General features: G+C 37.6%; 7 protein-coding genes, 1 long non-coding RNA gene and 4 pseudogenes across 8 annotated transcripts; 6 read left to right on the top strand and 6 right to left on the bottom strand.

Annotated features, from left to right (window-relative positions):
• Positions 1–8,736: 8,736 nt before the first annotated feature.
• LOC133261318 (olfactory receptor 52E2-like) lies at positions 8,737–10,010 on the bottom strand (annotated as a pseudogene).
• Positions 10,011–20,873: 10,863 nt separating this feature from the next.
• Positions 20,874–21,813, bottom strand: LOC133261317 (olfactory receptor 52J3-like). The gene is given in 1 exon segment (XM_061439813.1): positions 20,874–21,813. A coding segment is annotated over 1 exon segment (909 nt). The 5' UTR covers positions 21,783–21,813.
• Positions 21,814–25,461: 3,648 nt separating this feature from the next.
• On the top strand, positions 25,462–86,337 carry LOC133261316 (uncharacterized). The gene is made up of 3 exons (XR_009741045.1): positions 25,462–25,591; positions 84,127–84,202; positions 86,225–86,337. It is a non-coding gene; the product is annotated as an uncharacterized LOC133261316 (long non-coding RNA).
• LOC133261315 (olfactory receptor 51G2-like) lies at positions 35,693–36,812 on the bottom strand. Its single transcript, XM_061439812.1, has one exon. It carries the CDS (start codon positions 36,680–36,682, stop codon positions 35,741–35,743), a length of 942 nt encoding a protein of 313 aa, XP_061295796.1. The 5' UTR covers positions 36,683–36,812; the 3' UTR covers positions 35,693–35,740.
• On the bottom strand, positions 43,612–44,727 carry LOC133261314 (olfactory receptor 51L1-like). The gene has a single exon (XM_061439810.1). The coding sequence runs from the start codon at positions 44,557–44,559 to the stop codon at positions 43,612–43,614; it is 948 nt and encodes a 315-aa protein (XP_061295794.1). The 5' UTR covers positions 44,560–44,727.
• On the top strand, positions 55,439–56,454 carry LOC133261313 (olfactory receptor 51A4-like). Its single transcript, XM_061439809.1, has one exon. It carries the CDS (start codon positions 55,457–55,459, stop codon positions 56,396–56,398), a length of 942 nt encoding a protein of 313 aa, XP_061295793.1. The 5' UTR covers positions 55,439–55,456; the 3' UTR covers positions 56,399–56,454.
• Positions 66,694–68,011, top strand: LOC133261555 (olfactory receptor 51A7-like; annotated as a pseudogene).
• LOC133261553 (olfactory receptor 51A4-like) lies at positions 80,985–81,968 on the top strand. Its single transcript, XM_061440016.1, has one exon. It carries the CDS (start codon positions 81,024–81,026, stop codon positions 81,966–81,968), a length of 945 nt encoding a protein of 314 aa, XP_061296000.1. The 5' UTR covers positions 80,985–81,023.
• Positions 86,338–90,548: 4,211 nt separating the features above from the next.
• LOC133261312 (olfactory receptor 51A7-like) lies at positions 90,549–92,097 on the top strand (annotated as a pseudogene).
• Positions 92,098–102,600: 10,503 nt separating this feature from the next.
• LOC133261310 (olfactory receptor 51T1-like) lies at positions 102,601–103,641 on the bottom strand. The gene has a single exon (XM_061439808.1). It carries the CDS (start codon positions 103,636–103,638, stop codon positions 102,601–102,603), a length of 1,038 nt encoding a protein of 345 aa, XP_061295792.1. The 5' UTR covers positions 103,639–103,641.
• Positions 103,642–110,138: 6,497 nt separating this feature from the next.
• LOC133261309 (olfactory receptor 51H1-like) lies at positions 110,139–111,310 on the bottom strand (annotated as a pseudogene).
• Positions 111,311–129,090: 17,780 nt separating this feature from the next.
• On the top strand, positions 129,091–130,073 carry LOC133261002 (olfactory receptor 51H1-like). The gene has a single exon (XM_061439611.1). The coding sequence runs from the start codon at positions 129,123–129,125 to the stop codon at positions 130,071–130,073; it is 951 nt and encodes a 316-aa protein (XP_061295595.1). The 5' UTR covers positions 129,091–129,122.
• The last annotated feature ends 5,480 nt before the right edge of the window (positions 130,074–135,553 follow it).

Genomic DNA, 135,553 nt, shown 5'->3' with positions numbered 1-135,553 from the left:
CTGTTTAGTAAATGATCTTAGAAAAAATTTAGTCCATGTATGTGCTTTCTGACATATACTATTGTTGGTTTAAGTTACTTCTTATAAAATTTAAAACTCATATACATATAAGTAGGTAGGACAGTAAGTTTCCATTTAAATGTTCCCAATATCTACTGTTTCTACTGGTATGTGTTCCTTCTTACATAAAGTTAGGCCTTCCTTTATGCAGTTCTGTTGGTGGTGAGTTTTTGTTTTTCTTTGCTAAAAATAATTTTACCCCACTTTATTTTTAAGGCTATCTGGAGGATATCAAATTCTAAATTAACTCAGGCTATCCAGCTTTATGAAAGTATGCTTGAAAAATAAAAATTTTCTGTATTTAGCTTATACAATGTGATTTTTATATGTATGCATGTGATGATATTATATATGTACACATTGTGAATGATTACCAAAGTCAAGTAAATTAGCACATTCATCAATTTGTATTGATGTTGTTCAGTCGCTCAGTCATGTCCATCTCTTTGTGATCTCATGGACTGCAGCACTACAGGTTTCCCTGTCCTTCACTGTCTCCTGGAGTTTGCTCAAACTCATGTCCATTAAGTCTTTAATGCCATCCAACCACTTCATCCTCTGTTGCCCCTTCTCCTCCTGCCCTCAATATTTCCCAGCATCAGGGTCTTTTCCTATGATTCAGCTCTTCACATCAGGTAGCCAAAGCATTGGAGCTTCAGCTTCAACATCAGTTCTTCCAATGAATATTCAGGGATAATTCCTTTAGGATTGACTGGTTTGATCTTCTTGAAGTCCAAGGGAGTCTTCACTAGCACCAGAGTTTGAAACATCAATTCTTCAGCACCTAGCCTTTTTCTTTATGTTCCAACTCTCACATCTGTACATGATTGTTGAAAAAACCATAGCTTTGATTATATGAACCTTTGTCAGCAAAGTGATGTCTCTGCTTTTTAATATGCTATCTAGATTAATCATAGCTTTTCTTCCAAGGAGCAAGTGTCTTTTCATTTCATGGTTGCAGTCACCATCCTAAGTGATTTTGGAGCCCAGGAAAATCAAGTCTCTTACTGTTTCCATTGTTTCCCCTTTTATTTGCCAAGAAATAATGGGAGTGGGTGCCATGATCTTCATTTTTCTGAATGTTGAGTTTTAAGCCAACTTTAAGCGTCTTTCACCTTCATCAAGAGGCTCTGTTTTTCCTCTTTCACTTTCTGCCATTAGGGTGGCGCTGATATCTGAGGTTGTTGATACTTCTCCCAGCAATCTTGATTCCAGCTTGAGCTTCATCCAGCCTGGCATTTCACATGATGTACTCTGCATATAAGTTAAATAAGCAGGATGACAATAGACAGGCTTGATGAACTCCTTCATCATTTTTAAACTAGTTCATTGTTCCATGTCTAGTTCTAACTGTTGTTTCTTGACCTGCACACAGGTTTCTCTGGAGGCAGGTAAGGTGGTCTGGTATTCCCATCTCTTTAAGAATTTTCCACAGTTTGTTGTGATCTACATAATCAAAGACTTTAGTGTAGTCAATGAAGCAGAAATAGATGTTTTTCTGGAATTCTTTTGCTTTTTCTGTGATCCAGTGGATGTTGGAAATTTGCTCTCTGATTCCTCTGCCTTTTCTAAATTTGGCTTCAACATCTACAAGTTCTCAGTTCAGGTACTGTTGAAGCCCGGCTTGGAGAATTTTGAGCATTACTTTGCTAGCATGTGAAATGAGATAAACTGTATAAGAAATATTTTAATTAGATGGATATGTATTTAATTTTAAATATACAGAATTTCTAGTATTTATAGAAGTGAATTTTTCATTTACTTGACTGCTTTCCTTTACTTATACTTCCTGTGTCTAATTACTCTACTAACCCAATTAGTCAACTACTCATTAAAACCAATAAGAAAAAAGTTGTTTGTACTTTGAGTGTAAATGAAATGGAGAACTAAATTAGGTTAGGAAGAGGTGGGTAAGGCAGAGAGAGAGAGCTATAGTAAGACATATTGAAAAAGGCTGAAGAAATTTTTTACACTCTTCGTGGCGTTCTCAAGGCAAGAAGAGGTTTACCATTGCCTCAGCATTCAAAAAACTAAAATTATGGCATCTGGTCCCATTACTGCATGGCAAATAGATAGGGAAACACCAGAAACAGTGACAGACTTTATTTTGAGGGGCTCTAAAATCACTGCAGACGGTGACTGCAGTTATGAAATTAAGACATTTGCTCCTTGGAAGAAAAACTATGACCAACCTAGACAGCATATTAAAAAGCAGAGACATTATTCTGCCAACAAAGGTCCATCTAGTAAAAGCTGTTGTTTTTCCAGTAGTCATGTATGGATGTGAGAGTTGGACCATAAAGAAGACTGGGCGCCGAACTGTGTTGAACTGTGTTGAACTATGTTGTTGGTGGAGACTCTTGAGAGTCCCTTGTACAGGGAGGAGATCAAACCAATCAATCCTAAAAGAAATCAGTCCTGAATATTCTTTTTTTTTTTTTTCCCTGAATATTCTTTGCAAGGACTGATGTTGAAGCTGAAATTCCAATACTTTGGCCACCTGATGTGAAGAACTGACTCATTGAAAGAGACCCTGATGCTGGGAAAGATTTAAGGTAAGAGAGAAGGAGACAACAGAGGATGAGATGGTTGGATGGCATCACCGACTCAATGGACGTGAGTTTGAGCAAGCCCCGGGAGTTGGTGATGGACAGGGAAGCCTGGTGTGCTGCAGTCCATGCGGTTGCAAAGAGTTGGACAAAACTCAGTGACTGAACTGAACTGACTGACAGAAATTTGGACGATAGAGGAAAAGAGTAAAGATGAGCATCAGAAGAAGGAAGAGGAGAAAGAAAAGAAGAAAGAGAATAAAGAGCGAGCTAGACTGGGGTAAAACAAAATCTTTTTTTTTTTTTTTTCAAATTCTGACATTGGGGACAATGAAATTGTTTATAGCTTCCACAATTAATTCAAAACACCTCTTAAAATTTCATCCTGTATCTAGAAAAAATTTTGCTTTTCCAATCAGGAATTTTAGTTTCATAAGAAGAACCAGGAAGTGAAAATGATGTATAAAGGTTTTTTCAAACTTCTCAACCCAGAGTTTATGTCCCAATCATCATGATGCTGAAAGACTTCAGAAATATGTGACTCTGTGTTTAAATCAAGTACCTGACCTCAGAAAGATGAGTGATCAAACCTACTTACCATATGATTATTAGGGCAACTAGTTTAAAAAGAAATTGCAAGGTCAGTTGACCCAAGGATGAGCAGTATTTTTGCTCAGTCACTTCAGTCATGTCCAGCTGTTTGTGACCTATGTACTGTAGCCCACCAGGCTTCTCTGTCCATGGGGTTCTCCAGGCAAGATTACTGGAGTGGGTCTCTATGCTCTCCTTCAGGGGATCTTTCCAACCCAGGAATTGAACCCATACCTCTGATGTCTCCTGCATTGTAGGCAGGTTCTTTATGAACTTAGCCACCTGGGAATCCCATTAGCACAGCAAGACCCCCTAAACCTTGTTCTTTCATTAGCTCATGGTATCAGAATATGGAGAGGCAAGCCTACAGATCTGTCTCCTGACTACCTTCATAAGGTATGTAAACTGGTCTGTTATCAACTGCACATGCCTCCTGAATGCATGGTTCCTCCAGCGCTGTCAAGCCCCTTAAACTGCTGCTGTAAGCGACATATGCAGTAAGCAAGGGCACCAGTATAAAGACAAACACTAACTGAATAGTGTCGGAGCAGCATGTCACATACTCCCATCAAGTACAGGATATGAAGTGAAGAACAGCACCAGGAGAAATCATGTCCTACAGCAGGGCTGGTAGGCACTGTGAGTGGGTTGTGCAGTAGTGTCCTATGAACTAGCAGGAAGCCAAGAGAAGCACTCCATATCATGTTTCTACCAAGAAATGGGAAGAATGGGGTCTGAAAGGAAAATATTCTATCCCTAAATAAAAGCAGAGCATAGTTCATGGACTCTGAATGCACATTTATGGCATAAAAGAATTTCAATTCTCTGTTTTCATAAAACAAAAATCTCAAGTCTTCATGATTGAGATTCACATTAACTGGCAGTATTATTATTGAGCTTCAAATCCCAGCTAATAATCATAACCTTGTAGTTAAGTTAGTGTTTGGGAAACGGCATGCTCTTGCAGAATGTCAAAACTTTTGGGTATAAATAGTTGTGAGTATACTATCTTGCATCTTTGATTCCTTAACCCTTTGTTCTTAGAGTCTTTGTCTTCAGGGCTGGGTTAAGAATTTTAGAAGGTCCAAATACTAAAGTGATTAGGATGACAACCCCATATGTAATTTATTTTTTTTCTTTTATTTTTTTTAATTTTATATTATTTTTAAACTTTACAATATTGTATTAGTTTTGCCAAATATCTAAATGAATCCTCCATAGGTATACATGTGTTCCCCATCCTGAACCCTCCTCCCTCCTCCTTCCCCATACCATCCCTCTGGGTCCTCCCAGTGCACCAGCCCTAAGCATCTAGTATCATGCATCGAACCTGGACTGGCAACTCGTTTCACACATGATATTGTACATGTTTCAATGCCATTCTCCCAAATCTTCCCACCCTCTCCCTCTCCCTCTCCCTCTCCCACAGAGTCCATAAGACTGTTCTATACATCAGTGTCTCTTTTGCTGTCTCGTACACAGGGTTATTGTTACCATCTTTCTAAATTCCATATACATGTGTTAGTATACTGTATTGGTGTTTTTCTTTCTGGCTTACTTCACTCTGTATAATAGGCTCCAGTTTCATCCACCTCATTAGAACTGATTCAAATGTATTCTTTTTAATGGCTGAGTAATACTCCATTGTGTATATGTACCACTGCATTCTTGTCCATTCATCTGCTGATGGACATCTAGGTTGCTTCCATGTCCTGGCTATTATAAACAGTGCTGCGATGAACATTGGGGTACACACGTCTCTTCCCCTTCTGGTTTCCTCAGTGTGTATGCCCAGCAGTGGGATTGCTGGATCATAAGGCAGTTCTATTTCCAGTTTTTTAAGGAATCTCCACACTGTTCTCCATAGTGGCTGTACTAGTTTGCATTCCCACCAACAGTGTAAGAGGGTTCCCTTTTCTCCACACCCTCTCCAGCATTTATTGCTTGTAGACTTTTGATCACAGCCATTCTGACTGGTGTGAAATGGTACCTCATAGTGGTTTTGATTTGCATTTCTCTGATAATGAGTGATGTTGAACATCTTTTCATGTGTTTGTTAGCCCTCTGTATGTCTTCTTTGGAGAAATGTCTATTTAGTTCTTTGGCCCATTTTTTGATTGGGTCATTTATTTTTCTGGAGTTGAGCTGTAGGAGTTGCTTGTATATTTTTGAGATTATTTATTTGTCAGTTGCTTCATTTGCTATTATTTTCTCCTATTCTGAAGGCTGCCTTTTCACCTTGCTAATAGTTTCTTTTGATGTGCAGAAGCTTTTAAGTTTAATTAGGTCCCATTTCTTTATTTTTGTTTTTATTTCCAATATTCTGGGAGGTGGGTCATAGAAGATCCTGCTGTGATATATGTCAGAGAGTGTTTTGCCTATGTTCTCCTCTAGGAGTTTTATAGTTTCTGGTCTTATGTTTAGATCTTTAATCCATTTTGAGTTTATTTTTGTGTATGGTGTTAGAAAGTGTTCTAGTTTCATTCTTTTACAAGTGGTTGACCAGATTTCCCAGCACCACTTGTTAAAGAGATTGTCTTTAATCCATTGTATATTCTTGCCTCCTTTGTCAAAGATAAGGTGTCCATATGTGCATGGATTTATCTCTGGGCTTTCTATTTTGTTCCATTGATCTATATTTCTGTCTTTGTGCCAGTACCATACTGTCTTGATAACTGTGGCTTTGTGGTAGAGCCTGAAGTCAGGTAGGTTGATTCCTCCAGTTCCATTCTTCTTTCTCAAGATAGCTTTGGCTATTCGAGGTTTTTTGTATTTCCGTGCAAATTGTGAAATTATTTGTTCTAGCTCTGTGAAGAATACCGTTGGTAGCTTGATAGGGATTGCATTGAATCTATAAATTGCTTTGGGTAGTATACTCATTTTCACTATATTGATTCTTCTGATCCATGAACATGGTATATTTCTCCATCTATTAGTGTCCTCTTTGATTTCTTTCACCAGTGTTTTATACTTTTCTATTATAGGTCTTTAGTTTCTTTAGGTAGATATATTCCTAAGTATTTTATTCTTTCTGTTGCAAAGGTGAATGTAATTGTTTCCTTAATTTCTCTTTCTGTTTTCTCATTATTAGTGTATAGGAATACAAGGGATTTCTGTGTGTTGATTTTATATCCTGCAACTTTACTATAATCATTGATTAGTCCTAGTAATTTTCTGGTGGAGTCTTTAGGGTTTTCTATGTAGAGGATCATGTCATCTGCAAATAGTGAGAGTTTTACTTCTTCTTTTCCAATTTGGATTCCTTTATTTTTTTTTTCTGCTCTGATTGCTGTGGCCAAAACTTCCAAAACTATGTTGAATAGTAACGGTGAAAGTGGGCACCCTTGTCTTGTTCCTGACTTTAGAGGAAATGCTTTCAATTTTTCACCATTGAAGATAATGTTTGCTGTGGGTTTGTCATACATAGCTTTTATTATGTTGAGGTATGTTCCTTCTATTCCTGCTTTCTTAAGAGTTTTTATCAGATAAAATAGACTTTAAAACAAAGGCTGTGAAAAGAGACAAAGATGGTCTCTACATAATGATCAAAGGATCAATCCAAGAAGGAGATATAACAATTATAAATATATATGCACCCAACACAGAAGCACTGCAATATGTAAGACAAATGCTAACAAGTATGAAAGGAGCAATTAACAATAACACAATAATGGTGGGAGACTTTAATACCCCACTCACACCTATGGATAGATCAACTAAACAGAAAATTAACAAGGAAACACAAACTTTAAATGATACAATAGACCAGTTAGAGCTAATTGATATCTATAGGACATTTCATCCCAAAACAATGAATTTCACCTTTTTCTCAAGCGCACATGGAACCTTCTCCAGGATAGATCATATCCTGGGCCATAAATCTAGCCTTGGTAAATTCAAAAAAATAGAAATCATTCCAAGCATCTTTTCTGACCACAATGTAGTAAGATTAGATCTCAATTACAAGAGAAAAACTATTAAAAATTCCAACATATGGAGGCTGAACAACACGCTGTTGAATAACCAACAAATCACAGAAGAAATAAAAAAAATAAATCAAAATTTGCATAGAAACTAATGAAAATGAAAACAAAACAACCTAAAACCTGTGGGACACTGTAAAAGCAGTCCTAAGGGGAAAGTTCATAGCAATACAGGCATACCTCAAGAAACAAGAAAAAAGTCGAATAAATAACCTAACTCTACACCTAAAGCAACTAGAAAAGGAAGACATGAAGAACCCCAGGGTTAGTATAAGGAAAGAAATCTTAAAAATTAGAGCAGAAATAAATGCAAAAGAAACAAAAGAGACCATAGCAAAAATCAACAAAGCCAAAAGCTGGTTCTTTGAAAGGATAAATAAAATTGACAAACCATTAGCCAGACTCATCAAGAAACAAAGGGAGAAAAATCAAATCAATAAAATTAGAAATGAAAATGGAGAGATCACAACAGACAACACAGAAATACAAAGGATCATAAGAGACTACTATCAACAATTATATGCCAATAAAATGGACAACGTGGAAGAAATGGACAAATTCTTAGAAAAGTACAACTTTCCAAAACTGGACCAGGAAGAAATAGAAAATCTTAACAGACCCATCACAAGCACAGAAATTGAAACTGTAATCAAAAATCTTCCAGCAAACAAAAGCCCAGGTCCAGACGGCTTCACAGCTGAATTCTACCAAAAATTTAGAGAAGAGCTAACACCTTTCCTGCTCAAACTCTTCCAGAAAATTGCAGAGGAAGGTCAACTTCCAAACTCATTCTATGAGGCCACCATCACCCTAATACCAAAAACTGACAAAGACGCCACAAAAAAAGAAAACTATAGGCCAATATCACTGATGAACATAGATGAAAAAATCCTTAACAAAATTCTAGCAATCAGAATCCAACAACACATTAAAAAGATCATACACCATGACCAAGTGGGCTTTATCCCAGGGATGCAAGGATTCTTCAATATCTGCAAATCAATCAATGTAATACACCACATTAACAAATTGAAAAATAAAAGCCATATGATTATCTCAATAGATGCAGAGAAAGCCTTTGACAAAATTCAACATCCATATGTAATTTAAAAGAAAATTTATTTTTTCAAGAGGTCATAAAACTCACTTGAATACTTAAATTAAAATGACTTTTTCTAGGGGAAAAAAAGAGATAGAAAAAGGAAGAGGAGAGGAAGAGGAATACCTGGTACCCATAGTGAAAATAGAAAAATATCTTCTGTTATTTGACCTAGTCACAAACGACATGACGTATATCTTGGAAATCATGAACATATCTCTCTTGTCCACCTTCCAATAATCATATAGAATGTTCACTCACTCACACTATTTAGAATTCAAAGGTTATTGTCTCACTCCCTAAATAGATGAGATCCACATTTAAAAGACATCCTTTCCAGTAAGTAATCATGGCTGCACCTATTTGCCATTTTCAAGGCCTCTCTTCATTTCTCAGATGTATACATGTTAACATTTAATCTTTTGGACCAAAACTGGAGGTATTCATTTGCTATTTATTTTGGGATGAATATTCTGAGCACTCTTTCATGAATCTGCTTGGTCCTAACTCCATAGATGACAGGGTTAAGCATTGATGGAATAACCACATAGAGATTGGCCAGAAGAATATGGATGTAGCAGGGAACATTTCAGCCAAACCAATGTGTCGTAAAAGAGAAGAGGGTTGGGGTATAAAAGGTTAGACTTATGCATACATGGGAACCACGGGTGCTGAGAGACTTGAGTCTGACCTCACAGGAGGAGAGATGGAAAACAGCATGAAGAATCTGAACATAGGAGAGAGCAATGGCCATTATGTCAAATCCCAGGAGAGCAATGGTCCCCAGACCATATATGATGTTGACCCTGATCCTTGCACAGACCAGATGAACAAGACCCATGTTCTCACAGTACATGTGGGGGATGACTTGGTGTCCACAAAAGGGCAGTTGCAAGATGAGGAATACAAAAGGAAATACACAGAGGACTGATCTCCCTATCACCCCCAAACCAGTAAGAGATACTATCATGTTAGTAAGGATTGTGCTGTAATGAACAAGTGAACAAGTGAAGGTGCTCAGTCATGTCCGACTATTTGCAACCCCATGGACCAGAGTCTACCAGTCTCCTCCATACATGGAATTTTCCAGGCAAGAGTACTGGAGTGGATTGCCATTTCCTTCTCCAGGGGATCTTCCCAACCCAGGGATTGAACTCAGGTCTCCTGCATTATAGGCAGATGCTTTACTGACTGAGCCACCAGGGAAGCCCCGTCAGAAATGGTGTAATGAAGGTTACAAATAGCTACATAACGACCATAAGTCATGGCAAGAAGGACTCCATGTCAGTAAAGATGTGAATGAAAAACATTTGAGTGAGTCAGACATCAAAAATTATCTCCATGCAGCTGAACCAGAATATGCCCAGCATCTTAGGGATGGTGGCTGTGGACAGCCCCACGTCAATGGTAGCCAGAATAGCCAGGAAGCAGAACATAGGCTGGTGAATGTTGTGCTCAGTCTGAATGACAAACAGGATGGTGAAGTTGCCTATGAGTGTGATCAGATACACAGCACAAAAAGGAAAGCCAATCCAGATGTGAATGTTTCTCAGTCCTGGGATTCCCAGCAACAGGAAGGAGGAGGGGTGAAACTCGGTGCCATTGGAAAGAGGCATCTTGCTTGTGGTTTCATATAATGAGTTCATTGCAGATGTGTGCTGATCCATGTTGGGAGGTCCCGGTCTGTTACCATGATGTTTACCAGTACTGGAAAGAAGGAATTATCTGTTTATCTCCCCCCACCCAAAAAAAAAAAACTCTTCAGTAAACTTTTTGTTGTTGCTGTTGTTTTACCAGATTGACTGAAATCTTCTACTTTAAGAAAACTTATATTAAAGATCTAAACGTAAGACCAGAAACTATAAAACTCCTAGAGGAGAACATAGGCAAAACACTCTCTGACATACATCACAGCAGGATCCTCTATGACCCACCTCCCAGAATATTGGAAATAAAAGCAAAAATAAACAAATGGGACCTAACTAACCTTAAAAGCTTCTGCACATCAAAGGAAAATATTAGCAAGGTGAAAAGAGCCTTCAGAATGGGAGAAAATAATAGCAAATGAAGCAACTGACAAACAACTAATCTCAAAAATATACAAGCAACTCCTACAGCTCAACTCCAGAAAAATAAATGACCCAATCAAAAAATAGGCCAAAGAACTAAATAGACATTTCTCCAAAGAAGACATACAGAGGGCTAACAAACACATGAAAAGATGCTCAATATCACTCATTATCAGAGAAATGCAAATCAAAACCACTATGAGGTACCATTTCACACCAGTCAGAATGGCTGCGATCCAAAAGTCTACAAGTAATAAATGCTGGAGAGGGTGTGGAGAAAAGGGAACCCTCTTACACTGTTGGTGGGAATGCAAACTAGTACAGCCACTATGGAGAACAGTGTGGAGATTTCTTAAAAAACTGGAAATAGAACTGCCTTATGATCCAGCAATCCCACTGCTGGGCATACACACTGAGGAAACCAGAAGGGAAAGAGACACGTGTACCCCAGTGTTCATCGCAGCACTGTTTATAATAGCCAGGACATGGAAGCAACCTAGATGTCCATCAGCAGATGAATGGATAAGAAATGGATAATACACAATGGAGTATTACTCAGCTATTAAAAAGAATACATTTGAATCAGTTCTAATGAGGTGGATGAAACTGGAGCCTCTTATGCAGAGTGAAGTAAGCCAGAAGGAAAAACACCAATACAGTATACTAACACATGTATATGGAATTTAGAAAGATGGTAACAATAACCCTGTGTACAAGACAGCAAAAGAGACACTGATGTATAGAACAGTCTTATGGACTCTGTGGGAGAGGGAGAGGGTGGGAAGATTTGGGAGAATAGCATTGAAACATGTAAAATATCATGTATGAAACGAGATGCCAGTCCAGGTTCGATGCACGATACTGGATGCTTGGGGCTAGTGCACTGGGACAACCCAGAGGGATGGTATGGGGAGGGAGGAGGGAGAAGGGTTCAGGATGGGGAACACATGTATACCTGTGGCGGATTCATTTTGATATTTGGCAAAACTAATACAATTATGTAAAGTTTAAAAATAGAATAAAATTAAAAAAACATAATTGGAGTTTAAATAAAACTGAATTTTATTACTCTAAATCTTTGTTTCATAAAAACAAGAGAGGGAGGGAAGGAAGACGAGACTGAAAAGTAGGATATTGAATAATCTTGAGAATAATTCTACTAGAATTTCTTCTTTGTGACACATCATTGATTATGCCCTATAGCTTTAAAATGTGTGTTTTCTGCCAAGAGCATGGAGAGCTAAAAAAGGAGGCTGGAGGACTAAAAATGCAATCATTGTTGGGCAGAAAAAGTTACGGGAGTGGCAACCAAACATTGTTTCTTATCAAATACCTCCTTGTTTAGTCTCAAATATCTTCTTTATAACTGAATAGATATTTATGCAGAAGTTATATGATGTTGTAAACAGTGAGATCTTCCAATTTTCTCTCTCAATATGTGTGTATATATATAAATAGAAGCAACTTATGTGTTTAAAACTATCCTGTATCCACACAACCATTGTTTTTCACTTTCAGTTTAGTATTCAATAAATTATGTAAGATATTCAACATGTTGTTACAAAAAACACTTTGTCTTAGATGATTTTGTCCAACTGTAGGCTAATGTAACTGTGTGCTGAGTTGGTTTAAGGTAGGCTAAGCCCAACTATGATGTTTGGTAGGTTAGATGTATTAAATGCATTTTTGACTTATGATGGATTTATCGAGAGGTATGGCTAGCTGAAGATTTGTATATATACATATATATATGAAATATATAATTGTATAACAGTATACATAAATATATATATACATATATAATTATATAACACTCTTTCTCTCTCTATGTAGATAGATACATATGTATACACAGCTAACTATATTTGACCCTTGAACAATGCATATGTTAGGGGCACTGACTCCCATGCAGTCAAAATTCCATATGTGACACATAGCACTCTGCAGTCAACCATATGTATCTTTGATTCTGCACCTGTGAATTCATAGGTGGTGTAGTACTATAGCACATATGTATTGAAAACTATCCAGAAATAAGTGACCGTGTTGAAATCCATGTTGTTCAAGGGTCAACTATATGCACTCATAGACAAACACATATATGCTGTGGTAAAAGTTTACTTACATTTGCAAATGGTAAGATAAATACAAATAGTTTTTACATAAATTATTGTTAAGGAATATTTTTTCTGATGTTTAAGGAAAATCTGTATTAGTCTAAATTCTGGGGAATAATAAACGACAGCAAAAGTGAATCTCCCATCTCTCATAGATATGGTCTAGAGCGGTTTACAATAATTTTTTTAAAGGTAAGAGAAAAGTAATTCAGAAAGATTCAGAAGTAGATTTAGGTAAATAGAAAAAAAGGAGTAAATGTCTTATAAATTTAGAGAGACAGGAAGAGATATAGTACTGAGCCTGGCATATGGGTTAGTGAATTTTAAATACATATTTTAAGGAATTTTTTTGAATGGTGAACTTAAAGTGCAATTTAGAAATTATTTTAATTGAGATTTTTGTATTCTGTTGTTTAAATAAGTAATAAACAAAATATAAGTACTCTATAAGATTTCTTTGATAAAAAGAAAGATATACCTTTAATATTTAGTTTCCTGAAAGAGTTTTAAGTTTTGAGTGACAGAGATAATTATGAAGTAGACCCAAGGTTTACTGCCTGTTTCAGGAATTTTAACTCATGTGGGGAATTCCTTATGATTTCAGGAAATCATTAGTTTTCTGATATACAATACATGCCCGTCCAAGGAACTAGAACATGAAAACTCTGGACCCCAGTAGTGTCAAAAGCCAAGAGTGTACAGGGAAATACATTAGCAAAACCTTATGACTTTGGAGACATAATTTTTGTTTGTTGTTTTTCCCCTCTAGTATCCATACATGCTGGGAACTGTTTATACAGCACAATATTCTTTGAATATGGGGTTGATCCTTCATTTGCCTGGCACATGGCAGTGATCAGAAAGAAATGCACCAGACTATTTCTCTATTTCTACTGTTGAGTTATATATGTGTGTGTGTGTATATATATATATAGAGAGAGAGAAAGAGACACACACACACGAGTGAGTGAGTGACTGAGTGAAAGTCACTCTGCTGCTGCTGCTAAGTCGCTTCAGTTGTGTCCGACTCTGTGCAACCCCATAGACGGCAGCCCACCAGGCTCCCCCGTCCCTGGGATTCTCCAGGCAAGAACACTGGAGTGGGTTGCCATTTCCTTCTCCAAATAACCCAGCATAGAAGACCTCATTTTCAGCCCTAGCTCTCTCTGGCCTCCTTCACTGACCAGGTGTTTTGGGTTCATTGAATGCTTAGCTTCAGGGATTCCAATCTGTGGGTCTTTGCTCCCACTATCTTCTGTCCATGACTGCTTCCTTTTTACAGTGATCCATATGTATATCACAAAGGCCATAGAGAAGTGGTAAAAACAGTCAATCCTGAACTGACCTGACTCACTTCAAATACTGGACTTCCCATGTACCAGCTATATCACCATGAGTGATTTATTAGTTATATCTTAGTTTTCTCAACTGTATAATTAGGGATGATAATAATACCAATTGCCTAGAGGTATTTTGAAGAGTAAATTAAGTAGTAGATATCAGATATCAGGCATTTAGTATAATACCTAGCTTGTTTTTTAATTAATTAATTAATTTTTGGCTGCACTGGATCTTCCTTACTGCACTGGCTTTCTCTAGTTGCAGCGAGCAGAGGCTGCTTTCTAACTGAAGCACATGAGCTCAGTACTTGTGGGGTCCAGGCTTTGTTGCCCTGCAGCATGTAGAATCTTCCTGCACCAGTTATTGAATCCAAGTCCCTGCGTTGGTAGGCAGATTTCCAACCAATGAACCGCCTGGGAAGTCTGATACCTGGCATATTTTAAATGATTAATTAAAATAAGAGCTAGCTCACAAAACCACCTTCATAAACTTGGACCTATATAAACTATGCTGAGAAATCGCTCATGCCACAAAATCTGTTACATTTGATCTGACAGTTTGCATTTATTTTAAACAATTTTTCATTAGTTTTGAATTGAATGTACACATAGTTATTATTCTCACTGGAATACATTTATTTTGAGTGCAAAAATTATATCTCTTTACGTTTAAGGAGACATTTTTGATAATATTTAAGAAAAAACATCAGGCTTAAGATATAAAGCAGATGATATAAAGGCTGCAAATATAAAGCGTGGAATTAAATATTTCTTTTGATTCTTATCTTTCCAGTTATATCATGCAAACCTTAAAGTTGACTGTTATGAAATTTAAAATTTCATACATAATATGAAGTGTAAAAATATTCACTCAGTTGTGTCCAACTCTTTGCAGCCTCATGAACTGTAGCCCATCAAGCTCCTCTCTCCAAGGAATTCTCCAGGCAAGAATACTGGAGTAGGTAGTCATTTCCTTCTCCAGGGCATCTTCTTGACCCAGGGATCTAAACCAGGTCTCCTTCATTGCAAGCAGATTCTTTACCATCTGAGCCACCAGGGAACTCTCTCTCTCTCTCTCTCTCTCTCTCTCTCTCTCTCTCTATATATATATATATATATATATATATATATATATGTATATGTGTGTATATATCTCTATAAATATATGTTCTAAAATAGTTTAGTATGTGTATATTCAAACATAGCATTTTCTTTGAGATCATGGGCATGTAACTGATAAGTTCAGTCCCAATTACTCTTTGAACATAAGCTGAGGAATATTAGGGAAGTTCATACCCCTTTTTCTGCTAGTTGGGAATGAAGAAGCATCTATTTTGAGGAGTTGCTGGTTAGATGTTTTAGAATCATGACAAGAGCAACCTTAGACACAAGCGAGTCACAGAATGTCAGCTCTGAAATACTTTAAAAAATGTATTGCCTAGTTATCAAAAAATATCAGAACAACATCTTCTTGGTGACAAGGAACTCAGACCAATATTTTTATTGTACTTTGTTTTAAGGTGAGAGAAAAACTTCCCTTAATATTTAAGTAAGTTAAGTAAGATTAGTGGGGGTTTTGTTTGTCTGATTTTTTGTGTTTTTTTTTAACTTATAATTCAAAATTATGTAAAGATACATACTTAAGTATTTTTTTTAGTACCAATAAGTTTTTATTCATATTATACATGTTTCAATGCCATTCTCCCAAATCATCCCACCCTCGCCCTCTCCCACAGAGTCCAAAAGACTATTCTATACATCTATGTCTCTTTTGCTGTTTCGCATACAGGGTTATCGTTACCATCTTTCTAAATTCCATATATATGCGTTAGTATACTGTATTGGTGTTTTTCTTTCTGGCTTACTTCACTCTGCATAATAGGCTCCAGTTTCATCCACCTCATTAGAACTGATTCAAATGAATTCTTTTTAATGGCTGAGTAATACTCCATTGTGTATAAGTACCACAGCTTTCTTATCCATTCATCTGCTGATGGACATCTAGGTTGCTTCCATGTCCTGGCTATCATAAACAGTGCTGCAGTGAACGTTGGGGTACACATATTTCTTTCAGTTCTGGTTTCCTCAGTGTGTATGCCCAGCAGTGGGATTGTTGGGTCATATGGCAGTTCTATTTCCAGTTTTTTAAGGAATCTCTACACTGTTCTCCACAATGGCTGTATTAGTTTGCATTCTCACCAACAGTGTAAGAGGGTTCCCTTTTCTCCACACCCTCTCCAGCATTTATTGCTTGTAGACTTTTGGATCGCAGCCACCCTTACTGGCGTGAAATGGTACCTCATTGTGGTTTTGATTTGCATTTCTCTGATAATGAGTGATGTTGAGCATCTTTTCATGTGTTAGCCATCTGTATGTCTTCTCTGGAGAAATGTCTGTTTAGGTCTTTAGGCCATTTTTTGATTGGGTTGTTTATTTTTCTGGAATTGAGCTGCAGGAGTTGCTTGTATATTTTGAAATTAATTCTCTGTCAGTTGCTTCACTTGCTATTATTTTCTCCCATTCTGAAGGCTGTCTTTTCACCTTGCTTATAATTTCCTTTGATGTGCAGAAGCTTTTAAGGTTAATTAAGCCCCATTTGTTTATTTTTGCTTTTATTTCCAATATTCTTGGAGGTGGGTCATAGAGGATCCTGCTGTGATTTATGTCGGAGAGTGTTTTGCCTATGTTCTCCTCTAGTAGTTTTATAGTTTCTGGTCTTACATTTAGATCTTAATCCATTTTGAGTTTATTTTTGTGTATGGTGTTAGAAAGTGTTCTAGTTTCCTTCTTTTACAAGTGGTTGACCAGTTTTCCCAGCACCACTTATTAAAGAGATTGTCTTTTCTCCATCGTATATTCTTGCCTACTTTGTCAAAGATAAGGTGTCCATAGGTGTGTAGATTTATCTCTGGGCTTTCTATTTTGTTCCATTGATCATACTTAAGTATTTTTTCCCCCATGAGACCTTTCTATTTGAAACCTTTATCACAGTGTTATAGTTAGGACTGATATTACTTAATGTGGTTATAGGTAAGAGATATTTTCAAAGTGTATTTTACTTTCTTAGTGTCTTTAGTCTTTGAAACAACCCTACAACATAGATCAGATCAGATCAGTCGCTCAGTCATGTCAGACTCTTTGTCTGACAGAATCGCAGCACGCCAGGCCTCCCTGTCCATCACCAACTCCCGGGGTTCACTGAGACTCACCTCCATCGAGTCGGTGATGCCATCCAGACATCTCATCCTCTGTCGTCCCCTTCTCCTCCTGCCCCCAATCCCTCCCAGCATCAGAGTCCTTTCCAATGAGTCAACTCTTCGCATGAGGTGGCCAAAGTACTGGAGTTTCAGCTTCAGCATCATTCCTTCCAAAGAAATCCCAGGGCTGATCGCCTTCAGAATGGATTGGTTGGATCTCCTTGCAGTCCAAGGGACTCTCAAGAGTCTTCTCCAACACCACAGTTCAAAAGCATCAATTCTTCGGCACTCAGCTTTCTTCACAGTCCAACTCTCACACCCATACATGACCACAGGAAAAACCATAGCCTTGACTAGACGAACCTTTGTTGGCAAAGTAATGTCTCCACTTCTGAATATGCTATCTAGGTTGGTCATAACTTTCCTTCCAAGGAGTAAGGGTCTTTTAATTTCATGGCTGCAGTCACCATCTGCAGTGATTTTGGAGCCCAGAAAAATAAAGTCTGACACTGTTTCCACTGATACCATGTTTATTTCCATTATCCATATGGAAAACTTGAGCTATATAATTTTAGCAACAACAAAGAATTTGAACCCAAATGTGTTATTCAAAAATCTATATTATTATTCAATGTATTATACTGCCTTCTTTCTCTGTATTTAGATCTTGAGCTTATTTCATGTCTCAATAAGCATGTTAAAGTTTACTGAAGTGTATTATAAGGTCTTCACTTATACCTTTGCATCTAACTACATACACGGACTTCCCTGGTGGCTCAGATAGTAAAGCGTCTGTCTACAGTGCGGGAGACCAGGGTTCAATCCCTGGGATGGGAAGATCCCCTGGAGAAGGAAATGGCAATCCACTCCAGTACTAACACCTGAAAATACATATATGAGGGGTAGGAAGTGCTTCTTCAGAATGCCTACTAAGACCACACCTCATACCTACCTTTCATTTCAGTGTATGGGTTTCTCTAACCATAAGAATAATCTTGGTTTCTAATTTTTAGATATAGCTGCCAGGCTGAGGAGTTGATATCCGCAAAATCAATTTGTTTGCATGGTTCTGCTTTAAGCTGATATCTGACTCGTGATGTGTGGGTATCTCTTTTTCATGTTCTCACTTATTGGGTACAGAAGACAATTCCAGGCTTTTTACTCTGATACTACCTGAAGTCAAGCCACCTTGTTCTATACTGCCATCACTTCTTATTTAGAATAGGAACATCTGGAACTTGTGGCAAAGTATTATGGAAAAATGAATGAGAATTACTTATATAGTGATAACTAAAATTTCTCACTTGAAAAAATTGATGGAATGTCCATGTTAAGTGAAGTGTTATTTTTTCAACCAGCCAAACCTTCTGATTCTCACTCTGGTTTTACTACTGAGATCAGATGCTAGACTGAAGACAGTGCTGCTTCAAGGTCAGGAAAGGAGTTCCAAGGGAGTCCAATGCACTATGCTAACCTGCTGGAATGACAATTCCTAAAGTCAAACCACGGGAAAAAATCAAAGAAGCCTAACATTTTTGTTTTGTTTAGAGTAGGGTGAATGTGAGAGTTGGACTGTGAAGAAAGCTGAGCGCCGAAGAATTGATGCTTTTGAACTGTGGTGTTGGAGAAGACTCTTGAGAGTCCCTTGGACTGCAAGGAGATCCAACCACTCCATTCTGAAGGAGATCGGTCCTGGGTGTTCTTTGGAAGGAATGATGCTGAAGCTGAAACTCCAGTACTTTGGCCAACTCATGCGAAGAGTTGACTCATTGGAAAAGACTCTGATGCTGGGAGGGATTGAGGGCAGGAGGAGAAGGGGACGACAGAGGATGAGATGTCTGGATGGCATCACGGACTCGATGGAGGTGAGTTTGAGTGAACTCCGGGAGTTGGTGATGGACAGGGAGGCCTGGCGTGCTGCAATTCATGGAGTTGCAAAGAGACGGACACAACTGAGCGACTGAACTGAACTGAACTGAACTACAAACCATTGTACTTAGAAAATGAATGCTTAATTAACTAATCTTTGGAAAGTTAAATCAGAAAGCATAAAAATGTGAAAAAAAGAAAGTATTGAAAATGTGAAATTTTTAAAAAGTGATCAAAAGCAAAGATCAAGAAAGCAGAATTATGTTATAATTGATTACAATCCTTCTACCCAATAATTTTATACTAAATTATACAACCTGGATAAATGATCTAAAAATGTACCAAGAAGAAAATGAAAGCATAGGTAGTATATTTCTACTTAAAAATGAATATCATTATCTATTCATAGAGGAATATGTAAATAAAATCAATGCTACTTAAAAAATACATAGTAAGGTTTCTAACTAAATTAACCTGATCTAACTAAAATAGTGTAATTGGTTATAAAGCAAAAAATTCACATACTGTAATGTCAAAAAACACACCATAAAATTTGCCTCTGGAAAAATAGGAGAGATCTATTGGAACAGTGTTAAAGATGATTTAAACTTTAATTTAATAAGCATTACCTTTGAGATTACTGCAGTGTTAAAATTCATTAATTCATGAGTTGTAGGAAGAAAATATATTTATTATATTTTTACCTTAATTTTTTTAAAGTCTGAAGAAGAAAATAATTTGTTAACGATAGAAAATAATGTGACAAGTTGGATGCTGCAAAACCCCATTGTTTGGTCTAAGGAAATCTTATTGTAGAATCAGTTGAAAGTCCTTGGTCATGACGAAGTTGAGTAATCATCGATTGATTGGATAACTTGAATGTTAATCAGGAAGGCACTAGAAATAGATCATGGGTTTAAGATGAGAAGTCTTGGACTTGAGGATGGAGTATTTTACGATGAAGTGTAGACTGAGAGAACAGCCAGTGAAGTGATAAAGACCAGCATGTATCACATAGATAGAAATGCTATGTGTAATTTAACTACAATACCACCCTTATATTATGGGTCTGGGTATAGACAGAAGTTCACTGAAATGACATGGATGGTATTAGTGAGAAAGACTGTTGAAATTTTATGTTTGTTTTGGCTACCAATTCTCTGAATCTTACATAGTTGGCTGACCTGTCCACTTCAGCTACAAATTTAGTAATGATTTTATTTTGAACTGGACAGAGCATATGCGATCAGTAGTCCTGGCCACGTGCAGTATGAGTCAGTCATCCTCTGGTGATCACCTCTCTCCTTCCTTAGCTCATAGGTTGCCAAAGCCCATGAACTTGGCTTTTTTTAAGGGCGCAAGAGAATGCAAGCTCCATAAGAACAGACGTTCATTTTATTTTGGTTCATTTATCATCCTTAATGATAAGAATCATGGAATCAGTGGACATGAACTTGGGAAAACTCTGGGAGATAGTGAGGGACAAGGAGGCCTGGCATGATGCAGTCTATAGGGTCACAAAGAGTCGGACACAACTTGGCGACTGAACAACAATGATAAGAATGATTCAATACATACAATAAACATAAAATGAATGTAAATTAAGAGAATAAAAAATATGAATGAGTGAGTGAATGGACACAGGCTACTGGGTCAAAGTCCCAGTACCACATTTCTCTAATTAAAGAGCTAAAAACACACCATTTATACATTCTTTGCCTAGAAAAGAAGTAGTTTCATGCTATCAAGAACAAAGTACAATGACATACAAATAGAGACCACAACAGCTTCCTTTCAAGTTAGCCTATTAACCTTTGAACTGAAGCTCCAATAAAGTTTCCACAAGTCCTAGAACCCATTAGTCAGCAGTTAGGAATAAATCAACTTGTGTTGCAATCTGGCAGCAATAGATCAGGACCAGGAGATATTTGTTAAAGCAAGAATACGCATATCTTCCTTGAGAGATCAAAATCCTTAATAAAACAATATGGTAAGTGTCTTATTTTTTAATAAAGGCACGGAGCACAGGCTCCCATATCTGTTTGGTCTTTATACCATAAATGATGGGGTTGAGTGAGGGTGGGATAATCAAATAGAGGTTGGCAACAAGAATATGAATATAGCGAGGTATTTTGTGTCCAAATCGGTGGGTAAGGAAGGAGAAGACTGAAGGGATACAGAAAATACAGATGACCCCAATATGGGACCCACATGTGCTTAGGGCTTTTAGTCATGCATCTTGGGATGGGAGACAGAAGACAGCCCTGAGAATATAAACATAGGAGATGCCAATAAGGACTAGGTTTAGGAAAAAGAAGGAAACAACAAAAAGTCCATAGATATCATTAATTCGGATATTTCCACAGGACAGTTTTGCAATTCCCATGTGTTCACAGTAGGAATGAGGTATTATATAAGCCTGGCAAAATGGTAGGTGATAGACGAGATAGATCATGGGAAGTATAAGCAGAACTGGACGAATTACAATGCACATGCTGATGGTCGTGTAGTGGAGTGGAGCACAGATCGCCACATAGCGGTCAAAGGCCATCGCCAGCAAGACTTCAGCTTCCATGCCAGTAAAAGCATGGATCAGGAACATCTGGGCCACACAAACTCCAAAACTAATCTCGTGAGCATCAAACCAGAAGATACCCAGCATACGGGGTACTGAGGTTGTTGAAAGGGCCAAATCAATTGTTGAAAGGATGGCCAGGAAGTAGAACATGGGCTCCTGGAGGGTCTTCTCTGTCTTGATGACCAGCAGAATTGTGACATTTCCCAGTAAAGCCACAAGGTAAATAGAGCAGAAAGGCAGGGAGATCCAGCCATGGACCTCTTCCAGACCTGGGATTCCAATGAGGAAAAATGTGGTTGGGTGAAAAATGCTACTATTGTGATAAAACATCCCTCCAAGTCACAGAGTAGAAGAAGTTGTCACTCCTAGAGGGAGGAAGAAAAAAAGAAATTTCAGTAAGAACTGGTTATGAAAATGATTAGCTTAGTGTTTCAATACATTGTGAAATAAAAACTTTTGCTTTGGAGGATCTATTAATTCTTTTTCATATTCTAAATCAAGTCATACTCATTTGAATGGTCCAGTCTCAAAATAGGTAATCCTTATAAACACTTAATCCTGTTTTTTTTTTTTTTTTTTTTTTATCATCTAAGGTTTATCATCAAGCCCTGGGCAGAATAGAAAACATAAATCATAGCATGAAGTATGGAATAATTTAATATTCTCTATATCTTTTTTGAAATCCCATACTGAAAAGGGACACATGAAAAGCCAAGGATACACATATGAGAATGCAGACATAACCCAAAAAGAGAGAGGCAGATGAGAAAGTAGTCATAGGCATGAATGCACACAACACTTCCATAATTAGAAAAGGCAGAATTTCTCTAAAGATTTATTTATCATTTTGACATACAGAAAATTCCAAGATCAAACAGTTTTCTGTAAAATGACAGAAGCAAAATATCAGAGATATATATTATTATAAGAAAAAAAAAAATACAGACATTCTGAGATACCTGGCCAAGAGCAGACTCAGGTGGATACATACCTCTGTACTTGAAAGATCCCTGAAAGAAAGATAATAATAAAAAGATAATAAACTTCTGTAGATTTTCATTGATGTCTCTATTTTCTCAGTCATTTCATTTAATAGTGTTCATTTTCGATTGTTATGAATATATTGGTTTCTAGTTGTATGTGACAAATTCTGCATTCACTGTTCACTCTACATCAGCTCCTCTGAGAAAACCTGATAATTTTATCACTGCTTCAGAACTGGCATGTACTCTATTCACTCCTTCTGCCTGGCTAAAACATTGGAAGTGTGGGTAGAGTACAGCCTAAAAGGCTTCAGGTCGTTATGGATCTGTGGAAGGTATTTTTGAGCATCACAAAAAGTCTGTAACAACAAAATCTAATAGAAGAGAGAATTGCTTTTCATCATTGTCTAAAGGAAATAGGAGCACTTTTGCAATGCCTTAAAAATGATTAAGAAGCAATCAGGAGAAACCCTGTAAACTCAAATAATGAAGCTAAGACACTTTCTCTGGGTTCCCAACTTGAGGCAGAGTTCTTTAAGTTCAAGATAAAGTAGCATAGACCCTGTTTTTAACCTTAGTATAACTCCATATTTCCATGGGAAATATACCAGGTTGAATGAATAAAATAAATGTTGTATACATTCTGAAGTTGGTGTGTGTGTTTGTGAGAGAAAGAAAAAAAGATGGAGAGATAGAGAACAGCTGTATTTTGCAATGCTCCTTTATGTGTGTGTGTGTGTGTGTGTGTGTGTGTGTGTGTGCTTTAAACGGAAACTTCCAGTAATTGCCAGTGGCCCCTGTCAGGGTACAGGTGAAGAGCAAAACTTCTAGATATTGTGATGCCTACTTAGGGTTTATCTCTATAAATAAATGCTCAATAACATGCCACTGTTCACCTCAGACTTTCATCCTGCTTCATAAATGCATTTCATTCGATCCCTATAACCTATTCCAGATGCAGAAATTTTACTTTATCAACCAACTAAATAACCAGTCTTGTAAGTTGATCTTTTAAATATTTTTAAAGATACCCAATCTCTATTTAAAAGTTGCAAGATTTCCCACCTGAAATGGATTACTGCATCAAGCATATCATATCAAAGTAGTAGTTCTCAACCACGTTGGATGGGTCATGCCTCTTTCCTTTGAGTTCAGTACACACTTAAATAAAAAAGAAAATTCATGCGTGATGCTTCATTTTTCCTTAGAAAGAGAGACACATGATAAATATCAAACAGTAAAACTTTATGTATGTTTTTTCATACAGTCTAGAGAGAGAAGTTTTATATTAAGGATGTAGCTGCTTATAGGTTTGGGAAAAAAATGAGTTAATTCAGCTTTCTCTTATAAATAGGGCTCTGAGATTAACTCCTCTGAGATTGCTGATAAAACCCTCAGACTATGATTTAGAAAAAGAGAAACCCAAGAGAAAGTAACATGGTTAGGGATTTATAGAAAGTTATGAATGTGGGACAAAACACAGATATTATCATTTGTATATGCCATAGAAAGAAGTATTCTCTCTAGGGAATATACATGTTCCTCTAGGGAAGATTCTGTTGTCGAATTCTATGGGTTGCTGTTTTCTAGACAAAATGGCACCTAATTCATATTCTAAGTTCAAGCATAATATGCTAGCATTGAAGACTCCATTTTCAGCCTTAGCTCTCCCTGTCTCCCTTCACTGACCAGGTATCTTAGTTCATTGAATGCTTAGTTTTAGGGGTCTTTGGACCCACTATCCTCTGTCCATGATTGTTCCCCTTTTACAGTTGTTCATATATATGTCACAGAGGCCATAGAGACAAATGGTCAAAATAGCCAACCCTGGGATTGATCTGACTCAGTTCAAACACTGGACTCCCATGTATGGCTATATCACCATGAGTGATTTACTAATTATCTCTATGTCTCAGTTTCCTCAACTGGAAAATTAGGGATGATAATTGGATCAAGAGCATAAGGCATTTTAAAGATAAATTAAGTACTAGATATCAGGCACTTGGTATAATTCCTGGCATATGCTCACAGCACCACCTTTGTAAACACTGGACCTATGTAAACTATACTGAGAAATCTCTTATGCCACCAGTCTGTAACATTTGGTGAAAGTTCTAATTTATTGTAACATTTATCCATTAGTGCTGAGTCAAATGTACACATAGTTCTTATTCTGATGGAATGTATTTGAATGCAAAAATTGAATCTCTTTAGATTTAAGCAGATATCTTAGATAATACTTAAAAAAGAGCATGATCAGGTTTAAGATATAAAGAATAGACTATGAAGAATTTTTTTTAAGTTAAATGTGTCTTTTAACTCTTGTCTTTCAGTTATATCATACAAATCTTAAAGTTAAATCTCTGGAAATATAAAACTTCATACATGATATGAAGTGCAAACATATATGTGTATCTGCATGTGCATACTTAAGTATATATATATATGTCTACATATATATATATATATTCTAAGTCACTTTCATATACATAACTTAACTTATACGCAGGGTACATCATGTGAAATGCTGGGCTGGAAGAAGCACAAGCTGGAATCAAGATAGCCGGGAGAAATATCAATAACCTCAGATATGCAGATGACACCACCTGTATGGCAGAAAGAGGAACTAAAAAGCCTCTTGATGAAGGTGAAAGAGGAGAGTGAAAAAGTTGGCTTAAAACTCAGCATTCAGAAAACTAAGATCATGGCATCTGGTCCCATCACTTCATGGGAAATAGATGGGAAAACAGTGGAAACAGTGTCAGACTTTATTTTGGGGGGCTCCAAAATCACTGCAGATGGTGATTGCAGCCATGAAATTAAAAGACGCTTACTCCTTGGAAGAAAAGTTATGACCAACATAAATACATATTCAAAAGCAGAGACATTACTTTGCCAACAAACGTCCGTCTAGTCAAGGCTATGGACCTCTTCCAGATCTGGGATTCCAATGAGGAAAAATGTGATTGGATGAAAAGTGCTCCCATTGTGATATATCATCGTGTCACTTGTCGAAGAAAGTGAATCTGGTTCTCTGGCTCCTGTCGACAGAAAAAGTGAAAGAGAGGGGGAGAGAGAGAGATCAGAGGGAGAATGATCTGTTTCATCAATTCCTAGCTCTGTGTGTCAGCACAGAGTTTATGTCATGTTTACTAGGTAAGTAGGCCTGTTACTGAATCACATGTATGGAGTCGTTCCCCCTAGCATTTAATATACCAGGTCAGAGTCATATTCAGTTTTTATTCTGCCTGCTGATTGAGCTCTAATTCCAAATGTGAAGGCTTACAGCAAGCTCAGTGCAGAGTGCCAATAATTAGACCATGCCATTCACTTTGAAAGAGAATTGGATGTGATTCTATTTGGGGAAATCCACTCTGGTAAGTGACTCTATAAAAATCAAGACTACACAAGAGAACAAGTTAATGCATTACAGAGGCATTCAAAAATGCCTTCAAGGGGTCCATAATGAAAATAAATTATAGATATAGGTGTATAGGAGCTTGTACAATTCAAGCCTGAATTCTTCTGATTCCCCATTATTCACATAGAGACGTACATGGGAAAATTCTGACCCAAGCCCAGTAGCCTCTCACAGACACCAAATCAGATCATAAAAGACACAGCTACATGTTCTCAGACAAATTACTGACTCCTTGAGATGCCTGGCCAGGAGCAGAGGCAACCATTGTTCATGAGTTACAGACTGTACAGAGTATCAGTTGGAGAAGGGGAGTGTTTTCTAGTGTCATTTACACTCTTCTCTGTCCATAGCTTATCAGGTACTCTCAGAACAGCTGTTAATTTTACTTGAGTTAATTTTACCATTGCTGTTGAGCCAACACTTGCTTGGTTACTCCTCCTACCAGTTCAATACACTGGAACTAGATAGAAAAATCTGAAAGCCTAAAAAGATCATTTTGGTACTAGAGGAGGTATTTTTGGTAGCTCTCTGGGATATCTGAGTCTCAATAGAGAAGAATCTACCTCAGCAGTGAACTAAAGGTGTGGAGAAAGATACTAGAGAAATGCTTTCAAAATACAGCAGAATGTTGAACATCTTGTCATGTGTTTGTTGGCTATCTGTACATCTGCCTTAGAGAAATGTCTATTTAGGACTTCTGCCCAATTTTTATTTGGGTTTTTTGTTTTAATATTGAGCTACAAGAATTGTTTACATATTTTGGAGATTAATCCTATGTCAGTTGCTTCATTTACAAATATTTTATCCCATTCTTCACGCTGTCTTTTTGCTTTGTTTATGGTTTCCTTTGCTGTGCAAAAGCTTTTCAGTTTAATTAGGTACCATTTGTTTATTTTTGTTTTTATTGTTATAACTCTAGAAGATAGGTCAAAAAAGATCTTGCTGTGATTTATCACAAAGAGTGTTCTGACTGTTTTCCTCTAAGAGTTTTTTAGTGCCCAGCCTTACATTTAAGTATTGAATCCATTTTGACTTTATTTTTGTATATGGTTTTCAGTTCAGTTCAGTCGCTCAGTCGAATCTGACTCTTTGCAACCCCATGAATCGCAGCACGCCAGTCCTCCCTGTCCATCACCAACTCCCAGAGTTTACCCAAACTTATGTCCATCAAGTCGGTGATGCCATCCAGCCATCTCATCCTCTGTTGTCCCCTTCTCCTCCTGCCCCCAATCCCTCCCAGCATCAGGGTCTTTTCCAATGAGTCAACTCTTCACATGAGGTGGCCAAAGTATTGGAGTTAGGGAGTCTCTAATTTCACTCTTTTTACATGTAGCTGCCCAATTTTCTCAACACCACTTATTGAAGAGACTATCTTTTCTCCACTGTGTATTCTTGCCTCCTTTGTTATAGGTTAGGTAACCATAGTTGTGTGGGTTTATCTCTGGGCTTTCTGGCCTGCTCCATCGATCTATATTTCTGTTTTTGTGCCAGTACCATACTGTCCTGACTGAGAAATGCAAATCAAAACTACAATAAAATATCACCTCACACTGGTCAGAATGGGCCCCATCAAAAAAGTTACAAAAAATAATGCTTAACAGGGTGTGGAAAAAAGAGAACCTTCTTAAACTGTTAAAGTGGGAAGGAAATCCAAAAAAGAGGGGATATGTGTAAACACATGGCTCATTCACTTTGCTGTACAATAGGAACTGACACAGCAGTGTAAAACAACTACACTTTTAAAAAATAAAGCTACAGAATGAATCAAACCACTCAAAATACTCAAAATGAGGTAAAGACAGTTGCCCTGGGGTTGTGTTACAGCAGTTGTAATTCAAAATAAGGCATAGAGATCCTTTCTTTTTGTCCTTGTCATTGTTTAACTTTATTACATTTTTTTTGAACATAACTCAGATGTTTTTATTTTTGATCTAACATTCTTCTTGAGTGTCATTACAACACAACAAAATCATACCATATGATAAGTCATTTCTGTTATTCTATAAACATTGAGTTTATTGGCAGAGAATATTTTTTGTTGGGTTTGTATAAGGGTAGGTAGGAAAGAGTGAAAGAATGGAAAAAGAGAACAGTTTTGATGTCTTTTTAATTTTAATTCACACAAATTTCTAACACATTTATTGACTGAGAAAATATGACGCTAGGACTTTGATAATGAAAATCTTCATGTTAAGACTTCTAAGTCCTGATCCCAGGGCTGAACACCATTTAGAAAACATACCATGGTGAAAAAAACAAACTTTCCTTTTTTGTGAATTCAGTCTAACAGAGAGAGAACTATTGCTGCCGAGTGCACTGACTCTTGTTTGTGATCTGTAAATACATAAGCAAACTGGGCAATTAAAATGCCACTGTCCAGTAGAAAAGTGATGGCCATGGCCAAGTCCAAGGCTATAGAGTCCCTGTTGCTTATTTTGTAGCAACTCTAGGAGTCCACCTTCAACAGTGGATCACCACTAGCTTCAATCCTTCCTACTGCCAGAGAAATATATCTTATATGTAGTGTGATTGACAAGATGATATTTCATGCCTTGGGTCTTTCTGAGCATTTTAAAGAATAAGCTTGAAAGTGAAAGTGAAGTCACTCAGTCATGTCCAACTCTTTGTGACCCCATGGACTGTACACCACCAGGCTCCTCCATCCATAGAATTTTCTAAGCAAGAGTACTGGAGTGGGTTGCCATTTCCTTCTCCAAAGAATAAGCTTATCACCATTTAAAAACATATTATTTTTTCCTACCTAGTGCAGTCTGGCAACATGATCCATTCTCAGCCTGTTCTGCCCGTGTGTCTCTCCATTTACTAGAGAGATCTATTCACCAGAAATCAGCAGCTGATTCACCTTTTTCATGTGTGCAGGGGTCTTATGCACAGCATCAAGCGGCACAGTACTTACCCCTCACTCTGAAAAGGGCATGGAGGGCACATTTATATTAGAGGTTGAATATTCAAGAGACATTTCTAAGAAAAGACCGCAACTTTGCACAGAGCTCTGGGACTGAGTACCCAGGGATGGCTCACAAACTTCAAGATTCTACTCTAGAGGCCCAAAACTCCAAAGGATATAAAAGCAGACTGAAGTGTATGTAAATAGAAGTTAAAAAGTGGAGATAAAACAGTTAGTTCATCTATACTTGACATATGTGAAAAGATATATATTATTGTATCTTCATGTGAATATATGGCCCAATTCTACGTGTTACCGACATTCTACACAGAGAATAAACTAATTTAATTTAAAATGTTTTAAAAAATATGAAAAGTTTTTTTTTTTTCTTTTGCTTTAGATTTTACTCTTTCTCTTCACTGATAGTTTGTTTTTTTCCAACCTCATAACTGAGAGAGTCAATTCCTAGGCAGGTTGGTAAGTCTGGGATACCCAAGGAAGAGATAGAGGTCTGGAGTTCTCAAGAAGGAGAAAGGGTAAACTTCTTTTATTTTTTACTTTTTCCTCTCTCTCTCTCTCTCTGTAAGCCCAGAGCTAATGATTATACAACAAAACAACTCATCTTGCTTAAGGATATGTTTTTCCCTTAAGTTCAGTTAAGTTCAATTTAGTCACTCAGTCGTGTCCGACTCTTTGTGACCCCATAAATCACAGCACTCCAGGCCTCCCTGTCCATCACCAACTCCCGGAGTTCATTCAGACTCACGTCCATCGAGTCAGTGATGCCATCCAGCCATCTCATCCTCTGTCATCCCCTTCTTCTCCTGCCCCCAATCCCTCCCAGCATCAGAGTCTTTTCCAATGAGTCAACTCTTCACATGAGGTGGCCAAAGTACTGGAGTTTCAGATTTAGCACCACTCCTTCCAAAGAAATCCCAGAGCTGATCTCCTTCAGAATGGACTGGTTGGATCTCCTTGCAGTCCAAGGGACTCTCAAGAGTCTTCTCCAGCACCACAGTCCAAAAGCATCATGTAATCACTGGTACAGAATTTAAGAGAAAAACATATCCTTGAGCAGGATGAATTGTTTTGTTATGTAATCATTAACTCTGGGCTTAGAGAAAAAAAAAATGTGTTTGTCCTTTTCTCCTCCTTGAAAGCTCAAGACTCCTCCTTCTCCTCTTCCTCCTCCTTGCCACCTGAACATAGTCTTATTTAAAAAAAATTAAAATCTTAGTTCACAATACATAAAAATTAACTTTAAGTGAGTCAAATGTATTAGTGAAAGAGATAAAGCTGTAAAATTCTTATAATAAAAAATAGAGTAAAATTTTAATGATCTCAGATTTGGCAGAGTATTATTAGGACACCAGAAGCATGAGCTACAAAAGTAAAAAAAAAATAAATAAACTTCATCAAAATTAACTAATTTTATGCTTCAAAGGATATCACCAATAAATGAAATTATAACACCAAAATTGGGAGGACATATCTATAATCATCTATATGATAAGAGCCTTATGTCTAAAATATCTAAAATAATAGAAAGACACACACACACAAAAAAAAACAGTTAAAAATAACTGAGATCTGAATAGACATTTCTTAAAGAGAATACACAAATAGCCAATACGAATATGAACAAATGCTTGTTATTAGTGAAATGATAGAGCCACAATGAAATATCATTTCATACTCACTAAAACAGTTAGAATTAAAAAATGAAAGAAGTGTTGTTGAGGAGGTGGAGAAACTAGAAGCCTTATACACTACTGTGAGAATGTAAAATTTGAAGCTATTTTGGAAAAACATGGCAAAATTCTTTAAGCAGTTAAGTTTAGAGTTCCTGTATAATCCAAGAATTCCATTCTAAAATAAATATCTAAACGAAGGGAAAATGTATCCACACAAAAATATATATAAGAATATACATATCAGCATTATATGTAATCAGTTCTGGTCAGTTGTTCAGTCGTGTCCAACTCCCTGTGACCCCATGGACACAATCACCAATCCCCGGAGCCCACTCAAACTCTTGTCCAACGAGTCAGTGATGCCATCCAACCATCTCATCCTCTGTCATCCCCTTCAATCTTTCCCAGCATACAGGTCTTTTCAAATGAATCAGCTCTTTGCATCAGGTGGCCAAAGTATTGGAGTTTCAGTTTAACATCAGTCCTTCCAATGAAGATTCAGGACTGATTTCCTTAGTATGGACTGGTTGGATTTCCTTGCAGTCCACGGGACTCTCAAGAGTCTTCAACACAGTTCAAAAGCATCAACTCTTTAGCACTCAGCATTATTTATAGTCCAACTCTCACATCCATACATGACTTCTGGAAAAACCATAGTCTTCACTAGATGGACCTTTGTTGGCAAATTGCATTCATAAGTTCAGTTCAGTTCAGTTGCTCAGTCGTGTCCGACTCTTTGCAACCCCATGAATTGCAGCACGCCAGGCCTCCCTGTCCATCATCAATTCCTGGAGTTCACCCAAACTCATGTCCATCGAGTCAGTGATGCCATCCAGCCATCTCATCCTCTGTCGTCCCCTACTCCTCCTGCCCCCAATCCCTCCCAGCATCAGAGTCTTTTCCAATGAGTCAACTCTTCACATCAAGTGGCCAAAGTATTGGACTTTCAGCTTTAACATCAGTCATTCCAAAGAACACCCAGGACTAATGTCCTTTAGAAGGGACTGGTTGGACCTCCTTGCAGTCCAAGGGACTCTCAAGAGTCTTTTCCAACACCACAGTTCAAAGGCGTCAATTCTTCGGTACTCATCTTTCTTCACAGTCCAACTTTCACATCCATACATGACCACAGGAAAAACCATAGCCTTGACTAGACAGACCTTTGTTGGCAAAGTAATGTCTCTGCTTTTTAATATGGTATCTAGGCTGGTCATAACTTTCCTTCCAAGGAGTAAGCATCTTTTAATTTCATGGCTGCAGTCACCATATGCAGTGATTGTGGAGCCCAAAAAAATAAAGTCTGACACTGTTTCCACTGTTTCCCCATCTATTTCCCATGAAGTCATGGGACCAGATGCCATGATATTAGTTTTCTGAATGTTAAGCTTTAAGCCAACTTTTTCACTCTCCTCTTTCACTTTAATCAAGAGGCTTTTTAGTTCCTCTTCACTTTCTGCCATAAGAGTTGTGTCACCTGCATATCTGAGGTTATTGATATTTCTCCCGGCAATCTTGATTCCATCTTGTGCTTCCTCCAGCCCAGCATTTCTCATGATGTACTCTGCATAGAAGTTAAATAAGCAGGGTGACAATATACAGCCTTGACATACTCCTTTTCCTATTTGGAACCAGTCTTTGTTCCATGTCCAGTTCTAACTGTTGCTTCCTGAACTGCATATAGGTTTCTCAAGAGGCAGGTCAGGTGGTCTGGTATTCCTATCTCTTCCAGAATTTTCCACAGGTTATTGTGATCCACACAGTCAAAGCCTTTGGCATAGTCAATAAAGCAGAAATAGATGTTTTTCTGGAACTTTCTTCCTTTTTCCATGATCCAACGGATGTTGGCAATTTGATCTCTGGTTCCTCTGCCTTTTCTAAAACCAGCTTGAACATCTGGAAGTTCACAGTTTATGTATTGCTGCCTGGGTTGGAGAATTTGGAGCATTACTTTACTAGTGTGTGAGATGAGTGCAATTGTGCCATAGTTTGAGCATTATTTGGTATTGCCTTTCTTTGGGATTGGAATGAAAACTGACCTTTTCTAGCCCTGTGGCCACTGTTGAGTTTTCCACATTTGCTGGCATATTGAGTGCAGCACTTTCACAGCATCATCTTACAGGATTTGAAATAACTCTACTGGAATTCCATCACTTCCACTAGCTTTGTTTGTAGTTATGCTTTCTAAGGCCCACCTGACTTCACATTCCATGATGTCTGACTCTAGGTGAGTGATCACACCGTTGAGATTATCTTGGTCATGAATATCCTTTTTGTACAGTTCTTCTGTGTATTCTTGCCACCTCCTCTTAATATCTTCAACAGAATGGGAAAGACTAAAGATGGGCTCGATACAGAACAGAATTACATTCATAGGAAAATCCAAAATAGGGACATTTGTTAGACCAGAAAGTAGACTAGTAGTTCCTTGGGATATATTCTTTTTCAGATTAATTTTCATTGCAGGTTATTTTAAAGTATTAAAAAGAGTTCCTGTGCTATACACTGGGGCTTCCCAGGTACCACTAGTGGTAAAGGCCCTGCCTGCCAATGCAGAATATTTATAAGAGGCATGGTTTCAATCCCTGAATTGAGAAGATCCCCTGGAGAAGGGCACGGCAATCCATTCCAGTTTTCTGGCCTGGAGAATCCTGTGGATAGAGGAGCCTAGCAGGTTACAGTCCATCGAGTCACATAGAGTTGAACACGACTAAAGCAAGTGGTCCTTATTGGTTATGTTTTATATATAGTAGCATTTATCTGTTAATCCCAGATTTCTAATTTATCCCTCCACCTTGCTTTCCCCTTTGGTAACCCTAAGTTTTTTCCTGTATCTATGAGTCTATTTCTGTTTTGTAAATAAGTTCCTTTGTATCATTTTTTTTCTAAATTCCATATACAAGCGATATCATATGATGCTTGTCTCTTTCTGTCTGATTTACTTCACTTAGTATGATAATTACAGTCTCTAGGTCCATCCATGTTGCTACACATGGCATGATTTCATTCTTTTTTATGACTTAGTGTATATTCCATTGTATGTATATATATATACATATGTGTGTGTGTGTGTGTGTATATATATATATATATATATGTCACACATCTTCTTTATTCATTCTTCTGTCTATGGACATTTAAGTTGCTTTCATGTCATGGCTATTGTAAATAGTACTGCTATGAACACTGAGATGCATGAATCTTCTTGAATTAGAGTTTTCATCTTTTCCAGATATATGCCCAAGATTGAGATTGCTGGATCATCTGGTAACTCTATTTTTAGTTTTTTAAAAAACCTCCATACTAAAGACATACATTTTTTAAAGTAAAGAAGTGGAGAAAGATATGCAATCCTATCGTTAATCCAAAGAAAATGGGATAAGCTATATTAATTTCAGAAAATGAGAACAAGTATCAGGGATATTACATTTTGATAAAATAATTTCAAAGATAATAAATCTTAATATCTATGCACCGGACAACAAAGCACTAAATTCTGAGGTAAAACTGATAGAATGACAAGGAGAAATAGAGAAATCCACTATGATATTTGGAGACTTTAAGATATTTTTTTCAATAACTAATAGGTTAAAAACAAGCAGAAAATGGATGAAAATTTGGGTCTCAGAAGTATCTATACCACTCAGTGAAGAAAGGCCTTCCTGGTTCCTACACACAGAACCTATGGTTTCTGGATTATTTGAGAGCTAACCAAATCAGTTCAATTAATTTGGCTCAAGTTTTCTTTCTTTTATGTTTATGAAAGTGTGCTATATTCATTCAGTTATAATTTTCTTTTGATAGAAGTCTTTTCTGATGGTAATGTTTTTTTTTCTCCCTTGAACAAAGACTTTTAAAATACTTTAAAATACTTTTTCTTTTATTTATTTATTTTTACTTTACAATATTGTATTGGTTTGCCATACATCAACATGCATCCACCATGGGTTTCTATATTAAGGTCAATTTTGTGAGAAATAGTGTTGATCTAGACTATAGAGTCTATATTATACTTGAAGTGAAAGTATCTCAGTTGTGTCTGATTCTTTGCGACCCCATGGACTTAGTCCATGGAATTATCCAGACCATAGTACTAGAGTGGGTAGCCTTTCCCTTCTCCAGAGGATCTTCCCGACCCAGAGATCAAACCCTGGTCTCCCACATTGCAGGCAGATTCTTTACCAGCTGAGCCACAAGGGAAGCGCAAGAATACTAGAGTGGGTAGCCTATCCCTTCTCCAGTGGATCTTCCCAACCCAGGAATCGAACCAGGGTCTCCTGCATTGCACGTGGATTCTTACCCAACTGAGCTATGAGGCAAGCCCCTATATTATACTTGAAGTCATCTTGAAATACAAATCCTTTTCATAAATTAAGGACTTCACAAGTTATAACTAATAACTTCACTAGAATGTTGTCTTGATGACCCTTTTAGTCTCATAAACATTTACTGCTAATTATTAAAATCATAGTTCTGTTAAGAATAGTCTAACCTGGATTTAGTGAGCATATTCTCTAGTATGTCAATATGAATATAAATCAAATCATGTTTTTATTCTGTATAGTGAAAAAATACAGGTTACTATTATTGCATTATCATACTACTATAATACTATTGGACTTCCCAGGTGATGCAGTGGTAAAAAATCCACCTGGCAATGAAAGAGATGCAGGAGATGTGGTTTTGATCCCTGGGTCAAGGAAATACCCTTGAGTAGGAAATGGCAAGTTGAAAGTGAAGGTGACAGTCGCTCAGTTGTTTGTGACTCTTTGCAGCCCTGTGGGCTATACAGTTCATGGAATTCTCCAGGCCAGAATACTGGAGTGGGTAGCCTTCCCCTTCTCCAGGGGATCTTCCCAACACAGGGATTGAACCCAGGTCTCCCGCATTGCAGGCAGATTCTTTACCAGCTGAGCCACAAGGGAAGTCCAAGAATACTGGAGTGGGTAGCCTATCCCTTCTCCAGCAGACCTTCATGACCCAGGAATTGAACTGAGATCTCCTGCATTGCAGGCTGATTCTTTACCAACTGAGCTATCAGGGAAACCCAGTAAATGGCAATCCACTCTGGTATTCTTTCCTGGATAATATCATTGACAGAAGAGCCTGGAGGGCTACAGTCCATGGGATGGCAGAGTCAGACCCATTTGAGCATGCACTCACATACTACTACTATTATCTTAAAAACAAAATATCAATTTTAATATTTAAAATCAAATATCTACATTAATATGAAATCATTAACATAAAGAAGGGAAAGAGAAAGGTGTGTTTTAGAGTTTCTTTCAAACTTTCTGTTGGTTGAATTTCTTGAGGATTCTGTCACGAATCTGCTTGGTCTTGACACTATAGACAATGGGGTTCATGAGGGGTGGCACCAGCAAATAGACATTGGCCATGAACACATGGACAAATGGGGAAGCATTCTGCCCATAGCGATGGATCATAGATAGTCCAATCATTGGTGTATAGAAAGTGAGTACAGCACAGATATGAGAGATGCAGGTATTAAGAGCTTTCACTCTCTCTGTCCTGGAGGCTATACTCAAAACTGTGCCAAGGATGAGAATATAGGAAAGGAGGAGGAGGACTGAATCAAGTCCCGTGGAGCAGATGACCACCATGAGGCCATAGATGCTGCTGACCCGACGGCTGGATACAGTTGTCTTGATGAGGTCTTGGTGCAGGCAGAAGGGGTAGGAGAGAATATTGACAGGACGATATTGAAGCCTTTTTAAGAGGAAGGAAGCTGGAAAGACCAGAGCCAAGGCCCTTCCAGTGATTGCCAAAGCAATCCCAATGATTACATCATTGGTTAAAATGGCTGCATAATGCAGGGGTGCTCGGATTGCTACCAAGCGGTCAAAGGCCATAGCCAAAAGCACAGCTGACTCAATAATTGAGAAAACATGAATGAAGTACATCTGGACCAGACAACCATTGAAAGAGATCTCCCGGGCATGGAACCAGAAAACGCTGAACATGGTAGGCAAAGTTGTAGTGGATAGGCCCAGATCAGTAAACGCCAGCATTGATAGAAAGTAGTACATTGGTTGGTGGAAAGAAGGCTCAGTTCTGATGATAAATAGGATGGTAATGTTCCCTGCAACTGAGGTGGCATAAACCAAAAAAATAGGGAGGGAAATTAAGCCATATCTGCTTTCCAGGCCTGAGAAGCCTGTCAGGAGGAAGCAGGGGTATAGGACAGAGTCATTGAAGACAGACATTGTGCTGATGGAGGCACTTTCAGTCTAGGTGGGGAGACAAAAACACAGAACAATTAGGGTGAAATGCACAAAGAAACAACGCTCTGATGTATTTTGCTCTGTTTACTATTTTCAATCACTCCTATGCTCATTATGTATAATTACCACCTGTATTTCTTATTTTACAACTTATTTAATTTTCTTCATTGTGCGTTTATTGAGAACATATTCTATTAAAGGAAATCTGGGTAAGCTAAAATATAGAGAAATATATTGGTCTGGCGAAATTGTTCATTCAGATTTTTCCCTAACATCTTGCAGAATAACCCAAATGAACCTTTTGACCAACCTAATATGAGAAATGCCTTCAGATACTTACAATCTAGTGGATAGAGAGAGCTAAAATTAAAATAAAGTGTTAGTTTAATGCAAGGCCCTTTAAAATACAGAAAGAGGAAACTAACAATGCAGAGAGGTCAGAGAAGATTTGCTAAAAGTAATTCTTGCATTAGGTCTCAAATGACAAACATGAGTTAGATGGAAACAAAGGACTGTGTTGGGTGGTCTATGCTGATCGACACACATGTAAATGCAGAGAGGTATTAATATAATTGAAGGTAAGAGAGGTAAGTGACTATAATTGAATAAAGCTATAGGTTAGGGACAGAAGTCCCCTGTGGCTCAGAAGTAAAGAATCTGCCTGCAATGAAGGAACCTCAGGACATGCAGATTCAATCCCTGGTCTGGGAAGATCCTCTGGAGGAGGGCATGCAAACCCACTCCAGTATTGTTACCTGTAGAATCCATGGCTAGAGGACTCTGGCAGACTACAGTCCATAGAGTCACAAAGAGCTGGACAGGACTGAAGTGACTTAACACACATGCATAGGGTATGTAGGCTTTTCAGATGGTTATTGGAATTAAGACTGCATATATGGACCAAAATTTCAGAAGGAATTTATGCATAAATATAAAGATCTTGGACATAATCTTAGAAGACATAAGAAAGACATTTTAACAAAAAGTGAAAAATTCAACCATATTTGTACTATATTGATGTCATATGACCCCCGATCTACCCTGTTGCACTAATTCAATTACACTTTATAGTTTCCTCTGACACACTTAAAAAAAAAAAGTAAGTAAATAATTTCTTCTCTCTCTATAGAGATCAAAGGAAATTTTCTCTCTGATACCATTTTCCTTCCTTTGTAGGAACAGATTCAACTAGAATAATTGCTTTATATATTCTTGTCCTGTGGTTTGTATACTATGCTAATCATAGCATATTAGGTAATACTGGTCTTTTACATCTCCCTTTATTTCCTAGCTTTTTATATCACAAATTTCTCCTGATCTCTTTTATCATCACTGAACGATAATTGTCATCCCTTTGAGTCTTACACACACTTATTTTCTTTGTCCTTGATACCCTTCCTCAAATCTTTGAATACGTTCAGAAATTCTATCCTGCCTACATATTCCAGGTCTTCCCTCTAAGATCACTTTCTTCTACTTTGTAGAAAAGTCTCTGACTTAGTATATTCCTAGTCCATTTTCCATAGAGGAGTCTGTCTGATACAGACGTAAGCAGTCAGCTCCCAGTGGCTGTTTCTCCAGAGTAACAGAAAGTCTGGAGATAATTGGCATTCACTGGTTCTGTCACTTTGGAAGATTAAGAAAATTTTTGAGCATAAAATTGGGAACTGTATAACTTTATATAATATTTAAAAGATTTAAGAAAATATATCTGAAATTTTGGCACAGTTTCCAAGACCTAGGAGACACTTGGGGCTTAAGTGAAGCAAAATGGTAATGGAAATGCTGAAGTAGCCACAATCTTAAGCATATCAGCCTGTGCACCAGTAACCAAAATCAGGTGTAACCTGGAGTGCCCAAGTTATCACTTATAAGATGTTACTCCTCAGGGCTTTTCTTCAGAATCATTTTGCTTAATTCTCTTTTTGGCTTGTATTTTAAGAGCTTATGGAAAAACTTAAATGATCTTTTTGGCCAACCCAATAATATTGCTAAGTGTGCATGATTTTAGAGAAGGAAATGGCACCCACTCTAGTACTCTTGCCTGGAAAATCCCATGAATGGAGGAGCCTGGTAGGCTGCAGTCCATGGGGTCGCAAAGAGTCGGACATGACTGAGCAACTTCACTTTCACTTTTCACTTTCATGCAGTGGAGAAGGAAATGGCAACCCACTCCAGTGTTCTTGCCTGGAGAATCCCAGGGATGGGGGAGCCTGGTACGTTGCCATCTATGGGGTCGCACAGAGTCGGACACGACTGAAACAACTTAGCAGCAGCAGCAGTGCATGATTTACTTGAGAATGAGATAGGGGGGATACTCAAATCATCATTGTTGTCATTTTTAACATTATCGTTTTTAGTTAATATCAGATAGCAGTGTTTTCAGAAACCAGAGGTTTTAGTACATGGGTCCCCATCATATGTTCTATCTATGCCTGGACATGAGTTAATAATACCATCCCAGAGCTCTTCTGAAAAGCTTCAGAGGACAATTGCTTGGGACAATTGTCCCTTTCAGGGACATGACAATCTGTACCTCTGACCTATCCCAAAACAGTCATTTCACAAAGCTATGGTCTCCTATCACTTGACTTCTCTGTCTACTTTCTAAATTCTTCAAATATATTAGATATTAATTCATTACCCATTTTTTCACCTTTGAAGACTTCTTTCAGGTATAGACAGGTTGGCTGGATCTCCAGTCTGCCAAGCACGGGAATTACTTACAGGTAGAGAAAGCCACTGAATATGGGCATAAGAGAATAATAAAAATACAGTGGATCTTGATGCAGATAGTTCTTTAGGGAATCATAGGTGTCCTGAGCAGGGCATTTGCAACTCCAGAGCCAAGATAGCATATTTTTGTGTTCAAGGTTCTTGGCTCTGCCCAGCGAGGTGCTTGATCAGCACTACACTTGGGTGCTTTTAAATACTCTAAAAGGAATGTCCCCCTTTGACTAGTCCATTCCCTCAGGACTAATTTTTTTTTTTTTCCTTTAATGTGAACTCCAAGGAAGGTAAATGATGTCACTGCCCTTGAAAGACTGTCTTCTGCTCTGGAAAAGGAGATGATCATGCCAAATTCCCAATCTGGGAGTCCAGGCTCAGAAGCAACTGAGAACAACTGGTGGAGTAGGAAACCTGAGCTGTCACTGATAGAGTGCTAGGGACTCAGAGTGAACGAGTCTGAGAGTTAAAAAAACCCCACGGGAACCCTGTAATAGGGGTTCCCTAAAATATTGTGATATTTACCTTCAGGAGTTTTTCTAAGTTTCCATAGTAAATGTGAGAAAAATTCCCTTGTGCTCCCTGTAGAGAGAAGGGGAAAGGGACCATTTTGAAGTATGCCAGAGCACTTGTTCTTTTCAAGAAGGCCAGTCATAGGGAGAAACTAGTTAATCAGAGGCTAAACTGCCGGGGCATTATCAGCTCCTAACTGTCCTGGAGGAAGGAATACCCAACTCCAGCCTGCACTAGCCTTCCTATTCCATGTTAGGGAGAGAATTAAAAAATAAAAGAGAAACACTTGTGAAGTTCTCAGTCCAGGGGCTCTGTGAACTCTTTAGACTCACTAAAAGACTGAGACCTAATCACAGAACTACAGGATGCTTTCCCTCCCCCATGCCTTACCACACATTAACAAGTGTCTATTTAAAGCTGTTCCTTTTATCTGGTACATAATGTCCAGCTATCAAGAAAAAAATACAGAGTCCTTTCTCTTCTGGAGTAATGTATGTGAGAGAGGTTTTGTTTTGCTTTTTTTTTTAGCTTTTTATTTTGCACTGGAGTATAGCCAGTTAACAGTGCTATAATAGTTTCATATGGACAGCAAAGGGACTCAATCAAACATATACATGTATCCATTCTCCCCCAAACTTCCCTCCCATCCAGACCACCACATAATATTGAGCAGAGCTCCATGTGCTATAAAGTAGGTTCTTGTTGATTATCCATTTTAAATATAACAGTGTGTACATGTCCATCCCAAACTCTCTATCACTTTCCTCCATCATTCCCTCCCTCCTGCTCCTGCCTTGGCAACCATAAGTTTGTCCTCTAAATCTGTGAGTTTGCTTCTGTTTCAGTTTAATGAACTTAATAAACATATTAAGTTCATTTGTATCATGTCTTTTTAGATTACCCATATAAGGGATTTCCTTCTCTCTCTGACTTACTTCACTCAGTATGATACTCTCTAGGTCCATCCCGCATTGCAGGTGGTCTCCCACATTGCAAGTGGCTTCTTTACCAGCTGAGCCACCAGGAAAGCCCAAGAATACTGAAGTGGGTAGTCTATCCTTTCTCCAGTGAATCTTCCTGACCCAGGAGTTGAACCAGGGTCTCCTGCATTATTGGCAGATTCTTTACCATCTGAGCTACCAGGGAAGCCAAGCTCCATCCATGTTGCTGCAAATGGCATTATTTCATTTATTTCAATGGCTGAGTAATATATTCCATTGTATGTATGTATATATACCACATCTTCTGGGCTTCCCTCATGGCTCAGATGGTAAAGAATCCACTTGCAGTGCAGGAGATCTGAGTTCAATTCCTGAGTTGGGAAGATCCCCTGGAGGAAGGCATGGCAACCCACTCCAGTATTCTTGCCTGAAGAATCCCCATGGACAGAGAAGCCTGATGGGCTACAATCTATGGGGTCACAAAGAGCCAGACATGACTGAGCAACTAAGCACATACATACCAAGTCTTCTTAATCCATTCCTCTGTTGATAGACATTTTGGTTGTCTCTATGTCTTAGCTATTGTAAGCAGTGCTGCAATGAACACTGGGGTGCATGTATCCTTTTGGATCATGTTTTTCTCTGGATATATGCCCAGGAGTGGGATTTCAGGGTCAAATGGTAGCTCTATTGTTAGTTTTTGAAGGAACTTCCATACTGTTCTCTGTAGTGGCTGCACCAAGTCTTAAACTTCTCCTGGAAGTTGGAGAATGTTATTAACACATGCTCTTTTTATTCTTCATTCTGCCTCTTCTTCTTGGAATACCTTGTCCAGTGGTGTGCTAGTAAACACTTGATGACTTAACCAGTCATTAAGAGTAAAATACAAAGTACTTTGTTTTCTAGAGTAATGTACGTGAGATTGTTTGTTTTTGTTTTTTCCTTTTTTATCTTTTTAGTTTTCACTGTAGTATAGCCAATCAACAGTGCTGTAATAGTTTCAGGCGAACTGCAAAGGGACTGTCATTCTCTGGGAGAGTTTTGAAAAGCCCTGATGTGTAGTATCTGTCAGTTTCTGTTGTGGAAATACTCCCATCATGACCAATCATGACCAACTTCAAACTACCAATGTGACATTACAGAACGTGCAGTTGAAATGAGATATGCATGGTTAGCTTTCATAAGGCAAAACCAGCCAGCTTAAGCATACCAATTTCTTTCACACTTTATTCAGGAGGTAGGACTGAATTTGACCCATGAGGCACTGCTGAGTGTCAACTACCACAATACCTGATTCCTTAACCCTTAAGTAAAATTGGCCACTCTTTAATAACAATGTTTCAATGACTTCTGTTGATTTTTCTAAGCTTTCTACATGTATACCTCTATTAAATATTAATTTCTTAACATTTAGATCATCCATTCCACTTTTTATATATCCACACTATTGAAAGCAGTAATTGCTACGACATATGTTTCATGTTTCTCAGTGTATATTTATTGGGAGCATGAAAAGACAGTAGTGTTAATATAAACAAATATTTTATGAACATTCATGCTGATTGGGGAATACTAGCCCCATGGTGACATGTTATTATACTAGTAATGACCCCATGATAAAAAAAAAATTGCAATACAGCTAAAAAGAAACTGAATATATAGGAATAACAAAATATCACTGATGAAACCAAATGTATGTCATTTTAACGAAAAAAAAAGTAGCAAATTATCTACAATAAGGGAACTGAGAATGACACTAATATTAGCAATCCACACAGACATGAAGAAGAGGAAAGAATACTATTAAAAAATGAGAGTGATTATCACACGCCAATCCCAATACACTCATGGATTTAGACATGAAATTCTGAGCTATAGTACTGAACAGGAAAACTACACATTTGCCCATGTATTTAGACATGTGCTATCAGGATTTATTGGGCAACTCCATGTGTCTGTCCCAGCATTTGATGGCAAGTTGAAGGAGCAGATAGACCTACAATGGGGTTGGGAGAAAGAACCCATCTTTCTCCCAGTGCCAGCAACACTGAGGCCTCCAGGAATGTGAATGTGTGGATGAAGAAGAGCTGGACATAGCAAGCACTTGCCTGGATCTCCCAAACATTCTCCAAACATAGCACAGCAAGCATGATGGGAAGTGTGGATAGGCACATACTTAGGTCAGTTGGTGCCAACCAATGATGAGGTGAGGACTTATTTCATAGCCAACAGTGACTGTAGCAGTTCAAATTCCTCCCAGGAAGACAAGTTCCAAACCTACCCCAAAAGTCAGAAATATTTTTGTTACAATATTGTGACATTTTGGCATGAGAAGCAAAATAAAATGGAGAAAGAGAGATTGATCCTGAATTTTAGATCATAAACATGAGAAACTTATGAACTTAGTTATATTACATAATGAAAGTTATTATAATCATTAATAAAAATTTAATAATATTAACAAATAGTAAACTTTTTCAAAATAATCTCTTTTACATACATTGTCTATCGTATATCTCATAATTACCTTGGGGATAGAAAAGGTCATACTTACAATTTTGCTATGAAAAATATGAATTTCATAAGGGTTAGTGATTATCTGAAATCATGTATATAGGAAGGGAAAGAATTAGGAATTTAACCAGATGACCAGCCTTCAATAATGTACTTCTCATCTACTTGAGAAGCTGCCTTGTGATTTTCAGTGGGAAAACCAAAGGTTAGAGGTACTTAAAACCTCCTCCTTATCCCAAACTTGCAGAGGATTCCTAGACGAATCTGCTTTGTCCTGATGCTGTAGACAACAGGGTTAAGCACTGGGGGAAGAAGCAGGTATATGTCCGCCAGAAGGATGTGGATTATGGGAGACAAATGCTTCCCAAAGCGATGGACCATTGATACGCCAATAACTGGCACAAAGAAGATGAGCACCACACACATATGAGACACACATGTGTTGAGTGCCTTTAGCTGCTCCTCATGAGAGGCGATGCCCAGCACAGCCTTCAGAATCAGGACATAAGAAAGAAGTATAAAGACAGAATCCACGCCCAGTGTGGCAATAACTACACTCAGTCCATAAACACTGCTGATCCTGGCACCTGAACAGGATAACTTCAGAACATCCTGGTGCAAACAGAAGGCATGGGAGAGGGCACTGGCATGGCAGCAGTGATAGTGTCTCAGCAGCAAAGGTGTGGGTAGTACAACTCCCATGCTTCTCAGCAAGCAGGCCAAACCAACCTTGCCTATTACACTGTTGGTGAGGATGGTGGTGTAGTGCAGTGGATGGCAAATAGCAACAAAGCGGTCGAAGGCCATGGCCAGCAGCACTGAGGACTCCAGGAATGTGAAAGTGTGGATGAAGAAGAGCTGGGCATAGCAAGCACTTGCCTGGATCTCCCGAACATCCAAACACAATACAGCAAGCATGGTGGGCAGTGTGGAGAAGGACATACCTAGGTCAGTTAGTGCCAACATAGAGAGAAAGTAATACATGGGCTGGTGGAGTGAGGACTCTGTCCAAATAACAGAGAGGACGGTAGCATTACCAATAAATGCTAACAAATATGCGAGGCAGAATGGGATGGAGAGATGTGAATGAACATACTCCAGTCCAGGAAAACCCCTCAGAATAAATATAGGTTCCATAGTATCACTGTTATTCCAGACCACCATGGTGACTCTTGAAAAACAGGAATATTTTCTGTTTCCCTGCTTTATTACTCAAAGTTACCCCTGATGAACATAAGCAGAACCATCAGTATATGATACACCTTTCCTCTAATCTCATAGAGGAGATTACCTCTTACAGTTCTTATGTAAGAAACATTTCCCAGTAGTCAAAGGCATAAAATTCTAGAACAACAGTGTGTACCCCACAAGTCCGGTCATCTCTGACAAGAGCTTTGATGGATTTTCATTGAAGACACTAAAAAATTAAACAGCAAAAGAGCAGAGAAAGAAATATTTACTATATATTATACAATAAAAATAGAGAAAATTCAGAGTAAATATCTATGGATTTTCATAAGCTTCCTTTCAGTAATGTTCTTGAATTAATTTATTGTTTCTAGGCTATCTTTTAATCCCTGACAGCTGATTTGGCCCTGAAGGCTCACCATTAATTTAACTTCGTATTTATTTAATAATGTATAATATTTTAAATTGAAAATATGCAATATTTTAATAGTAAAATAAGCATGCATTATATGGAAAGAAGGAATGGAAAAGGGTACATATGTATATTCATTCCCTCTTTTATTCCCTCTTCCCATATATATATATATATATATATATATGGCAAGAGGGAATATATATGTATATATACATAAAATAAAGTGAAAGTGAAGTTGCTCAGTCGTGTTCAACTCTTTGCAACCCCATGGACTGTAGTCCACCAGGCTCCCCCTTTCATGGGATTCTCCAGGCAAGAATACTGAAGTGGGTTGCCATTTCTTTGTCCAGGGGATCTTCCCCACCCAGGGATCAAACCCAGGTCTCCCACATTGCAGGCAGATGCTTTAATCTCTGAGCCACCAGGGAAGCCCCCAGTACATAAAATAAGGTCACTGTTATTTTTGAAGCTCTTTCCATATGCCTTCCCACAAAACAATATTAAAATACATTTACTTCAGACATCTAGTACATGTCATGTGTATTTAATTAGTAATAATTTGCAATATATCCTCTTCATTTCTATGTATCATTTCTTGCTTGTTTTTTCTTTCTCTAAATGTGGTTTCTACATAATCACATTTTGCAAAATATTCTATCAAATATTACTGGATAATGAAGGTGTAGTACATATGTACAATGGCATATCACTCAGCCATAAAAAAGAACAAAATAATGCAACATGCATGGACTTAGAGACTATCATACTTGGTGAAGTAAATTAGACACAAAGACAAATATACTACCGTACCTCTTATATGTAGAATCTGAGGGGAAAAAAAAAAAGGTACAAATGAACTTATTTATAAAACAGATGTAGAGGCAGGGATATAGAAAAAAACATGGTTACCATGGGATAAGTGAGGGGAAGGGATATATTGAGAGATTGGGATTGACATATACACAATACTATATATAAAATAGATAGCTAATAAGAACCTGCTGTATAGCACAGGGAACTTTGCTCAATATCCTGAATAATCTATATGGCAAAAGAATCTTTAAAAAAGAAAAAAAAGAGTGGATATATATATGTGTAATTGAGTCACTTTGCTGCACATTTGAAATTAAACAACACTGTAATTCAACTATACATCCATAAAACATTTTTAGAAAATAGTAACTGTTTTCCTAATTTTATGATGCTTTGGCACCTATCTCTGAGAGCCCATAGCAAACCCATCAATGCAGCCCAAGGCATTTACCATCAGTGGCTTTGGCTTTCACTAAAAAACAAGTTCTTTTTCCCTTTTGAAAATGCAATTTTAACATCTGGTTTTACTTTCCCTGAACAGTCTCCATTGTGCTTGCCTCTACTAATGCTGTGTATGCGATACCCTTGACTGATGGCGTTGGGCACAGAAGCTAGGCCCTATGGGATAACCAGCCCCTTCTGTTCTCTGTTTTATTTTAGCCCTGTCTAAGCCTATTGACTGTCCTTGTGAAGATTCTTCACTTGCCTCATCCTTTGAGTCTAGATATTGTCAGCTTCATACATCTTCTCTACAATGTCTCAGCTTCTCCCTCATGCTTCTTTGTAGACCCTTAGTGTCTGACAGCTTAAAAACTGAAAGTTCTCAGGCTCAACAGTCTGTAATTCCAAAGAGAACTTTGGCCTGGCATCTATAATGAGGAACAGAAGGAAATACCAAGCAAACTTTCTCTTCCTGGAATAAGAAAGATTTGTCACTTTTCCGCCGATGCAGCCATCTCTGTCCTCTTAGAGTAGGACATCTCTCTGCTACTATTTTCCAGCCCCAAGCAGTTTACACTGAACCTTCGCTAGCTCTGTTGTCTAAGATGAAGCAGTCAGCCACTCACCATGTTCTGCATTTACCAGACAGGATAATTGTTCAACACATTTATTTTTGTTTACCTTCAAACAACACTTTTTGCTTAATCTGCAAAATCTATTAAAATATCTCATTGAATTTCTTTATTCTTCTTCCTTATTCAGAAATTTTGCATTAATTTCTATTTAAATCTCAACTTATCAAAAGGCTCTAGATATTAACATAGAAGTACAAGTATAGAATGCATACATACAAAGATTATATTGTGGTCATATTAGAAGGTGATTTATTTTCCCCATGCCAAAAATTATTCTATGCATTTTCCTTTTATTCTTCTAACCTTAATATAAATCACATTTTCTTTAATTCTCAGAGAAGTTACAAAAAGTAAGGTGAATCATTGTTCTTTTTAAAATATTTTTCTCCATGCTCTAGATCCTCTTAGTGCAAACTGCAGCTTTAGAAAACTTCAGTGATTGGCCGGTCCATAGATTTAATTTTGGGACAGGCAAGAATATCCCTATTTACACTCTATTTTTCCTGCCCTTTTCTCTTACTGACTCGCCTATGATGTGTTTCAGTTTTTCTCAGTCCCTTCATTATTGCCCTTTCTCTGTATATTTTCTTCTGCCATTCAATACATTCCATTAAACATAATTCTTTGGGTCATTTTGTTTACTTTAATGCAATTTAATCACAGTAAGGTGGAAAATAAATAGTAGAAAGAGACTGGACCAATGACAAGATTGTTTCAAAGCACAGAAAAGACTCATGGAATACAGTTACCTATTCCAAACAGTTAAGGGAGAACCACGGAGGATAAGAAAACCATTTTATTATAGCCTGTCTAGCATCTTGCCTACAGTCTTCAATTACTTGTTCACTGACCAACCTATCTTAAAATTGTTGATAAATATTGAAGTAGGATTTAAGATATGTCATATACTTCAAAATTGTTTACCTCTAAAGACAATGAAACTCCTGTTTTCATTCTTCATAAATTACACGTTGTTCTTTCAATGATTTTTGTTCTCTTTTATCTTTGTATCTTAAACTGTGCCAAAATCTACCCACTATTTATTTGTAATTAAAAATTTTTAAATTTACAAATAAGCCAATTATATCAATATGAATCCCTAATCATACAACCAGTAACTCATTTCCCAATGTTTCAGTTCCATACTGCTTTTCTCTGCCTAAACTTTCCTCCACTACAGGTAAAGTCACATTCTATTTTGGTTGCTTTCTTTATTTTTTTTCAGCCTTGCTATTATCTTTATATTTCTTCTCATTTCTCTTTGTATTTCTGTGCTTTTATTTTTTGCCCTCTTTGCTTTATTTCTTACCCAAAAAGACTTTTCATCTCTGTCTGAAGATCAAACTTGAATGGATTCCAGAGGCTATAATTTTGATTCTCCACATACCTGAGGTCTTGAAAACCTTTGATTCTGTAAATAGTGAGGCTTAAATGTTTATACCATCTCTATATATATTCCTGGTTTCACCTGAGATAGAAGCTTAGGGATTGGTTTCAGAGCCAAATGGATCCCTAGAGATGAAATGAATATAAACAGCCCTTAACTGTATTAAAAGCATGTGATCCTGAAATTTGTAAAAATGTGTCACTACGTTTATCCACATACCTCTCCCAGTCCTTTCAAATCTAGTTTTCACTTTTATAACGAGCATATGAGAATAAATTCATGATAATACTCTAACCCCCTTCTGTTTTAAGGTATTTCCTGCTTCTCACTGAACAGAGTTTTTCATTAGCTGTGTGTTTCATAATCATACATTAAGCCTTAAGAGGATTCAAGTCTCCACATTAAGCTCTGTAAAGGCAAATTCCATTCTCTGGTTCATTACAATTTCCATAGTGTTTAGCATGGAGCAGTTTTCCAATCCATTCTTTTTCTTAGCTTATATCTTGGTTATCTACCTCTTTGAATGTATTTATAGATTTTAGAAACAAGATCAATTTACACAAGATATATATGGGGACATTTACTGAAATGTATTAAATCTATAAACCAATTTTGGAAGAATCGAAATTTGAATCCAAGAAATAGACCTCAATTAATTAAAGTTTTTACTTTTTTTCAGTGCTGTTTTATAGTTTTCTGCTATATAAAAAATTTACTACAGAAAACTCAATTAAATAGAGTTGGGAGACCAGAGTGGGGAGCTCTCCTGCCATAAAATGATATGAGAGCCCAAGAGGAAGAAGAAAAACTACTCTTCTTCCCTGACAAGGACTTAGCGAATGAAAAGTCATGGACTCTTTGTTTCCAATAGCTTTCCCATTTTCCTTTTTCTCTCTTGTAAAAGCTTTTTTCTTCCCTTGCCATATGGAAACTAGCATATGGCTCACCATGGTTGAAGACCCTGAATCACAATTTTCTGCTCATCCTTAACAAACTCATTTTGGCTGGAAAAATACTTGACAGATCATTTATTTCAGGTCAACATTAAAAAGATAATATATATATATATCTTATATTGTGCAAGTGCATGCCCAGTCACTTCAGTCATGTCCTACTCTTTGCGGTGTTATGGACTGTAGCCCGCCAGGCTCCACTGTCCACGGGATTCTCCAGGCAAGAATACTGCAGTGGGTTGCATTTCCTCCTTCAAGGGATCTTCCTGACCCAGGGATTGAACCTGCGTCCCTTTTGTCTCCTGCATTGGCAGGCAGGGTTCTTTACCATTAGCACCACCTCTTGTATTAGATTTATTATTAAGTGTTTGTACTAATTTATCCTTATCTGAAGAGCATTTAAAATCATCTTTTTCTAAATCTTTGGTACTGATATATAAAAGTAAAATCAATTCATATTTGGTCTTTTTATGAAAAATTATTGTTTATTTTTATTTCTAATGAATAGTTTATATAACACTTAGGCCTTATTTTGTACCAATCACACTTTCATAAGTAATGCTAGCTTTTTTATCCCTTATTTCCAAACATTGTGTCTTTTACTATATTTATTGATGTTTTGTGACAGTCTCAGACTATTGATAAGCAGTGTTGTTTCAGACTGGCCCTTGTGATTCCTAATATAATTGCAAAGAACCCTCGACAAGAAACATCAGGACCTTGAAAATATGCATAGTAATAATTATCAAAATGATAACTGCAATAGTAAGAGCAGCCACATTTACCAGTCTTTAAGTGTCATAAGCCAGTTGCATGAGTTCTTGTATTTTTCTTCATTTTATAGATTGTGGAATTAAAACTCAGAGTTAAATCATTTGTCCAAAGTTGGGAAGCTTTAACTATTAGAGCATGAAGTTTTTACCTGTAATACATATACAGACACAAAAGAACACAAATAAATTTTATAAAAATTGCATGTGCTTAAGAAAACATGGATCTGACTACAGACCCGAAAGCAGCCACCATGATATAGCTCCAGCTCTGTCTAACCATTCTGCTTCATGGAATAAGGAAGCCTTGTAGGGCATTAACCATAAATGGCTCATGCATATGCATAATGGGAATTCAGTTGACCTCTCTGTGAATTAACTCATTTCAAGACTTACCTGTGGACTTTTCAGTCTCTGGGTACTGTTTCCTGATTTATCATTCCCAGAGGCCTCAGTTCTACTAAAAAGGTCACAGCATAGGAGAATTAGAATCATACTGTCATGATCAACCCTTGTGCCTAACAACTGGGACTGAAGTAGCTTCATCCTAAATTCATCTCTTGTTTTACCCTGATATGTAAGTATCTGAAAACTGTCATGTTCAAATTATGAATCTTATCAATGACGAATATGAAGATGTGTATCTTATTCCTAATAAGCTGTTATGCTTTTACTGTTTAATAGCTGCTTCAGTCTCAGGATATACTCAAGACCTGAAACAGTCTGGGTAATACTACCATCCTGACTATACACATATCACTCTACTTTTAATACAAAGATCAAACAGTCTCATTTAGTAACTCCCATATAAATAGTGAACTTTATTCTAAATTTAAAGCCATTCTGTATGTGTTACTTAAACTACATTTTTCACATTTTTGAAAACAGGAGAATTGGGTTGTTTAGGCTCTTCTGAAAGGAAAACATACTGGAAAATTATCTGTGCTGTTTTCTGCTTTCCTCTAAAGTCTCTTAAAAAATAATAAAATAGCTTTTATAGAGAGATATAGTATTACCTAAAGAGAGTCATACTTTTTTTTTTTTTTTTATAATTCAGGACAAGTAGAGGTTGATAATGATGAGTGTATTATGTGCTTTTGGAAATTTTCTTATTATTTTGTTTTCTCTTCATTAATCAGTAATCAAGTAGTTTTTAATTATGTTAAGAAAACTGATATGAGCAGAGTTATTTATAGGATATGGTATAGAAGGATTTATAACTCAAAATTCAAAGTGTTTAAATTGATTTGCTAGATAACATGTGGAAGAAAATTGAAAGAGGATCAGAGTCTTCATTTAGCCAAAAAGGAACAACTTAACAGTGTGGGGAGAGGCATTAGCAAGGAAGGCTGATGGTAGAGACTGAACCAGGTGAGGTTGACAGACAAACCAGACAAAAGAGGGGCCCCAGGCAGCAAAGAAACATTCTCTTTCAACAGCTCACTTAGCTTTCATAGTGTGACACATCTGTCCTGGAGACAGAACTTCCAATCTCTACTTAACAGCATGATTACACAGACCAAACAAGCTTGCATTCTTGCACAATATCTGTTGGAATAAAACTTTTTTTTTCCTTGAACATTTATCTCAATCCTTTCAGATTAGTGTCATGAGCAAATTTTGGGAATTGGAAGACCAAGTCTAACAAATAGCTCTCTGCTAGTAGTTCTATGACTTGACACAACTGGACTAGCGTTTAGGCAGACAAATATCACAACGGTACTAAGTCACTGTAACAAGTTTATTCATCGCCTTACTATGAATGAGTCTTCCAACATCTAAGGTGAGCAATATTCAAACACCTGCCAGGTTTTTTTCTTTTTCTTTTTAATGGATGTAATTTAAATTATCAAATCTGGGAACTCCTAAGTGTTTCTTTCTAATTGTCTTTCTCCTTGACATCTAAACCTTAAGGGGAATAACTATCACTAAAATGTTATAGACAGCCTAGAAATAGTAGTTTGGATAGAGGGAAATAATTATAGCAAGTTGGAGGTGGAGTCCAATCCAGATAATCCAGTTCATGGAGCAGCTGCAACAACTCAGAAACAATTGAAGATGGATTGCAATCATTAGAATTTGAGATTGCCAAAAAGAATAATAACAGAAAAGAAATAGTTAAGAAAGGGAACATGACCTTTTAAGAATTCTCCATCATGACAACAGGATTATAGTAACACAATGGTTGAAGATGTAATTAAAGATAAGAACAGTAGTACCTAAGAACTGCCTGAATATTTCAAATCTGAGGAATATTATCAAATCCCTCATAACAAGGATTGATGATAAACTTGCGATTAGCTCTATTGTATTTTTGGACAAATTTGTACCTTAATTCATTATTTTCCAAAGAGCACATGAACAAGTAATTCTCAACAAAATTAATTTTTCCCAAACATAAGCATTAACAAATTATATTTCTAAAATTGTATCTAACATTTCATGGTGAATTTTACTCAGTGTGGTGAGCTGAATCATATGTGTAAATTTCCACTACACATGAAAACATATAGCAAAAATAGATATAATAAAAATACATTGTTTTGCTCCTTAGGTCAGACAACAAATATAAAATACATTATAGATAGATAGATAGGTAGATATTTTGAGATGCAATATAAAAACATATAATTGTGTTGAAACTGAATCCACAAACCCACTTGACTCCTGCTATAGAGACACATTGGTGGTTGGCAGCTCAGCACCTATATGAGACTCAGTGCCTATAGTGCCTTGTGTTTGACAAGGAATCAGTTCAAAGTACCAAGTTAGTAACCCACATGGAGGGTGGAAATACCTGTTGTCACAACATGAGTGTGCTCCCAATAACCAGCTAGGTCTTGAGATTGTTGGGGAAAAATGGGCAACACTGCACTTAATTCTCCTTTGAAATAAGATCCCTTACCCATTATAAAAAGACAGTACAATTTACAAACTTTAGGAAGTCAGAAGAGCCAACTACTACATCTAATCATGGAAAAGGAACAAAATAAATCAAGACAGAAACAAGGAAATTTCCACTCAAGATGGGATTATAAGTAGAATTGCAAAACAAAGATGAAGACTAATACTGACAAAGATATTCTACAATTTCAATAATAAGAATACTTACCCATGAGAAAAGAAATAAATCAAACTAGAGATGAATTTTGAAATTAGGCAACCTTACTATTCTCAAAAAATTAAAGACCATAATAACAATACAAATAAATGAAAAATTATTGGGGGAATTGGTATCTATAAATTGAAATTGAGGATTATTAAAATAACTTTTATTTAAAAAGAAAAATAGAATAAATGAAATAAAACTCAATAGTTGTTAGAGACCAGACACAGATAAAGACAGAATTAGTAAATTAGACGGTAGTACTAAAGAATGCACCAAAATGCAACATAAATAAAGGAAGAGTTTGAAAATATGAAGCAATCTAACTAGTAAGTTAGCTGGAAAATTTTGAACTTTTTCAAAACTGTTCTAAAACTGATTGTAGAGATGACTGTGAGACTCAGTAAATATACTAAAAGCCACTGGATTTTACACTTTAATTGAGTGAAATGTATAGTATGTGAATTATAACTCAATAAAACTGTTATTAAAAAAAGTTATTACTAGACAATGTTGAAAGTTATAATGGCAGAGGACATTCAAAACTGAAAAATCAGGTTGAAAATATCAGTCTCCAAGTAGAAGATATTAATTGTAAATCTCTACCCGTGTGTTTTATATTGAACTGCAGAAGATCAATGATAAAGAGAACATTGTAAGGACTAAAAAGAGGAAGAACACTCCAACTAAAAGGAACATAAGACTATGTGCCAGCAACAAATAGATGTCCATAAAGAATCGATTCAGGAATGTTTTTTGAAGGATTTCTTTACAGAGGTGTATACAGGGTAGGAGCTTCTCGGGTGGCGCTAGTGGTAAAGAACGCACCTGCCAATGTAGGAGGCTTAGGAGACAGTTTGATCCTTGGGTCAGGAAGATCCCCTGGAGGAGGGCATGGCAACCCACTCCAATATTCTTGCTGGGAAACTTCCATGGACAGAGGAGCCTGACAGGCTACGGCCCATAGTGCTGCAAAAAGTCAGACACGGCTGAAGTAACTTAGCCTGCAGACTTGCATAAAGGATCAAGGGGAAGAAAGATGATGAAGGAACATTCAGAACTGTGGTAGGAGGAGAAAATACAAAAATAATCAATATAGTCTGATAATGGTCTTCTATGACAACAATTTATGGTATTTTTCTATATGACTGCTGTGTGTGTTAGTTGCTTAGTCGTGTCCGACTCTTCGCAACCCCATAGACCACAGCCCACCAGGCCTCTCTGTCCATGGGATTCTCCAGGCAGAACACTGGGGTGGGTTGCCATTTCCTTCTCCAAAAGGAACTACAGAAAGAAAGAAAGTGAAGTTGCTCCGACTCTTTGCGACCCCATGGACCATAGCCTACCAGGCTCCCCCATCCATGGAATTTTCCAGGCAAAAATACTGGAGTAATCATTAAGAAAGATAGAATAGTAATAGACAGTAAATGATTCTATAAATAATAACAACAATGTAAAATCTAAAAATAAATTTTGCAAAAGATATAAAATTCTCTGTGGAGAAAAGGACCAAATTTTTTGAGAGAACTAAAAAAACTCAAGGAAAAGAAAATGAAACCCTTGTTTTATATAAGAAGACTTGGGAAAATACATTGTCTCTGAATTTTATGTAAATTCATTGATGTTTTAATGACGTCCTTAACAGTGGCTGCTGCTGCTGCTGCTGCCTCTAAGTCACTTTAGTCGTGTCCGACTCTGTGCGACCCCATAGACCGCAGCCCACCAAGGTCCCCCGTCCCTGGGATTCTCTAGGCAAGAACACTGGAGTGGGTTTCCATTTCCTTCTCCAGTGCATGAAAGTGAAAAGTGAAAGTGAAATCGCTCAGTCCTGTCTGACTCTTCGCGACCCCATGGACTGCAGCCTACCAGGCTCCTCCGTCCATGGGATTTCCCAGGCAAGAGTACTGGAGTGGAGTGTCATCACCTTCTCCACCTGAACAGTGGAGAGTTTATATTTACATAAGAAAAGCAAAAATCTCAAATTCTTTATTTGGAAAATAGATAACTATATGTAACTATATTCGTTTGTATAAAATATTTTCTGTATGACTATTTAGTTGAACTATCAGTCCTTGTGTTGAATGTATGTCTGTTATAAACTATATCTCTTGTAGGTTTCAATTTGTTTTCCCTTTTCTCAGTTTTCATCTTTAGTTGGATATTGACATCTAACTCTATATGTATCTATTTTTATCCATTTAGGTTTATACTTGAGAACTATATGAATAGCACTTGGATTCACAGGACCTTAAATGATGGCAATAGGCTAGAGTCAGGCATTTGAGCCAATCTGTTTTCATCACTGCAGAAAGTGTTTCCTGGGCCTCTCATCTTGATTTCCTCATATTCTGGTATGTCCATCTTCAACACCTCTGAAACTGATATCACTACCTTCTTCCTCATTGGAATCCCAGGGCTGGAGTCTGCCAACATTTGGGTCTCCATTCCCATCTGTCTCATGTACATTGTTGCCATCATGGGGAACTGCACCATCCTCTTTTTCATAAAAATGGAGCCTTCTCTGCATGAACCCATGTATTATTTTCTATCTATGTTGGCTGTCTCTGACCTGGGACTGTCCTTCTCCTCTCTCCCTACCATGCTAAGAATATTCTTGTTCAATGCTCCAGGAATTTCCCCCAATGCCTGTATTGCCCAAGAGTTTTTCATTCATGGATTTTCAGCTATGGAATCATCAGTACTTCTCATCATGTCTTTTGATCGCTTTATTGCCATCTGCAATCCTCTGAGATACGCTTCTATCCTAACCAGTACCAGAGTCATAAAAATAGGCCTTGTCTTTTCTCTCAAAAATGTTTTGTTGATCCTTCCTTTCCCTTTCACTCTGAAACATCTAAGATACTGTAAGAAGAACCTCCTTTCCCATTCTTACTGCCTCCATCAGGATGTCATGAAGCTGGCTTGCTCTGACAACAAGATTAATGTCATTTATGGCTTGTTTGTGGCTCTCACAGGCATCCTAGACATAACATGTATTTTCATGTCCTACATGCTGATACTTAAAGCAGTGTTGGGCATAGCATCACAGAATGAAAGGCTCAAAGTCCTCAATACATGTGTTTCCCACATCATTGCTGTGCTCATCTTCTATGCTCCCATTATCTCCCTATCTGTCATCTACCGGTTTGCCAAATACAGTTCCCCAATGGTTAAAATCCTCATGGCTGATGTATTCCTGCTGGTACCTCCATTGATGAACCCCGTTATATACTGTGTGAAGAACCAGCAGATAAGAAATTTGATTTTAATGAAACTGTGTCAAAAATACAGCTGACAGGGGTTCTTAACCACAATGTAAATCCAGTCAGTACAGGACATGGAGCAGCATAGTTAATCAATCACACCATATATTAACCACTTTACAATATACAATATCTTCTCTCAATGTGTTTATTAAGACTGAAGACTCAGCCTTCCTGGTTAAGGATTTAGGATTGAGTTCTTATGTAAACATAAAATGTTCTAAGCTCTCTTTTCACTCAGCTTTCTTTACTAGCCTTTTGAACACAATATACACTTGCCATTTTGATCATGTTTAATGTAATATTCTATATGTGTATACAAATGTCTAGTAATTAGAAGTGACAGAGGATTGAGTCATTTAAAATATCCCTTTTCAATACACAGTTTTTCACTTTTATGATGTATACCTGTGCTCTCAGGAACTGAAATTGAGAAGGGCAATTACAGTGCACACATGGAGCCAATAAGACAAACAAGTATGCATGTATGCAGAGTTTACAAGAATACTTTAATTCATTTATTTTGTTTTACTATTTCTTCAATGAGCATTAAGATATCATTTTCTAAGTTATATAAGGCAGAAAGTTTTCTGTATTCCAGGTTTTACCTAAGGCCATAGTTCATTTTACATTATATAATTTGTTTTTTCTCTTATGCAAGAATATAAACCTTGAGAAGGATTAATTTTCATAAAATAACAGCTCTCACAAAGAAATAAAATAACATCTATTAAAGATATCATTTAACTCATTTTTAATAACTCATTTTTAATGAAAGACCAGGCAAATGATACACTCAGTATAAAGGAGACCAAATATAAAAGATACATTTATGAATAAAAAATTTACATTAATTTGCAAATGAGTTGAAATATGAATTATTCCATCATATAGGACACATGACAATTGACTCTCCACCAGATAATTTATGTGAATGTCTACCAACATGAATTATTTCGACTACTATTAGTATCTACAAGTTGCAGAGTTGAAAAATAGATCAAAGACAATGAAAACTCCATGTCCCCACATGATGAGAAGTAAATAACCCATCAGAGTGGACTGTGAACAATGAAGAATTTTCCATTGAAGAATACCTTTTTTTTCATATAGCCTTTCCCATTTTCATGAACCATTTCAAATAAAAATCATTTCAAATAAAAAGCCAAGAAAAGGCTCTCCTCATTAGATTTGGCTTCATTATTTATGCAGATGAAGAAAGAATGTTAATTTATCAGATAGGACTTCCTAAGTCTGCAGTGCTGGAAATTTCCACATAGAATCTCGGATAGGATGTTTTAAAACTGCTATTGTATTCTGTCAAAAGAGGAAAGAGAGGAAGCTATAACCAAAAAAAAAAAAAAATCCTTGATCAGATTACTTCTCAGGTATCCAAAAATATGGGTAGTATTTTATTTTATTGCACTCTGAAACACATCCCACCATTCTGACCTGCCATTCTGGTCTCTTTTACCATCTCTACAGCTACCTATAAGTCAAGTAACAGGCTAATTTACTTAGGTGGGCTTTGTCAGAATAAACTTTGCAAAGTCACCCTTTGTTCCCTAAAAGTGACTGGTCAGACCTGATTAAATGAGTAACATTTTCAATGTTGCATAATCAACTTTTCAAATTATGCTATGTTTAAAAGGAGGACAGGTTCTTATTATACCTATAAAAGTAATACATTTTAGCATGATGCTGGATGCTTGGGGCTGGTGCGCTGGGACGGCCCAGAGGGATGGTATGGGGAGGGAGGAGGGAGGAGGGTTCGGGATGGGGAACACATGTATACCTGTGGCGGATTCATTTTGATATTTGGCAAAACTAATACAATTATGTAAAGTTTAAAAATAAAATAAAATTGGAAGAATAAAAAAAATAAAATAAAATAAAAAAAAAAAGAGGAAAAGAAAAAAAAAAAAAAGTAATACATTTTACTGAAAACTGCTGCGGCGGCGGCTGCTGCTGCTAAGTCACTTCAGTCGTGTCCGACTCTGTGCGACCCCATAGACTGCAGCCCACCAGGCTCCACCATCCCTGGGATTCTCCAGGCAAGAACACTGGAGTGGGTTGCCATTTCCTTCTCCAATGCATGAAAGTGAAAAGTGAAAGTGAAGTCGCTCATTCGTGTCCGACTCTTAGCGACCCCATGGATTGTAGCCCACCAGGCTTCTCCATCCATGGGATTTTCCAGGCAAGAGTACTGGAGTGGGGTGCCATTGCCTAAAGACCCTCAATAAGAGTTTCTTGAACTCAGAGGATTCAGTGAGAATCAGCTATGACTTCATAATGTTTCACTCAATTTGTAAAAGCAGAGTCTACTAGATTATTATAACTTAAGAGAATGAGATAAAGCCTCATTATATATTCAGAAAATAGAGCATAAATCACATCAACAGTATTCCAAACAAACACAATAAAATGTTATTCATCAGTTCATCCAGTGCTATGCTATTTATTCTTGTTCCACTCGATCTTGTTTTAGCAGTCTCATTAACTTCTATTTGTCTATTGACTGAAAAGAGTTATGGAAATCATGATTCAGCCCACTGGAACAGCCTGAAAGTTACCCAGGAGTTGAGTCATAAGAGGTTGAAGTCATTGATTCAGTCCTTTTTCACTGGTTCTGGCAGGTCCCTTTTGTGTTGAAGGCATAACTCCAGCCTTATTGCTGATTGCAGAGCTTTCATGAATGCGTATAAGAGTTAAACAAATATTATCTATTATTTTGAAAGAGTTAAGCTAACTTAAGATGGTTAAATTTATCTTTAAGTGGTCATTGTTAATGTATTACTTATGCTTTCAAATGTAAAAAGTCAGATGAGAGTTGAGAACACAAATAATGCAACTGACAAGTAGATCTGGTTGTTTCCATGGCATGCAAAACAAGATAATAAAGCTATTACAAAAAAAGAGATTTCAAGCAAAATGTCTCTAAGGGTAATTATATAGACTAAGTGCAGTAATGTTATAATGATATACAAAAATAACTAGCCTAGTTTTTACCATGGAAACAACATTGATACATAACATGATAATCATGGGAAATAATATACATAATATACAAAGAAAATACCAAAACTAGCAAGAATACCAAATAAAGAGATTAAGTGAATCTAGAGTAAGCCTAGATAACTGCAATTTTATAAAACTCCATAAGGAATTCTTATGTACATCCCAGGTTGAAAACTGTCCTTGAAGATGCTGGATAAAAATTAAATTTTCAAGTCCTTCTGAATTTCTAGAAGAAGACATATAACATCACGAGATTAAACTTTAGAGGAGACACACATAAAGACATGCATATACACTTAAATTTTCTTTTTTAAAAATTTTACTGAAAAAAAATTTAAAAAAAATAAAATTTTTACTGAAGATAGTTGATAGACAATGTTGTGTTACTTTCTGCTGCACCACAAAGTGGTTCCATTATAAGCATATATATTCTTTTTCATATTCTCTTCCATTATGGTTTATCACAGGATATTCAATGTAGTTCCCTGTGCTATACAGTAGGACTGTGTCGTTTATCCATTGGATATATATAATACGTTGCATCTGCTAACCCCAAACTCGCAATCCTTCCTCCCCCCACCACCTCATCTCTCCCCCTTGGCCATCACAAGTCTGTTCTCTATGTCTGTGAGTCTGTTTCAAGTTCATTTGTGCCATATTTTAGATTCTGCATACAAGTGATATGGTATTTGTCTTTCTCTTTCTGACTTCACTTAGAAAGCATGGCTATCATACCCTTTGAAACTGCTCTAAGATTATTCACATGATGCTGTCAATCAAAGTAAAGAGGAACATTAATTCTGCCAGAGGGATCTGAGGAGGCTTAGGAGATGTTTTCCTCAATGAATTAATTCCTCCAGTTTACAGGAGGTTGGATGACTCTCCTTGGTTCCAGTCCCATTGAGTTTCACCTACAGGGAGTTTTCTTTTTCTCTGAGTGTGGCCTGCTGACCTGCAATCCCCAAAGTATTCTGGGTCAGTAAGAAAGCATCAGGGAGGCAGGACTAGATTCTGCAGGTCAGGATAAGTGGTTCTGACTACAAAGCAGTGAAATTCTGGTCATTGCTTGCCACCTCCATTTCCTCTTTACTCGGACATGTGGCCCAAAGACTTAAAAACTTACTGTAAGTTTCCTGATGTTCATAGCTGCTGTGGCTGCTGCTGCTAAGTCGGTTCAGTCGTGTCCGACTCTGTGCGACCCCATAGACTGCAGCCCACCAGGCTCCACCGTCCCTGGGATTCTCCAGGCAAGAACACTGGAGTGGGTTGCCATTTCCTTCTCCAATGCAGGAAAGTGAAAAGTGAAAGGGAAGTCACTCAGTTGTGTCCGACTCTTTGCGACCCCATGGACTGCAGCCCACCAGGCTCCTCTGTCCATGGGATTTTCCAGGCAAGAATGCTACAGTGGAGTGCCATTGCCTTCTCCATGTTCATACCTACCACATGCCTTTGTACCATCTCAAGCAGAATAATTTGCATAGTATTTGACTGATTTTATTCACTAAGTGATTAGAAATGAATGGCATTACCCTGATCTTCTGAGAACTCCAACAATTCTGTAAATGCACAATAGAAGGCCAGAGTTAAACAAATCTAGGCCAGAATCACTGAGTGAGCATGGAAAGAAATTCAAAGCCAGGTACTCAGACCTGACTCTTGGGTGACATGTTTTTTGTTTTTTTTTTATTCAATTTAATTAATTTATTTTATTTATTTTTTTTAAATTTTATTTTTAAAATTTACAATATTGTATTAGTTTTGCCCAACATCGAAATGAATCCGCCACAGGTATACCCATGCTCCTCATCCTGAACCCTCCTCCCTCCTCCCTCCCCATACCCTCCCTCTGGGCCGTCCCAGTGCACCAGCCCCAAGCATCCAGCATCGTGCATCGAACCTGGACTGGCGACTCATCTCATACATGATATTACACATATTTCAATGCCATTCTCCCAAATCTCCCCACCCTCTCCCTCTCCCACAGAGTCCACAAGACTGATCTATACATCAGTGTCTCTTTTGCTGTCTCGTACACAGGGTTATTGTTACCATCTTTCTAAATTCCATATATATGCGTTAGTATACTGTATTGGTGTTTTTCTTTCTGGCTTACTTCACTCTGTATAATATGTTCCAGTTTCATCCACCTCATTAAAACTGATTCAATGTATTCTTTTTAATGGCTGAGTAATACTCCATTGTGTAAATGTACCACAGCTTTCTTATCCATTCATCTGCTGATGGGCATCTAGGTTGCTTCCATGTCCTGGCTATTATAAACAGTGCTGCAATGAACATTGGGGTACATGTGTCTCTTTCCCTTCTGGTTTTCTCAGTGTGTATGCCCAGCAGTGGGATTGCTGGATCATAAGGCAGTTCTATTTCCAGTTTTTTAAGGAATCTCCACACTGTTCTCCATAGTGGCTGTACTAGTTTGCATTCCCACCAACAGTGTAAGAGGGTTCCCTTTTCTCCACACCCTCTCCAGCATTTATTGCTTGTAGACTTTTGGATCACAGCCATTCTAACTGGCATGAAATGGTACCTCATAGTGGTTTTGATTTGCATTTCTCTGATAATGAGTGATGTTGAGCATCTTTTCATGTGTTTGTTAGCCATCTGTATGTCTTCTTTGGAGAAATATCTATTTAATTCTTTGGCCCATTTTTTGATTGGGTCATTTATTTTTCTGGAGTTGAGCTGTAGGAGTTGCTTGTATATTTTTCAGATTAGTTGTTTGTCAGTTGCTTCATTTGCTATTATTTTCTCCCATTCTGAAGGCTGTCTTTTCACCTTGCTAATAGTTTCCTTTGTTGTGCAGAAGCTTTTAATGGTAGTTATCAACATACACGTTACTATGCATTGTTTCTGGATGAAGATATGTGAGACCACTGAGTTTGCAGTGAACATCAGTGAGAAAGCAAGAGTGACTACTAAGAGATTTTTTTTTTTTTTTTTTTGCCATTGTTATTGTTCAGTCACTAAGTCATGTAAGACTCTTTGAAACCCCATGAACTGCAGCATGCCAGGCTCCTCTGTCCATCACTATCTCCTGGAGTTTGCTAAGTTCATGTCCACTGAGTGGGTGATGCTATCTAAATACCTCATCTTCTCCTTTTGCCTTCAACCTTTCCCAGCATCAGGGTCTTTTCCAGTGAGTCAGCTCTTTGCATCAAGTTGCCAAAGAATTGGAGCTTCAGCTTCAGCATCAGTCCTTCCAATGAATATTCAAGGTTGATTTTTAGGATTGACTGATTTGATCTCCTTGCAGTCCAAGGGACTTTCAAGAGTCTTTTCCAGCTCCACAATTGGAAAGCATCAATTCTTCAGCACTCAGTCTTCTTTACGGTCCAACTCTCACATCCATACATGACTACTGGAAAAATCATAGCTTTGATTATATGAACCATTTCCTTCAAAGTGATGCCTCTGCTTTTTAATATGCTGTCTAGATTTGTCATAGCTTTCCTTTCAAGGAGCAAGCATCTTTTAATTTTGTGGCTACAGTCACCATCTGCAGTATTTTAGGAGCTCAAGAAAATAAAACCCATCACTGCTTCCAGTTTATTTTGAATCGGAGGCAGACAGAAATCTCAGAAAAGGATGGCAAAGGACATTATAACTAACCAAACGTTTGAACAAATAAAAGTCAAGACAAAGGAGAGCATTTTTACTGTTTGCAAAAGGAAAAGACTTGAAAAAGCACAGTATTGCAGAAATTAAAAGGTAGCTGGAACATAATCAGGGGAGTTGAGCACAGAGAGGGAGGAGGATGGTAATTAATGTCCTTTTGTGGCCAGAATTACACTGTGATCACTACTAAGAATGATTAATTTCATACTTTATTTGCTTATGTTCACTACATGAAAAAAATATTCACTTTATGTATTTTCCTGCTGGAATTCAACAATTCATTTCAGGAAAAGTAACATTTCTCTTGATCTAGAATGGTGATGCCCTTACTATATCATAAGGGCTATTCTATAGTTTGAATATGAATTTTAAGTTTCCTTTGTGACCCCCTTAACAATGATTATGGAACACATTGTATTCAGCACTTTGACAGTAAATACAATCAAACAAATATAAAATAATAACTGTGGTTCTTCTATAACTTTAAATTTTTTTTTTTTATCTAGCTGATTCATAAAATCAGTGGAGGCATGAAACTCTTTGACTAGTCTTGTCATAGCATAGCTTTGGGCTTTTCAGGTTTTGTAGATGTTTAAAGCTCCTTATTTCTCTTTAGGGTACCTGTTCAGTCTTCGTTGTCTTCCCTGCTGAGTGTTTTCAGTGCTGCTCTCCTGCGACCTGTGTTTCTCTTTTAGTCCTCCCCTCGTATCCTCATTGCTTTGACAGGATCTCTTTTAAAATGACCCCAAGTTGGCACTCGTATATTTTATTCCACATTTGGTACCTAAATTCATGTGCCTTTTAGCCTAAAGAGGCTAGCTAGCCATTTCAGTTATCCTCAAAATTTCCTGGGTAGCAGTCAGACAAATGTAATGTACTTTTTATTCAGTTATACAAAATCTGCATCAAGTGTTCCGAGTAGGTTTTCTTGGTAAGAGAAAAAAGACCATGTCCATATAAGAGAAACAGTAAAGTAAGTATTTGGGATGTAGTTTCATTTTCTTATATTAACAGCTCCATTGAGATACTGTTGTTATATCATAATATTCAAAAACTATTAAAATGATTTCCAAAGTTGGTGAACCATTTTAAAATCCTTCTAGAAATATAGAAGAGTTCAACTTTCTGAGGGGAATTGTGGCGCAGACAGTGAAGAAACTGCTTGCAATGTGGGAGGCCCGGGTTTGATCCCTGGGTTGGGAAGAGCTCCTGGAAAAGAGAACGGCAATCCACACCAATATTCTTGCTTGGAGAATTCCATGGACAGAGAGCCTGGCAAGCTATAGTCCACGGGGTTGCAAAGAGCAGCCAACAACATGACTGAGCAGCCAACAACACTTTTAACTTTCTCCCCATTCTTGCCAACAGTTAAAATTGTCTTTTTTATTTTAGTTCATCTGTGTAAATGAATTGCTATCTGATTTTGATTTTGACTTGCATTTTCCTAATGACTAATGATAGTAAGGTCAGTTTTCATTCCAATACCAAAGAAAGGCAATACCAAAGAATGCTCAAACTACCACACAATTGAACTAATCTCACATGCTAGTAAAGTAATGCTCAAAATTCTCCAAGCCAGGCTTCAGCAATATATGAAACATGAACTTCCTGATGTTCAAGCTGGTTTTAGAAAAGGCAGAGGAACCAGAGATCAAATTGCCAACATCTGCTGGATCCTCAAAAAAGCAAAAGAGTTCCAGAAAAACATCTATTTCTGCTTTATTGACTATGCCAAAGCCTTTGACTGTGTGGATCACAATAAACTGTGGAAAATTCTGACAGATGGGAATACCAGACCACCTGACCTGCCTCTTGAGAAATCTGTATGCAGGTCAGGAAGCAACAGTTAGAAATGGACATGGAACAATAGACTTGTTCCAAATAGGAAAGGAGTACGTCAAGGCTGGATATTGTCACCCTGCTTATTTAACTTATATGCAGAGTACATCATGAGAAACCCTGGACTGGAAGAAGCCCAAGCTGCAATCAAGACTGCAGGGAGAAATATCAATAACCTCAGATATGCAGATGACACCACCCTTATGGCAGAAAGTGAAGAGGAACTAAAAAGCCTCTTGATGAAAGTGAAAGTGGAGAGTCAAAAAGTTGGCTTAAAGCTCAACATTCAGAAAATGAAGATCATGGCATCTGGTCCCATCACATCATGGGAAATAGATGGGGAAACAGTGGAAACAGTGGCAGACTTTATTTTTGGAGGGCTCCACAATCACTGCAGATGGTGACTTCAGCCATGAAATTAAAAGACGCTTACTCCTTGGAAGAAAAGTTATAACCAACCTAGATAGCATATTCAAAAGCAGAGACATTACTTTGCCAACAAAGGTCCGTCTAGTCAAGGCTATGGTTTTTCCAGTGGTCATGTATGGATGGGAGAGTTGGACTGTGAAGAAAGCTGAGCACCGAAGAATTGATGCTTTTGAACTGTGGTGTTGGAGAAGACACTTGCGAGTCCCTTGGACTGCAAGGAGATCCAACCAGTCCATTCTGAAGGAGATCAGTCCTAGGATTTCTTTGGAAGGAATGATGCTGAAGCTGAAACGCTAGTACTTTGGCCACCTCATGTGAAGTGTTGACTCATTGGAAAAGACTCTGATGCTGGGAGGGATTGGGGGCAGGAGAAGAAGGGGACGACAGAGGATAAGATGGCTGGATAGTATCACTGACTCGATGTACCTGAGTCTGAGTGAACTCCAGGAGTTGGTGATGGACAGGGAGGCCTGGCGTGCTGCGATTCATGGGGTCACAAAGAGTCAGACACGACTGAGCAACTGAACTCAACTGAACTGAATGATCTTAAGGATCTTCTTATCTTCATTGTAGAGTTGTAATAGTCCTTCGTATACTCTGGATACAAATCCAGATATATTATTTGCAAATATTTTTATTCTGTGGGTTGTTTTTCTCACTTTCCTGTTGATGTCGTTCGAATATTTTTTACTGTTGATGAATTGTTTTTTACATATGTGCATATTTATGTAACAAATTTCATATTTAGCTTTCTGTTTGTGCCTTTGATGTCATATACATTGTTTAATTCCAGGTCACAAAAATTCATTATCTATGTTTCCTTCTAATACCTTTAGTGCTTTAGCTCTTGAACTTATGTCTGTGGTATATTTTAAGAGAATATTTGTGTAAGGTGTGAAATAGGGGTCTAATGTCATTATTTTGTGTGTGCATATCCAGTTGTCCTAGCCCTATTTTTTTTTAAGAATACTGTTTCTTAAAGTTAAATATTCTTCAGCAACTCCAAATGCAATGCAATTGTGGTAAGTGATGCCCTTCTATGATCCTATATTTATCCATACATTGTTCCAACTAAAGGCCATCACTATCTAAAAACAATGGTATAGGAAATAGAACTTGTGAAATTTACTGCTTCTTTTATGTATGCTAAATCTAAGGGGGGAAAAGTTCGTAGCTAACTGTTGGTGGTTACTTGTTTAAGTTTCTCTTGATATCCTACTTATATGCATGGGTCCTGATACTATTTGTATTTACATATTATGAAATATTATCTTCATACTGTGAGTTACAGGAAAATAGCTGCAGTCCCAAGATTAGTACCAAGCAGTTGACTAAAGCATGTACATTTGAACTAATCTATTTCTTCCATTGCAGGAAGGTCTTTGCAAGATCCGCACTGTGATTCCTTTATACTCCTGCAATATCTATCTTTAACATTTCTGAAGGGGAAATCTCTGCCTTCTTCCTGATTGGGATCCCTGGGATGGAGCATGTGCACATTTGGGTCTCTGTCCCCATCTGCCTTATATACCTTTTTGCTATCCTGGGGAACTGCACCATCTTCTTTCTCATAAAAACAGAGACCTCTCTGTATGAGCCCATGTATTATGTCCTCTCCTTGTTGGCCTTCTCTGATATAGAATTATCCATCTCCTCTCCTCCTACCATGCTGAGAATCTTCTTGTTCAATGCCACTGGAATTTCCCCTGATGCCTGTTTTGCCCAAGAGTTTTTCATTCATGGATTCTCAGCTATGGAGTCATCAGTTCTTTTTATCATGTCCATAGATGACCTTATGGCCATCCACAACCCTCTGAGACACTTCTCAATTCTGACCAGTGCCAGAGTCATTAAAGTTGGCTTTGTATTCACAGCATTATGGTTTTGTTTGTCCTTGTTTTCCCCTTTATTGTAAAAAGGCTGAAATTCATAAGAAAAGCCTTCTATCCCACACCTACTGTGTCCACCAGGGTGTTACGAAGCTGACCTGTACTGACAGCAGGGTCAGTATCACCTCAGATTGTTTATGGCTCTTACTTCTTTATTATATTTGTTGTGCATTTCTGCACCTTACTTGCTAATCCTAAAAATTGTTCTGAGCATCACCTCACACAAAGGCAGTCTCAAGGTCCTCAACACTTGCATCTCCCACATCTGGGCAGTGCTCGTCTTCTAGGTGCCTACTGTCACCTTGGCTGCCCTTCACCACTTTGCCAAAAATGCTTCTCCAGTTATTAGTGTCACCATAGCCGATACCTTCCTTCTGGTTCCCCCTCTAATGAATCCCATCGTGTACTCTGTGAAAAGTCAGCAGATTAGAAATCGAATCCTGGTGAAATTATGTGAGAAACGAAGTTGATGGGCAATTACAGCTGCAGTGGAAGCTCCCCTACTTGGCAATTCCTGAGCAACTGTTGAAATCTGAAGATGGTGATGAAAGAATAGAAACTGAATACAAGGATGCACGGTACATACTTGGTGGGCCCATCAAATATCACGTTGTTTATTTATCTAAGCATTAACAGCAATCTAGAGTAGATGTTTTAGGAGTTAGGCTTGGAATTATAATCTTTTTATAACTAAGTTTTCCACCTCTTCGCTGGTTTTTATCTCTACAGGCAGCCAGCTGTATATCAACCTTAACCACAGCAATATAGTCTCAATTAAGACTAAATAGATTTTCAAAGTATTATTCTAAACAAAAAGAGAAAAACAGTAAAATAACATGTTCCTTTGCAGAATAAAAAAGAAGCCAATTATAGCTCTAATGAACTCAGGCATGGTTAGCAGTATCTGAAGTGTGCTGTGAGATTAACCAAACATATCCCCACACAAACAAAGCATCTCTTACTTGTATGTGTATGCATGTTGGTCATTAGCAATTCAAATAAACTATTAAAAATTCCCCTCTCCTAAAGTACTATGAAATGTGTTTGGAGATAAAAGGCTCATATACATAAAATAATTTAAATGAAATGCAAAAAATAATAGATAAGCAAATATTCATTTATATTTTCAATTGTTTGCAACAGATTTCATAAATTATCTCCTTTAAATGTACATTGAGTTATCTATTCTTTATCCAAGTATGTGCAATGCTATTTGCTATTTTTAAGCAGTATTATTTTTTAATTGTATCCTAAACCACCTAAATCAATGTGCAAGTGACTTAAGAAGCAGATTTTAATCTTTGTCAGTACCCAGCAAAGTACCCATTGCATACCAGTTGTTTGTTGGATTTAAAAACCTCATTATTTTAATCAGTTTCAAAGACATGAATAAAATACGTAATTGTAAAGCCAAAGAATCAAGTAAACTATGTCTGAGAAATCCCATTAATGTAGAGCTCACTTGTTCTGCAAATCAATTTCTTGGGGCATAAAAGAAAATAAAAGCAAGTGAAAGTAGCATTTGGACATTATTTTAAAATGAAATAATACCATGTATATATAAGATCTAATCAGATCCTCACTGAAAGTTCCTAAATGAATTTAAATCTGCTTGTAATCAGAACTAATATCATTAATTCACACTCTGAAAAATAAAAAAAGCCTGCTTTAGTAAATGAGACATATACTCTATTGCAAGTGACAACAAATACAATATTATTTTAATAAAATTTTCTTAGGTAAGATATTACAATGGTTCACAGGTGTGAAATTTGTAGGAACCTGGGGAGCCTTAGCATAACTAAGTGCAGCGAAAGGTCATCAGCATCATTAAACTCTTTCTCTTCCTCCTGTCTTCCTACTTCTATCAGTGTTCTGGATGGAGCTAACCCACATGGTGTGCTAAGTAGACAAAAATTGGATAAATAGGCAGTAGGGACACTTTTTACTTCTTGTTTAACTGGGCTTTCCTGATAGCTCAGCTAGTAAAGAATCTGCCTGCAATGCAGGAGACCCTGGTTCGATTCTGGGTTGGGAAGATCCCCTGGAGAAGGGAAAGGCTACCCGCTCCAGTATTCTGGCCTGGATAATTCCATGGACTGGATAGCCTATGGGGTCGCAAAGAGTCAGACGTAAGTGAGTGACTTTCACTTCACTTAACAGAGGAAAGAGAACTTTCACTATCAGCTCCATTTAGAGATCTAGGGAAAATATTGAATGTAGCTTTCTTAATATCCTGAAGCAGAACTGATCACTATACCCATATAGTGAATATAAATTTAATGTGATTTGGAAAATTGGCCATGTACAAATCTCTACCCCACTATTTCAATCATTGTGATTTAGCATATAAAGTAAGTTTATATATAAGTTATATATTAAATGAAACAAGTTAGTGAGTCTCTCAGTCATGTCCAACTCAGACTATATAGTCCATGGAATTCTCCAGGCCAGAATACTGGAGTGAGTAGCCTTTCCCTTCTCCAGGGGATCTTCCCATCTCAGGGATTGAACCCAGGTCTCCCATATTGCAGGCAGATTCTTTACCAGTTGAGCCACCAGGGTGGCTCAGAGGTTAAAGCATCTGCCTGCAATGCAGGAGACCTGGGTTTGATCCCTGTTTTGGAAAGATTCCCTGGAGAAGGAAATGGTAACCCACTCCAGTATTCTTGCCTGGAGAATCCCATGGACGGAGAAGCCTGGTAGGCTACAGTCCATGGGGTCACAAAGAGTCGGACACGACTGAGTGACTTCACCTTCACCTTCAATATATAAAATAAGGAAATTCTATTTCCAGAAAAGTTGGTGAAATGTCGGATAGAAATAAATCAGACAAAAATAAATAAAATAGACCAAGGAAACCCAATAATTGTCTACTAAAACTGCCAAATATGGCAGACTGACACCAGTGAGAAATAATGTCAAGACCATTACTTAAGGAAAATGATTAGTAAAATATACATAAGAAATTAACTCATGCAGTAGCCAGTAGGGATTTTATTTTAGATCTTAGAAAATACAGCCATCATTAAACCACTGATTACAAACCAATGTATTAGTAATAATTTTTGAATCATTATGGAAAAATAAAGTCATTTTCCGAAGGCTATGCTTAAGGTATAGAGACAGGCACCCAGGTGTATGTCATCTTAACTCATGGCACATATACAGGAGCTACTGAAGGCCCTCTTCTCCATCTTGGCAAGGCACAAGAATCACATGGGAAGCTTTTAAAAGCCTGGATCATAGTATAACATCAAAAGCCAATTAAAGCAGAATGCAAAATTGTTTTTAAGCAGTTCTCCTGTTGATGAATATTAAAGTTATATCCAAATTGTGGCTATAAAGTTTTAATGAAGATCCTTAGAGATATGTGTACTTGAATGAACTAATTTCTTTAGAAATGGGGTTTTTACACCACTGAGTTGGGTATTTATCTAGCTACAGTAGATAATGCCAAACTATTTGTCGTCAAATAATTTGTATCAAATTACACTGTCACCAGTAAAGTATTAGAGTATCAGTTGTTTCATATTTTTACCAAAATTTGTGATTCTCAATGCTTTTAATGTTAGTTATTCTAGTATGGATATCATAGTATCTCATTTAATATTAATTTGCATTTTTCTAAATGCAAATTGCAAGTGCCAGTTCAGTACACCGCCTATTTTTAATGCTCTTTTCCTATTCATCTGTAGGAATTCTTTATATATCCTTGTCAGATATATGTATGAGAATATCTATCCCAGTGGGTGGTGTGCCTTTTCAGTCTCATAAAAATGTCTTTCAGTGAATAGTTCTTTCTTTTAATTAAATGCAAATGATCAATTATTTTTGCTTCAGGATTAATCTTTCTGTGTATTTGGTTTTATCAGGCTCATGAAAATATTATAATTTTTCTTCTATGATCTTTTTCTTTTTGTATTTAGTACTTAGGTCTATTATCTAACAAATTAATTTTTGATAAAGTTTAAATTAAGACTTTTTCTCACTATTTGTCTATACTTTATTCTATTTCTTGAAATGAACCTTCCTTTCCCTTTCGAATTATGTCACTGTCATAAATCAAGTGATATTAAATGTATGTGTCAGTATCTGAAATGTTTTATTCCATTACTTTATCTAATTCTCATATTAATACCACACTGCTTAATAAATGCAGCTTAAGAGTTAGTCATGAAATGTAATGCTTAATTCATCCAACTTTTTTTTTTCTTATTTTACATATCCTGGCTCTTTGCGTTCTTATATAAAATTTACAATCAACTTGTCAGTATTCCCTATAAAATCTACTAGAATTGGATTAGAATTTTACTAAATCAACATGTCATTTTGGGAAGAACTGTCATCGTAACATCATAGAGTTTTCCAAAAAATAAGATATATCTATTATTTAGATCTTCTAGAAATTGTTTGCATTATTGTGGCTTTCAGTTTAAAATCTTGGAAGTATTTTATTACATTTATTTTTATATATTTGATGTTTTGAAGTCTATTGTACATGACTTTTTAAATTTTAATTTCAGATTTTTTTAATTATGCAGAATTTCAGTTTTGTATATGGTTTTTATATCAGGCCAGCTTTTCTAATTTCACTTATGTTTAATGTTTATATATGTTATATTTACCATTTAACCATTTGCAAACAGATATTTTTGTTTTACCTTTAAAACTGTTATACTTTCATTTCTTTTTTGGACATTTCATATAATTTTGGACAAAAATACTGAGAAACATCTTTGACTTTTCCTTACATCAGTGGGTAAATGTTCAATTTTTTTTTTCATTAAAATAATGTTAGCTTTTGTATTTTAAATTGTCTACATAATTTTATGTATTTATTTATTGACTGCGCTGGGTCTTCACTACTGTGTGGTCTTTTCTCTAGTTGTGGCGAGCGTGGGCTATCTCTAGTTGCCGTGTGTGGGCTTCTCATTGCAGTGGCTGCTCTTGTTGCTGAGCACAGGCTCCAGGGGACATGGGCTTCAGTAGTTGTGATTCCTGGGCTCTAGATCACAGGTTCAACAGTTGTGGCATGCAGGCTTAGTTGCTCTGTGGCATGTGGGGTCTTCTTGGACCAGGGATTGAACTTGTGTCTCCTGCATTGGCAGGTGGATTCTTTATCACTGAGCTACCTGGGAAGCCCAGCTTTTCTATTTTTATATATGTCTTTTTCAAATTAAAGTACTACTCTTCTACTTCTAATTTACTCAGAGTTTTGTAATTAAAAATATTGTAATTTTATTTAATGAGATAATCATATGGTTTTTATCCCTTTTGTCTATTAGAATAAGGCACATTCATAATTTCTTTGAAGTATAATTTCTTGGGATAATCTGTATTTCACCATGACATATTATCTTTTTTATAGGTCACTATATACTATTTGCTGTTTGTTAAATATATGGATCTATGTTCATAGCCATATTAGCCATTAATTACTTTTTCTTATGATTGTCTTGTTTAGATGTCACTCATGAAGCCAATTAGAAATTGGTCTATTTTCTGAAAGAGCAGGTACAATATTGATATTATTTCTTTCTTAAATGTATGCAGTGAATTCATATGAAACCTTCTTGACTTTAGGTTTTCTTTGAAACCTTTTTTTTTTTTTACGAGTTGGTGATGGACAGGGAGGCCTGGCGTGCTACAGTTTGTGGGGCCGCAGAAAGTCGGACATGACTGAGCGACTGAACTGAACTGAACTGAACTGAGTGAAGAGTTACATCTTCAGTTTAGAGGTTAATTTCATAGGTCATTGAGTTAATGGAGCCTCAGTTTGAGAAAGAGTTCCCTCTACTGGCTGATCTAAGCCAGAGCCTATTGTCTCATGATACTTGTTCATTGTTGATGTATTTAAGATAAGGAGGTTACACTACTGAATATAAGAAAATCATTGCTAGGTTTTATTTCATTTTTTTCTGATTTGGGTAGAGGTTCTTGGAGCCTTCTTCCCCCCCACCCACCCCCCAGTGAACTTTGTTGAGGTATACTTTACCTGAAATAAAAGACATACATACTTGTGTAACCACCACCATTACCCAATCAAGATTTTGAACATTTGTACACCTCTAAAAAGTTCTACTGTGCATTTTCGCAGTCAGTCCCCAATCCTGATCCCCCATGTCTCCAGGAAACCACAAATCTGCTGTCTCTTGGCATAGATTGTATTGCTTGTTAAGAATGTTAAATAAATAAATCACTTAGTATGTAAAAAAATAAATAAATAAAAAATAAAAAGTATTAAAAATTTTTGACAGATATGAAACAATCCAGATTTTCTCTTTCTTGTTTGAGTTCTGGACACTAATGTTTTTCAAAGGTATTTTCATGTTACATGGCATCATGTTACATGATGCCATTTAACTTAACTTATGTACAGTAAAAATAGTTGTGTATTATATTCATCATATTTATTTAACTTTATATCTGAAAGATCTGTATATTATGTTCCTATTTTCATTATTAATATGCACTTTGTTTTCTCTCTTGATAAGTTTTCCTAAGTTTTTAAATGGATTTTCTTTATTAAACTTTTCAAATTACCAAATTTCTGCTTTGTTGACTTTTACTATTTTATGATAGATTTCCATTTCATTGACTTCTGATCTTACCTTCCTTTCTCCATTGGATTTAACATATCATTCTCTTATTATCTTCTTGAAATGGATGTTATATTTTTGTTTTCAACCTATTATTCTTTCCTAATAAATGAATTTCACCTGTATTTTACCATAGAGGTACTGCTTAAGCTGCATCCCATCTATTTGATATGCATATCTTTATTAACATTTAGTACATAGGACCAAGAAAAACTTCAAATAGACTGTAATGTTTTGTTTTATCACAAGAAAATTACATCAAGGTTGTATCACAAAATATTTGATACACTGCATAATTCATATTTCTTATAATATAGTTATGTTTTAAATATACTTTATATACAAGTAAAACTTTGTAATAGTATGTAAATTAAACATGCAAAAATAGGTGTCAGTTTACAAAATAAAAATCCATATGAATAGACGTTACATTTACCAAAATCTGTGCTTTTACTCTATGACAGACATAGCTATTAATAAATGGAAACCATACTAAAGATAAAAAAAATAAAAATGGTATGTGTTACATGATGCCAGTTTAAAAAATGCAATCCCCTCATTCATTCAAGAAATACTTACAAGCTACCACAAGCCATTCAATGTGCTATTGACTGGACATATCAAAATAAAAAGGACAAACGCCCTAAAGTGCCCTATTGTATGTTAACTGCATCATCAAGGGACAAATGGGATCAGTCTCCAAAGTTGGACAATAAGCAAGTAAATGCATACAACCATCATCACAATTGTTATACACACACACACACACACACACATGCACGCACTAATAACAAGGAACCAAGATTAATCCTTCTATCTCTTTTATAACAAGGACCCAGAGAACATTCAGAGATAAAGAAAGTGGAAGTTAGAAAATTCTTGACTATCTAGCCAAGAGGATTTCCTTTGAGGGGATATAAACAATAGGGCATTGGTAAAATAAAATTATTATGACAAAATTCAGAAAACTTATTCCAGAAAATTATGGTAAAATTTTGTTGTGCTTCCTCTTTTTGGTCAATTCTATATTTGTGCTTATCCAAAAGCTATGTATTAATGGAAGCGAGTATAGATATAATATCAAGAGCATTACCTTAGGATCCTCGAACTAGCATTTTGTTTCCTTGCAAAAGTACAACAAAGATAAGGTCACATGTTCTGTATCAGTCCCCAAAATTAACTAGTAGGCAACTAAGGACGCTGAAAATAGTATGGAATTCCAGACAACAATCCAATCCCTAACTCCTTAAATATTGACAATTCCAATTGCTTAATATATGTTTTAGTTCAGTTCAGTCATTCAGTCGTGTCCGACTCTTTGCAACCCCATGAATCGCAGCACACCAGGCCTCCCTGTCCATCACCAACACCCAGAGTTCACTCAAACTCATGTCCATCGAGTCCGTGATGCCATCCAGCCATCTCATCCTCTGTCGTCCCCTTCTCGCCCTGCCCCTAATCCCTCCCAGAATCAGGGTCTTTTCCAATGAGTCAACTCTTCACATCAGGTGGCCAAAGTATTGGAGTTTCAGCTTTAGCATCAGTCCTTCCAATGAACACCCAGGACGGATCTCCTTTAGGATGGACTGGTTGGATTTCCTTGCAGTCCAAGGGACTCTCAAGAGTCTTCTCCAACACCACAGTTCAAAAGCATCAATTCTTCAGTGCTCAGCTTTCTTCACAGTCCAACTCTCACATCCCTACATGACCACTGGAAAAACCATAGCCTTGACTAGACGGACCTTTGTTGGCAAAATAATGTCTCTGCTTTTGAATATGCTATCTAGGTTGGTCATAACTTTCCTTCCAAGGGGTAAGCATCTTTTAATTTCATGGCTGAAATCACCATCTGCAGTGATTCTGGAGCCCTCCAAAAATAAAGTCTGCCACTGTTTCCACTGTTTCCTCATCTATTTCCCATGATGTGATGGGACCAGATGCCATGATCTTCGTTTTCTGAATGTTGAGCTTTAAGCCAACTTTTTTACTCTCCACTTTCACTTTCATCAAGAGGCTTTTGAGTTCCTCTTCACTTTCTGCCGTAAGGGTGGTGTCATCTACATATCTGAAGTTATTGATATTTCTCCCAGCAATCTTGGTTCCAGCTTGTGCTTCTTCCAGTCCAGTTTAGTTATCAGGAATCAGACCTCAGCTCCTACCTTATCTCTAATGTACAACCCTGATATGACCTTGGACAGATTATGTGAACTCCTTGAGAAACGTTTTCTTGATCAATAAAATGAAGATAATAATTATAGTTACCATTGTTCAAAAGAGTCGATTCAAAATCATTATCCAGCAATGAATGAAAATAAATGGAACAATTTAGATTCTTAATTTAAATTTTGGCTAATACTATGTGCAAAATGTGAGAGACAAGAGTTTAAAGGGCTCAGATTTTGAACTTTTGACATATTAAGTATAAAGGATTAACATGCCCTACATAAAGGACAGATTTGGAAAGGCAGAAGATTACATCTAATGTTAAACAAGTTGATTTTAAGGGATATTTAGTTAACAGTGTTCAGGAACATTTAGAAGGATGGATCTAGGGTTCAAAAGTAAAGGCTAGGCTAAAAGACATGTCATAGGATCTTTGTCTTACATCACTTCCCTGAATGCCAATGTTCAACCCATAGCATCTCTGCTTTGGCATTGTCCATGGCAGAGAAGCAGTATCTGAATCAAACACTCAACAGAAATAACAGGAGACTTTATTTAACATATACCATGTCTCTATCATGCTCAGTTATTAAGGACCTCTCTCCAACTGAAATAAACCCTAGCTCAAAGTCTAGATGGAGAAGGTGATGGCAACCCACTCCAGTACTCTTGTCTGGAAAATCCCATGGATGCAGGAGCCTTGTAGGCTGCAGGCCATGGGGTCGCTAAGAGTTGGACACGACTGAGTGACTTCACTTTCACTTTATACTTTCATGCATTGGAGAAGGAAATGGCAACCCACTCCAGTGTTCTTGCCTGGAGAATCCCAGGGACAGGGGAGCTTGATGGGCTGCCATCTATGGGGTCACACAGAGTTGGACACGACTGAAGCAACTTAGCAGCAGCAGCAAAATCTAGATCCTCATTTACTTCCTTTACTGTTAACCATCTCTGTGGACTTACTATGTCGCACATGTTTATTTTTATTTTATTTTTTTTATTCTTCCAATTTTATTTTATTTTTAAACTTTACATAATTGTATTAGTTTTGCCAAATATCAAAATGAATCCGCCACAGGTATACATGTGTTCCCCATCCCGAACCCTCCTCCCTCCTCCCTCCCCATACCATCCCTCTGGGCCGTTCCAGTGCACCAGCCCCAAGCATCCAGCATCATGCATCGAACCTGGACTCGTGACTCGTTTCCTACATGATATTTTACATGTTTCATTGCCATTCTCCCAAATCTTCCCACCCTCTCCCTCTCCCACAGAGTCCATAAGACTGTTCTATACATCAGTGTCTCTTTTGCTGTCTCGTACACCGGGTTATTGTTACCATCTTTCTAAATTCCATATATATGTGTTAGAATACTGTATTTATGTTTTTCCTTCTGGCTTACTTCACTCTGTATAATAGGCTCCAGTTTCATCCACCTCATTAGAACTGATTCAAATGTATTCTTTTTAATGGCTGAGTAATACTCCATTGTGTATATGTACCACAGCTTTCTTATCCATTCATCTGCTGATGGACATCTAGGTTGCTTCCATGTCTTGGCTATTATAAACAGTGCTGCGATGAACATTGGGGTACACGTGTCTCTTTCCCTTCTGGTTTCCTCAGTGTGTATGCCCAGCAGTGGGGTTGCTGGATCATGAGGCAGTTCTATTTCCAGTTTTTTAAGGAATCTCCACACTGTTCTCCATAGTGGCTGTACTAGTTTACATTCCCACCAACAGTGTAAGAGGGTTCCCTTTTCTCCACACCCTCTCCAGCATTTATTATTTGTAGACTTTTGGATCGCAGCCATTCTGACTGGTGTGAAATGGTACCTCATAGTGGTTTTGATTTGCATTTCTCTGATAATGAGTGATGTTGAGCATCTTTTCATGTGTTTGTTAGCCATCTGTATGTCTTTTTTGGAGAAATGTCTATTTAGTTCTTTGGCCCATTTTTTGATTGGGTCGTTTATTTTTCTGGAGTTGAGCTGTAGGAGTTGCTTGTATATTTTTGAGATTAGTTGTTTGTCGGTTGCTTCATTTGCTATTATTTTCTCCCATTCTGAAGGCTGTCTTTTCACCTTGCTAATAGTTTCCTTTGATGTGCAGAAGCTTTTAAGGTTAATTAGGTCCCATTTGTTTATTTTTGCTTTTATTTCCAATATTCTGGGAGGTGGGTCATAGAGGATCCTGCTGTGATGTATGTCGGAGAGTGTTTTGCCTATGTTCTCCTCTAGGAGTTTTATAGTTTCTGGTCTTACGTTTAGATCTTTAATCCATTTTGAGTTTATTTTTGTGTGTGGTGTTAGAAAGTGGTCCAGTTTCATTCTTTTACAAGTGGTTGACCAGATTTCCCAGCACCACTTGTTAAAGAGATTGTCTTTAATCCATTGTATATTCTTGCCTCCTTTGTCGAAGATAAGGTGTCCATATGTGCGTGGATTTATCTCTGGGCTTTCTATTTTATTCCATTGATCAATATTTCTGTCTTTGTGCCAGTACCATACTGTCTTGATAACTGTGGCTTTGTAGTAGAGCCTGAAGTCAGGTAGGTTGATTCCTCCAGTTCCATTCTTCTTTCTCAAGATCGCTTTGGCTATTCGAGGTTTTTTGTATTTCCATACAAATTGTGAAATTATTTGTTCGAGCTCTGTGAAGAATACTGTTGGTAGCTTGATAGGGATTGCGTTGAATCTATAAATTGCTTTGGGTAGTATACTCATTTTCACTATATTGATTCTTCCAATCCATGAACATGGTATATTTCTCCATCTATTAGCGTCCTCTTTGATTTCTTTCACCAGTGTTTTATAGTTTTCTATATATAGGTCTTTAGTTTCTTTAGGTAGATATATTCCTAAGTATTTTATTCTTTCTGTTGCAATGGTGAATGGAATTGTTTCCTTAATTTCTCTTTCTGTTTTCTCATTATTAGTGTATAGGAATGCAAGGGATTTCTGTGTGTTGATTTTATATCCTGCAACTTTACTGTAGTCATTGATTATTTCTAGTAATTTTCTGGTGGACTCTTTAGGGTTTTCTATGTAGAGGATCATGTCATCTGCAAATAGTGAGAGTTTTACTTCTTCTTTTCCAATTTGGATTCCTTTTATTTCTTTTTCTGCTCTGATTGCTGTGGCCAAAACTTCCAAAACTATGTTGAATAGTAATGGTGAAAGTGGGCACCCTTGTCTTGTTCCTGACTTTAGAGGAAATGCTTTCAATTTTTCACCATTGAGGATAATGTTTGCAGTGGGTTTGTCATATATAGCTGTTATTATGTTGAGGCATGTTCCTTCTATTCCTGCTTTCTGGAGAGTTTTTATCATAAATGGATGTTGAATTTTGTCAAAGGCTTTCTCTGCATCTATTGAGATAATCATATGGTTTTTATTTTTCAATTTGTTAATGTGGTGTATTACATTGATTGATTTGCGGATATTGAAGAATCCTTGCATCCCTGGGATAAAGCCCACTTGATCATGGTGTATGATCTTTTTAATGTGTTGTTGGATTCTGATTGCTAGAATTTTGTTAAGGATTTTTGCATCTATGTTCATCAGTGATATTGGCCTGTAGTTTTCTTTTTTTGTGGGATCTTTGTCAGGTTTTGGTATTAGGGTGATGGTGGCCTCATAGAATGAGTTTGGAAGTTTACCTTCCTCTGCAATTTTCTGGAAGAGTTTGAGCAGGATAGGTGTTAGCTCTTCTCTAAATTTTTGGTAGAATTCAGCTGTGAAGCCGTCTGGACCGGGGCTTTTGTTTGCTGGAAGATTTTTGATTACAGTTTCAATTTCCATGCTTGTGATGGGTCTGTTAAGATTTTCTATTTCTTCCTGGTCCAGTTTTGGAAAGTTGTACTTTTCTAAGAATTTGTCCATTTCTTCCACGTTGTCCATTTTATTGGCATATAATTGTTGATAGTAGTCTCTTATGATCCTTTGTATTTCTGTGTTGTCTGTTGTGATCTCTCCATGTCTCCCATGTTTATTTTTAGTCTCAGAATAGATCCAGCTTAGCTGAAATCCCAAGAAAACTCAGTGCCCCTAGAGGAGGTGTCTTGGAAAGAAGAGGCAAACCCTCATATATAAGGAGACTTTGGTAAGAGACAAATGGCTTTTGGGATTTTATGCTAGAATCCTTCAGCTGCTCTCAAAAGTCTTCTGCAAAATATCCCATTCTCTGGTAAGCTCTCAAATTATCTTTATCTACTTTGTGTTCACTTTACTTCTCTTCTTTGTAAATAAACCATTTAGAACTTTACATAGAGCAGGATACATCTCCAAATGTCATATACCTAAGAAAATTGTTCATTTCAGAAACTATGTAAATGATCTATTCACTTTTTAAGATATCAGTCTTCAACAGAGTTCAAATTCTCCTAAATCATGATACCGAGCTCTTCAGATTATTGTTCTCCTGTGAACATGACACAATTCATCACACATTCCAGGTCAGAAGAAAAAGAGATGTAATTTGTCAGTATTCAGTAGTAACTGCCCTTTCAAATATATAAATGATTTGAAAACCATGGGTTTTTTTTAAAAGGGTATTTAACCAACAATCTTCAGATAGTAAGGGGTGGAACTAAGGGTAGTTTGGTTTTTAGAAGATCATATTTCTTTGAGAGTTCCAAGAAGTACATAGAAATTAAGTTGTGAGACTCCTTTGCCTTCATGTAGTGTCATTCCAGAAATCACATATTCTGTCCAACATCTCATCTAGAATGTGAAAGAAAGAAATTATAGAGGCTTCTAGATTAATTGATTAAGGTTTACTAATATTTCACAAGGAAAAAGAAACCAAGTTTTCATCTGAATGCAAAATATATTTCTAATTTCTCTATTTAGGAAAAACTTGCCCAGAAGTAATTTTGTTAGTCTGTGATACAGGTAGATTCTATTCTGAAGTGGAAACCGCTTCTCACAATATGATAGTCATATAAATGCTTTGGTCTGTCAAAAGACAACTAAACAGTCAGAACTTAAGCGTTGCATTTTTTCAACTAAATTTCCAGATATTCATATTGTTTTTTTTGACTCAAAGCTCTATATATCATTGCAGAGCCCTCTAAATTCATCATGTCCATTATCAACATATCACATGCTGAAATCACCACCTTCATCTTGGTTGGGATGCCGGGGCTAGAATATGCACACATCTGGATATCTATTCCAATGTGCAGCATGTATCTTATTGCTCTTCTGGGAAACTGCACCATCCTTTTCATCATTAAGACAGAACCATCCTTGCATGAGCCTGTGTACTATTTCCTTTCCATGTTGACTTTGTCTGACACGGGCCTATCCTTTTCCTCTCTTCCCACTATGTTGAGGATCTTCTTATTTAAAGCTTCTGAAATCTCTGCAAATGCCTACTTTGCTCAGCAATTCTTCATCCATGGATTCACAGCACTGGAATCCTCAGTGCTCCTGATCATGTCGTTCGATTGCGTCCTAGCCATCCACAACCCTCTGAGATACAGCTCCCTTCTTACAACTCTCAGAGTTGCCCAAATTGGAATTGTATGCTTTTTCAAGAGCTTCTTCCTGGTTCTTCCCTTTCCCTTCACTTTGAGAATGTTGAAATATTGTGAGAAATGCCAACTATCACATTCCTACTGTCTCCACCAGGATGTCGTGAAGCTGGCCTGCTCTGACAACCAGATTGATGTCATTTATGGCTTTTTTGGAGCACTCTGCCTTATGGTAGACTTTATGCTCATTGCTGTGTCTTACATCCTAATCCTCAAGACTGTGCTTGGAATTGCATCCCAAAAGGAACAGCTCAAGGCCCTCAATACTTGTGTTTCACACATCTGTGCAGTGATCATCTTCTATCTGCCCATCATCAACCTTGCCATTGTTCATCCTTTTGTCCAGCATGTCTCTCCCCTCTTCAATGTTCTTATGACAAATGTTCTTTTACTTGTGCCTCCACTGATGAATCCCATTGTGTACTGTGTCAAAACCAGGCAGATTAGAGTAAAAGTTGTAGCAAAATTATGTCAGAAACAAATATATTAATAATGGTCATAGATAATAGGCAATATATGGTGGAATGTCTTGCATAAAAGGTTAAAGATGTGTTTGAGAAAACCTAATATTTGTCACCAATAATCATCAATATATTTTTGTTATTATCATCAAATTTATTTCATTCAAATTGATTACTGTCCACGGGCATAAAATAGGAAATGCTGTGTATTTTGAGGGGGTCTCCATCCAAATTAACGAAAAAGAAAATGATGCCTGATGATGTCATCTTTTATAAAAGAACCAAATTGCAATCAAGACAGACAAATGGAAGCTCCTATACTTGTAACAAAACTTAATTCCTCATCTTCACATTCAGTTTATCCATAATATGTTCTTTCGATTCTAAACACAATGTATATCTTAATTAGATCTCCTCACTATCTCTTTTAATCATCCTAGTATGTCACCAGCACTTCTTTAGTGAAATACCCCAGTAACCTTCTTAGTTTTTAAATGTCTACTTTTTGCTACTTACTGATTCTCTATGCAAGATAACAGTGAACTTTTAAAAAAGACCAATTTAATGATGCAATTTTTATTTTAAATATAAACTATTACTTCTTTGGGAATAGATTTAAGAAATAAAGTACCTACTGTAAGTTGATACATGTTCTTTATCCTCTCTCAGTTGAGTTCAGTTCACTCACTCAGTCGTGTCCAACTCTTTGCGACCCCATGAATCTCAGCACGCTAGGCCTCCCTGTCCATCACCAACTCCCGGAGTTCACTCAGACTCACGTCCATGGAGTCAGTGATGCCATCCAGCCATCTCATCCTCTGTCGTCCCCTTCTCCTCTTGCCCCCAATCCCTCCCAGCATCAGAGTCTTTTCCAATGAGTCAACTCTTCACATCAGGTGGCCAAAGTACTGGAGTTTCAGCTTTAGCATCATTCCTTCCAAAGAACACCCAGGGCTGATCTCCTTTAGAATGGACTGGTTGGATCTTCTTGCAGTCCAAGGGACTCTCAAGAGTCTTCTCCAACACCACAGTTCAAAAGCATCAATTCTTCGGCATCCAACTCTCACATCCATACACGACCACTGGAAAAACCATAGCCTTGACTAGACGGACCTTTGTTGGCAAAGTAATGTCTCTGCTTTTCAATATGCTATCTAGGTTGGTCTTAACTTTTCTTCCAAGGAGTAAGCATCTTTTAATTTCATGGCTGCCGTAACCATCTGCTGTGATTTTTGAGCCCCAAAAAATAAAGTCTGACACTGTTTCCACTGTTTCCCCATCTATTTCCCATGATGTGATGGGACCAGATGCCATGATCTTCGTTTTCTGAATGTTGAGCTTTAAGCCAACTTTTTCACTCTCCTCTTTCACTTTCATCAAAGGCTTTTTAGTTCCTCTTCACTTTCTGCCATAAGGGTGGTGTCATCTGCACATCTGAAGTTATTGATACTTCTCCCAGAAATCTTGATTCCAGCTTGTGCTTCTTCCAGGCCAGCATTTCTCATGATGTACTCTGCATATAAGTTAAATAAGCAGGGTGGGTGCCCATTTAAAGCATGACTATTTAATGCCACATATTTAATTTTGTGACATTAGTTTCTTTAGATGCTCTTTGTTAAATGCCTACTTTAGCCACTTTACTACACGTTTATGAAAAAATGATTGACCCCATGAGAAGGTCTTGTGTAACACATTTAACTGAGTACAATCAACCCAGTTAATTTAACTGTAGAGTAAGCTCTGACAGTTCGTTTTCTTTATGTAATGCCAGTGCCTGACTTTGACCTTTGATTGCCAAGAGACATTTTCAAAGAAGGATGCCCTTTCTTTGAAGGGCACATTTGCCACATAACTAGAAAAAGAGCCAAGCCAAACCCCTACCATCTCCCTACCCCCATCTGGCTCCTCTGTTGTAGAGATCTTGGTTGATTTCCATAACTGTCCATTTTGAGTCCTTTTTTTGTTTTTTCTTTTCCAGCAATTTAATTTCTGCTCTCTCTGTTTAAATTCACCATTAAAAAGTGAGTCTGCAAACTTGTTGTCCAATCCCCAATCCCAATAAAAGCAGAACTCCAGATCTGTGTCTCTCTCTCCTCCCCCCTCCCCAGTGCCCTCACTGTGTGGCCCCAGGTATACTATACAATTCCTAGGGCTTGTAAATATTAAAACTTTTATTTTTTTCCAAAGTTTCCTATTGCTGAGGACATCTTGCAATCATAATAAGAACCACAAGAGCCAGTCCAGCCACAAACGTTGGATATAGGTAGGCTGAGACAATCAAAACATAATAATTGAATGCATTATTATTTCTTAGTAATTTGAAATCCTACACATACCATATATCAAACACGTGTAACGTATCTGTATATGTGCTTCTATGTGTCTGTGCATGAGCTTTCCCAGTGTGAGAGCTTCTGAAACATACAGGCCTGAATTCTTTCTCCTTTCAATTTTCTTAGATCATTATCAGAATTTTAAAAAATATACATGTAAATATTTTACAATACGAATAAACTAAAAAGATATTGTTGCAAAAAAGTTTTTAAAAATCAATAAAATGTAATAGCATGATTTTAGAAGATTCTTAAAAGGTAAGGAGTAGAAGATAGCTGATTCACTGTTAAAATGAACCACTCTCTCAAAATAAATAGTAAAACTAAAAATCAATGACAAAATATTTAAGCATCCCTTCAAAACTGACTAACAGGACAAGATATCCCATATCATCATCTATATTCAATTTGGATTCAGGTCTTAGAACACTAAGATTAATGAGAAAATAATAAAAATGGAAGGTAGAACAGACATACAAGAATTCCTGAAAATAATCCAGGATTTAAAAAAAAAAAAAAAAGGATAGATAAATAGAAGAATGAATAAATGTAGCATAATTCAAGAGGAAAATAATAATACATTTTAAAATGTAAGACTGGCCTATTGATTTTGATACAATAGAAATGCTAGTCAACCTAATTGAAGATAGACAATTTTCATCAATCACATTTACTTGATTATTATCTTTAGACAAAGTTAATCACTCAGAAGCAAATCCAACATGATGGACAGAGTTTCTTCCATCTACCAAAATCATGTGTTAGGAGAATAAAGTTGCATTTCTCAAAGTGTGGTCCTTGGACCACCAATGAAAGCATCACCTAGGAGTTTATTAAATGTACAGGAACTTATGATCCACTCAAAATATATTGAATCAAAATATTCATTTTAACAAAACCTTCAGGTGATTGATCTTCACATTAAAGTTTAAGAGGCACTTTAGTAAAGCACTTCTTTATTGACAAAAGTGTGAGAATTTAGTGTGATTGTGTATTAGTGGGGTTTGAAGGCTTGCAGGAAGTGTAAAGCCACTGAGAATTCATTTCTCTCTAATTTCCACATTTCTAATTATGTCATAAGATTATGATATTTGAGAAAGTAGATATGATTTATACAGCAAAGACAGGCTGGCTACATTTGATTGCTGACCTATATTTTACTCATATTTGTTCCAAAGAGTATTCCCTGTATCTGCCTACAAGTAAGTATACTATAAATCTACACAGCATAACATGACTAACTCCACCAACTGAATAAATAGGATTGAGTAAGAAACTAAAGAGGCAAGCAGTAAAGTGGGAGAAGATATATGCTATACATCACCAACAAAGGGCTTAGCTTATATTTATTTAAATACTTTGGCAAATCAATTAGAGAAAGACAGGTAATCCAATAGAAAATGGACAAAAGGATTCAATAGATGCTTCAAAAAGAGGAATTACAAATGAGCAGTAAACATATTAATAGAGAAGTATATTTTCATGTTAGAAGAAAATTAATATACAAAATTGATAGTATGATCTTTTTCAGAACTTGATATTCTAAATACCTAGTTAATTTATCCTGAAACATCTTGGCAGATGAGTCAAGAGCAAGAGTTGATGAATGGCTATTGGGTTTTAATATGGTCTCCAAGATCTAGTCATAGTTAATTTCTTTAGTCTGAGCCTGTGTTATAAGGTGTTAGATTCATCTCCCATGAGTCAACCCCTAAGATTTCCCATGAAGTATGGTGTTATTCATTAGGCAGAGCTTGTTGTAGTCAACTCCAAGGGTCCTCTAGGCTTTATAAGACAGGGGTTACAAAGCAAAAAAGGGGAGTCTAAGGATGCTTCCCAGATTCTAATATCATATTGGTAAAAAATAATCTCAAAGAAGGTAAGATATAATTCTATTCATTCAGGATATTTGACATAATTTTCATTCCATTTTCTATTTGTATTCTCAATAGATATGCTAGATGTTAAAAGCAAATCAGCAGATGCCCATGGAGATAGAAAATCTTATAGAACAACCAAGGAGAAATGGAATGTATGTGTTGATAAGGGTATGTGTCCAGAGATGTCTTAGAAATGCCCTGTCTGGATGATATACGTGAGAAGGGTGAAACAGAAAATGTAGTCTCTCAATCATGTCCAACTCTTTGCAGCTCCATGAACAGGCTCCTCTGTCCTTGGAATTTTCCAGGCAAGAATACTGAAATGGGTAGCCATTTCCTCCTCCAGAGGATCTTTCCTACCCAGGGGTCGAACCCAGGTCTGCTACATTGCAGACAGACTCTTTACTGTCTGAGTCACTGGGGAAGCCTGTATGTCTCAAAAACCACATGATTCATTTTATCTATGTCTCATAGGTAGATTCATGGCCTTAGACAAATTATTGTACCTCTCTAAGACCTGTTTTGATGCTTTTGAACTGTGGTGTTGGAGAAGACTCTTGAAAGTCCCTTGGACTGCAAGGAGATCCAACCAGTCCATTCTGAAGGAGATCAGCCCTGGGATTTCTTTGGAAGGAATGATGCTAAAGCTGAAACTCCAGTACTTTGGCCACCTAATGCAAAGAGTCAACTCATTGGAAAAGACTCTGATGCTGGGAGGGATTGGGGGCAAGGGGAGAAGGGGACGGCAGAGGATGAGATGGCTGGATGGCATCACTGACTCAATGGACGTGAGTCTCAGTGAACTCCTGGAGTTGGTGATGGACAGGGAGGCCTGGCGTGCTGCGATTCATGGGGTCACAAAGAGTCGGACACGACAGAGCGACTGATCTGATCTGAAGACCTGTTTTATTAATTATAAGGTGAATAAAATAATCGTATATAACATAAATGAGGAAAAATATATAAACTATTTAGCAGGGTGTCATATTACTATATAGGGACTTCCCAGTGGCTCAGTGGTAAAGTATCCACCTTCTATGCAGGAGTCACAGGAGACATGAGTTCAATCCAGAGTCAGGAAGATTCCCTGGAGAAGGAAATAGCAACCCACTCCAGTATTCTTGCCATGAAAATTGAATGGATAGAGGAACCTAGCAGGCTAAAGTCCATGGGATCTTAAAGAGCTGGACATGACTGAGCATGCACATAGGCATGCATATTATTGTATAAAATTTAAAATAAGAATAAATACATAATAAAATAATTAAATCTATGTGTGCTTATTCTATACATTTAAATTAAATCTAATAGTGACTATCTCTAAATAATAATGCAGTCTTCAAGCAATAGTGATAAAAGAGCCAGAAAGCAAATGACCACAATCTATTGACATAAGATAATTTTAGCCATATCTAGCATAGCTGACAGAGAAGGCAATGGCACCCCACTCCAGTACTCTTGCCTAGAAAAATCCCATGGATGGCGGAGCCTAGTAAGCTGTAGTCCATGGGGTCGTTAAGAGTCGGACACGACTGAGCGACTTCCCTTTCACTTTTCAGTTTCATTCACTGGAGAAGGAAATGGCAACCCACTCCAGTGTTCTTGCATGGAGAATCCCAGGGATGGGGGAGCCTGGTGGGCTTCTGTCTATGGGGTCGCACAGAGTTGGACACGACTAAAGTGACTTAGAAGCAGCAGCAGCAGCAGCATAGTTGGGCTTCCCTTGTGGCTCAGCAGGTAAAGAATCCACCTGCAATGCAGGAGACCTGGGTTTGACCCCTCGGTTGGGAAGATCCCCTGGAGAAGAGAACAGCTACCTACTCTAGTCTTCTGGCCTGGAGAATTCCATGGACTGTATAGTACATGGGGTCACAGACAGTCAGACAGGACTGAGCAACTTTCACTTTCAATTTTCACTTTCGTAAAGAACCTATTTTGTGTAAACGGGACTATATTCTGTACCTACAGAGAAAAGCAATAGAAATTTTTAGAAAAATTTATCAGTTTGATTCAAGGAAGGAAAACTGAGTATTTAACTATATGAAGCAAAAAGCTTTAGGCAGTAGTTAATATACTAATACTGGGAATAAGCTAGGACATGTTCATTGATGGTGACCTGTGGTACGGACCTAACAGAAGCAGAAGATATTAAGAAGAGGTGGCAAAAATACACAGAACTATACCAAAAAGATCTTCATGACTCAGACAACCACAATGGTGTGATAACTCACCTAGAGCCAAAAATCCTGTAATGTTAAGTCAAGTGGGCCTTAGAAAGCATCACTATGAACAAAGCTAGTGGAGGTGATGGAATTCCAGTGGAACTATTTCAAATCCTGAAAGATGATGCTGTGAAAGTGCTGCACACAATATACCACCAAATTTAGAAGACTCAGCAGTGGCCACAGGACTGGAAAAGTTCCACTTTCATTCCAATCCCAAAGAAAGGCAATGCCAAAGAGTGCTCAAACTACCGCACAATTGCACTCATCTCACACGCTAGTAAAGTAATGCTCAAAATTCTCCAAGCCAGGCTTCAGCAATATGTGAACCGTGAACTTCCAGATGTTCAAACTGGTTTTAGAAAAGGCAGAAGAACTAGAGATCAAATTGCCAACATCCGCTGGATGATCAAAAAAGCAAGAGAATGCCAGAAAAGCATCTATTTCTGCTTTATTGAATATGCCAAAGCCTTTGACTGTGTGGATCACAATAAACTGTGGAAAATTCTGCAAGAGATGGGAATACAAGACCACCTGACCTGTCTCATGAGAAACCTGTATGCAGGTCAGGAAGCAACAGTTAGTACTGGACATGGAACAACAGACTGGTTCCAAATAGGAAAATGAATATGTCAAGGCTGTATATTGTCACCCGGCTTAGTTAACTTATATGCAGTGTACATCATGAGAAATGCTGGGCTGGAAGAAGCACAAGCTGAAAACAAGATTGCCAGAAGAAATACCAATAACCTCAGATATGTAGATGATACCATCCTTATGGCAGAAAGTGAAGAGGAACTAAAAAGCCTATTGATGAAAGTGAAAGAGGAGAGTGAAAAAGTTGGCTTAAAGCTTAACATTCAGAAAACGAAGATCATGCCATCTGGTCCCATCACATCATGGGAAATAGATGGGGAAACAGTGGAAACAGTGTCAGACTTTATTTTTGGAGGGCTCCAAAATCACTGCAGATGGTGGTTGTGGCCATGAAATTAAAAGACGCTTACTCCTTGGAAGGAAAGTTATGACCGACCTAGATAGCATATTCAAAAGCAGAGACATTACTTTGCCAACAAAGGTCCATGTAGTCAAGGCTATTGTTTTTCCAGTGGTCATGTATGGATGTGAGAGTTGGACTGTGAAGAAAGCTGAGTGCCAAAGAATTGATGCTTTTGAACTGTGGTGTTGGAGAAGACTCTTGAGAGTCTCTTGGACTGCAAGGAGATACAACTAGTCCATCCTAAAGGCGACCAGTTCTAGGTGTTCATTGGAAGGACTGATGCTGAGGCTGAAACTCCAATAATTTGCCACCTCATGCAAAGAGTTGACTCATTGGAAAAGGCCCTGATGCTGGGAGGGATTGGGGGCAGGAGGAAAAGGGGATGACAGAGGATAAGATGACTGGATGGCATCACTGACTCGATGGACATGAGTTTGGGTAAACTCCACAAGTTGGTGATGGACAGGGAGGCCTGGCGTGCTGTGATTCATGGGGTTGCAAAGAGTCGGACATAACTGAGAGACTGAACTGAACTGAACTGATTGTTATTAGGAGATTTATTATGTTTCAGACTAATCAGGACTTTGCCCACTATCTCTCATCCTCAAAGTAATTCTGCTATTTTACTATCTCCTGTTCATCAGTAAGTGTATGAAATTTCACAGATAAACATTTATTTTTAAGTTCACATAAGAATGGAACAAATATTTTGAAAGTGAAACTATGTGTAAAAATTGTCTAAAGAATGTCTAGCACAGAGTAATATTTTCTGATGTTTTATCTTTTTAATCTCTCTAACATATTTATTCCTTTTTTTCCCTCTTTCAGCTTGTTAAGAGCTGTCTCTCATTTTCATCTCTTGATCTGACTGAGCAAGTGTTGATTTTATACCTTTACGATGTCACAGCTGTTTCTACTTGGTGGATGGTGTTACCAATAGTGGTAGCAAGCTCTACAGAGAGTTTGCAAGTGAAATCAGCTTTAGAAGCCTGGCCTGAAAAGTGTTTGGAGCAAACATCTCTAGAAATTGGAGAAACCACTTCCTAACTGCTTTACTAAAATCTATTTCTTGCCTTTTTTTTTTTTTTTCTTAATTCTACCTTCATTTTGGATCAAGCAGAAAGAGCTACCCTATAGTTCAGCCTGACTGTATAAATTGTTTAATTAGATTACAGGTGGGGAGGGGCAAAACCTAATAGTAAAAGGGGAATTTATTTGCAGGACATATCTTTATGTGGGTACTTTTTTCCTCAGGACCTGATGGGGAAGTGTGACATCCATGGTTCTCCTTGTCAGTTAACATTATCTGACTATATTATCAATAGTCTGTTTGTAAGAAATACCTCATTCTTTTATTCTATTATGAGAAGTCTTTCAAAACTTCTTTATTCTTCGTTCTTTTATTCCTTTATTCTTTTATGAGAAGTCTTTCAAAACTGTGTTTTCTCTGTTTATGTCTCAGACAAAAGTGCTGAAAGAAGGAAGAAGTGCATAACAGACCTATGCTGAAAGTGCCATTTCAGATCTGGGAATAAGTACTTCCCAATCAATTTATCATGCACACTCTCAATTCCTCTAAGGTGGAGATCACCACCTTCTTCCTGATTGGAATCCCAGGACTGGAGCATGTTTACATATGGATCTCTGTCCCCATCTGCCTCATGTACCTGGTGGCCATTCTTGGCAATTGCACCATCCTCTTTGCGATCAGGACAGAGCCCTCACTCCATGCACCCGTGTACTACTTCCTTTCCAAGTTGGCTGTCTCTGACCTGAGACTGTCCCTCTCATCCCTCCCCACTGTGCTGCTGATCTTTGCTCTCAATGCTACAGGAATTTCCCCAAGCGCCTGCTTTGCTCAAGAATTCTTTATCCATGGATTCACAAATCTGGAGTCCCTCAGTGCTCCTGGTCATGACTTTTGTTTGCTTTTTGGCCATCCACAACCCCCTGAGATACAGCTCCATCCTCCCCAATGCCAGAGTGGCCAAAATGGGTCTGGTGTTCCTCATTAAAAGCATGCTCTTAGTGCTTCCATTTCCTTTCACTCTTAAAAGATTGACCTATTGTAGGAAGAGCCTACTTTCTCACTCTTACTGTCTCCATCAAGATGTCATGAAGCTTGCCTGCTCTGACAACAGTTAACTTTTTCTATGGCTTCTTTGTTGCTCTCTGTATGATGACAGACAGCATGTTCATTGCTGTGTTCTATGTATTCATCCTGAAGACTGTGATGGGAACTGGATCCCACAAGGAGCAGCTCAAGGCCCTCAACACCTGTGTCTCCCACATCTGTGCTGTGCTCATCTTCTACATGCCCATCATCGCTTCAGCTTCCATGCACCACTTTGGCAAGCTCAAGTGCCCAGTGGCCGTGATCCTCATTGCTGACATTTTCTTGCTAGTGCCACCTCTGATGAATCCCATTGTCTACTGTGTGAAGACACACAAATTCGTGAGAAGGTTCTGGGGAAATTTGGTCTAAAATAAAGGTATGCGGAAAAGTGAGGCAGGGTCAGCCAGGTTCAGGGAATAAAACAATACCTTTCTAAGCAAAGTATTATGGATGGGTCATTCTTATCTTTCCTAATCATGATTGTAATCAGTACAACAGCATGTGGTCTGGGCATTGAGGTCTGTGAGCTTAGGACTTACATGGGCATTTATAGGTATGTATGGGATAATTTTGTAATATAATTAAAATCATGAACCAATACATGGATGTGGAATTTTAGTTACAGTGTTTACAACACAAGGATGTAAAAATGGAAGTAGAGATTGTTTTCCCTTATAGAGAATGAATATCAGAGAAGCTGGAGTCTAAAAACATTACTCCAAACCAGTTGCTGATTTTCTTTCCTGCAGCCTTCAGACATGTATTTACTGTGGGGACCCAATTTAAATTCTTGATTTCCCATTTAAATTAAAAAAGTCTGTTTTCAAATATGAGTTGCTTGTATATTTGCTCCCTTTGCTCTTGTTTTTTTTTTTTTTTTTTTTTTTTTTTAAATTTTACATTGGGTTATAGTTGATTCGGGCTTCCCTTGTGGCTCAGCTGGTAAAGAATCTGCCTGCAATGTGGGAGACCTGGGTTTGATCCCTGGGTTGGGAAAATCCTCTGGAGAAGGGAAAGGCTACCCACTCCAGTATTCTGGCCTGGAGAATTCCATGGACTATAGTCCATGGGGTCGCAAAGTGTCGGATATGACTGGGTAACTTTCACTTTTCATAGTTGATTCACAATGTGGTGTTAGTTTCAGGTATACAGCCGAGTGATTCAGTTACATATTCTTTTTCAGATACTTTTCCCATTTATGTTAATATAGAATATTGAGTAGTGTTTTTCATGTTATATAGTAGGTCTTTATTAATTATCTCTCTTATATACAGTAGTGTGTATTTTAATCTCAAATTTCTAATTTATTTATCCTCACCACCTTTCCCCTTTGATAACCTAACTCTGTCTTCTAAGTCTGTGAGTCTGTTTTTGTTTTGTAAATAAGTTCATTTGTATCTTTTCATAGATCACACATGTAAGTGGTATCACATGATACTTGTCTTTCTCTATCTGGCTTACTTCACTTAGTATGATAATCTCCAGGTCCATCCATGTTGCTGCAAACTGCATTATTTCATCTTTCTAACGGCTGAGTAATATCTAACTGTATAAATATACCATATCTTCTTTATGCATTCATCTCTCTATGGACATTTAGGTTGTTCCCATGTCTTGGCTATTGTAAATAGTGCTGTTATGAACATTGGGGTGCATGAATCTCTTTGAGTTGGTGTTTTCTCTGGATATATGCCGAGGAGTGGGATTGCTGGAACATATGGTAACTATCAATTCCTGGGTTGGGAAGATCTCCCGGAGGAGGGCATGGCAATCCACTCCAGTATTCTTGCCTGGAGAATCCCATGGACATAGGAGCCTGCTGGGCTACATCACATAGGGTCTCACAGAGTCAGACACGACTGAAGCAACATAGCAGGCAAGCAAGCATGGTAACTATATTTTAGTTTTTTAAGAAACTTCCATACTGTCTTCATAGTGACTGCACCAATTTACATTCCCACTAACAGTATAAGAGGATTCCATTTTCTCTATACCCTTTTGTTGTCTGTAGATTTTTTGATGATGGCTATTCTGACCAGTGTGAGGTGATACCTCATTGTAGTTTAGTTTTGATATACATTTCTCTAATAATCAGTGATGTTGTCTTTGCTCTATTCTTAACCATCAAATAGAGACAAAGTGTTTCAGCAGTAAAGAATCTGCCTGCCAATGCAGGTGACGCAGGAGACATGGGTTTGATTCCTGGATCAGGAAGATCCCCTGGAGGAGGAACTGTCAACTCACCCCAGTATTCTTGCCTGGAAAATCCCACTGACAGAGGAACCTGGTATACTATAATCTATGGGGGTCACAGAGAGTCAGACACAGTTGAGCATGCATGCAGCCTTGAACTGACAATAAACTCATAATATTCTTTAAGATAGAGTAGGTTTGTTTTTCTTTTCCTCTAACTTACAACAGGGTTCCAAAAAGCCATATTTACTAAAAGAACAGAGGGGCAGTTCTGCTATTAGTAAGAAATAGGAAAGCTATTAATAGTAGCATGGTAATTTTTAAAGCACTGATAATTCTTAGATGCCTTAAAATATATGTTCTAAAATAATGATTTCAATGCTTTTAGATACTTGGTATTTTGGTATTTGGTATTTGGCATGTTCAATTACACTAAGAATGCTAGAAATAATTTTGAGCTAATAGAAAAAATGACATATTAGACATATATTAAGGAATATAAAATAATATTCATGCATATATAGTTGCACTTTTAAAAAGGTAAATTATTTCCTATAAATTATGTCATTTGGTTTTTGTTCATGTTTTACTCACGAGTATTTAGTTGGGGACAAAAATAGAAAGCATAAAATTTAGAATAAGCTAACCAACAATTCAGAGAAGGCAATGGCAACCCACTCCAGTACTCTTGCCTGGAAAAATCCCATGGACAGAGGAGCCTGGTAGGCTGCAGTCTATAGGGTCGCATAGAGTTGGACATGACTGAGAGACTTCACTTTCACTTTTCATTTTTCATGCATTGGAGAAGGAAATGGCAACCCACTCCAGTGTTCTTGCCTGGAGAATCCCAGGGAGGGCAGAGCCTGTTGGGCTGCAGTCTATGAGGTCTCACAGATTCAGACACGACTGAAGCACCCTAGCAGCAACCAACAATTTGTACTGTGCAGTGAGAGAAAATTACTGTTAATAAATTTCAATGTTTTACTTCGTGAGTCAAAATCACAAATAATTAATAGTATTGATGTTCCCAAAAAGCATTTGAAGAAGTTGTTCTCAGATGGCTAAATATTACTATAGATTTGATGTCCCCAGGTGAATTTCACTGAGTTCTTGTTAAACAACTGATGTCTCAATGTCTATAGCTTCTTTAGGAAAATGAAGGACAACCTTTTGTACATCCTCCCAGTTTGTACTATTAATTCTCTGAGGACCCTAACAGTTTCCAATTATGTTATGTTTATTAGTTCACATGTCTGCCTCTCTTGTAATTCATTTCTTTAAAATAACTGCACACATCACCCTGATTGGCATATCTCCAGCAGTTATATGGAAATGACATCTGAATAGTAGTCTGACACATTTCTCAACTTTCAACACATTTTATTGCTGAACAACAGCAGTAAAAACTCTTAACAATTCAGAATATGGTAATAAATTTCAGGCATACAGAATATCCGGAATGATAGAAAACCTACTGCCAAAATCATTAAGGAGTAACTATACATTTTAGGTTAATGAAGCTGTCCTAAAAAACAGTTAATGTTCTGTTTAACCACAAGAAAGAGCAAATACATTGTCGTGAAAAACATGAGAAAGAATACTTATTCTCTTTTTAATGTTTACCCTCAACTCAGAAATTCAAATCCTTACAATAACTCAAGTCATAAGATGTCAGTAAACGTTTCTTGATCAGAAGAGTAAATACGTTTCAGTTTGTCACTTTTCCTCAATTACCATACAGGTTTAACGCATTTTCAATCAAGCTCCCAGTAGCATATTTAGAAATTCACCCGCTCTTTGTTCGCTGAACACGCGCAGAGTAAAAATGGTTCTCCGGCAGTTCCCCAGTCGTCTGCTGCGGAACCTTCGCCAAGCCAGGGGGAGGCTACAGCCTGCGCCGTCTTTGCACAGCTACCGGCGTGCAGGCTCCTGATTCTCGAAGGAAGGTCCGAGGCACCACGAGGGAGTTAAAGCGTCCACCGGTGTGTTATTCTTAAAAGAAGGCCTGAGAGCTTGGGAAGCCCGGCCAGGGCAGTACTCCTTCACAGAGATTCCAGGCTAGCCTGGTGACTGAAGGCCTAAGGTTTAGAATTCTCTTGGAGAAGCACTTTTGGGGTGGCTGGGATGTCCAGGTGATGGTTCCTGCCACTTCAGCAACAGGCTGGGACAAGAAGTGGAGAGCAACATGCCTTCTACCTGGGTACTGTGTTTTAGGATTTTGCTGATGCAGAGGATGTCCTACCTGGTGTTGGTCAGATCCTTGGAACTTCACATGTTTCCTGCATGAACCTGTGTGAGCAGCTGTCAAACTCCAGTGGAGAGGGGATGCGCTGATTAGAAGTTTGGGGACCAAAATCAATTAGGTGATCTTTATTAGAAAGATTGCAATAAAATGTTTTAAAGCAAATAAAAATAGGTGGGTCTGAGTAAAAACAAGAGGGTACAGAAAGATTTAGGGATGTGAAAGTGAATGAGCATCAGTTGACATCTAGCTGTATGTACCTCTTTCCAGCTACATTACAAAAAACTAAAATTAGGTTTGTCATATATTGACACCAGTGTTGAGGATTTCTAGATGGAGTACCATAATATTTTTAATATTTGAGGTTTTAATTATACTATTAACACAATCATCGAGTTTTCTTTTTGATGAATTGGTGAAAACATAGGTTGTCTGGGTATATTCTTAGAAGAAGAATAATCCTGGTGGTTGTCAGGAGCTGGGAATGAGGAAGTGAAGAAGTATTTAATGGGTATTGTTTCACTTTTACAAGGTGAAAGAGCTCATGGGGATGGATGGTGGTGATAATTGCTCAGTGTTATGAACATAGTTATTACCACTGAACTGTATGCCTAGAAGTGGTAAAGATTTGGGGCGGGATAAATTGGAAGATTGGAATTGATACATACACACCACTAAGTATAAAATAGATAACTAATAAAGACCTGTATAGCACAGGAAATTGAGTGCTCTGTAATAGTCTATAAGAGGAAGAGGATCCCAAAGTGTATGTATAACTGATTCAGTTTACTGTATACTTGAAACTAACACATTGTAAATCAACTATACCCCAATAAAAATTTTTTAATGGTAAAAAAAAAAAAGAAATTCACCCAATAATTCCAAAAATAGATGTATAAGATTAAACTGAAGAGTATGATAATAATAAATAAAAATTGTAACAAGGCTCTTTATAGTAAGAACAACTATTACTCAGCTATAAATTCTGTGTAGTTTGGTCAATGAATCAATGGGAAAAACAAGGAAATATAAAAAACACACTTCAATATACCATACCTGATATGAAAACAATATATAATTAAGAAATATCAAAAGAATATTGAAATAGGTTGAGTATTCAAATAATTATGGTAGAAAAAGTCAGCACCTATTTAAACTACACATGTGTTGGTGATCTTTAATCACACACAAAAATAAGATAAATGAATAAGTATGTTCAAAGCTAACTTTTAAATCTACTTTAATATAAGTAAATAAATTAACCTCTGGATGGGAACAATTTTCTAAAGAAATAAGAAAAATGTAAAAGCTGAAAGGAGAAGTGAAAAGCAATTAGATATTTGAATGGCTTTTAAATCATTACAATTTAGAAGATAATAATATGATATATGCAACGTTCACCATTTACCAGGTACCAGACTTTGGATTAAATATTTACCTGCATTAACTCCATTAATTTTTGCAAGAGCATGGTAGATTTTATGAGTTCCCCCCTGTTATGGGGATTAAGAATTTAAAGCTTTGAGCAGTTAGCTTATCCAGGGACACAGAACTATGGTGTTAGAAACTTGAAGCTACCCCAGGCAGTGTGTTTCCAGAGCTTACAAACTAACCCATTCAATTTAACAATTCACATTCTATGTGTGGTCAAATATGTATTTATAAGAATATATTTTGAGAATTATTTTCTATGATAAAAATACTATAAAATACTGAAATGTTAAATAATAGGAAGTATAATATAAACCATGATATACAACTAATATTAAATATTATTCACCCATACAACACAGCAGTCAGAACTAAGCGGTATTTGCTAAACACTAAATTAGATGTTTAGGATTAAATGAAAATAAAACATAGGCCTACTCTCAAGCTTATAGTCTGGTGGTAGGGAGAACAAACAAATAGTTAAATTCACTGAGTAAAGTACGGTAAGTTTAAGCATGAATGTAAGAAAGCACAAATAAAAGAATGGCAGTTTGCCTTTTTTAGTGAAGAATCAGAGGAAAGCTTCCTAAAGGAAGTTAATCTAATATAAAATATGATTTAATGGAGAATAGTGAGTAACATCAGGCAAATCTACAAGTAGAAATATATGTTGAAATATACACTACTACCCTGGTTCATAAATATATGTTGTGTGTGTACTACATTGGCTTATTAAAAAGAGTTTAGGTCATAGATCATATAATATTTCTCAATGGTAGAATTGTGAATGATTTTTGTTATCTTTTAAATACTTTTCTGTATTTCCCAACACATTCACAAAAGTTTAATTATATATAAATATACATATATATGACATTTATAATTTTTTAAGAAAATCCCAAATATATTAAATGCATTGCTTGAAATAACACCAAAATGCAAAGTCATCTACTAATAGCAACTACTATAGAGTACACTGATGAAAGTGTTTCAACACTGAGCAGGCAATTTTGGTATTGAGCAATTGAATTTTGACTTGAATATGAAAAGTACCTTCGGAGGAATGAAAGATTAACACATATAGCAGACTGCTTTATATACTGACCATCATAAAACTGGAAGAACGATTACACATTTCTATAATTGCTCACCTAAAACATTCAGAACTCAGAATTTTTTATACTTTAGAAAGGCCCTGTAACACTTGGGGCCTTATCCTGTATTCTAACATAGTTATATTACTGAAGTGAAATGTGTTAATATTCACACAATTGAAACAAATAATGTCCATAAGTATATTCACAACAGTTCATATTAGCATGGTTGTTTGCTGCTAATGCATTTGGGTATCAAACATGAAAATTTTTAATATGTATATATATATGTATTTTTCGAGTTGTTTTTAAATATATGAATTGTGAAGTGTTGCGGATCTACAAAAAAAAAAAAAAAAAAGGAAAAAAAAAACTTAGAAATCTCTTCCAAAGAAGCAATTAAAAAGCCATTGATATTGGTAAGAACTGGTGAAGGAATGTTTGGATGGTTAGCTTAGGGTGTGGTGTGGGCTGTCTGCTCTGCCACAGGACGGTTTCAGAGTGATAATCTCTGCTGTAGTGTGATGCTCATTAAAGAAAAATATTTTTCTTTCTTGTTTCATAGTTCTTCATTTCCACCAGCCTTTCATAGCTGCTATACAAGCCCTCTTTCTTCTCTAGGCGGAGTAATGTCTGGACTCAAAAACATAAATATTGAAAAACATTGTTTGGTATTTTACATCATTCCCTGGAGTCCTCAAAGAGTACTGTGTAACTTCATCTAGAGCATGCCCAGTTTTGTGACAGTTTTTCTGCCTCACCCCATTCCTACAATTCTTACCTAAATTCACAAAATTCTCTTACTTAAGTCTCCTTCCTTAAGTTTTTTTTTTTTTTATTCTGGGCTTACTAATAGGCTGCCTGACTAATAAAAATCTCTTCCATTATTAATCCTTTTTTTCTATGATGAGGTATAGATATTTTATGTCTATACCTTGGGACTATTGAACTTTTACATAATAGTTATATTCTATCCCATTGAAGGGGTTATAACCAAAGAGACATTTGGCAGCAACATGAAGATGCAACATTGAAATCTGAAATACTGAATTGTGGTATGATGAAATATAAAGGTTTCCCACAAAATGCCCAAGGCCAAAATAGCTTCTTTGCTGTGATGCTGGTCTTGGAGTCTAAAAAAACAAATGTTATTTCCATTTGCACTACTTTCTGCATGTTCATACATTGATTTTTCTCCATGTAAAATACTGGCTTCAGGCATACACGTTTGTGTGACATTTAAGTGATTCCAGCGAGATATCAAAAAAAAATCTTAATATTCTGTATAAAAAGGAAATCATACAGATAATATTTACTATAAACAATACATGGATATCATTGCTTATGGTTAGAGAAAAGCGGGTTGGGGTTTGGGCAAAGCAGAGTTACAGGGTTGTTAGTGCTTGAGTTAAACAGAAAGCTGAGGCAAACATACCAGAATTTGGGAGTGGGGTTCCCTGTCTGGTTTTCCAGGCAAGAATACCAGAGTGGGTTGCTATTTTGTTCTCCAGTGGACCACGGGTTGTCAGAACTCTTCACTGGGACCCGTCCATCTTGGATGGCTCTGTGCAGCCTGGCTCATAACTTCATTGAGTTATGCAAGTCCCATCACCACGACAACGCTGTGATCCATGAAGTTACAATACTTGGGCCACCTGATGCAAAGAACTGACTCATTGAAAAAGACCCTGATTATGGGGGGAAATGAAGGTAAAAGGAGAAGGGGATGGCAGACGGTGAGATGATTAGATAACATTACTGAATCAATGGACATGAATTTGAGCAAACTCTGAGAGATAGGGGACTTCAGAGGAGCCAGGCATGCTGCAGTCCATGGAGTCACAAAGAGTCAGACACAACTTAAGATTAAACAACAACTCCCTGTCTACTAGAAATAGGAAGCTGGCTTAGAGGGAGGAGATAAGTGGCTTAGATCAGAGTGTCTGTTTGGTCCATTGAGCTTACACGTGAATTTCTGAGTGGAATTAAGATTTCATAACCCTTTGTGTGAAACAAAAGTTGGGAGAATTCTCTCAATATCCTGTCAACTCTATACTGAGGTTCAATTCAGTTCAGTCGCACAGTCGTGTCCGACTCTTTGCAACCCCATGAATTGCAGCATGCCAGGCCTCCCTGTCCAACACCAACTCCCGGAGTTGACTCAGACTCACATCCATCAGGTAGGTGATGCCATCCAGCCATCTCATCCTCTGTGGTCCCCTTTTCCTCCTGTCTTCATTCCCTCCCAGCATCAGAGTCTTTTCCAATGAGTCAACTCTTCGCATGAGGTGGCCAAAGTATTGGAGTTTCAGCTTTAGCATCATTCCTTCCAAAGAACACCCAGGATTGATCTCCTTTACAATGGACTGGTTGGATCTTCTTGCAGTCCAAGGGACTCTCAAGAGTCTTCTCCAACACCACAGTTCAAAAGCACCAATTCTTCAGTGCTCAGCTTTCTTCACAGTCCAACTCTCACATCCATACATGACTACTGGAAAACCATAGCCCTGACTAGACGGACCTTTGTTGGCAAAGTAATGTTTCTGCTTTTCAATATGCTATCTAGGTTGGTCCTAACTTCCCTTCCAAGGAGTAAGCATCTTTTAATTTCATGGCTGCAGTCACCATCTGCAGTGATTTTGGAGCCCCCCAAAATAAAGTCTGACACTGTTTCCACTGTTTCCCCATCTATTTCCCATGACGTGATGGGACCAGATGCCATGATCTTAGTTTTCTGAATGTTAAGCTTTAAGCCAACTTTTTCACTCTCCTCTTTCATTTTCATCAAGAGGCTCTTTAGTTCTTCTTCACTCTCTGCCATAAGGGTGGTGCAATCTGTATATCTGAGGTTATTGATATTTCTTCTGGCAATCTTGATTCCAGCTTGTGCTTCTTCCAGCCCAGCGTTTCTCATGATGTACTCTGCATAGAAGTTAACTAAGCAGGGTGACAATATACAGCCTTGCTCCTTTACTTTTTCACAAAATAAATATTGTTAATAGAGGTAACCCACATGTGTCATATCAAAAAGTATCAAAACCACTGTGCACTTCTATGGTAACAAGTACACAAAAAGGTCAAGGAGCCTAACAGTTAGGGAGAAAATTAACAACTCAAGAAACCAAAGTGAATAGAGAGAAGTTTCACTCCTGAGGTACAGTAGATACTGAAGAGGGGCATAGAATCAGAATCAGAACTATATTAAACTGTCAAGGCAGTGGGAAAATAATAAAAGGCAATGTGTGATTTTATAAATTGCACTCATTGGAGTTGTAACAAATCAGAACTTGGAAAGTTTCATTTTTGTTAAGGAGGAAAAAGATTAAAGGGAAAAAACAAAAAGAGAAATTCAGGGCATGTATCCAGAAGGAGGCAGTGGTCTCTGGAGGTGATTTAGGAAATGAAGCCAGTGTACAATAATTACCTAGGTTTAAATTACAAATTTCTATGTGTGAACCTTTGCACACACATGTAACTCTTCTGTTTACCAGCTCAACCCAAAATCTTCAATTACCACTGGGAAATTTGACCACAGAAATAAATGGTTTTGTTCAGTGAATGAAAAATAAAATTATTTTCATTTATTTTGGTCCTTAGAATTATCATTTTTAAGCAGATAATTAAATTGTTTGACTGAATGGATGAAGATGACTTCACTCTGTGTGTGTTTAGTCTTTCTGTGCTTTTATTATGCACAAAAGTCCACATAGTGGTTTTAAATGTTTGAAGGCTGTGCTGTGCTTAGTCACTCAGTCATGTCTGACTCTTTGCCACCCCATGGACTCTAGCCCGCCAGGCTCCTCTGTCCGTGGGAATTCTCCAGGAAAGAATACTGGAGTGGGTTGACATGCCCTCCTCCAAGGGATCTTTCTAACCCAGGGATCAAACCTAGGTCTCCCACACTGCAGGCAGATTCTTTACCAACTGAGCTACCAGGGAAGCCCCAAATGTTTGAGGGACTAATACACAATTATTTTGGTTTTTAATATTGTTTATTTGTTTGAACTCTTTGATAAATTTAGGGTATTCTCATCTTCCTACTCCTATAATTTTACTGAAATTGTCTTAGTAACTACAGTGCCTGAGGATAACATGGATATAAATCCCTCTCTTACTTAAATATACTTTATGTACTGACAATTTCTCCCCTTCAGTCCCATGATCCTCTAAGACCCCTCACATTACGGCTCCATGAACCTTTAGTTTGAAGTAGCTGGAGCATAGCCTGGCGGATCGTCCTTGTCTTCAAGCTGTAAATGATAGGGTTCACTACAGGTGGTAAGAGCAAATACACATTGGCCAAAATACTACAGATCACCCTCGGAGTAGAGCTAAGGAGGCGATGTGTAAAGGACAGGCTGATCATTGGCACATAGAAAATAGTGACAGCACAGATGTGACACACACAAGTGTTGAGAGCTTTCTTTTGCTTCTTGGGGGCCATGATGCTCAGGACAGCACGGATTATCAGGACATAGGAGACAAGAATGAACATTAAGTCAGTACCAGTCATGTAGAGCTGAAGAAACAAGCCCAAAAAGCTGTTGATCCAGGGGTTGGAATATGTATCTCTGATTATATCTGGGTGGTAACAAAATGGATGGGAAAGCTCCTTTCTTTCCTGGAAAGATATAGTCTTCAAGGCTAGAAGCATGGGAAAGATGAAAATTAGTTGTCGTATGCAAATGAATAGTCCGATCACCATGATCATCATGTCTTTGAGGACAGTGGCATATTTCAGTGGGTTACAGATAGCCATGAAGCGGTCAAAAGCCATAATTGCCAGCACTGAGGACTCCAGGAAGGAGAAAGCATGTACAAAGAACATTTGAATGAGGCAAGCTTTAAAGCTGATTTCCCGGGCATGAAACCAGAGAACCCCAAGCACAGTGGGGAGGGTCGTGATGGTCAGACACAAATCAGCAGCTGACAGCATAGAGAGGAAATAGTACATGGGCTTGTGGAGACGCTGCTTAACAAAGATGACAAACAGGATCATAGTATTTCCCAAGAGAGCAATGATGTAGAGACAGCAGACAGGGATGGAGATCCAGACATGAGCGAGTTCCAGCCCAGGGAATGCAGTGAGGAGGAAGGTTGAAGGGGAGGATGTGGTGTTATTGAAAATCATCATGGTGGGTTGAGGACATGCCCTGAAAAAAGAGATAACAATAATAGTATCTGTCATATTGATCCTTTTTCAAGCACTAACTCTTCTATAAACTCTTCCCAAATTACACTTGTCTCTGTATTCAAAACCTCTAATTTAATCATGATACCTATCACATAATTCTCCAGTATCTTAAATTTTTCTTATCAGACTTGGTCCTGTTTTTCTTTCTCTACCATCTCCCAATTAAAACCATCAGTCTCTCTAGGTTCATCCCACCCTATTGCCCAGACCAGCCCTGACTTGAAGTAGGAAATACTTATGTCACACACATGCACACACACCAACAAAACAGCAACTGTGATTACAACTGTTGGGTCTTAGTATTAAATCTCCAAGCTGGGACTTCTCTGATGGTCCAGCAGTTAAGACTATGAGCTTCTGCTGCAGGAACAATGGGTTCCATTCCTGGTTGGGGAGCTAAGATCCCACATGCTGTGTGGTGCACTCAAGAAAAAAAGTCTCCAAGCTATATGAGTTGTTATAGAAATAATGGAGAAGTGCTTAAGGGCACTTCTTAAGGGCATCTGTGAAAGCATACTTCATAATGCTCTTGCTGGAAGATGGGCTAGGATTTTATATCCAGAAATACCCTTGTACCTGAGTTATTAGCCATTCTTTCCTAGTGGACTCTATTAGAAATGTCCTTTAGGTATCAGAGCTTCTTTATTTCTTTTCCTTTAATGGAGTAGCTTCCTTAATTCCTCTCTCCTCTACTCCACATCATCTGTGCTCTAATTCTGTTTCTCTGAATCCTGTTCCTGGTCTATTGAAATAAAAAGACCTAGTCTTCCTTTTCTCCAATCTTACACTTTAGTACTTCTTTCTACTCCTTCCCATAGGTCTCTAACATGTAACTTGTAACCAACTCACTGTGAGTAGATTGCCCTAATGAATCCTGTGAAAAATTTCAAATCATATTCTAGAATACATGATTTCAAGAATCCTAATCTAGGGATAGTGGGTAAGGCTAGACAAAATACTTGTATAAAAAAAATGTGAGAGGCCCTCCACAAAATGAAATGAATGACTGTAAAAAGCATTAATGGAATGGGAGTAGGGACTAAGAGCTTAAAGAGAGACACTCAGAGACAGACAGGATGAGGTGCTATCATAAACTGGAATATCAGGTAGTTCGCTGAGTGAGAAAGCCCATAGAATAATAGCTGCACACACACACACACACACACACACACACACACACACACAGATGATGTCAGAAGGGAGGCAGAATCTGTAATTGATATTTAAGACAAGCATTGCAATTCTATTTAGGACTGTTTCAATAAGCTCTAATGTCATTGCTCATTTTAATTTTTCACTTGGGACATTTAGTTATCAAGAAAAAACAAAAAGGAATGATATTCCTAGCCTAACCATTGTGTAGATACAGCCAATCATAATATTCTTACTCTTATTTTTCACTAGTCTAGGCTTTCTGCCCCAGTGACAGAATAGATACAAGGAATTTGTGAGTAACAGATCCTTCCAGTTGTTTTATAAAGATAAATGAGGGATTGCTGGTTATTTTCTTCCCATCCTTCAATCTACTCTAGATGGTTACAGATAAAATTACTTGTTACACCAAAGGAAAAAATTAATTGCTTTTTCTGCTATAATATTTCGTATTGTTATATTATAGTTGATTGAGAATAAAACACAAAGAATCAGGAAGACTAGTGACAACTTCTTTTCAATTTGATAAGCAAAGATACTAAAAGTGAATTCCTTTTCTGTGATAACCATCCTGGAATCTCTCTGCAATAAAGGGGCTCGATCTACTGACTGTCTTTCAACAGTGCTTTACACATGCTTTTTTATTACATTAGTATTCTATTGGTTGATCACATTTCTTTCTTCCTCTAAAATTCTGGCTCTCTGGATATAAAACATATGTGTTCATCTTTATATTTTCTCCAGAGACAAAGCATGGTGATAAAAGTTCAGATAAACTAGTTTTTATTAGATGTATTAACAGGTGGATAGATAGATAACAGAGAGGTAGATAAAGACTAGATGAGAGAAATACAAATTGAGACTGGAAGTTTTGAGGGCAAATTGTTTCCGTAGATATGGGGAGCATAAGGAAAGTAATTATCCTCTTATTGATTGGGAGAAGAAGGAGGGTAAGTTAAGAGAAAAGGAAAATAATTAAAGTCTTTTATATGTGTCACCATTTGCTAGCCAATTTATATGTAATTTTATATAATACCAGGAAAAATTGATACAGATGTTTATTCTTCTATTTTAGAGAAAGGAAATAAAACTGACAAGGTAAAATTGTACATACACATTCAAAATTCAAAGCCACATTTACTAACTGCAAAATCCATTAAACCATTTTTTATTAAACCATAGACCATTCGAGAAACCATGCTTATGAGAGAAGTTAAACAGTTGAACACTGTGATATTCTTCCTTAAAAATGAAAGAAGTTTCTATTATATACTAGTATGTGACTTAGAGGAAGTATAGAGATGAGAAATAAGTAAAACACAGAACAATGTCTTTATGGCTTATTTAAAGAATATTTGTGGAGTCAATCAGTATAAAAATATGCATGGATGTCCACATATATTTGTATTGTGTATACCTCCATGTGCTCGTGGATGTAGAGAGGAGTTTTAGAATGGGAATGTTATCAAAAGATGACCAAAAATCAGACATCAATTATCTTCTCTTATTTGAAATATACCTCATAAAGGATAAAAAGATAATATGGGATGATATGAGGGGTTAGGAGGAAAGGAGATTCATTTCAGTTCATGATGCTACTGGAAAAATTGTTTCCAATGGGATAGGGATATGGAGGAAGGAGAAGGCTTTCTCTCCAGCTCACGTAAGCCCATGCACTCTGGAACAAGTTATAGGACAAAGCTCAGTGCCTAGTTTTGTCAAGATTTTCTCCCTACTACCTACTAACGAGAAGAGTAGGTAGTGCTTTATAGCACCAGTTGTCGACCTGACAGGTCAGGCAGAAGGCAACATCTATCAATTCACATACAGAAAGCTAGATTCAATGACTTGGATAAGATCCACCCAACTAAATAATGTAGTGATCCAAAGGACAGCATCACTGCTTACTGGCATGAGTAAAGTATAGATCAATCCCCACCTTTTTCCATTCATTTCTCAACACTGAAATCTATTCTTTCCACAATCTGGAACCCTGTCACGACAGACCCAGGCCATATTAACCTGAAACTTCGCCTCCACTTCTCTGTACCACTTTATGGTTGGATCTTACATTTGACTCAATAATGAGGTATGGTTGATATCGATCGGTAAGTTACATATGCAAGCACCATCTCCTTTTTTTGCCTGGAGTGTGAGTTTCTTAAACTCACACTTAAACCTTTCGAGTGTGAGGTTTGGAAATGCCTGATTTTCTTCTCTTAGTGCCAGCTACATAAACGAGGATATGGAATAACACAAATCTTTAATTATTGTTGACTGATTTCTAAATGATCGTGACCAAAGGCAGAGAGTTATGAGTTCTATCCCTTTTTCTCTTCCTTCCTCCCATTACCTTATGTCCTTCATTTTCCTGTCGCAATTTCTTCAAGGCTCCATCACAATCCTCTGTTTCTTCATCCTACCTTATTTTATAGTTTCCATCACTTCACTGATCTTCTCTTTCCCTCTTTCTCCTAGCATTTCTCACTTTTTAATCCCTTCCCTTCTGTTCCAACCCACTAATGTATTCTTACCTGCTCAAGTCATCAGGGTATAGCACCAACTTCTCTTAAGTCCCACCACGGAGCAGGGACTAAGCCAGCTCCCAATAGTGGGGGCTTTATAGGAAGATTTGTAGAGTCACCAGGCAACAGAGGGCTGGTGGTTGGATCAAGAGTTATGGCGCCCATAAGACTATGTTCCTCTCCAACAGCTCAGACACATCTCCCTGACACGCTTCCAACCCTGCTCCCAGGCCCAGGCAAATTCCATATATCAGGGGCTGTAAGCACAGCCCTGGCCCTGGGGGCTGACAGTAATGGGTGTCTTCAAAATCTGCCTGCCTGGGTCAGAAAACTGCAACCATTCCTCTTCACCCTGCCTTAGGCTACAGATTCTTAGCCCGGGATGCTCCCTGATGTCAGAGCAGGCTTAGGAGAGTGCAGAGAGAGTAATCCCTATGTTCTCAGCTCCAATGTGTACTCTTTCTAACAAATCGTGTTGTCCTCCTTGTCATTCCTGTGTTCCTCCTCTTACTCAGGATCCCTTTCTAAGAAGCCATCTTATTATCTGAATCACATCTGCAGCCCACCTACCATTCTAGGCATAATTAAACTAGCATTTGATGAGCTCATAACACTTGCCAAAAATAATGCTAACACTTGAAACACATTGTTGTATTTATTTATTATCTTGCTTATGGGTCAAGTATTATTCTCCATTATTCCACAGTTGATGAAATTGAAACTCAAAGAGGTTTTGAATAACTATAAAAGTTAGCTAGTTACAGAACCAGTATTCACCCATGTCTATCTTACTCTAAAGCTGTTAATCTTAAACAATATGTTATACTGTCTTCTCTGGTCAGCCACTTCCACTGACATTTCAGAAAATGTGATTGTAATACATGGTTCTTGATCTATCCATTCTATAGATTGCTTGATTCTCAACTATGTGCTTATAGTTCATTTTAGCCTCATTTTGACAAGAATCTGTCTCTCCATAGTAGGCAATAAATTAATAAATCTTACCATATCTAACGGGCTTCCCAGGTGGTGCTAGTGGTAAAGAACCCACGTGACAATGGAGGATACTTAAGAGACATGGGTTCGATCCTTGGGTCAGGAAGGTGCCCTGTAGGAGGGCTTGGCAACCCACTTGTTGCCTGGACAATCCATGGACAGTGGAGCCTTGTGGGCTACAGTCCATAGGGCCCCTAAGAGTGAGACACAACTGAAGCGACTTAGCATGTGTGCACCATATCTAATCATTCTTGACTTTTTAATCCTTCTTGAAACATTTTTCCAACCATGTCTCATTATATCATAGCCAGACGCACTGGGCAAAGATGGAGATACCATCCCAAAGTATATCTAGAGAGATTAAGTTATAGCATAAACTTTTTATACAGCAAGTAATGTTTAGATTTCTATGTAAATACCATCCTTTCCCACTGGCTCTTCTCAGCAAAAATGAGTGACTGGAAATTTCAAATGAGAGTTACTAAAATTAAATGAGACAGAGAAGTTAGGCAGCATGAAATCAATCTTAATAAAATAGAGTTTTCACTCATTCATTAATTCACAAAGAACATATCTTATGAACTATATTAGGTACATACTTGAGATAGACAGATGTAGTATAAAAAGGGTCTCTCATGGTATGGTTCTTATGAAGTATGTAGAATAGCAGGGACACAATGCTATTAGGTAATTAGAGCATATATACTGTGAGAAACTCTAACATAATAAAGGGCATGTCAGAAAAGTCTTCTGGACAGAAATAAAGTTGAAATTTATATCAAAAATTTATACAGAGTTCCCTATTATTCTAGCTCACTGAATTCATCATACTTTTTACTTGCTATTTTATTTTTAATATATTTCTCTCCTGCTTCCAACCCATTGTATATGCCTACACTATTTTATGAATATATTTACAGAACATATAAATAAACACTAAAGACAAAAGAAGACATATCCTATATTCAACAATATATGTCAGCATGTTTGCAATGGAGCAAAAACAATCTGAGAATTTTTCTTAAATAAGTTGTTAAAGATTGGCATGCAATGGAATACTAGTCAGCAATAAAGAGAAATAAACTACAAAGACCCACAACAACATGAGTGAATCTCAAATGCATTACACTATGAAGCCAGATGTGGAAGATTATGTGCTGAAGGGCCCATGGCATTCTGGAAAAACAAGAATTACATGCATGAAAACAAATTAGAGCTTCTCAGGGTTGGACATAGATAGAGGGGTTGACTAAAGGGGCAGCATGAGATAATTTGAAAGAGTGATATAATTTTTCTGTATCTAGGTATCAGTGGTGGTTGCGTGGCTATGCATCTGTGAAAACTTAATAGAACTATATACCAAAACCAATAAATTTTATTGTATATAAATATTGAAAAGTTGCTATACACCATTTTGAGAAAGAAACATTCATATTTGTATCAAGTTAAACTTTTGCTTTCATCAAAACTACTATGCAATGGCATATAAAAACCTAGTGCACTGGGACGACCCAGAGGGATGGTATGGGGAGGGAGGAGGGAGGAGGGTTCAGAATGGGGAACACATGTATACCTGTGGCGGATTCATTTTGATATTTGGCAAAACTAATACAATTATGTAAAGTTTAAAAATAAAATTAAATTAAAAAAAAAACCTATTAGGTGCTTCTCACACATGTGACTATTTAAATCTTCATTTCAATTTATTAGAATTGAATATAATTTAAAAATTCAGTTCCTTGGTTGCACTAGCTAAGTATCAGGTGCTCAATAGCCATGTGTGTCTAGTGGTTACTATATTAACAACAGAGATTTAGAACATTTAACATCACTGCAGGAATTCCTATTGGACAGTGCTGTACTTTATCCTCTTCTCTGACTCGATTGTGTTTGCACAAAAGTCCTAAGAGCCCACCCTGCCCCCACGGAACACTTGGACAATCCACTGACGGATCTGCTTGGTCCTAACACTGTATACAATTAGACTGAGCACAGGAGGCACGTAGGTACTGGCCATGACTGTGTGTACCATTGGTGACAAATGCTTCCCAAAGCAGTGAATCACAGTCATGCCAATGAGAGGTACATAGAAGAGCAGCACGGCACAGATATGAGAGAGGCAGGTATTGAGAGCCTTGAGTCTCTCTTCCCAGGAAGCAATGCCCAATACTGCCTAGAAGATTAGAAAGAAAGAGGCCAAGAGGATCAAGGCATCTAGCACAATGATGAAGATCATCGCCAGGAAGCCGTAGATGCTGTTGACACAGGTGTCAGCACAGGCAAGCCTCATGGCATCCTGATGGAGGCACTATGCGTGGGAGAGGGTGTTGGAGTGGCAGAAAGTAATCTTTTGGTGAGGAAAGGCACAGGGAGCACAGTCCCCACACTCCACAGCAGGACTGCTGCTCCAATCCTGCCAATGACTCCATGAGTGAGAATGGTAGCATAGTGCAAAGGAAAGCAAATAGTCATAAAGCGATCAGAGGCCATGGCCACCAAGACACCTGATTCCCCTCCCCCAAAGGTGTGGATAAAGAGCATTTCAGTGACGCAGACATCAAGGGTTACTGAGCACCAGCTGAGCCAGTGAACACTGATCATGGTGGACATGAAAGACAATGAAAGGTTGACATCAGTGGCAACTAGCATTGCCAGAAAATAATACATGGGCTCATGGAGATGTTGTTCTACTTTGATGTCAGCTAGGATGGTGACATTACCCAAGAATGTGAAACTGTAAAGAAGACAGAGGGACAGGGCCAACCAGAAGTCCTTCTCTGGCATTCCTGGAATCCCACTAAGGGTGAAGGTCTGATGGTTGTTAATAGTTTGGTTGAATGACAGCATTGTGCATCAAAGGTTTGACTAGGCAAAAAGAGAAAAACTCATTAAGCCTATCAGCTTCAATTAGAATCACTGACAATGTTTTGAGATGGTAACCATGAGAGGCAGTGACAAATATTTTATGTTTGCCGTCTGATACAGAAACTGATATCCCCACCCCCATGAAGCAATTCTATTACTGACCACCAGATGCTAAATTACCTAGGAGAACAACAACAAAAAACTTTAATCAACACCTAAGCTAATTGGAATACAATTCACCTAGAAATATGGAGTAGTTGCTTGCCTCCTTCCTAAGGAAAACATGATGCTGTACTTTTATCTGGGTCATAAAAACTGATGCAAATAACCAGAAAAGAAATATTATCAGGCACAAACAAGACATAAAGAGTGTTTATGAACACATATATGAAGACCTGTATGTATCTTAATTATAATCTTAAATTGTTGTGATTTAGACAAATTCCTCATTGAGACTCAAGTTTTCCACCTGCATGACGTGGGACAGAATAAGACAGATAGTCTTCAAGGACTAAACTTCTGACTATCTGCATTCCTGGTAGTATATGGGTGCTAAAAGGACCTGAGATTACAGCAGGTGATGAAGGAAGGAATTATTTGGCTTTCCTCGGAATTTTATAAGGACCCACTATGATAGACAAAATAACAGTCTCTAAGGATGTTCACCTCCTAATTATTGAAACCTGTGAACAAAATGGCTTGCATGGCAAAAGAAACTTTGAAGATGTCATTAAAGTTAACGGCTTCAGATGGAAGTTCATCCTGGATTACCCAGATAGGTCAAATTTGATCATATGAATCCTCAAAAGTGAAGAAAATTCCCCAGCTGCAGAAAACCAGAGAGACATCAACTTGAGAAAGACTCATCAGGACTTGTGAAAATGAAGGAGGGGGACCAAGAGCCAAGGAATGTGAGTAGCCCCTAGATGCTGGAAAAGGCAAGGGAGTAGAATTTTCCCTGGAGTCCTCTGAAAGGAATGCAGACTTGGTGAGACCTTGATTTTAGCCCGGTGAGAACCGTGTGGTTCTCTGACATGCAGAACTGTAAGGTAATAAATATATGTATGCTGAGTCACTACATTCATGGTAATTTGTCTGGGAGAAGAAGAAAACTAATATCCAGAGGAGCCAGAGGAGAGTTGCTTTAACCCCTTTTCAGAAATATTCTCAATCTTCCCATTCAGTCTCATTTATTCAGACCCTGTCCTTTTTCTTCATGGAAATTATTTTTTAATATAAATGTATTTATTTTAATTGGAGGTTAATTACTTTACAATATTGTATTGGTTTTGCCATACATCAACATGAATCAGCCACGGGTGTACATGTGTTCCCCATCCTGAACCCCCCTCCATCCTCCCTCCCCGTACCATCCCTCTGGGTCATCCCAGTGCACCATGGAAATTAGACTTCTTTGTCCTAAGGTATACCCGGAAAAGAATTCTGAGATCCATTTCTGTGTTACACCTGAAAGAACAGAATGCCAGATAGAACTTGCGATGAAATTTACAACTAACAACTGATCCAGTCAGGTGAAATCCATCTCTGGGGAATCTCCCAAAAGACAGATTCAAACATTACTCACATTGATGAAGTCATTGGCCTTGGTGTTGAGAACACAATTGGACTTAGTTTTCCTGTTCCTTCATAGAGATCTCTCATTCTATGCATTCCTAGTACTGTGCAGCTACTTTAGTAATCTCCTTGAGTTTCCAGCAGCTCTATTTCGTATTGTAATTCTGAGTAAGACCTAGATGAACTTATAAATCATTCTAGATGTTAGTGCCTAACAGTTGCAGTAACAAAGATCAGTATTAAAATCTTGGTGTCATACAATTAAATATCTTCTATTTCAATTGCTTGTTATCTTTAGAAGATGTATCAAAATGCACAGCTGATACATCACTTTTGAGGGATCAGTCTAGCCACAAATGATAAGAATTCAGGATTGAAGGAAAAAACAGTGCTATAATGACTCTTAACCGTGTGTTATGATCCTTACTGAGCATCTCGTAATGAGTTTCTAAAATAAAAGTGTTCATATATACACAAACATGAATACAAGCAAAATTCTGCTTGGAAATTAAGTGAATTCACATGTTATTGAAGCCCATCTCAGGATCCATATTAAAGAAAATGGAACAAAAGGCCGAGTCACAGAAAGAGCAAAGTCACTAGAAAAAGTCCAGGGTTGGACACAAAAGGCAGAAAACTCTGGATGCTTGGGAATAAATGCAGACAGGAAAGAGTTGCTCCAAGTTTCTTGAGAGTCAATAGCTTAGTGCTGCACTGTCCACTCTGGTAGCCACTAGATGCTATGCTATGCTAAGTCACTTCAGTCATGTCTGACTCTGTGTGACCCCAGAGATGGTAGCCTACCAGGCTCCCCCGTCCCTGGGATTCTCCAGGCAAGAACACTGGAGTGGGTTGCCATTTCCTTCTCCAATGCATGAAAGTGAAAAGTGAAAGTGAAGTCGCTCAGTCGTGTCTGACTCTTAGCGACCCCATGGACTACAGCCTACCAGGCTCCTCTGTCCATGGGATTTTCCAGGCAAGGGTACTGGAGTGGGTTGCCATTGCCTTCTCTGAGCCACTAGATACCTGTGCCCATTTTTCTTTATATTAATTAAGCTAATTACATCATCAGTACCTTAGTTGCCCTCGCTGTGTTTCAAGCATTCAGTAGCTACATGTTGCCAGTGAGTGCTGTATTTGGAAAGTACAGATGTAGAATGTTTTCATCATTCCAAAAAATTCTATTAAGATTTGAAAAATTTGCGATGCAGACTGCAAATTTAGAGAATACCAACATTCTAGCTGACCTCTTGCCAAATCTTAGCTCCAAGTGGATTTAAGAGTCTTTCATACTGCATAACCTCTGCCTCTCTTTACCTATCTCTCTGTCTTTGTCTCTTTTTTGGGGGGAATTAAATAGGAAAGTACCACTAAAACCGAAGATTCTGGAGAGAAACCACCTGTGTTTGAATCATAGTTCTATTTCCTTAGACAAGTTACTTAAGAATCTCTGTGATTTATTCCTCACCTTTTAAAAATGAGTGGGATAGTTACAAGAGTATTCACTGGGGATATTGGGCATTTTGTTAAGCACCAGACAAATTAACACTCAAAATTTAGCTATAATTAATGAGCATCTTTTTTTCTCTGAACTTTGTCATATTTGGCTAACTGTGAAAATTAATCTCAAAAATATCAATAGGCTATGGAATTTATTTACACACTGATAGATATATTTACCTATCTATATATTACTGATATATTTTAATCAAATTCTATATTATCTAAATCTTTGTATCCATCAGTGAATTTATTCCATCACTCAATATCAGTGGCTTGCATGCAGTGACTGTTGCAGTGCTCAAGATCATGAACTCTACTAATCTGTGCTCAGTGACATGGATGCTTATTGTGAAGAATTTATTGGAAGCAGATCCTAGATAAAATAGAGATGAAGGGATAATACACTAGTAGAAATCATAGGTAGAGAAAGTCAGTAAGAGGAAGAGAGGAATAAAGAACATTGATTCTGAGGGACTAGGAGTACAGAACAAACACTGCACTGACCGTCTGAGGAGATTCATCCCAGAGATTAACACAGCCCATCCAAAATTCAAGATGAGGTTTGCATATAAGCCTGTTGATTCCTTAAGATCTGATGAACCCAGGAAAGCTTTCATGTTTAACTAATTTACTGATAATGACTTTGTTGAATGCCTACTACGTTCTAGACAAGTCACAAAAATCAGAGGCTCAAAATGAGATTTTTTTTTTTTTTTTTTTTTTGCCTTCCAAGACCCTTAGCAAAGAACACATGAAAAACAAGATCAGAAAGAGGAGTAGAATGTGTGCCTGGGTTGAATAAAAACAAGCTTTACAGATGGGTCAGTACGTTCACCTTGTTCACCTATGTGTCCTCGGCTGGACTCAGATTAACTCTGTCTCCATCAGTACTAGTGACAGACAATGGAGAAGATCAAACGTAAACTTCCCTCACGGCAAAAGGACAGAAACTTTATGGCTTAAGAAGAGTATGTGGGGAGGTGGAGGAGAAGTAGGAAATGAGATTTTTCCCTTTTCTACTCACAACATTGAAGAACACTGAAGTAGCATTCAATGTTCTTTACCAGCCAGGCAGGCAGGGAGAAGAACTATTCCCGGAAAGACTGACTGAGAAATCTATACTCTTAAAGTGCCTGAGCTGCAGGCTGAAACAGAGCTCTGGTCCCTTGGATTTGTCTTCTGAGGAACCATAGACCAGTCTTTCACTTTGAGAAGAAATGTATTTGCTATTGGCCTTGAGCTGGAACTTAGGAGGGAAGGGCAAAATTTGGGGGGATCTTGTTACTTCTCTAATTGGCCTTTGGTAAAATGACACACTCTCCACCTAATGCTCTCATTTATAGTTAGAAATGTTATTTCTCCACTAATAAAATATATCAGTTCAGTTCAGTCGCTCAGTCCTGTCCAACTCTTTGTGACCACATGAATTGCAGCACGCCAGGCCTCCCTGTCCATCACCAACTCCCGGAGATCCTCAAACTCATGTCCATCGAGTCGGTGATGCCATCCAACCATCTCATCCTCTGTCATCCCCTTCTCCTCCTGCCCCCAATCCCTCCCAGAATCAGAGTCTTTTCCAATGAGTCAACTCTTCATGTGAGGTGGCCAAAGTATTGGAGTTTCAGCTTTAGCATCAGTCCTTCCAATGAACACCCAGGACTGGTCTCCTTTAGGATGGACTGGTTGGTTGGCCTTGCAGTCCAAGGGACTCTCAAGAGTCTTCTCCAACACCACAGTTCAAAAGCATCAATTCTTCGGTGCTCAGCTTTCTTCACAGTCCAACTCTTACATCCATACATGACCACTGGAAAAATATAGCCTTGACTAGACTGACCTTTGTTGACAAAGTTATGTCTCTGCTTTTTAATATGCTGTTTAGGTTAGTCATAACTTCTCTTCCAAGGAGTAAGCATCTTTTAATTTCATGGCTGCAATCACCATCTGCAGTGATTTTGGAGCCCCCCCAAAAATAAAGTCTGACACTGTTTCCACTGTTTCCCCATGTATCCCATGAAGTTATGGGACCAGATGCCATGATCTTATTTTTCTGAATATTGAGCTTTAAGCCAACTTTTTCACTCTTCTTTTTCACTTTCATCAATAGGCTTTTTAGTTCCTCTTCACTTTCTGCCGTAAGGGTGGTGTCATCTGCATATCTGAGGTTATTGACACTTCTCCCAGCAATCTTTATTCCAGCTTGTGTTTCTTCCAGTCCAGCATTTCTCATGATATACTCTGCATAGAAGTCAAATAAGCAGGGTGACAATATACAGACTTGACGAACTCCTTTTCCTATTTGGAACCAGTCTGTTGTTCCCTGTCCAGTTCTAACTGTTGCTTCCTGACCTGCATACAGGTTTCTCAAGAGACAGGTCAGGTGGTCTGGTATTCCCGTCTCTTTCAGAATCTTCCACAGTTTATTGTGATCCACACAGTCAAAGGCTTTGGCATAGTCAATAAAGCAGAAATAGATGTTTTTCTGGAACTCTCTTGGTTTATCAGTGATCCAGTAGATGTTAGCAATTTGATCTGTGGTTCCTCTGCCTTTTCTAAAACCAATTTGAACACCTGGAAGTTCACTGACCTTCCCCCTCCCCTAAAAACTGTATATACTACAGTCCCTGCATTCTGTGACAGCATCCTAGAAAAAGCATCACACAAGTCTTGGTCTCCAACTTACCGAAAATCCAGTCTAGGAAATGAGAATCACTTCTGATGCTGACTGACAGCCACAGCAGTAAAACTGGGATTATAAACTAGCAGCATCTAGTCTAGAATCCCCTCCAGGGTGATCTTCTGGAGACAAGAGTATCAGTCTTGCTGAAGATGTCACCAGGGGCATAGACCATATAGACCCAGGCTTCTGGGCATATTGGACCTAATTTTCCCTAATGCAAACCTGTGATGACAAACATTCAAATACAGAATCAATCTAAATCTCATATGAATGGTACTTCACCAACTGTATCAAATTACAGATATACTTTACTGCCTAATCTTTACAATTCAGTCAAAAAAAGGGGGGGGGAGGGAGAGTGGGATGCAGGGAGAGAGAGGAAGGAAGGAAAGAAGAGAGAAAGGGAAAGAAACTAAAAGAAAATGTGGAGCTCAGTCTTGTATCCACATACTATCTTGTTTCTTTTTTCTGCTTCATGATTGTAAAGCCTTTCACTGCTGTGATCTGTGGTCCCTCTTCCCACTTGCTTCCCATTTTCTCTTCAGTCAGCTTCAGTGAGAGTTCTTTCCCACTCCTCTGACACTATCTTTGTGTACGTCACCAATGGTCTGCTTATTGCCAAACATTCCTCATCTTACTTTCCTTTTCAGCAAAATTCAATACAGTGGAAAATTGCCTTGATGTTGAATTGCTTTCTTTTCTGTTTTTCTCACTGTTTGTTTTCTTTTTTATGTGTGGGACACCATGTTTTTCTCCAGCTTTAATGTCCACTCTTCAGTATCCTTTGATGGCTTATCTTCTTCCTACATCACTAAATGTTAATGTATCTCTTATTAGGTCCATTCTTCTGCTGAAGGATATTATCAAGTCCCATTGCTTCACATACCATCTATACACTGATTTAGTTCTGCCTTAATCTCCAGGATCAGCTTTCTACTTGATAATTCCACTTGGATATCAAATAGGAAGCTAAAAATTAGCATGATGAATACTGTAAACTTTTTTGCTGGTTAATTTCAAGAAATCAGACTAACTATATAATTCACTCAGCTGCTCAAATCAAAACTACAGATTTTTTTCCCCTTCTTCCTTCTATCATTGTCAATTCCTATTAAGTCCAAACCAAAATATTTTCCACATACTTCAAATTCTCTTCCTCTTCACCTCTATCATTTTATTAAAGTCACCATGACCCCTCATCTGTAGTATAGCAATGCTAAATCACTTCAGTCGTGTCCGACTCTGTGCGACCCCATAGACGGCAGCCCACCTGGCTCCCCTGTCCCTGGGATTTTCCAGGCAAGAACACTGGAGTGGGTTGCCATTTCCTTCTCCAATGCATGAAAGTGAAAAGTGAAAGTGAAGTTGCTCAGTCGTGTCCGACTCTTAAGGACCCCATGGATTGCAACCTAACAGGTTCCTCCGTCCATGGGATTTTGCAAGCAAGAGTTCTGGAGTGGGGTGCCATTGCCTTCTCTGAGTATAGCAATAGCCTTCTAATTATTGATTTTTTAAAAATTTTCTTACTTGTTTGTTTCGTTGTGGTATAACTTATGGGCCATAGAATTTATCCATTTTAGATGTACAATTTGAAGAGTTTCAGTAAATCTATAGAACTGTGAAACTATCATAGAAAACTGATTTTAAGACTTTCATCACATAAAAATATTCCCTGATGGTGGTTTGTCAGTCCTGGGCCTGTCTCTAGCTCAAGGAAACCACTGATACACTTTCTATCTATTTAATTTGCCTTTACTAGAAATTTCATGTAAATGGAGACATATTAATACAATATATTATCATGTAATATTATCAATATCTTTCACATAATGCAGTGTTACAAGTTTTACTCCTGTTGCTGAATATATTCATAATTCATTCATTTCCTTTAATGAGCAGTATGTCACTGTACAAATAAAGCATGTTTATTTACCCAGTCACTAGTTGATATATATTTGGATTGTTTACAGCATTTGACTGTAAACATTTATAATAATGCCACTACAAACATTAATGGACAGTCTTTGTGTTGGCATGTTTGGGTACATATCAGGGAAAGGAATTACTGGATAGTGTGACAGGTGTTTGTCTAATTGTAAAGATGTCAAACTGTTTACCAGTGTGCTGAATAATTCTACATTCATATCAACCAGTTTTCAAATCTCACTTTACTTTCACTTTCCAGCAGAATCCTTGGCTGCCAACTTACATTTTTCCTTGATGAAACAGAAAGAATATCTGGACATCTGAGAAGCTCCAAGACTCAGTAAGTCTCCCGGTGTGGACCCAGGCAAACTTCTCTTTTGAGCACGAAGTGTTATTTGGGCATTTTGCCAGTTGGTTCTGACATGTATCTGACACCGAAGACAGTTTGTGAGCAGAGTGTCTTTTGGGCATTTTGTCAATTGGTTCTGATGTGTATCTGACGTCAAGGACCATCTGTGATCATGGAGTACTATTTGGACATTTTTGCCAATTGATCTGACATGTGTCTACCATTGAGGGTCAGTTTGTGAACGCTGAGTGTTATTTGGGCATTTTGCCAATTGATCTGACGTGTGTCATGTCAGAAACTGTTTGTGTTGGGCAAGTGTTTATTTGGTCATCTTCCTGGGGGACTTGTGACAGTCTGTCTTCTGGTGTGTGAGTATATATTCCATTTGTGTGATGGGTGTCATTGTTGTCTTTTGTAAAACGGGAACTACAGGGTCAATTCATGAGAAAAAAATTAACAATGAAATCATGAATAAATTAAACATTGTATGGTAACAGTATCCAAAAATTAACAATGAAATCATGAATAAATTAAACATTGTATGGTAACAGTATCTTTTAGACTCCAAAGAAACTTGATTAAGGTGAAGCTCTTTTGAAATTTAAAAACTTATACTTTTTGCATACACAGTTAGAGAAAGCTAGCTTGACAAAATTGGAGAAGGCAATGGCACCCCACTCCAGTACTTTTGCCTGGAAAATCCCATGGACAGAGGAGCCTGGCAGGCTGCAGTCCATGGGGTCGCTAGAGTCGGACACGACTGAGAGACTTCCCTTTCACTTTTCACTTTCATGCACTGGAGAAGGAAATGGCAACCCACTCCAGTGTTCTTGCCTGGAGAATCCCAGGGACGGTGAAGCCTGGTGGGCTGCCATCTATGGGGTCGCACAGAGTCCGACATGACTGAAGCGACTTAGCAGCAGCAGCAGCTTGACAAAATACCGTTTTCAGAATCTGACCCTGTGAGAACAAAAATATGCCTAAGAGAAAGCTTGAAGTAAACTCTTGCCGTTTCCTTGAAATACACGACAACCTGGTTTGCTTGAAGCCTCAGCATTGGGTTAATTAGTAGAACTTTAAAATATATATTGGGTTCATTAAACACACATCTTGTACTACATCAAAGGGAAATTGTGGTATGAGAAAAATATATGTTTTTAGAGGCTATGGAATATGTTCTTAAGTTTACCAATGAGAAAATACTGATATAACAGTTGTTACTTGTTTCTTGGTTTTGTTAAGCTTCTTTAAAAGTTTAAAATTAGGATATGTAATTAAACCTACTTAAATGATAGGGGAAGCATTTCAGTATGTTAAGCATTAGGATATGTGTTGCCAGTGAGAGAAAGTATAAAGACTGGCAATATTTTTGTTGAGGAAAGAAAAGGAAAATCATTTTGTCCTAGAGCTGGTTGCTTATGTATATGAGGATAATAAGGGACAAATTAATTTGGATCCAGAAAGTGAGAAAAAGTCTGTGAAAAAGGAAATTTGAGAGAAGAACCTTGTACATTGTCAGGATTAAGATTAGATAGAATTTAATTAGATGAATGAAAATTTTGTTAATAGTAAGCTGGTACAAGACTTTATTGGTTTCAGAGTGATAAGCAGCTGGGCCTCACTTTTGGGCAACACTGCTGCCAGGTTTGCTGATAGCTGACAAAGCATTGGAATTTTTTCCCTCCATCTCAAGTTGACTCTGTACTCTCTGAGAGCATAGCAGTTGGCTTTTTTTTTTTTTTTAATTTTATTTTATTTTTAAACTTTACAATATTGTATTGGTTTTGCCTTTGAGCCAGCTGCAACCTGGTAAAACTACTTTTTAAAAATTTGCTTATTAAATCACTTGTGAAGGAATATGTCCTTATCTGAAACTGTAAAAGGTTTTCAAATATGTTTCTCAATCTGTTGTTTGACTTTGGTCAACTTCTAGAACCTTAGAATCTTTTGTTGTTATATTTTAAAAAATAATTTATCCAGGTTTATGTATTTCTTTTTTTTTTTTTTTTCCTCTGAAGAGAGTATTCACCAACCTCTTCCTTTTAAAGTAGGCAGAAATCCATCTTTTCTTAATTTTTTTCTCTAGAGATTTTACATTAAAGGGAAGCAAAGAAACAAGACAATACCAATGGAACACTTTCTTTCTGATGAAAAATATCACATCACGTATGATATTGATAAAAATAACCAACCAGAGAGTAAAAATTTTATGATATAAAGGTGATAAAAAGAAGTGTCTAAATGATGTTGCTGAGTAAATAATAAGGACAGGATCGAGTACAAAAATGGAAGGATTGGTTTTAGAAAGGAGGATGAATAGTTCATCTAATTTATACCAGGTAACAAAGAAATCAGCATATATTTGACCCTGTTAATAGACGAGTAAATGTAGTCAGGGCACTGGATGCTGTTTTCTGATAATTCAACTTTCTTGATGATGTAGGTAATAAAGTCATCAACAAAGAATAAGAGTTTGGAAAGATGTAATGGAGTAGAAGAAGAGACATAAAAAATGATACTTTGAAAGCTCTGAGGGAGTACATTAGGTCTCTGGTGATACATTTAAAGTAAGAATACAGTACTCAATATGGTTGTATGATCTCTAAGTGTATTGGGCTCATCAATGCAGATGGAGAGGAGAGGGAACAGCTGGACTTAAACAGTAGATGTTGTTTAGTAATAGATAACAAGGAAATCTTGATTGAATAAGAAAATTAATGACTTTCTCTAAGATCAAATTTCCAGAAAATTAAAATGGTGATTTCAAGCAAGGTGCATCTGATTTCACAGACTCTACTATTTCTGCTGAATTTTAACATTTTGGGTCTGGAAAGGCATACCCTTCATAAAGTAGAACTCCAGATATTAGGAAATTCTGTTAGAATAATATGGGGGCATTCCTGAATGAAGCTATTCTAAAGGGGACAACAGTTTCTGTAGATATGGATGAGGCAAGTCCTGATGTTTGCAGAGGAGCTCAAGTCATCCATTAAACACTCAGATCAAGCATTTTGCGTATGTCTATTTCTGTCTCTAACAGCACTTCAAGAGAGATTGGGAAGTATTAAACATTCTCACAGATTAGAAACTCCTTGAGGACAAGGATTTCATCCTTTAACTCCTTATATATATATATATATATATATATATATATATATATACACACACACACACACACACACACTATATATAGAGAGAGTAATATATATCTACATATACATATAGATATACATACATGTATATAGCCCACATAAAGGATTATGTAAAATATAAATATACAGAAAATTATAGATTTATATATGTAGTCACATCCTCATATTAAAAAATATACAGAAATATCTATTATAAAACACCAACCCTTAACATTTATGATAAAGTTAGTCTCCTTAAGATTATAATACACATATTTCTTAATAGGTTTAAATTAAAAATTTAAACCCAAATTAAATTTAAACCCAATTTAAAGTGAAAAACCCAAATTAAAAATAGATAAACTTCTTCCATACATTCTCTATCATACCTGAAAATAAGTATTCTCATAAGAATTGTTTATATCTGGCTTTTGTTTTCTGCTATTAAAAATGTAAATATGGCAGAAGCACATTAGTCTGCTTTATTTAGGAAAATTCTATGAAAACTATTTTAACCTTTAAATAATAACAAATAGTTTAGCATTTACTTTTGACTGAAGAGGAATATTAAATTTTATTTGTTCTAGAGAATATTTAGCTTGTTCTAGAGTAGAGACTCCTCAGAATTTTTCCCCATATTTTGTGATTCTTTTTGCATTTTATCTTATTTATTTTTAATATAAATTTATTTATTTTAATTGGAGGCTATTTACTTTACAATATTGTATTGGTTTTGCCATACATCAACATGAATCCGCCACAGGTATACACGTGTTCCCCATCCTGAACCCCCCTCCCTCCTCCCTCCCTGTACCATCCCTCTGGGTCATCCCAGTGCACCAGCCCCAAGCATCCTGTATCCTGCATTGAACCTGGACTGGCAATTCATTTCATATATGATATTATACATGTTTCAATGCCATTCTCCCAAATCATCCCACCCTCTCCCTGTCCCACAGAGTCCAAAAGACTGTTCTATACATCTGTGACTCTTTTGCTGTCTCACATACAGGGTTATCATTACCATCTTTCTAAATTCCATATATATGCATTAGTATACTGTATTGGTGTTTTTCTCTCTGGCTTACTTCACTCTCTATAATAGGCTCCAGTTTCATCCACCTAATTAGACCTGATTCAAATGTATTATTTTTAATGGCTGAGTAATACTCCATTGTATAACACTCTGGGCTTTAAGGAAAATATTCAAAACAAAGCACAAAAGATCTATATCTGTGAAACTACCATATGATCCAGCAATCCCACTCCAGGACATATATCCAGAGAAAACCATAATCCAAAATATACACGCATCCCAATGTTCAGTAGAGCACCATTTACAACCGCCCAGACATGGAAGCAATTAAATGTCCATTGACAGAGAAATGGATAAAGAAGATGTAGTACATAAATACCATGGGATATTACTCAGCCACAAAAAAAAAAAGAAAATGAAATAATGCTATTTGCAACAACATGAACAGACCCAGAGATTAGCATACTCATTAAGTCAGACAGAGAAAGACAAGTATTGTATGATAGAGAGCTTATATGTGGAATCTTAAAAAAAGCTATAAATGAACTTATTTACAAAACAGAAATAAAACCACAGATATAGAAAACAAACATGGTTATCAGGAGGAAGTGGAGGGGAGGGATGAACTGAGAAATTAGGATTGACATATACACACCACTCTTTATAAAAGAAATAACTAATAAGGACCTACTGTACACCACTGGAAACTCTACTCAATACTCTATAACGATCTATATGGTTATAGAGTGGATGTATCTGTTATATAACTGATTCACTTTGCTGTATAGCAGAGATTAACACAACTTTGTAAATCAACTACTCTCCAATAAAATTTTAAAAAATGTAAATATGCCTATGAAGGTAAAGAAATGATATGAAAAGAAACATGAAGAAGTGATGGAAAGGGTTTGTGGGCGTTTTAATGACTGACCACACAAAGGCACACACTGATGGAATAACAAGCTATTTCCACAATCCTAAGAACTACTTCATTGATGAAAAAGTATTATTATAGAAAAATGCATGAAAACAAATGAAAGAAATTATATTTAAGATATTGGAATAATAATGCAGTCCAACAAATTTAAAGAACTCTGTCTTCTTTGTTCCTAATGGAAATTCCAAGCAGTTCTTCTCTCTATCCAAAACAACAATAGACTTCAGTGCTATTTCAAGGTAAATCTCAGCACTATATTAGCAATGAGACTGCAACCGGTTTTGGAATCAGAAGCTCTAGGGAAAAATTAGGCTGGAATTCTAGGACTTCTTTAGTTATATATATATATATATATATATATATATATATATATACACACACACACACACACACATACACACAGCCATACTCACGTATATGTATAAAGTATGTGTGTGTGTGTTTGGGAGAAGTAGATCCTTTTTCCTTCCTCAGTCTTGGCTGAGAGGACACAAATAAAATCAAAATGAAGGAAATTTTGAAACAGGTGTTGGTAAAAGAAAAGGCAATTTTACAGATGAAGGAGCAGCTTGGAGTTTTGGGAATTCACGATGGTCAGGCAGCACTACATAACAGGCCTCAAAGGATTTCTCCAGAGGAATTAAAAATCATACAGAACCATGATGGCTGAGACACCACCAGAAGTTTGAGGAGGCTTCATAAGTGCTCTGTTTACTAGTCTCAGGGAAGGAAAGAAGCCAAATTAATTCTGAACAAGAGCACAGAGGTTGATACAGGTAATAAATTTATCTTAAAATCTTTTGGCATGACCTCTGTATACCAAGCTCTGTGTAGGATTATTTAGGCACATTATTTCATTAAATCTTCGTAAAAATGCTGGTGAGGAAAATTACAAAGGCAGATGAGAAGCACCTAGAGAGTGTCCAGGGTCATTGGGTTGCTGGAAGGCAAAGAAAAGATGAGAAAAAAAGTAAAATGTAGGTAATGTTATTGGTAGTAAAATAAGAGATACACTGTGAGGGAGGATCCATCATATAGAAAAAAATGAAAAAAAAGTGGATGGAAGAGTAAATGAAAAGTGAATTGGAAGCTAGAGAAAATAAGGCTCTGAAAAATCAGGGAGAATGGAAAAGAGATGAAGACTAGAGATAGAAATGAGATTGTTAAAAAGAATACATTTGAATCAGTTCTAATGAGGTGGATGAAACTGGAGCCTATTATACAGAGTGAAGTAAGCCAGAAGGAAAAACACCAATACAGTATGCTAACGCATATATATGGAATTTAGAAAGATGGTAACGATAACCCTGTATACGAGACAGCAAAAGAGACACTGATGTATAGAACAGTCTTATGGACTCTGTGGGAGAGGGAGAGGGTGGGAAGATTTGGGAGAATGGCATTGAAACATGTGAAACGTCATGTATGAAACGAGGTGCCAGTCAAGGTTCAATGCATGATGCTGGATGCTTGGGGCTGGTGCACTGGGACGACCCAGAGGGATGGTGTGGGGAGGGAGGAGGGAGGAGGGTTCAAGATGGGGAACACATGTATACTAATTAAATAATTAAAAAATAAAAAATAAAAAAAAAAGAAATGAGATTGTTTAAAAAGGAGAAGATGGGGTAAAACATATTCAGGTAAAGAAAAACAGAGTCAAAGGCACATAAAAGAAAGGGGGAAATAAAATCTGCAATTTCCATAGAACAGCAGTGCTTCAGCAGGCCCTGGGGACTTAATCAGAGACTATCAAATATTTTATAAGTTTTTCCAAGAAAAATATCTAATAGGGATGAGCCAACTTATTCTTCTCAAGTAAAATCCATCACCAATTTCTTGGGAAGAAGGACCATCCAACTGAAGGGCTCTCACTTAAGCTATAAAGTATAAAAATGTCCCTTCCTCAAAGTGCTCCAGAGGGTTAGCTGGGCAGTACAGAATGCTTTGTTTAGATCTGAGCATTGTGACTTATTTGGAGAAACATCTGGATTCTGTTTTCAACACACAGCACAACCTTTGTAAGAAGACTACAGAATCTTTCAAAGACCCCCTGTGTCAGATCAGAATCTGCAAAATAGCTTCTCTGTCATATTGTCCCAAAACCACAAACTCTCCTCTCACAGCAGGCAAACAGGTGGAAGAATGAGCCTGGAAGCCCACCTGGTCTTGTGTACCTGTCAACACCACCACCTCCCATCCCCAACTCTCCCAGAAACACTTATTGATTTTTCTTTCTCCTTTCTCACAATCAGTACCTGGATGATAACAAAGAAACTTTAATTCCTCTCAAAGACACTTCATTTAAGCTTTTGTGCCCTGTTAGAAAAAGAGATTTTTCTCTAGATCCATGATTTTCAACCCACATGCAGAAAATCAGGGAGGAGTTTGAGAGTTTGTAAAATATCTGAAAAGAATGATATTTAATCATCCATGTTCATTTATTCTTGATTTCATTCCTTCATTCAACACATACGGAAAGCTAACATATGCTTGGCATATGGTCTTTTAAAGATTGATTTATTTATGTATTTTTGCTTGCACTGAGTCTTCATTGCTGCTTGCAGGTTTTCTCTAGTTGCAGTGAGCAGAGGCTACTCTCTAGTTACAGTGTCTAGGCTTCCCATTGCAGTGGCTCCTTTTACTGTGGATCACTGGCTCTAGGCACATGGGTCCTACTTTATGCAACCCCATGGACTGTATACAGCACAGGCTCAATAGTTGTGGTGCACAGGTGTAGTTGCTCTATGGCATGTGGGATCTTTTGGGATCAGGGATCAAACCCGTTTCTCCTGCCTTGGCAGGTGGATTCTTTACCATTGAGCCACCAGGGAAGCCAAGCATATGATCTTTTAGGTGATAAACAGAGTCCTTTCCTTCAGGAAGTTTAATTCTAGTAAGAGAGATAGACACTAAACAAATATCTATGTGATGTTTAATTAACTGTACTTACTTATAAGAAGAATATAAAAACTATGTACTGAGGAGTCTTAAACTCTTATGAGAATTGGAAAAGGCTTATTTGAGAAGGATTATTATTTAGGCTTCCCTGGTGGCTCAGAGGGTAAAGCGTCTCCCTGCAATGTGGGAGACCCAGGTTGGATCCCTGGGTTGGGAAGATCCCCTGGAGAAGGAAATGGCACCCCACTCCAGTATTCTTGCCTAGAGAATCCCATGGACGGAGGAGCCAGGTAAGTTACAGTCTACCGGGTTGCAAAGATTCGGACATGACTGAGTGACTTCACTTTCTTTCACTTTTTCTTTCTATTTGAGGATAGATAGGCTTTGATTAGGCAAAGAGGAACTTTATAGAAGGTGGAGGAAGGCACAAGAAACAGGAAGGGACACATGTGAAATCCCATATCCAGAAGTTTCTTAGTGAGGTCCAGGAACTTAAAGACTGCAAATTTGGCTGGATTGAAGAGACCAAAGTGGGAGGGGTGGGTGGGGAATGGTGTGAATTGGCACTAGAGAGGTAGACATGGGCTGAATTTTGCTGTGACTGAAGTAAATGATAGATTTAGGACTCTGTTCTAAGTACAACAGAAGATCTTGAGGGACCTTTTGCTTTGAGTGAATAAATAATTTTCTAAATATTCAAAGTGCATTCTGACTGCAGAAAGGAACTTTTGAAAGGGGGCACTCATGGGTGGAGGATGATAAGTTAGGGTGCCTGGAGGAAATGAACTATGCTATTTTTGACTACACACAAAAGGAAGAAAGGAAATAATGATTTTGTATGTTTTGGAGACAAATTTGAAATTCATTAAGTGTTGGTTTAATGAAAGAAGAGGTTTCAAGAATGGCCTCAGGTTTTTGGAGTGTTAGAAGACTCTCGAAATAAAGATTTTGTTAATGGCTACTCTCATACCATATATGTGGTTGTTTCTGGGTCAATAGCCTTTATTTTTTATCCCTTGATATTTTAAAATGAGGTTATAGAAAGTTATAAGTTAAAACTTGTGAAGATTAATTTGAACAGTTATGTCCACTAATGTGTCTATTTACAAATGTATATATGGGCTCAGTAGTTCAGTCCTGTCTGACTCTTTGTGACCCCAGGAATGAACTCCACCAGGCTCCTCTGTCCATAGAATTTTTCAGGCAAGAATACTGGAGTGGTTTGCCATTTCCTACTATGGGGCATCTTCCTGACCAAGGGATTGAACCCGAATTGGCAGGAAGATTCTTTACTGCTTAGCCACCATTATAAAAAGAGTGAAATAGATGCTTCGGCATGTGCAAGAATATATACACACATATATATGTGTGTGTAAGAGAATATATGCATATGTATACACACACACACACATATATATATACATATATATACACATACATATACATGCATACACATGGATTTATATAGATGAGGGATATAGGTTTGGATGGTGATGAAATTTTGTGTAGGTGTGTTTGTGGTGATGATACTGTGAGTTCTGTTTGATTATTTAGCAAAATTCTCAATGCTATTAGGTTCTTGGATGTTGCTGCTTCTTTTCTACCAAATATTCAGTGCTGTTAAAGGAAGATATCAAAATTTTCTTCTGTCTAAACACTGGTTGTTTCATCTTATCTCCCCTTTTAAGACAAGCAAATTAAATTCAAGTGAGTGGAGGTCATCACATGTGATTGTCTAAGAAGTAAAAAGATGCAAAAACCTTTCAGACACTGATTTAAACATAGTTTTCCCCTCTGTTGTTCCACTTCTACATCCATAAAGCCATTTACCTATCTAAAAACCTTTTTTCAATTTAGGAGCTGGAATCCAGGTGGGAGAGTCCAGCCTCAAACAGTGGTAAGAACATCATGATGAACACTAGCTCATCACATGTCAACCACCATAGCTTCATTTTGACAGGTATCCCAGGAATGCCAGATAAAAACCCATGGATGGCTTTTCCCCTGGGATTTCTCTACACCATGACTCTCCTGGGAAATGGTACCATCCTAGCCATCATCAAGGTAGATCGGAGTCTCCATGAGCCTATGTACTACTTCCTCTCTATCTTGGTTCTGACTGATGTTGGTCTCTCCATGTCCACCCTGCCCTCCATGCTCAGCATCTTCTGGTTTAATGCCCCTGAGGTTCCCTTTGATGCATGCATCACACAGATGTTCTTCATCCACAGTTTTGGAGAGGTAGAATCAGGAGTATTAGTGTCTATGGCCTTCGACAGATTTGTGGCCATCCGAGACCCACTGCACTATGCTTCCATACTCACCCATGGCATCATCGGCAAGATTGGAATAGCTGTCATCATCCGGGCAGTCTGCGTGGTCTTCCCTGTGCCCTTTCTTATAAAGCGGCTACCCTTCTGCCATTCCAATGTCTTGTCTCATTCGTACTGTCTCCACCAAGATGCAATGCGGTTAGCCTGTGCCAGCACTCGTGTCAACAGCCTCTATGGCCTCATAGTAGTCATCTTCACTTTGGGATTTGATGCCCTCATCATTCTCTTTTCTTATGTGGTCATCCTGAAGACAGTACTGGATATCGCTTCCAGAGCTGAAAGGCTCAAAGCGCTCAACACCTGCCTCTCCCACATCTGTGCTGTGCTCCTTTTTTATGTTCCTCTCATTGGTGTCACCATGATCCACAGGTTTGGGAAACATCTGTCACCAGTAGTACACACATTCATGGCCAATACCTATCTGTTACTGCCTCCTTTACTAAACCCTGTTGTCTATAGTGTGAAAACCAAGCAGATACAGAGGAGGATCATCCATGTGTTCCAGAGGAGAAAGAACAGGGTCTAGGGTAGTGGAATCAAATGTAATATGGAGAATAAAAAGCATTTTGAGCAACTATAATGCAGTCAAATTATAAACATCTGGGAAAATTGAAAGTGGGCAAGGCTTGTAGGTGAAAGTCTTTCTTGTTCTGTATATGCTCCATTTTGGAATGCATAATTTTTGATATCTGGTGTCACTTGACAAACCTAATGTAATTAATGTAATTGTTCTTCTCTGAAACTGGAGATGAGCATCAGTGAAGACATAAATCATCACCTGTTTATCCAGGTAATACTTTTGACTGTTTATCCATATAATGTTAAGTAATATTGTTCTATAGTTATTAATTAAGTAATTAGATAAGGAAAGATTCAAAATGCTATATAACACTGCTGAAAGGTCTGAGATATTTTTTCTTAATATGGAGAAAGAAAATTGTTCCATAATCAAACAGCACTTATTTTGTTGTTTCAATGTTTATTGGGTAAAGAGTGCCTATGTTAAAATTAAAACAAACACATGTGTGGTTACTTAACACGTGCCTTTTCATTTAAGGGTTATTACTTCTTTACGGTTCTAGTTTTCAGTCATATATTTAGTAGAATAACAGGTGCTCTGCCTTTACTCTTTAAACCCAGCAGGAGTGAACTCTATTTTGCTGTGTACAAAGAAGCCAGGGAAACTTTATCAAGTAAAAGTACTGCCATGCTTTGTATAAGGACAAGTGAACACTTGCAGCACTGGGAAGTTTAAGAAAGCAGGATGCCCATGTGTGGGAATGAGTATGTCAAAGGCAATGTGTCTTTGCACTCAAGCTCATACCTGCTGTATGTATTTTGTTAATCATTACACTGTCAAATTGCTAGAGGGATGACTTATTAAACAGATGTACATTTAACACTAATGAAATGCCAGTCATGATGCTGGACTCTGCATGTGGGTTCAATCACTCAGTTGTATCCAACTCTTTGTGACCCCATGAACTGTAGTCCACCAGGCTCCTCGGTCCATGGAATTTTCTAGGCAAGAATACTGGAGTGGATTGCCATTCAGGGGAATCTTCCTAATCCAGGGATCAAACCCAAGTCTCCTGAATCTCCTGCACTGGCAGGCAGATTCTTTACCACTGTTCCACCTGGGAAGTGTTCTGGTCCCTGAAGACACAGAGAAAAATGCACCAACTTTCTGCACAGTTTCTGGCATATTTCTCTGCAAGGAAATATGTATACAAGTCAAGTAGGTATTACATTACAACATCACATTTGATTTGCTATACTAGTAATTTTAGTTGCCTTTATATATTCTCTCAGTGAATTCTCCCAACTGTCTTTGAGAATAATGTTATCACATTTTATACATGAGGAAATGAGATTTAGAGAAGTTAAGTAACTTACTCAAAATCACACAGCTTCTAAGTGGAAGAACTCGATTCATGTTTAGATCCGTTGATTCTAAAACCTGTAAATTGAGACTAGACACATGTCTCAGGGCTTTCTAGACTCACAAGAAAACTTGAGGTAGAGGGAAAGAACCAGTGATCCTAAGATGTGATGTGTGAGAGATGTTAGTAATCAATATTATAGAAATGTTATTTCAGGTCACTTCAGTGGCTCAGTTGTGTCCGACTCTTTGCGACCCCATGGACTGTGACACGCCAGGCCTCCCTGTCTGTCACCAACTCCCAGGGTTTGCTCAAACTCATGTCCATCGAATCAGTGATGCCATCCAGCCATCTCATCTCTGTTGTCCCCTTCTGCCTTCAATCTTTCCCAGCATCAGGGTCTTTTCCAATGAGTCAGTTCTTCACGTCAGGTGACCAAAGTATTGTGAGCTTCAGCTTCAGCATCAGTTCTTCCAATGAATGACTGATTCCCTTTAGGAATGACTGATTTGATCTCCTGACAGTCCAAGGGACTCTCAAGAGTCTTCTCCAACACCTCAGTTCAAAAACATCAATTCTTCGGCACTCAGCTTTCTCTATAGTCCAACTCTCCCATCCATGTGACTACTGGAAAAACCATAGATTTGACTAGATGGACCTTTGTTGGCAAAATAATGTCTCTGCTTTTCAATATGCTATCTAGGTTGGTCATAACTTTCCTTCCAAGGGATAAGCGTCTTTTAATTTCATGGCTGCAGTCACCATCTGCAGTGATTTTGGAGCCCAAAAAAATAAAGAGAGGCTGAGTCAGACTAAATTTGCAAGACTGATTTGGAGTTTACATTTTCAATGTTACAAAATTGCTTGAGATTTGTTAGTTTGTGCAGAATGCAAACATCATCCAAGACCTCACCATGCTGCTGCTAAGTCACTTCAGTCGTGTCCGACTCTGTGTGACCCCATAGACAGCAGCCCACCAGGCTCCCCAGTCCCTGGGATTCTCCAGGCAAGAACACTGGAGTGGGTTGCCATTTCCTTCTCTGATGAATGAAAGTGAAAAGTGAAAGTGAAGTTGCTCAGTCGTGTCTGACCCTCAGCGACCCCATGGACTGCAGCCTTCCAGGCTCCTCTGTCCATGGGATTTTCCAAGCAAGAGTACTGGAGTGGGGTGCCATTGCCTTCTCCAGATAGATGCTATCTAAATGGAAAACATGAATCCCAAACAAAGCACATTATAGTCAATTGGCCTATAAGGAGGAAATAAAAGATCTTTTATTTTCATTTAAATTTATCTCATCTTTAAAAAATGTTTATTTTTCTTAATGTGTTGTCATATACATGTTAGTACAGTGTGCCTATATACAATATTTGAATGAATAAACTTAAAATATAAACATATCAATGTACAGCAAAAACCACTACAATATTGTAAAGTAATTCGCCTCAATTAAAATAAATTAATTCATTAAAAAATATTAAGAAGTATCTTTTTTTTCTTATACAATTACATAACCAAAACTTGAAATCTTTAGAGATAAAAGCCAACCACCATGGATTATGTTTACAATGTTCAAATACTGTGATAACAGAGGCAATTAGAAGAAAGTGCCTATTAATCTTTGATTTTCTGACGGACCCACACAGTGGCAAGATCAGAAATCTAATTTTTGTTGCTGGCAACACACACATACTCCGCATCCTCACTGCACTCTCTTTTCTAGCTCCTGCAGTCTGACTTGGTTTCCATGGCTAGATGAAGGCTGTTCACGTGGCTCAGATTTATTCTGAAATAGCAAGTCAAATGTTTCCCCTCAATCCTCCTTCAACTTGATGTATTTGAGTAGATTATAAATGTTTACAGTCCCCTCCCTTTTAGTCTTCTTTCAGCTTTCATGGAACTCTACTGCATCTTCTACTTCCACCTTCTTTGTTTCCTAACCTACCCCCCCTTCACGTCTTCCTCTCACACATGATGTGAATATTTCTCCAAGTTCTCCCCTTGCCATTCAATAACCTCGGTAAATTTCTTTCTTCATGATACCAGTCTTGCTAACAGCTTTAAAATAGAGCCCACATGCGTCTTTCTTTCCCTCTCCTTCCCCTTCCCTTCTCTTAAGATCAAACTCTTAATTTTTAACTACCTTTGCATAATCTCTACATGGAGTTTTCTGTACACCTCTGTCTCACACAAGCCATATTTAACTCTTGCTTTTCCCCACAATAATTATTTTCAATTTCTCTGAAGGTATAAATTCTCGATTCATGTAACATTTAAAAACAGACAGGCACGTATCTGGAAACCATCCTTCTGTCTTTGATTTATTTGCCTCTGTCATCCATGTTTGCTTCCCAGATGGCATAGTGGTGAAGAATCCACCTATCAATGCAGGAGACACAAGAATATGGGTCTGGTCTCTGGGTCAGGAAGATTCCCTGGAGGAGGAAATGGCAACCCACTCTAGTACTCTTGCCTAGAAAATTCCATGGACAGAGGAGCCTAGTGGGCTACAGTGCATGGGGTTGCAGAGTCAGACATGACTGAGGGACTGAGCACACAAACATCTATGTCCATGGTGATCACTCTAGTTTAGTCCTCTTAAAAATGTAAGATACATATTTGTATCTTGCCAAGATGAAATCAGAAATAGAGACAAAGTCAGAATAAATTTTCAAGTTTGACTTGGAGTTTACATTTTCAATGTGACAAAATTACTTGAGAATTGTTAGTTTGTGCAGAATGCAAACATCATCCAAGGCCTCAATATAGATACATTCTATCTAAATGGAAAACATGAATCACCTCAGAATTTGGAGGTGATATGGAATGAGGGTGAACTTTTCTCAGGGGGAAGAAAACAACCAGCACAGGAGACAATATGTGGCTCAGACGGTAAAGTGTGTGCCTGCAATGCGGGAGACCTGGGTTTGATCCCTGGCTAGGGAAGATCCTCTAGAGAAGGAAATGTCAACCCACTCCAGTACTCTTGCCTGGAAAATCCCATGGGAAGATGTTAGTAGGCTACAGTCCATGGGGTTGCAAAGAGTTGGACATGACTGAGAAACCTCACTTCACTTCACATCATAAAAGAAGATATCTTAGAAAAACATACCTTGAATATATGACCAAGTTTATTACCTGTACCTGTTTTAGATAAGCTTCTTAGCCAGGAGACTTGGTCTCATGCTATTATTGCATGAAACCTTTTTGCAGTCTTAAGAAAAGTTGACCCTGAGACCTTGAAAAGTGGGAGCTGAGGTAGAAGCCAGTATGAAAGACTTCAGATAAAATTGGAGCTACTCTGATGCTGCAGTTGCTGTGGCAATCATCATCTTCATCTTTAAAGGAGAAATGTGATGGAGACACAAACTAGATAGAGGGAAACTCAAAAACTCTTTCACCAATACATTTTTTTCTGGGGTCAGCTTTTAAGTATTTACAGCACCAAAAACGACAGTTACGGAGAGCATTTCCAACTGTCTCTGAAATGTAGAGTGTGATTTAAAAATTTGGTGCATCAGTTAAATGTCAAGCACTGCACTGAATGAAAACAACCAAGAGCTGAAAGTCCTCAAAGAGATTTGCTCATCCCAAGGATATTGGTCACTGCACTGCTACTAGGACCTTTGCTCTCATATTGGAACAAGCAAATAGAAACCTATCTTCTTAACAATGGTATTGGTGGTGGTTTAGTCACTAAGTCAAATCTGACTTGCAACCCCATGGACTGTAACCCTCCAGGCTCCTCTCTCTGTGGAATTTCCCAGGCAAGAATAGTGGAGTGGGTTACCATTTCCTTTTCCAGGGGATCTTCCCAACCCAGGGATTGAACCCAGATCTCCTGCATTGAGGGAGATTCTTTACCAAGTCACCAGGGAAACCTCTTCTTAACAATAACCCCTAGCAATTCCTGTTCCAGGCTCAGGACTGTGATAGTATTGGTGAACTCTTAGCAAGCCCTTCCAGAGGTAGTAGGACTCTCAAGTCTCCCCACAAATCCCAGAAGGTTTAAATGATATTTTATACTCATTTTATTAAATGTCAGCAATGTGCCTTTGTTTTTTATGGAGTTAAAAATTTTTATTGTGAATCTATCTAAAATTAATTCAGAAAGACTGGTGAACC

Source organism: Bos javanicus, chromosome 15, assembly GCF_032452875.1.
Source record: "Bos javanicus breed banteng chromosome 15, ARS-OSU_banteng_1.0, whole genome shotgun sequence".
In the NCBI taxonomy this organism is placed as follows: Eukaryota; Metazoa; Chordata; class Mammalia; order Artiodactyla; family Bovidae; genus Bos; species Bos javanicus.
Note: the sequence above shows the minus strand (reverse complement) of the source record. Positions and strands in the feature narration are given on the sequence as shown.

What these genes read in the sequence shown, in the direction of transcription:
- LOC133261553 (XM_061440016.1), top strand. Translation starts at nt 81,024, where the DNA reads ATGTCCATTATCAACATATCACATGCTGAAATCACCACCTTCATCTTG.
- LOC133261310 (XM_061439808.1), bottom strand. Translation starts at nt 103,638, where the DNA reads ATGACAGATACTATTATTGTTATCTCTTTTTTCAGGGCATGTCCTCAA.
- LOC133261313 (XM_061439809.1), top strand. Translation starts at nt 55,457, where the DNA reads ATGTCCATCTTCAACACCTCTGAAACTGATATCACTACCTTCTTCCTC.
- LOC133261002 (XM_061439611.1), top strand. Translation starts at nt 129,123, where the DNA reads ATGATGAACACTAGCTCATCACATGTCAACCACCATAGCTTCATTTTG.
- LOC133261314 (XM_061439810.1), bottom strand. Translation starts at nt 44,559, where the DNA reads ATGGTGGTCTGGAATAACAGTGATACTATGGAACCTATATTTATTCTG.
- LOC133261315 (XM_061439812.1), bottom strand. Translation starts at nt 36,682, where the DNA reads ATGTCTGTCTTCAATGACTCTGTCCTATACCCCTGCTTCCTCCTGACA.